Genomic DNA, 143,095 nt, shown 5'->3' on the forward strand with positions numbered 1-143,095 from the left:
TAAGATAGAAATGCAGTCAGAAATTCCCCCTGTTCAGATAAAACAATATCCCATCTCCCCTGAAGGCCAGAGAGGACTAACACCTGTGATACAGGGACTCGTGGAAGAAGGCATACTAGAACCATGCATGTCACCACATAATACACCAATTCTAGCTTTCAAGAAGGCTGACGGAACCTATCAACTGGTTTTACGGCTTGGTGGTCCCCGGGGGTCCGTCTGGCCCCCGGGGCAGCAACCGCCGTAGGTGTCCCGGATAGCACTGTGCTGATGAGGCGCAGCCTGTCAGGCTCCTCCATCTAGCTCTGAGCTGCTGGCTACCTTGCGAGCACTTGTGGAGTGATTTCAGCTCTTAGTGATTTCAGCTCTGTGCTCGCAAAGTGCCTTAGCAGACGCAGGGAAGGAGAGAGGTGAAGGCTGTGTGGAGTTCTGCGGAGCTGTTTTTATTGACAGCTTCTGCAAAGGGTTCCAGTGACAGCTCTTCTGTCTGAACTGGGCAAAGGTATGGGTTTATATAGGCTATTGAGGGATCAGGATTTGTCCTATGGCTGAGGTCGAGGAGAATACAACCTATAGCCTTACAGAGAGATAACAGGGGTCTGATGTGCGGAAGAGGGGTAGCTCTGTTCCACTCATCATGACTCTGCATTTCTTATCTTTGGCTAGTGACCGCCATGGAGGCCTTGCAGGGCCTCTGACTGCTGCAACTCCACTTTCTGTATTTAGTAAAAATGCATGTCCTATAGTTCTTTTGAAACAGTGGAGAAGGCATGAGAACATAGTTAACACAATGACAATTACAATGAAAATCCACAACATTCCCTTAACCAACAATGCAACCCATCCCGTTAATCCCCATTGACCGAAAATGTCATTAACCCAGTCTGGGTTGTTTTCTACTTTTAAGTCCTTCCCAAGTTCCTTCAGTTTCTGGATGTTTGCGTGGATGGACTCCGAGCGTGAAGAGAAGTTGAAACAACACATCCCTTCAAAGTCTTCGCAGCCATGTCCGTGGGCTAGCAGTAGGAAGTCGATCGCTGCTCGATTTTGAAGTGATGCATGTCTCGTGGTTTCTTCTTCCTTTAAAAGATCGCTTAGGGTGGCAGAGGTAGCATTGGCTTGCTTGCTGAGCCAGCACCCTAAGTGATTTATTTCCCCAAGAGCTTTAGCTGCAGCTACCCAGGGTAGGAATAGGGAGACTGCAATCCTTTTTGTTTTATTCCAATCGTATAATTTTGGATCGCAATTTTCATCAAATTCCGTGTAGGATCTTTTGTGGCGTTTTAATTCGCTTTCTTTTTTCCAATTATGTAACAAGGTAATATTTGGAGTGAGGGTGGAAAGTTTTCCAAGGCTACAGGGACCTCCCTGAAGGCGGGAGGGAATCCCAGCCCATACTCTGTCACCACAGATGAGAAACGTTCCCTTGGGTAATACTTTGGGGTGGAGAGAGGATACAGAGATCACCTGAGCGGTGTAATTGCACCAATCCGGATAGTTATAGGCTTTGTTAATGGGTGATAGATCCTTTCTGTATGTGTTTTTTGTCTGGTCAATTTCTGGCCAATTGCTCTTTGGACATCTAAAGTAAAATTTGATGCAGTATGTTGCCTTGGAGGACCCCAACTGGTCCAATTCTTGGGGCTCCTCTTGAGCACTGGGCAACATTTTTGTCCACTCGTCCCAAGTATCTACCATGTTGGGTCTCTTACCTGTGGTGCGGAGAAGCTCTGAATTGTAGGCAGGCCAATCGTCTGCTACAAATGGAATCCCTACTAAACATGTGGAAAGTGGGTTATCAATGCTTCCCATGGATAAGCACATGTTATCCTGTTTTAACATTTTCGCTAAGGTTACCCAAACATTGTGGCTAGGCTGTGGTCTAATCCAACCGTAGGCATACTGTATGTTGAAGAACATCCAGGCAGCGGTGAGGACAGCACCGATGGAGATAATTTTCATCTTTGGATAAGGATGGGGCTTCTGATAGGGAATATAAGCAACATTTGTTATCTTTATGGTGGTAGGAGAGGGTTTTCTCCCTCGTTCCTTTCCTTCCCTTCCCTTCCCTCCCCCGTTTTTTTTTTTTTTTTTTTCTTCTATAAGCTAAGGATGGGGGAGTGGGTATAAGGTTAGAGGTTTTTGGTAAGAGTTAACAAGTTAGGAAGGGAAAGCAACAGCGTTTTTTAGGGTAAACAAAGTTAATAGCATATCATTCAGAGAACAATTTGTGTTCAGGCTGTTTCTAGCTTATGACTTAACTGCTACAGCAGAATGTTTTTCCACTTTCTGTTTTGTCTGCTGTCGCATAATGGGATGGTCTTTTCTTCTGTATGTGGACATTCGGCGACGTCTTCGTCTCCAGGCAGAACTTGTCTGATTTTGAGGAGGTCTTGTATTTGACTCTGGAGAATTCTTGTCACTGTTTGTGGGAGTAGTGTTTGCAGTGCCTAGGTATGGTTTTATGTTTTTTCCTGGGTACCATCTTGGACCAGATGGTAGTAGAACACATGCATACCCTCTACCCCAAGTAATCAATTGGAAAGGCCCAGAAATCTAATGTGTTTCCGGGTCCTTCACTAGCTCAGGTGGTTTCTCAGTGAGCTTTGCTTGGGTGGTATTTGCAAAGTGGCGAAGTATTGGTGGGTCAGGCTCTGATGTTGTACCATTTAGGAAATTGATGACGTAGAGAGCCTTGCAAAGTCTCTCAACTGGAGATATGATTTTCGTCTCTTTTCGCTGCTGATTGAGGACTCTTTTGAGGATTTGATGTGTCCTTTCCACGATTGATTGTCCTGTGGGATTTGCTGGTATACCTCTCTTGTGTTCTATTCCCCATTCACTGAAAAACTCTTTTAATTTTTGAGAGGTATAGGCAGGTCCATTGTCCGTTTTGATTTGTTTCGGTACTCCCAGGGTGGCGAATGCAAGGAGGAAGTGCTTTATGGTGTGCTGTGTAGTTTCTCCTGGATGCGCTGACACAAATATTGCTCCCGAAAACGTGCCGACCGATACATGCACGTATTTGGACCTTCCAAAAGGCGTGAAGTGAGTTACATCCGTCTGCCACAGCTGGCAGCTGTTCAGTCCTTGGGGGTTGACTCCTGTCCGCATCGGGGGTATCTGGTAATTTTGACAGTTTGGGCACGTGGCGACAATAGCTTTTGCTTGATCTTTTGAAAGCTTGAACATTCTAATAAGGGCTGGTACATTTTGACGGTAGAATGTGTGTGACAACTTTGCCTGGCAAAGATGTCAGGAACATTAGCAGTTTCTATTGCCATGGCCAATGCGTCCGCTTTCCTATTCCCTTCTGTGATGAAACCTGGGAGATCAGTGTGCGACCTCACATGCATTATATGGTAAGGTTTCTTTCTGTGAGAGATTAAGCGTGTTAATGCCGAAATCAATTGCTGTAACTTTGGATTGGAAACCTCTTTGAGAAGAGCGTGTTCTGCTCTCATAGCTATACCTGCGACATATGCAGAATCTGTGACCAGATTAAAAGGTTCGTCTTTGAATTTCTCAAAGGCTCTGACAACAGCTGCTAATTCTGCAATCTGTGGAGATCCCTCCACTATTTGGATATCAGACTCACAATTTTGACTCTTAGGGTCCTTCCAAGTCATTACAGATTTATGGGATGACCCTGAGCCATCTGTAAAAATTGTTAGAACTTTGAGAGGTGTTTTACTTTGGACTAATTTTGGGGTTAGATTAAAGACGGCATTAAAAAGTTTGTGTTTTGGGATATGAATGGAAATTTGGCCTGTATAGCTGTCTAGGGCAAATTGGAGGTTTTCATTGGTCTGGAGCAAATGTTCCAGATCCCCAGTGGTTAGTGGCAAATATATGCATGTGAACTCGCACCCAGCAAGGGAGCGGAGGCGAGTTCTGGCCTTTTTTATTAAATGTCCCATTATTTCCTGGAAGGTGGTAATTGTCTTTGAAGGTTGGTTGTTTGTAAAGATCCATTCCAGTATCAATAAAGGGTCTCGGAGTTGAAGATCCCATTGGAAGATCAGTCCATAGAACCGAGGTGCTTTTCCGAGGATGACGAACTGGAAAGGCAGCTTGGGCTCGAAGCGATGGGCTTGGCATGAAGACAAGGCTTCTTGGACCTTGACGATGGTGTCTTGGGCTTCTGCTGTGAGCGTGCGTGGAGAGTCTAGGTCTTCATTGCCACAAAGAAGGTTGAACAGGGGAGCGAGGTCCTCTGTTGTAATTCCTAGCAAGGGGCGTACCCAGTCGATGGATCCGCACGGACTGTGTAAGTCTCTCAAGGTTTTTGGGTCGTCTCGGACAGCAAGCTGCTGGGGTACGATTGTCCTTTCTCGGATCAGGAATCCAAGATAAGTCCATGGGTTGGTGTATTGTATTTTGTCCTCACGGATCTCAAACCCTGCTTTTTCTATGGTTTCGATTGTCCCTTTAACTGCTTTTTCTAGGTAAGTTTTTTCTGATGCACAGACCAGGATATCATCCATATAGTGGTAGATGATTGCATCTGGAAATAGGTTCCAAACAGGAGACAGGATGTGAGCGACGTACCACTGGCATATGGTGGGTGAGACTTTTAGTCCTTGGGGGAGATACAACCAATGGTATCTTTTGAGTGGACCCTCTCTGTTAAGAGAGGGAACGGAAAAAGCGAACCGTGGAGCGTCCTGGGGGTGCAGCGGAATGCTGAAGAAGCAGTCCTTAATGTCTATGATGGCAAGTGTCCAGTCTCGGGGCAGCATCGATGGTGAAGGCAGGCCAGGCTGGAGGGCACCCATGTCCTCAAGTACCACGTTAATTTTGTGAAGGTCATGGAGGAGCCTCTACCTAACCGTCCCAGGTTTTTGCAGTATGAAGACTGGAGAATTCCAAGGGCTGGTGGTCTCGACGATGTGACCTTTGGCGAGCTGTTCTTCCACAAGGGCTTGTAGTGTGCGCAGTTTTACTTTAGAGAGGGGCCACTGGTCAGTCCAGATTGGGTCTTGGCATTTCCAGGTGAGCTGAGGTGTATCTGGTAGTGCGCGCTCCTCAGTGGCCCCAGTCAGAAATCCTGACTGGGAATACGTAGGGAGGCCCCCCACTGGGATAGAACATCCCTTCCTCAAAGGGTGATGGGGGCTCTTAGCACGAATGGGTGGATGGTTGCCAGCTTGCCTTCCGGCCCTTCAACGAGGATGTTGTGCTTGCTTCGCATGGACACTGTGGCTCCACCGATCCCTGAAATCATTCCTGCTACTGGTTGTAGTCCCCAGTGTGCTGGCCATTCCGAGCGAGCGATGATGGTCACGTCCGCACCGGTGTCCAGCATCCCTGGTAGGTGGAACTTTTCTCCTCTGTAGGATAGACCGCACACAATGGTAGGCTTGCTTGATCCCACAACTTGTGGCCACATCACTGTCGGATTGAGAGGAAGCTGTTCCCTGTGATTCTTTGGGAGTAAAAAGGCTTGTGCGATAGGAGTTCCCTTTGAAAGAAAAAATGGTAAGTCTGTGCAACACAGCTGAACAGAGATTTCTTGTCCTGGGTGCACTGTTTGTACCTCTGTAATGACCAAGATTTCCTCTGGGCCATGGAGAGTGTCCCCTATAATTAAGATGTTAAAAGGACCACCTTTTGGCCCATGCTTGCCTGTAGGAACACAATAGACATCCTTATTATTAAAGTCAATGGATAAAGCAGTTACCAACTGGTGCCGTGTTCCCATCGGTATCTCTCCGTGGGTTGGATCTTCTCCACGTGGCCTGGAATCTGCTTGGATGTCGCATGACTGGATCTGGGTGGCTTTTGATTTGTTGTCTTTGCGCGGGTCCTGGCCGCACTCCGCTGGAAGTTTCCCGAACGCTGCTGGTATCACTGCTGGTTCTGGGGTCTTTGGTAGGTGTTACGGGGGTTTCGGGTAGGTGACCTGTCTGGACAGTCCTTCATGAAATATCCAAATTCCCCACAGTAATAGCAGCGGTCCTGATCTTTGGAAGTTACTACTGCATACACACCAGAGACTCCTTCTGCAATTCCCTTAGAGACTGCTTGGGCCACTGTGTTTTCAGTGGACAGATGACGTGTGCAGCTTTCCAACATTTGCTCTATGGTGGGTTCTGTATCCAAGGGTAAGGCCCTCAGAATTGTTTTACATTGTTCGTTTGCATTTGACAAAGGAAGCTTGCACAACAGTTCTTTTCTTGCTTCTGTGCTCTCTATCTGTTTTTCCAGAGCATCTTTAATTCTGTCTACAAACTTGATAAAGCTTTCATCTTTTCCTTGTTTAATACTAGAGAAATGTTGGGTAGGGATAGAGTCATCTGGGGTAAGAAGCAATGAGGTTTTTGCTGCAATAGCCAAATCTTGTAGTGCTGCCTTAGGTAAGGTGTTAGCTTGGTCAGAGGGTTTCTGTAAATCCCCTTCTCCGGCCAGCGGTTGGACTGTAAAATCTGGCTTATTTGCATCTTGAGCATAGGTGTCTGATAATGTTTTTAATTGCCTTTTCCACTGTCTTTCCCATAGCATATATTCTGCCGGGGAAAGAAGGCAGTTGGCAATGTTTTTAAGGTCATGAGGGACCAGAATATGTGCCGAAAAAAGAGCTTCACGGAAGTTTATGAAAATATGTGAACTTCTACCATGTTCTTTGGCTATATTTCGTAGTTGTATCAATTCTTTATTTGTGTTAGGTTCCCACGTTGTTCTAGTAGTGGCCCCCCCTCTTTTCCCCTTTATATAATTTACTGGGAAGGCAGTCATTCTCTGAGCTAGTTCCCAATCTCCTGCCTGAGTCGCTTCCATTTTAATTAAAGCCCATGGATCAATTTTGTCTGTGTCAGATTCAGACTCACTGTCCTCTGATGAGGTGTGGTCAGGAGGTGCTCTATGCTTTTTTGGGCGTGTTGTAGCGACCTTTTGCAGGGGTGTGGGAGACTGGACAGAGTGTGGGGGGTTGCCATTAGGTGGGCATTGAGGGTGGGTGGGTGGATGCATCGCTTCGGAATGCAGGCAGGGGAGAAGGGAGGGAGAGGAGGCGGTGGGGTTGTGGGGTGCTGCTGCTGCTGGTACCATGGCAGACAGGCAGGTAGGGGTGGTAACGGGGGTGGGGAGAGTCGCGGTGGCGGGGGAGAGAGGCGGGTACGCAGCGGTGTTGGGGCAGGGCGGGACGGACCCGACCGAAACCAACGCGATTATTCCCGAACGTGAGGAGGAGGTGCAGTGCCAGCACCGTGCTGTGCATTGCGTAACCGAAGGAGCTGAGTTCTGGCTTGCCGCATCCGGAATGGGGGCGGAGGGATGGGGGGAGGTGGAGGGACGGGCGGGCTCCGTGGATCCTGCGGGTGCAGGAAGGGTGGGTGGGTGTGGCGCGGTTCCCCTGATCCCCCCACCAGGAAAGAGGGAGTCGACAGAGAGAGGACTGTTATCTGAGAGATTAGCATTTGGAGGATCTGCTATAGGAGATAAGTTTGGAATTTCCTCAGCTGCTGTTAAGCTGCTTTTTCCACCGCTTTTGCAATGTAGTGAAAGAGAGGCAGAAATTTAGTAACAGAAAAGTCTTCTTTGGTTTGGAAAAGATATAGTTTTGTCCCCACTGAATCCCAAAAGGGGCCTGAATTAATCATGCTTTTGTTAGCGTCTGGAAACTGAGAAAGGATCCATGTTATAAATTTTTTCAAGTTCGTTTTTGAAAGATTGCCTTTAGAGAAAGAAAAGTTGTTAGCATTTAGGATTTCTAGGATTTGTAAATATATATCTCTCTCGTTCTGGGATTGTTTTAATATACTAGAGTTTGATCCCATTGCTGTAAGTTCCCTTGCCCCCCCCCCCCCCCAGCAGTAAAAAGAGAAAAAAAAAGAAAAAAACGAAATGTTGACCCAAATTTAGAAAGCGCGCAGAAAGGCTGTTTTAGACTTACACCTTTTTTTTTCAGCTGAAACTGGGTCAGACTGCTGGGTGGGTGGTCTGCTCTGTCCAACTCCTGAGGACTTTCGTCCCAGATGATGATGTTCAGGTTTGTTGGACGCCTCTTCCAGATAGCTTCTTCTATAACGGAGAAGTTACTCTCAGAGGGTCGTGGCGGGCCGAGGCAGTAACGATCCCCGAAGGATGCTGCTCTCAGGAGTACTAGGATGTCCGTTCTCCGTTCGGGCTGCCATGTATTACGGCTTGGTGGTCCCCGGGGGTCCGTGTGGCCCCCGGGGCAGCAACCGCCGTAGGTGTCCCGGATAGCACTGTGCTGATGAGGCGCAGCCTGTCAGGCTCCTCCATCTAGCTCCGAGCTGCTGGCTACCTTGCGAGCACTTGTGGAGTGATTTCAGCTCTTAGTGATTTCAGCTCTGTGCTCGCAAAGTGCCTCAGCAGATGCAGGGAAGGAGAGAGGTGAAGGCTGTGTGGAGTTCTGCGGAGATGTCTTTATTGGCAGCTTCTGCAAAGGGTTCCAGTGACAGCTCTTCCGTCTGAACTGGGCAATGGTATGGGTTTATATAGGCTATTGAGGGATCAGGATTTGTCCTATGGCTGAGGTCGAGGAGAATACAACCTATAGCCTTACAGAGAGATAACAGGGGTCTGATGTGTGGAAGAGGGGCAGCTCTGTTCCACTCATCATGACTCTGCATTTCTTATCTTAGGCTAGTGACCGCCATGGAGGCCTTGCAGGGCCTCTGACTGCTACAGACTGGTGCAGGATTTGAGGGAAATTAACAAATTAATTATTTCCAGATATCCAATAGTATAAAATCCATATACTCTTCTTAGTCAAATTCCACGAGAACATGCATGGTTCTCAGTAATAGATTTGAGAGATGCTTTCTGGGCCTGTCCATTAGAGCTGGGGAGCAGGAATTGGTTTGCCTTCGAATGGGAAGACCCAGACTGCAAACATAAACAACAACTTCAGTGGACTCACCTCCCACAGGGATTCACAGAGTCCCCTAACCCATTTGGACTAGCCTTAGAGGATCTTATAAAATCCTTTGTACCCAGGGAAGAAATACAAATTCTACAATATGTGGATGACCTACTGATATCAGGCAAAGATCAAGAACAGGTCCAACAGGCCAGTATGAGCTTACTAAATTTCCTGGGAGAAAAAGGATTAAAAGTATCAAAGAAAAAACTCTAATTTGTAGAAGAAGAGGTAAAGTACCTGGGGCATCTATTTGGAAAAGGGTACAAAAAGCTCAGTCCTGAAAGAGTTGTGAGGGTCCTGTCAATTCCACCACCCAAGACTAAAAGAGATGTAAGAAAGCTATTAGGTCTAATGGGCTGTTGTAAATTATGAATTGATCAGTATACTCAAACTGTAAAATTTTGGTATGAAAAATTAATAAGCCCAGCACCTGTAGCCTGGACTTTGGAGGATGCCGAATGGTTCCAAGACTTAAAGGCTTGATTGACAAAAGCCCCAGTTTTGAGTCTGCCTAATTTAAGAAAACCATTTGATCTGTTTGTTAATGTTAATGAAGGGATAGCATATGGAGTAATAACCCAAAACTGGGGGGAAGCAGGAAGCCAGTGGCTTATCTGTCAAAATTATTGGATCCAGTTGCAAGAGGGTGGCCAGCCTGTATTCAAGCTGTGGCAGCCACAGCTACCTTATTAGAAGACACTCTAAAGCTTGGATTTGAGTACACACACCTCATGACTTGAGGACAGTGTTAAGCCAAAAAGCTCCTCAGTGGCTAACAGACAGCTGAATCTTGAGGTATGAAATAACCCTGATGAACATCGAGAATCTAGAGATTGTCACCTCAAAATGTTTAAATCCTGCTCAATTCTTAACTGGGGAACCAATGGAAAATTTAGAGCATAATTGTATAGAGCTAATTGAGATCCAAACAAAAGAGAAGACCTAGAAGACCCCTTACCATATGGAAGGATCCTGTATATAGAGGAATCTTCTCGAATTGTAATGGGAAAAAGGGCATCAGGATATGCCATTATTGAAGCAGGGGAAATCAAAGAAAAAGGGAAATTACCCTCGAACTGGTCTGCACAAAGTTGCGAGATATATGCCCTAAAGAGGCGTTTAGATTTATTAGTAGACAATATAGGGACAATCTACACAGATTCTCTATGTGCCTTTGGGATAGCTCATACCTTTGGAAAAATCTGGCAAGAGAGGGGATACCTTAAGTCAAAAGGGAAAAATCTGGCACATGAAAGTCTGATCAGGGAAGTACTTGACTCCCTCAGAAGACCAAAAGAAATTGCCCTAGTCCATATTAAAAGCCACCAAAAAAGGGATACCCCTGAAATCCAAGGAAACAAATTAGCAGACCTGGCAGCCAAAGAAGCAGCCTTAGAAATGGGGGATCCAGTCATAGTCCTAAGGGTCAAAGAAGACCAGGGAAAAATAAGGGAAGAGGGGGTACCAATTTTCAATGACAAGGAGCTAAAAGAAATAGAGAAAATGGGAGGGGTAAAAACAGAGGATGGAAAGTGGTGGACCCCAGATGGGTGACAAATATTCAACTGAATAATAACCAGGAAAGTGATGGAAGAGATACACCGATTAACTCACTGGGGAACACAAGGAATATGTGGTCATTTCCCGAAATATTACATGGGAATGGGAATATATGAAATAGCCAGATCCATCACAGGAGAATGTCTAACCTGCCAAAAAGTCAACAAAAAAGTGATGCAAAAAACCTCCGGGAAGGAGGAAAATAGCCATAAGACCTTTCCAGAGTATTCAGGTTGATTTTACTGAATTAACTCCAGCCCAAGGATATAAACACCTATTGGTCATAGCTGGCCATCTAACCCACTGGGTTGAAGCGTTCCCCATGAGAAGGGAGACAGCCCAAACTGTGACAAAAGTTCTCTTGGAAGAAATTATTCCGAGATACGGGCTAATAAATATTATTGATTTGGACCGTGGCCCCCACTTTGCATCCAGTGTTCTGCAACAAGTCATCAGGGCCCTAGGAATAAAGTGGAAGTTACACACTCCTTGGCACCCTCAGAGTTCTGGGAGGGTCGAGAGGGTGAATCAAACCTTAAAGAATATCTTAACAAAATTGGTCTTAGAAACCCAATGGAATTGGGTCAAATGTTTACCACTAGCCCTATTACGAATAAGAACGAGACCCAGAACAGATCTAGGGCTCTCTCCTAGAGAAATGTTGTTTGGGCTGCCTTTCTTGCTAGCCCCGTACAGTATTGGGGAACATCTAGAAGGGGAGACGACAATTCAAAAATATATAGAAACAGTAACAACAACCCTAGAAGAACTAAGGAACTTCCCCATTGGACTGTAAAATACACGGTATTAACCCGGGAGACTGGGTATTGATTAAATCATGGAAAAACCCTCCACTAACTGCTCGCTTTGAAAGCCCCTTCCAGGTACTGCTTACAACAAACACCGCAGTAAGAACAAAGGAGCAGTGGTGGACACATGCAAGTCGAGTGAAGGGTCCAGTACAACCCCCAGCTGAGGCAAGCGAATGGACTATAGCCAGCAGAGAGGATAAAGACTTGAAATTGGTTCTGAGGAAAGCACCGAAAGAAGCACAACCCTGAACACAAACCCCCCCCCCCCCCAGAAAGCATCCACATTGTTATCCTTATATCCTTAAAGTTTGTTAATGTTTGCTATAGTTATAGTATAAGTTTGGTTTAGCTAAGAATTGACAATCAAAATAACATCTCCGTTTCTGGTACTGTTCCATAGACCACTCTCCTTGCAACCCTAATTGGGACCAAATTGAAAAAAGGGAATCGGTACGATAAGGGCCATGGCAGAATGTCTCCAGAAGAAGGGAAAACCAGAGGTGGGAGGCAAGACTGGATCGGGAACTACATCTGGGAAAAACTCTCAGGACACAGAGAAAACCCCTGTGGATCAAGAGGTGAGGAGGTCAGCCTGTACCAGACTCCCACTTGTAGCACTGCTACTACTCATCCACTTCAAAGGAAGTGGAGGAACCACTTGTGATAAGTGTTACTATCCCTTGTATAAAGGAGATACAGTAAGTGTATCAATCAGAGTACACACAAACATGAATTCCAAATGTATCAATCACTCCCAGTTAACAACCTGTAAAGAATATAATAAAATATATTGGCTGGCTAAAAATATTGCAAACCCAAGCCAGAGGATGTCAGAAGAGTGCCCTATGAAAGAAAGATGGGTATGTTTTGAACAAGAAAGTGAAACCAACTTAGAGGATACATTCAAAGAGAAAGAAGTGCAATTGAAAAGACAAAGGGATAGAGAAGGACAAATATATGGAAAGAATCTTTTTATTGGTATGGTGGAAAAGATTACGAAAGATTTTAATTTAACTGATTGTTGGGTGTGCGGAGGGACACACTTAAGTGAGATTTGGCCATGGGACGGTATCAATTTAGGTCCCCTAGACATTTTAAAATGGATTACATCAAGAAAAAGCATTATAGCACCCAAAAGAAGGGGAGTGGAAGCTAAAATCAACAATAATAGGGGAAGAGTGTTAATCAAGAAAAGGAAAAACATATACTATAGAAGTAGGAGAAACTCCATGTAAAAGATATCCAGCAGCAAATGACACACACACTAGGTGGATCCCAGAAACCCCCCATTCATATTGGTCAATAGAAAAAACTGAATGTAGATGTGAATACAGTGAAAAAGAAAAAATATTTGAATGCTTAGGAGATTATATTAACTCATTCTGGGCAATAGAAACCTGTCGGAGTCCAGGACATCCCTCTGGCTGCCCTAGCTGTCTCGAGACCCTGGCAGGGGGCTCGGGGACCTTGACAGGAAGTCAAAACATTTGTGGCTTCAATTTTAGCCTGTGGGAGAGGCTGCCAACTGTATATGAGGAATTGCAAGCCAAAAGGTTTTGAGTAGTGTAATAGGTGAATTGACACAGGGTGGAAAAGTAGAATTTTGGGGTTTTTAGAATGTGATTCAGGGGTACAAGATGGAGGAATTTGGGCATGTCCTAGCCTTCTTCTCCTTCGTCTTGTCCTCCATGTCTTGGTGTGATGGTGACACATTTCTGTTGGTTTAAGGTAGAGAAACACTGTCTGACATAGGTGATAGTTATTGGCACATTATTGTAAGCATACTACACATGGTTTTGAGTATATAATGTGAGAGCCGCCCGAGGCTCGAGGCAGACTGCTATGGCTTCTTTACTAGATGGACCTCGGCAGGTCAGAGAGAGAATGGTATAGATAAGGAAAAATAAACAACCTTGAAAACTCAACCTCACGCATTCCAGACCTCTTCTTCGGCTGCGCAGGCTGGGGAACAAAGACTTTCACGATTTTGGGGTCATTCCAAGCAAAGCAGACCCCGTCAGAAACCCTATCCAAATATTGGAAACATATAGCAAGTTGAGATTCTAATTTCTGGGAGGCACCTAAAAATTTATTTTGGATCTGTGGTAACATGGCATATATGTGACGTTACCGGGAGGGTGGACCAGAAGTTGCACAATCAGAGCAATAAAAGCATCCTTTTTCTTACTGCCTGAGGACGCAAACTCAAACTTGGGAGTCCCAGTATATGATGATCTGGCCAGAAAGAAAAGGAGTTTAATTGGCAGAACCCAAAATTGGAACAATGAAAATTGGACCCCACAAAAGATTATCGATACTTATGGGCCGGCTACCTGGGCCCAAGATGTATCCTGGGGGTACAGAACCCCAGTATACATGCTCAATCACATCATCCGTTTACCAGCAGTACTTGAAATAATATCCAATCAAACAACTCTGACCATCAATCTCTTAAACCAGCAGCAACAACAAACACAGTTATTTACCAGATCCGATTGGCAGTGGACTACCTCCTCGCAGAGGAAGGAGGGATCTGCAGGAAATCTAATACTTCAGAATGCTGTCTAGAGATCGATGACCATAGTCATGTAATTAAAAGTATTACTCAAAATATTAGAAAACTAACCCATGTTGGAACACAAAAATGGACCCCCTTGTTTGGAGACTCCAAGTAGTGGGACAACTTGTTCACCTGGAACGGTAAATGGTGGAAGAAATTGGCCTTCTTTGCCATGTGTGCACTAGCTACTGTAATATTTCTACCATGTGCAATTCCATGTCTAGTCTGGATAGTAACCAGCATTGTCCAAAGCAGCATCATGCTGCAAGGTAACGTAGAAGGGAAAAATGGCTAAAAAAAAAATGTTACTAAAAGAACAGAATAATCAGAATGCCAAAGATATGCTTGAACAGTATGAGAAACTGAGAAAAGAAGAAATTGAACTTTAAAAGGTTGATGCAGGCTGGAAGCCTGATCAAATATAGGGGGAATTGTCAAACATAGGTTAGAAATTGTTGTAAAATAGCTAATAATTGTTAAGCATGTTGTCGTGGGGACAGGACATTTTCATGCTCATTATCCCAATCGTGGTTTTTGTTCCCTGTCCTCAGTTTGTTTTGTCTTCCTTCCCCCCCCCCCCCCCCCCGGCTGGCTGCTGGCTTGCCGCTTGGCTTGCTTGCTGCTTTTGCTTGCTGCTGGCTGCATGCTTTGCTGGCTCTGCTTTCCTCTCTTTTTTCTCTGCTTTTTGCTGGCTTGCTTTTTTGCCATTTTTTTTCCTTTTTCCCGGTTTCCGTTGTTCCCTTCCCCCCCCCCCCCCCGAAGACATTGGACCTACTCCGGGCAGGAGCTCCCCCGGGGTCTGCGAAAGAAGCTGCGTACCCTCTGCGGCGAAGAGAGATACAGCTCAACCCTCTTGGACTGGTGAAAACATCTGTGGTCATCTTGGGCTATTTCTCTTGTGCTGGGGAGTGTTTTTTGTTGTGCCTTAATAAACAAGTTTTTTCCACTTTCCCCTCTGAAGGAATTCCTCCCGAACCCGGTGGTGGGGGGAGGTTGCGGAGGGTTTGGTTTCCTATAGGGGGCTCCTTTGGAGGTGTTTTCCCCTAATTTGTCCAAAACCAGGACAAATAATTTGGTGGCCCGTACGGGGACGCCCAGACAAAGTGGAAAAAACTTTATTCTAATAATATTTTTGGCTTTAACCGTTCTGCGGGAATATTGGTATGTCTCTTTTTAAAGTTATGATGTCATTTGGAGTGAAAGCCGGCCTCTATTTGTGGTCATTAGGGTTCTTCGAAGTTTTGATCGCTTTATGGTCCCTGGAGTTATTTTCTTATCCAGAAGTAGCTCCGGTATTGTCCCTAATACGTAGCTTTTGTAGCAGAGGGGCACTAACGAGAATATTTATCGGGCTGGGCTTGGCTGTAATACTCTGCAAGGGGCTTATAAAAATGTTGTTATCGGCTCCAGGAATGTATAACTCGTGGTTGTGGCTGTGTACTAAATTTGTTATGGGGGAGGAGGTTTTTCAGCCTTTGCTTTCCTTTTCCTCCTCCGAATTGTTTACATCTCTATTAGGAAATGTCCTGTCCTCCCTGACTGCCAAGGATACCATCTTTCTGTTATTTAATTTAATAACCTTTCTCTATACTGTCCGCAGTTTATATAAGATGAAGGCTGAGATTTCTAGAGGGGCTGGTGAGACCTCTGATTTAGGAGTACAACTAAGGGTGAAAAATCCTGAGTGGTGCGGGAAATGGGAGGATATGGGCCAAATTTTTAAGGAGTTTTCTGATCCTGTAGTTTGGGACTTTCCATCCGAACACATCCAGAACCCAGCTGAGGTGGCGAAGTATCTGAAAGGGAAATGCCAGGATAACCCCAAGGAGAAAAGGATCATTGCAGTGAGCTGGGCCCTGGCATATGCTTATCGTACTCTGCTCGATACTGTAGGGCAGCAGACAGAGGAAGGGGGGCAGGGAGATAAACCAGCAGCAATCCCAGTCACTCAGGCTGCAGCCAACAGCCCAGGTTCGAACCCAGTAGTTAAACCAGACTGTAAGCCTCAACCAATGGCCGTGGCTACTAGCACGCGGAGTGGAAAGTGCACAGAGAAGACCGATCGACCAGTGGATGACAATGATGAGTACGATGCAGGAGAAGGACCCTCAACACCTCCTGACATAAAATCAGGAGTCAAAGCAACTGGCACAAGATCAGAGACTAATATTGATTCCTTCTCCCTGAAGGACCTCCGAGGCCTAAGGAAGGATTATCGGCGACAGCCCGACGAATCTATAATTAGTTGGCTGGTCCGCCTTTGGGATGCGGCAGGGGAGGCTACCATTCTGGATGGCACTGAAGCAAGGCATTTGGGGTCCCTGTCACATGATCCTGTCATCGACCAAGGCATGATGAGGGGCGCTAGCCCTCAAAGCCTCTGGGAACGGGTCCTGGACAGCGTAGCACAAAGATATCTGTGTGCCGATGACCTCTATGTCCAGCAGACACGATGGAAGACCATAGAACAGGGGATCCAGCGCCTGAGGGAGATGGCAGTGGTGGAGATCATTTTTTCAGAAGACGTAACAATTAGGAATCCGGACCTTGTACCATGCACACCTGTAATGTGGAGAAAACTGGTGCGACTTGGGCCACCTGAATACGCTTCTGCTCTAGCAATAATGAAGCGGGAGGAGGTATATGAGACTGTGCTTGATATGGCAAAGAAGCTTCGGGCATATGCGGATGCTGTACATGGCCCGACCCATGCCAGAATTGCAGCTGTGGAGACACGACTGCAGGAATTAGAAGGAAAAATAGAGGAAAGCCGCAAGAAACTCAGGGAAGAGATTAAGGAGGACCTCCTCCAAATCTCAGCTGTGCAAATTAGAGGCCCTGGCACCCAACGCAGACGTTCCTTTGTTGGGGAGAGAAGGTACACCCCACGAGCTGAGTTGTGGTTCTTCTTGCGTGAGTCTGGAGAAAACATGAGGAAATGGGATAGGAAGCCTACTGCTGTTCTGGCACAACGGGTGCGTGAATTGAAGGAAGGTAAGAAAAGGAAAGCAGCCCCAGTTGCCCATGGCCGAACAGCCAGGTATGATGATGACACGTCTGATCCCCTTGAGGGAACCTCCAAGACATATGCCCAAGGAAAGAAGGATAATCAGGCATAGAGGGGCCCTGCCTCTAGCCAGGTAGAGGCATGGGAAAATCGTGTTTTCTGGACGGTGTGGATCCGATGGCCTGGCGCATCAGAGCCACAAGAATATAACGCTTTAGTGGATACTGGTGCACAGTGTACGTTAATACCATCGGGATATGTGGGGGCAGAGCCTGTTTTCATTGCCGGTGTGACAGGGGGATCACAACAACTGACCCTGGTGGAAGCTGAGGTGAGCCTGACTGGGAAGGAATGGAAGAAACATCCCATTGTGACCGGCCCAGGGGCTCCATGTATTCTGGGCATAGACTTCCTCCGGAGCGGCTATTACAAAGACCCGAAGGGATTCAGGTGGGCCTTCGGAATTGCTGCTGTAGAAGCAGAGAGCATTAAGCAATTAAACACCTTGCCTGGACTGACAGAAAACCCATCTGCAGTAGGGCTCCTAAGGGTGGAAGAGCAACGCGTGCCAATTGCGACCTCGACAGTGCATCGCCGGCAGTATAGAACGAATCGAGATGCCGTGATCCCCATCCACAAACTGATTCGTGAGCTGGAGAGCCAAGGGGTGGTTAGCAAAACCCACTCACCCTTCAACAGCCCCATCTGGCCTGTGCGTAAATCTGAAGGAGAATGGAGATTGACTGTGGACTACCGAGCATTGAATGAAGTGACTCCACCACTGAGCGCTGCTGTGCCGGACATGCTGGAACTCCAGTACGAGCTGGAGTCCAAGGCAGCACAGTGGTACGCCACTATTGACATTGCTCATGCGTTTTTCTCCATTCCTCTGGCAGCAGAATGCAGGCCTCAGTTTGCCTTTACGTGGAAGGGAGTGCAATACACCTGGAATCGACTGCCCCAGGGGTGGAAGCACAGTCCTACCATCTGCCATGGACTGATCCAGGTTGCACTAGAAAAGGGTGAGGCTCCAGAACATTTACAGTATATCGATGATATTATTGTGTGGGGGAAAACGGCAGCAGAAGTGTTTGAGAAAGGAGAGAAAATAATCCAGATTCTCCTGAAAGCCGGTTTTGCCATCAAGAGGAGCAAAGTCAAGGGACCTGCTCAAGAGATCCAGTTCCTGGGAGTGAAGTGGCAAGATGGACGGCGTCAGATTCCTACGGATGTCATCAACAAGATCACAGCTATGTCCCCACCAACCAACAAGAAGGAGACGCAAGCTTTCTTAGGCGCCATAGGTTTTTGGAGAATGCACATTCCTGAGTACAGTCAGATCGTGAGCCCTCTTTACCTGGTCACCTGCAAGAAGAACAATTTCCATTGGGGCCCTGAGCAGCAACAAGCTTTTGCCCAGATTAAGCAGGAAATTGCTCATGCAGTAGCCCTTGGCCCAGTCAGGACGGGACCAGAGGTCAAGAATGTGCTCTACTCTGCAGCCGGGAACCATGGTCTGTCCTGGAGCCTTTGGCAGAAAGTGCCTGATGAGACTCGAGGCCGACCACTAGGATTTTGGAGTCGGAGCTACAGAGGGTCTGAAGCCAACTACACCCCAACAGAGAAGGAAATTTTGGCTGCCTACGAAGGAGTCCAAGCTGCCTCAGAGGTAATTGGTACAGAAGCACAACTCCTCCTGGCACCCCGACTACCGGTGCTGGGGTGGATGTTCAGAGGAAAGGTTCCTACTACCCACCATGCCACCAGTGCTACATGGAGTAAGTGGATTGCCCTCATCACGCAGCGCGCACGTATTGGTAAACTGAATCGCCCTGGGATTTTGGAAGTGATTACAAATTGGCCTGAAGGTGAAAACTTTGGTGTCACAGACGAAGAACAAGAACCAGTGACACGGGCTGAAGAGGCTCCATCCTACAACCAATTGCCAGCAGAGGAAACACGCTATGCTCTTTTCACTGACGGTTCCTGTCGCGTCGTAGGAATGAATCGGAAGTGGAAAGCAGCTGTATGGAGCCCCACACGACAGGTCACAGAGGCCACTGAAGGAGAAGGTGGATCAAGTCAACTTGCTGAACTCAAAGCCGTTCAACTGGCCCTAGACATTGCAGAAAGGGAGAAGTGGCCGAAGCTCTACCTCTATACTGATTCATGGATGGTAGCCAATGCTCTGTGGGGATGGCTGGAGAGATGGAAAGGGGCTAACTGGCAGCGTCGAGGAAAACCAATCTGGGCTGCTGAAGAATGGAAAGACATTGCTACCCGGGTAGAGAAACTGCCTGTGAAGGTTCGCCATGTAGATGCTCATGTCCCCAAGAGTAGAGCTAATGAAGAACAGCAAAACAATCAGCAGGTAGATCAGGCTGCAAAGATAGGGGTGTCAAAGATAGATTTAGATTGGCAACACAAGGGGGAGTTGTTCCTAGCGCGATGGGCCCATGATGCCTCAGGCCATCAGGGTAGAGATGCCACCTATAAGTGGGCACGAGACCGAGGGGTGGATTTAACCATGGACAGTATCTCTCAGGTTATCCATGATTGTGAGACGTGTGCTGCCATCAAACAGGCCAAGCGGGTGAAGTCCCTATGGTATGGGGTACGGTGGTCCAAGTACAAGTATGGGGAGGCCTGGCAGATTGACTACATCACACTGCCTCAAACCCGCCAAGGCAAGCACTACGTGCTCACAATGGTGGAAGCCACCACAGGATGGTTAGAAACCTACCCTGTGTCTCATGCTACTGCCCGTAACACCATCCTGGGCCTTGAAAAGCAGGTCCTTTGGAGGCATGGTACCCCTGAGAGGATTGAGTCATACAATGGGACTCATTTTAAGAACAGCCTTATCAACTCCTGGGCTAGGGAACATGGCATTGAGTGGGTGTACCATATCCCCTACCATGCACCAGCTGCAGGCAAGGTAGAGAGGTACAATGGACTGTTAAAAACCACCTTGAAAGCATTGGGTGGGGGATCTTTCAAAAACTGGGAGCAGCATTTGGCACAGGCCACCTGGTTAGTTAACACCCGAGGTTCCACCAATCGAGCAGGTCCTGCCCAGTCTGAGTCCCTGAATATAGTAGACGGAGATAAAGTCCCAGTGGCACATATCAGAGGTTTGTTAGGGAGGACAGTGTGGATCAATTCTGCCTCGAGTACAGACAAACCCATTCATGGGATTGTCTTTGCTCAGGGACCAGGTTGTACATGGTGGATAATGCAGAAAGATGGAAGAACACGATGTGTACCTCAGGGAGACCTGATTGTGGGGTGAGACTCATATGCAAACATCTCAATTTGCTGGATGTTACTGCCATTGTTTGTACATTAAACCACACAGACATGGGACAGAAGAAAATGTGTAAATGTCGAAAGTCAGAGCAAGTGAGAATGGAAGGGAATGTGTAAGTGTGGAAGGTTTGAGCAGGTGGGAAGGAAGTTCAGTAACATGTTCACGATATGGGATAAGGGGTGGAATGTCGTGGGGACAGGACATTTTCATGCTCATTATCCCAATCGTGGTTTTTGTTCCCTGTCCTCAGTTTGTTTTGTCTTCCTTCCCCCCCCCCCCCCCCCCGGCTGGCTGCTGGCTTGCCGCTTGGCTTGCTTGCTGCTTTTGCTTGCTGCTGGCTGCATGCTTTGCTGGCTCTGCTTTCCTCTCTTTTTTCTCTGCTTTTTGCTGGCTTGCTTTTTTGCCATTTTTTTTCCTTTTTCCCGGTTTCCGTTGTTCCCTTTCCCCCCCCCCCCCCCCCCGAAGACATTGGACCTACTCCGGGCAGGAGCTCCCCCGGGGTCTGCGAAAGAAGCTGCGTACCCTCTGCGGCGAAGAGAGATACAGCTCAACCCTCTTGGACTGGTGAAAACATCTGTGGTCATCTTGGGCTATTTCTCTTGTGCTGGGGAGTGTTTTTTGTTGTGCCTTAATAAACAAGTTTTTTCCACTTTCCCCTCTGAAGGAATTCCTCCCGAACCCGGTGGTGGGGGGAGGTTGCGGAGGGTTTGGTTTCCTATAGGGGGCTCCTTTGGAGGTGTTTTCCCCTAATTTGTCCAAAACCAGGACACATGTACTGTTAAAAAGCTTGGTTATTATATTGTAAAAGGGGTTAAAAGGGTAGTTATAAGAAATATGGTACTCAACGTACCGTATTACACCTAGGTAAAGTGCACCACCCCCCAAGCAAAAATGAGCCAGCCTGGACAGAACTGTAAGGGCCAATCAAGCACCTGAACCTTCATGCAAATGAAGGATCTCAGCAGAAACCAATCCAAAGGAACAACAAACAGTATAAAAAGGGGGCATCCAAGTTGGTGAGACTGTGCCACTCCACCTGGAGCATTGGGAACACCCCTGCTCAAGAAAGGAAGAAGATCCAGCACTGGCTCTGCAGCATCCTCGCTCGTCGGGTATCGGTTTCTGGGCCTCACGCTGGGCCCCTCCCGGGGGGTTCCTCTCTTGGGGGGAAACCCTCCTGGAGCTGTTCTGTGTCAGAAAAAGGAGATGCATAGGACTTTTTCGGTCTTCAGCTTCTTGTTTATTTTTATCTTATCAAAACTTCAGCACGTCATCTGTACCAGATTTTGCATGCAGGAAAAGCACCACAAAAATGGCTAACAATTTCTTGTTACAAGGTCTTTTAAGACTAAACTATCCAGTTAAGAAATGACATCTAGATTATTTTCCCTTTTAACCCAATCACTGATCTCTCAAAGCCTGCAATGCGGACTTTTCTGTCCAATTACAAGACATCACCCAAACCCATGAAGAAGAAGGAAGAAGAAGGAGCTCAGGACAACGCCCTATGCCCTCCATCTTGTTCCCATTTGGAACATACTGAAAATCCCAAAACGTAAATTTCTCACCCAAGTGACATACTATACTACTCTCTATAATCTATTTCACACTTTTGTGGACTCTAGTCTATCTTGAAGTCTTGGAAGCTTTCTCCACGAATGAGGGTCAAAGTCAGTGCTTCTCTGGGGGTCAGGACCCCTCAGAGCAGACAGAGAAATAGTCCCTGTGCCCTGGGTTCCCACAGTCGAGAACGCTCCTGCTCGACCCACGGGCCCCCATGCTTTAGGCCTTATAATAAAAGCTGAAATCACTTTAGTTCCGGGAATGTGTTCCCATTTATAACAAAATCTCTTTTTGTTTTAACCTTCAATGTTTATAACCCCTTACTCTTAATTAGCCAAACTTAAATCTATCCTACAAGCAATCTTTAAAAGCTGCTGCAGGGGGTGCGGCACCCCCTGCCTGGCACCAACCAGTGTTAAAATTTACCTTCTAATCAATTCACAATTGAATTGAATTCTGATTTGTGATTTTTAACAGGATTGTTACTAGAAAAATGCAAAGGTGTTTGTATACAGGTGGTATCTTTTTACATATTAGTAATATAGCAAACCTGCATAGTTCACTGAGAGTAATTAGATACGTCATAAATTCAGGATTCTTTAGCTCACATTCAAGACAAACCTTGAACTTTTATCTGCAGTAATTTGAGACAACTGTAATTAATATATAAACTCCACTGTCAGCTTTATTAAGTGCTTGCTTTCTACTCCATAGTTCTAACAAGGTAATTTTATTGTAAATATTTCAGTACAGTTTTTTACTTGCATGTTGTTTATTTTAATGTTTAACTGTTATATGACAAATTTTCAGTAACCTTTTTGTAACCATAGAGTTTAAATAAGTTAATTCTTGTCAAGATTAATTTTTGTTTAGTCACAGTGATGTTAACTTTAAGTTCTTTTAGATATCTTGATTAAGGTTAAGTTTTATTGAAGTTGATTTTAAGTTTTGTTGAAGTATACCTGTTTGATTTATAATTCCTTTGCTATACAAGTGATTGACATAAAGTCTGAATGAATTTTGTTAAAATTTACTAATTTGACTTACAAGATAGTGCTATTTTGTTATAGAAATAAGAACAATTTTTGCTATTTTATTTTTTATAAGTAGTACTGACAAATGAGTAACAATTTTATGAGTTATTTAATGCTTTCTTTTTTACTTTTTTACTTTAATGTCATATATGTCTAGGAGAATATAGCCTCAATTTCTTAAGACAGTTTCTACTGATATATTAGTAACCCTGATTATGTTGTTAATCTTATGATGTGAATTTGCTAACTTTTAAAACAAACATTACTTTATTCATTTGCTATTTGTCTGTGGTACCATTGACTAACTGATGATAAATGACAAAGCCAGCTACTTTACAAACCTTCACGTATTGTTGTATAGCTATATAAGACATATATTATTTTTCTAACTACTATTACTAAGAGGTCTCTAAAATATATTAAAGAGACTCTTCCAGTTAGAGCCTGGACCCTGGCCATGTCGTGGCCTTAATTAGTAGAGAAATTTTTCTGCACCAAAATTATATTCAAGTGTTGCCCTGATTTTTAAAAGTGTTAAGTTTTCTTTTATAGTTCTTTTGAGAGTTTTAAAGTTCTCATAAAATGTCTTTAGCCTTTTGATAATGTTTACATATTTGAGAGTCAGAGTTCCCACACAATTTCATGTATAAATAGAATAGTTTACATATTTCTCTGTGAGTGGAGAGAAATGATTGATTGATCTTTGGACTAGTGTGGTTGGAGAGGTGGTAATTCCATCCTCCAATCCACAGTCACCTTTGGAATTCTATAAATACCAGATGTTTGAATAAAACTGTCTCTTTTTCTCTTTTGGACTTACCAAGCTTCTGTGTACTCATTTCATGTCCAATAGCAACATTCAAGTAATTTTGACTTGTCAAATTTGGACCTATAATAGCTAAACCTCCTTTTAAAGTGAATTTGGGAATCACACCCGGGAATGATTTTCTAAGCCCTCATTTAAAAATGAAGCTTACCAATTACTACAGACTTGAAGTAATAGTACAATATTTAAGAAATTGATAATGCATTTTTTGAAATCACCATTCTATTTTTCACGTGTTACTAATTGTATCTATTATCTGATTTATGTTCTTACTTAGTATAAGTTTATTGTTTTGTTACATATTGTTATGCTTTTATGCTACCTTTATGTTCATAACAAGAAACACACATTATTAAAAACCAAAAAATTAGGGGGGGAATATAGGTGCTCCAGAATTAAAAAAAAAATAAAATTTTGAAAGCAAATCAAATCATATCAAATTGAACCCCAAGAATTAGAGTTCCTGGGTTCTGTGAAATTGAATTTTTGTGTTAATTTTAAATACATGGGAACAAATCAGTCTAAAGCTTGGGATGTTTCTCCCTATGACCCTGTGTATAAGAATCAAACCTTTGGGTACAATTACACTTCTGGCAGTCTTTCTAAATCCAGCAATGCCCCCCCCTGTGGCTGCCATCAGGGATATTTTTAGTTTATAAAGATCAAGCCTGAGCCTTTTAGTGGCTGGAGTTTTTAACTAAAATATTATTTTTAGGATAGGTATATATGTGATAATTTTGATAATAATTGTATTAATCATAATACCTTTCAATGTGTGCAGAGATTAATTAATAAGGTCATTAAAGGAGTGTTTTTGGTTGAAAGGAAAGGGGGAGATGTTGGAATGTTGTGGGACACAAGACAGATGATAGACATTGGACCTGGCTAACATAAGAGATTTCATAACAGAATGCCTTGGCAAAAGCAAACAGAACTTTGAAAATTACACCTAGATTGCAAGAAGATTCAATTAGATTAATTTACGGTAAAAAGAAAATCTCATTAAACTCTGCAAGCAAGAGATGTTATACGCATAAGTTTGTGTATGTGATTTTAACCTCATCATTGTAGTACACATTACTAGTCTCCCTAAAACAGTATATAAGCATTTGTATCCCACAGTAAAATTGGATTCTGATCACTGAGTCAGTCTCCCCGTCTCTCTCCATCGCTGACAGGACCCCTTAGATTGTCTCCCTCCTCCGTATCCGCCAGTACCCAATGCACCCTCTCCACACCCAGATGGACCCAGCCAGAATACCATGGGGAGAGTAGCTCAGAGGAAAGAGTTGAAAAAAGAGGACCAAGCAGTATCACTATACCCACTCCGGGAAGTTCCATTGGGAGGGGTACAAGGGGGGAATTGGGTTTGCAACTGTCCCACTTAACTCCTCTGATGTAAGGTCCTTTAAAAACGAATTAAAAGGCCTACTAGAAGATTCTATTGGATTAGCAGAACAAGTGGACCAATTCCTAGGGCCCAATATTTATACATGGGATGAAATGCAATCTATACTAAGACTTTTGTTTACACACAAAGAGATGCAAATGATCCGGGCAGCAGGGATGTAGATATGGGAGAGGGAACATGTGAACGGACCCCCTAGGGAGGAGAAGATGCCATCACAGCGCCCGATGTGGGACCACAATACTCCCAGGGGAAGGGAAAACATAGAAGCGTATAGAGCATTAATCAGTAAGGGAATTAGAGAGGTTGCTTCTCAAAATCAAAATGCCCATAAGGCTTTTTCTGAACATCAAAAGAAGGAGGAAACTCCAACTGAATGGCTGGAGAGGTTAAAAATAAATATGAGACAGTATTCAGGAATGGATACCAACACAGAAACTGAACAACTTCTATTAAAGGTGACCTTTGTCACACATGCTTGGCCAGACATAAGAAGAAAGAGAGGTTGGAAGATTGGCAAGACAGAGGATTAAATGACCTGTTAAAAGAAGCCCAAAAGGTATATGCAGGGAGAGACGAGGAGAAAGAAAAGGCAAAAGCTAAAATAATGGCAGCTGCTATTGCCAAAGGAAATCACTGGGCAAAGACTCACTCCTATAAGGAGGTGATGCCCCAGTCAGGCCACAGCAAGGGAGGCCCAGAGGAAATTAAGGGGAACTGAAACGTGGACGAAAAATCAAAACCCCACAATTCCTATAAAGATTTGTAGGGATGGTATGTTTATTACAGCGCTGGACACATGTGGGGATCGTTCCCCTTCAAAGGACATGCATGCCCCTGAGAATTCCTGATCCCTTTTTACCCCTCTTTACTAGTTTGCATATGCATAGTGTTTCATAATAGGTTCGTGCATATTCATTCTACTGATTTCACGTTACACTTACAGCTAGTTACACTTGTAGCCAGTTTTTTATCAGAAAGTACAGAAAGAACTCCTGGGTCACCCTGCCCTGTTTCAAGGTTCAAGGAGCCTCTCTTATCTCTTCAGCTTGGAAATTCGCATTCTTTCCCCTCAGCTGGGGCAGTTTTACTAGTGCTGCAGAGTTACCAGACTAAACAGCATATTTTACTTATGCTAGCAAGCTCAAAGAGGCACATTTCACCTAAATCCAAATGGATTTCTACCCTGTTAAATTTTCACTCTGTTTCAGAACAGAGCTCCCTGGGAGAGACACCCTAGAAGGAAAGAAGGGAAATTTAATAATCGGGGCCCAATCTGCCATTTTTGCAAAAAAAAAAAAGCATACTTACGACGAAACTGCCCACAGAGAGAAAAGGATCTGAAAGTTTTCAAGGAGGTTCAAGAAATAGATGAATAGGGAGGTCAGGGGCTCTATCTGCTGGGGGCAAAATATCAGCAGGAGCCCTTGATAACTTTAAAAGTAGGTCTTCAGGAGGAGGAATTTGAGATTTTAGTAGATACAGGGGCAGAGAGGACATGTGTGTGTAAAATCCCAACAGGGTGTGAGAAAAGCCAAGACACGATTCAAGTAGTAGGGGCAAAAGGGGAAGGATTTAGAGCGCCAGTCATAAAACATGTGGTATTTGAAGGAGCCAACAAGATAGGAATGGGGGACGTTTTATTTGTACCAGGGGCAAGATGTAATCTGCTGGGAAGGGATTTACAAGTACAATTAGGCATAGACGTCCTACCAGAGGGGAATAAAATGGTAGTTAAACTCCTCAGGTTAAAAGAAGAGGATGAAAAGCAAATTGAAGAAGTAGTTTGGGCCAAACCTAGAAATAGGGGTAAGTTAAACACAACCCCTATAGTAGTTGACATAACTAACAGAGACCGCCCTATTTGGGTACAGCAATATCCACTCTCTCTCAAAGGGAGAAAAGGGTTGAAAACTGTAATTCAAGAATAAATCAAAGATGGAACTTTAAAGCCGTGCATGTCTCCCCACAATACCTTCATACTACCAGTAAAAAAATTAAACGGGACATACAGGCTCATCCAAGAGTTGAGAGAAGTAAACAAAAGAACTATAGATCGATATCCAGTAGTACCAAATCCCTATACACTGTTAAGCAAATTTCCTCCATCACACCGGTGGTTCAGTGTGATAGATCTTAAAGATGTCTTTTGGGCTTGTCCCCTCACAGTGGAAAGCAGGGATATATTTGCTTTCGAATGGGAAGATCCCAATACAGGGACAAAGCAAAAATTCAGATGGACCAAATTGCCCCAAGGATTTACTGAATCCCCTAATTTATTTGGGAAAGCCTTAGAAGAAGTACTGAAACATTTCCCCATAATACCAGAGGTAAAACTTATCCAATATGTTGATTACTTACTTCTCTCAGGGGAGGATGAGGAAAAGGTCCGAGAATCCACCATATCATTACTAAACTTTTTGGGGAACCAGGGACTTTGGGTATCAAAAGAAAAGCTCCAATTTATAGAGAATGAAGTAAAATACTTGGGGCATATAATAAGCCAGGGGAGCCACCAATTAAATCCTGAAAGGATCACAGGAATAACCTCACTCCCCCAACCAAAAACTAAAAAGGAAATCAGAAAACTCTTGGGGTTATTAGGATATTGTAAAATACAGATTGAAGGATGCACCCAAGCTGTTAAATTCCTGTATGAAAAACCAGTAAAAGAAGAGTTTACATGGGAAAAAGAAGATGAGCAGAGATTTGAAAGTTTAAAACAAAAATTCATTAAGGTCCCTGCTCTAAGTCTTCCTGCACTAGATAAGACTTTTTACCTATTTGTAGATGTGGAAAATGGGGTAGTCCATGGAGTCCTAGCCCAAGACTGGGGAGGGTCCAAGAAACCAGTGGCTTATCTGTCAAAATTGTTAAACCCTATTAGCAGAGGGTGGCCAATCTGTATCCAGGCAGTAGCCTCCACTACCCTATTAGTAGAAGAAAGTAGAAAATTGACTTTTGGGGGTAAATTAAAAGCACACACCCAACATGCAGTTAGAAATATTTTGAACCAGAAAGCTGAAGAGTAGCTCACTGATTCTTGAGTGTTAAAATATGAAGCAATTTTGATAGATAAAGATGACCTAGAACTAATTACAGATAAGCACCTCAATCCTGCCCAGTTTTTGTATGGGGAACCAGTAGAAGAACTAGTGCATGATTGCTTAGAAGTTATAAACTACCAGACCAAAGTGAGAGAGGATTTGACAGACCAACCCCTGCAGGGGGGGAAACAATTATACATCGACGGATCCTCGAGGGTGATTAAATAAACCATTGGCCAGTGTCCTGGTTTCGGGCAAATTTGGGAGAAAACCTCTGGAAGGAGCCCCCAGAAAGCAAACCCCCCACAGCCCCTCCCCCCACCTGGTTCAGGAAGAATTTCCTCAGAGAGTAGTAGAAAAAACCTGTTTATTTAACAGGCAAAGCACTCCCCAGCACAAAAAATGAACAACGCCAGATGACAAAAACTCTTTCACCGCTCTGAAGAGATGACAAATTCAGAAAGTCACTCCTGGGAGTGGTCGCCCAGCTATCGGTCTCCGGTGCTGGGGATGGCTGCTGCAGGTCACAAAATGCAGACTCTCGGTGTTTCTTGGTGTTTCCCAGGTCCCAGTCCAGAGCAGGTTCGAATGGTATTAAGGAAAGGGGAAGAAAACAGTCCAGGGAAAAAAATTGGACTGCCTAGCTAAACCAACTAATAAGCAAAAGCAAAAGCAAAAAACAGGAGCGAGAGTAAAGCCAAGCAAGCAAGCAAGCAAGCAAAACCAGCAAGCCCTAGCCTCTGTCCTAGACACCGACCATGGGGGGAGGTGAGCCGGCTGATAACAAGACAAAACAAACCTTCACTTTTCAGAGCCAGTCCTGAAGGCACAAAACATAACATCAAGCATAAACAGAACACACGATTTGGGATACAAGCACCATAACGTCACCCTAGGACAGCCAGGAAAATATTAGAAAGCATGCATGGTAAAACTCACTGGGGTACCCAGGCGCTGAGTGATCAGCTCTTGAGAAACTGGGGTTGCATAGGAATTTATGGAATAGCCAAACAAATAACTGAAAAATATGCAATATGCCAGAAAGTAAACAAAAACGTCATGAGGAAAGCCTGTCAAGGAGGGCGAGAATTAGCCTTAAGACCTTTTCAAAACATCCAAGTAGATTTCACTGAACTCCCCCAGGTGCAATGGTGGAAATTTTTGTTGGTAATAGTAGATAATTTAACCCACTGGGTAGAGCCGGTGCCAGTAGTTAAAGCTACTGCCAATGTGGTATGCAAAACTCTTCTAGAACTAATCATTCACATCGACTCAGATCGAGGGACACATTTCACCTCAAAAATACTACAGCAAGTAGTCCAAGCTTTAGGTATAAAGTGGGAATTGCACACTCCATGGCATCCACAGAGTTTGGGGTGGGTTGAAAGGATGAATCAAACTCTCAAGAGAACTCTAACAAAGCTTATGATTGAAATCCAAATATCATGGATCAAGTGCCTACCCCTATCCTTGTTAAGAATTAGAACACAGCCTAGATCAGACTTAAAAGTTTCACCTTATGAAATGATGTTTAGTTTACCTTTTTTGATTTTGCCCAATAGTATAGCCACTTATGAAGAAGGGGAGGACAGTGTCAAGAAATATGTCCTGTCCATAGCACAAACTTTAGAGGAACTCCGGGAAAAGGGAAGAATCCCTCAGACTGCTACCCTAGATTTCAAAATTCATAATGTTAATCCTGGGGACTGGGTAATGGTTAAATCATGGAAAGAACAACCTTTAACCCCCACCTGGGAAGGTCCTTTTCAGGTGCTGCTAACCACCGAATTGGCTGTATGAACTGCAGAACGAGGATAGACTCACGCTAGCAGGATAAAAGGACCCGTAAGAGAACCCCGCAACTGGAAAATGGTCACTTCCACAGAAGGACTGAAAATTACTTTAAAACGGAACACACAAGCTCAGTGTGGCAAGTAAACCGTGAGCAACCACACATCAATCCAGACTGGGAGGGAGTTCCCCATGGGCTTTATCGATTCTTTTGTATTCCCAAAGGCCAGAAACTTTCCAAACTCTGGGGCGGTGGTTTACTACCTTCCCAATTGGGGGGATCAGGTATATACAGATTAACAAACACCAGGTCCATAAATAATCCTAGAGTTTTTGCTTTTGCCTGTGACATGCAGAAAGAACAACCATTAGCCCTCTCTGCTGACATATTCCTGATCACATACCCTACTTAAAGCACCCTGGAATGAGACACTCAAGTTGGGTACAATGTGAGTGCAAAAATTGCCGTCAGCTCTGGCATTGTAGCTCGCCCAGGTGGCAAGCGTGTTGCAAAATTTGTCAAGATAAAGGGAAAAGCTCCAACACTAATCGAGGGCAAGCACTAATTCTAACACTTTGTCGAGGAGTCGAGTGGATCCTCCCTGATACTCACGAGCTATTGAAGCTGAGTGGGAAACTGTAGTAAATCAGAAACAGGGACTATATTTTGAATGTAGACAACTACTCCATATGATGGGGTGTTGCGAAGCGTTTTGGGGGGAACCCTCCGGGGTGTCCCCAGGGGGCCCCCTAAGCTGTGAGTTTGCTGGTAGCAGCAGGCAGGCAAGGAGACTCCACACGGCTTCTGAGGGTGTTAATTAGATGAGGGTTTATTGGGGGTTCTACCCCGGGGAGGCAGCATGGTTTCTGGGGGGGGGGGGGGGAAGGGGGAGTGAGGGGGGAAAGGGGAGGGGGAGAGAGGGGCCAAGAGAGCACCGGCCAGGAAAGCTGGCTCAGAGAGCGAGAGAGAGCCCCGTCCCCCCGGCACACTTAACAGGCAGATTCAAAGTGGGCGTAGAACAAGATTTGGGCCAATGGGATTACAGACACATGATACTTCAGGGGAGGATTACAGGCTTGGAATAAACCATATATTTTTGAGGGGTGAGACAGAGCATACCATTTGACTAAAATATAACACCACAATGGGGAGGTAATAAGACCCTATTCCAAGAGTGAACTCAGTAAGGGCTGGCTATTTAAGAAACTACAGAGAACCACAATATAAGAAAAGCAGGTGACATAGGTAATTCTGTGGCAAGGAGATAAGGAGGCAAGACCAGATTAACCACTGTACCCACCACCAAGAAGATCATATTTGCATGCTGTCTGCAGCAATCCCATCAGGTATGGATGGTGAGGGTACACGTTATACTGGGCTCCTAATACTCCTGGTTAGTCTTCTCCCCCTTGGGGATCTCGAAAATACATGTCACAAATGCTATCAGTTGCTTTATATAGGCTCTCTTTTTACTACTCACACCCTGGTTGACCCACACTGTTATGACTGACCCAAATTAGACACCTACACACATGCTGAGCAAACATTCTGGGTTGCAGATAACCTAGGACAGAGCAGTACAAGACAAGGGAGTGTATGCCCAAAAGGGGAGAAATGGGTTTGTTTTGAAAGAGCTCTCGGGGATGGAATTCAAGGAGACTTAGTGAAAGAACAATTAGTATCCCCAAACCCCCTGCAACTGATGCAAAATATTCTGAAAACACCAATAGGAGACACCTTATTTGGTAAAGTGCTTATAAAAAGGCCAGAGCCAATGTTGCAGCCTGAATAGCTGCTAGTAAAGTCCAGGGTAAAGAAGCAAAAAGGGCTTTTGCATGGTATCCACAGATGTTTAGTTTAGCCACATGGTGAGATGTTCCGAGTCTTCCAGCACACATATGTGGAGGGTCCAGGTTACCCTCTCCCCAGGGGCTGGGGGTGATCCTGGTCTCGGGGCAGTACAAAGATAAGGGCCAGTCAGGGAATAGGGAGGGAGTAGTTCAGGGACATAGGAACAGACATAGGAACAAGGGAAGGAGCCAATGGGGTCTTAACAGCTTTTTGAGGGAAGCTTCTTGTGTCTTCCCAATTCAGGGGAGGCCCTCCAGGGTCTCCACAACTCCCCATTTCGATATTATTAAGAAAGCTTCTCTGAAGGATCAACTGAATCAACACAAAATGACAAAAATAATCCAAAGCACACATAAGACAATTTTCAATATGCAAACAATTCTGAATCCTCAGTGTCTAAACACATTTTAGCACAGTTTATCAGGAAACTGAGTCAAGAGAAGGTTTCTTCAGCAGGGGCTGGTTCTCTGTTATTTGTGGCAGTGTTGTTGGCTGTGATTGGCTCTGTATGACGTAGTGTAGGTGGTGGTACGCCTGTTGGAAACTCCAAATAGAAATAATTAACTTTTAAGAAAATGATGGTTACTTTAGGGAAACCTTCCTTTCTTTCCCTCCCAATCACGCTCCCTCTGGTATTATGAAGGAACTCTGGGGAAAGGGATTAGTGGAGGGATATGGAAACCCTAGGCAAGGGGAATATTTCTCTGTCTGCCCTGAGGGGTACTGACTCCCAGGGAAGCACTGACTTTGACCCTCATTCATGGAGAAAGCTTACAAAGCCTCAAGATAATCTAGAGACCACAAAAGTGTGAAATCGATTATAGAGAGTAGTATAGCATGTCACTTGGGTGAGAAATTCAGGTTTTAGGATTTTTAGTATGTTGTAGATGGGAACAATATGGAGGATATAGGGTGTTGTCTTGAGTTCCTTTTTCTTCCTTCTTCTTCCTTCTTCTTCATGGGTTTGGGTGGTATCTTGTAATTGGGTACAAAAATCTGCATTGCGAGTCTTTAGGGGTCAGTTATTAGGTTAGAAGGGAAATAATCTAGGTGTCACTCCTTAACTGGGCAACTTAGTTTTTGATTAGGCTTAAAAGGCCTTGTAACACGAGATTGTTAGCCATTTTTGTGCTGTTTTCCTGCATGCAAGGTCTGGTGTAGACAGCGTGCAGCATTTTGATAAGATAACAATAAAATAAGAAGCTGAAGACCGAAAAAGTCCCGTGCATCTCCTTTTCCTGACACAGAACTGCTCCAGGAGGGTTTCCCCTGTCAGGGGAGCCCCCAGGGAGTGGCCCAACTTGGGGCCAACAAAGCCATATCTGGTGCCCTGTTGTCAGTGAAATCCAGCTCTGAAGAGAGCATCCCATGTAGTCCCTGGAATGGATCCAGATCCATCCAAATTCCTCCGAAGGTGAAAGAACTCATCTATCCAATATCTCAACTCCCCGTGGCCACAGGAATCGGATCCCGTACTCTGCTGGACAGAAAGCGGGACTGATAGCTGAACCCCTAATTCCGTAAGCTCTCAAGGGGACCAAAATGGGAGGGAATCTCGCCAAAAAATATCTAGACGCTTTCCAAAAATTAGAACTCCTAGTAAAACAGCACCCAGCAAAACTGCAAAAAAAGGATTTGGAATCCCTGTTACTTTGGGCAAAGAAAACTTATCCATCTCTTAAAGAAAAAGATTTATTTCAACCCTGTTTATGAGCAGATGCTAGCATAAAGTTATATGAGTCCGTTGTGTCCCAGGACCCAACTGCGGGGGTGTTGTTGGCGGCTTGTAGAGCCCTTTACCAAGTTACATATGACGCGAAATACCCACAATCTGCTGCACATCTATCCTTGCAAAATCCTCAAGCAGCTGAGAGTTTTTCCCCAGGGGCAAAAGGGCAGGAGCTCGCTACCCCAGCAAGCGAATTTCCAGAGAAATCTCCTGAAACTCGTGACCCCCCGCACCCCCCCCCCCCCGATTGGAAGGGGAATTTTCTGCGGAGGAGGGCGATGCAGGAGAGGAATCGGGGGGGAGGAAGATAATAGGGAGACTGCAACTCGGGAGGACCCCAAAAGACAACGGCTCCCAAGCTTTAAATTACTTCTCGGTAAAGAGGAGGAGGATGATATGTCTTTTTTCGAATTCCTTACATCTGTGCATGTCCCTGAGGTGGGGGAGGGGGGGTTGGAAGAGCCACCCTGCTCCCCGTCGGTTTCCCCGCCCCTTTCCCCACCCTGGGAGGTGTCACAGGCGCCCGAGGCTTCGGTGGCAACGCCTTCTGTTTTCGGTGGGCCGCCTACAGCCTCTGCCACCGCCCAGTCTCCGAAAAAGACGTCACAATGGCACGCCCCTCTCCGTCACTCGGTTAGAGTGATACCAGGGCCGTCCGACGTCATCCAGGTCCCACCCATCCCCGCTCCTGAATCCCGAACAGGGGCACGGAGGGCGAGACCCACGGTAAGTGGGTCTGACGTCACACGCCCCTCCCGCCGGTCTGCGCAGGCTCAGTCGCAGCCAGGAGTGGCGCGTGCTCCCTGAGCACCCCCCAGCCTCTCTCACTGGAGCCCAAGCCACGGCTGCCTAAGCTGCGGCAACCCATCCTCCCTCTGCTGCAACGGCTGTGGTCCCTCGCCAGTGACTGATGCGGTCAAGCATCACCCAGCTACAGCAGCCGCCGTCCCCTGAGAAGGCACACCCGGCTCCACCATATCTCGGCAAAGCACAGCTTTTCAAACCATCCCAAGCGGTTCACTGCCGATCCATAGAGCAACAGCGCTACCTTGTGGGACAGCGGCAACATTACAAACAAGCATTGCAAAAGCTGCAAAAGAAAGAATCCAAGATCATTTTAATCCAGGATATGCAAAATCGCCCACAATCAATTGAAGCCCTCAAAGCATCCCTTGCGGAAAAAGAGCAAGACACAATAGTCATCTTTCCAGGAAAAATGGATATGTCTTGCCAAGGCACAGCACACACTGGACAGGAGATCAGCACTCAAGCCATGGATGATCTACAACAACAACAACTCCCTGGAACCCAGGATGCCAGAGACGAAAATGTTATTTCCATCACAGCAGGACAAGACATTCCTATTTCATCCAAAGAACCAACTGGCTTTTGGACATCAACAGGCACTTCAGCTTTTTACATGCCTGCTCCAAAGACTTGGCTTTCAAGTCAAAAATCCAGTTCTTCAACTCAGCCAAGATTTTTTTTATTTTCTCAAGATTTTGTAACACAGCTTTTTCTCCAGCTTCAGGAATCTGCTCATCGCTTTCAATCACAAAAGCACCAAACTCGCTGTCTTCCATCCTCTTCAATATCAACACAGACAGCAAGTTCAACCACTACCTCCTCAATCCCTTGACATCCAGAGCCTGTAACCCTTTTTACCTTCCCTCAAACAGAAGGGGGAGGGGTGCCTGGGATGCATGCACCCTTCAGGCCAGAAGAATGTGCATCCAGGCAACTTGCAACTCCACCAGATACAGGTGTGGATTTGTGTGGGAACCCAGGGCAGGGGAAATATCCCTGCACAAAAGATTTATCCCTGCACAAGAGAGACGACAAAAGTGTGAAATAGATTGTAGGGATTGTAGAGAGTAGTTTAGTATGTCACATGGGTGAGAAATTTAGGTTTTAGGATTTTTAGCATATTGTAGATGGGTACAAGATGGAGGATACAGGGTGTTGTCTCGAGTTCCTTTCTTCTTTCTTCTTCTTCCTTCTTCTTCTTGGGTTTGGGTGGTATCTTGTAATTGGGCAGAAAAATCCATATTGCGGGCCTTTAGGGGTCAGTTATTGGGTTAGAAAGGGAAATAATCTAGGTGTCACTTCTTAATTGGGCAGTTTCATTTCTGATTAGACTTAAAAGACCTTGTAACAAGAGATTGTTAGCCATTTTGTGCTGTTTTCACGAATATAAGGTCTGAGTGCAGACAGTGTGCTGAAGTCTTGATAACAATAAAACAAGAACCCAGAGACCGAAAAAATCCTGTGTGTCTGCTTTTCCTGACAAAGAACTGCTTCAAGGGGGTTTCACCCTGCCAGGGGAGCCCTCAGGGAGTTGCCTGACGTGGGGCCCGAAAACTCACAACTGGTGCCCCAGTGAGAGGAAAATCCAGCTCTGAAGAGATCATCCCATCCCACTGAGTCGCTGGAAGTGAGCCAGATTCATCAAAATTCCTCCGGAGGTGAAAGGACTCAGCTGTTCAACACCTCAATTCCTGGTGGCCACAGGAGTCACATCCCGTGCTCTGCTGGATGGATCTCGGGACTGAGAGCTGAACCCCAAATTCGGTAAGCTCTGAAGGGGACAAAAATGGGAGGGAATCTCGCCAAAAGTGATTTGGATGCACTCCAAAAATTAGAATCCCTAGTGAAACAGCACTCATCAAAACTGCACAAAAAGGATTTGGAAAATTTATTACTTTGGGCAAAGGAAAATTACCCATCTCTTAAAGAGAAAAATTTATTTCAACCCTTTTTTTGGGCGGATGCTAGCATCAAGTTATATGAGGACGTGGCAGCCCACAATCCAAATGCAAGAGTGCTGTTTGCAGCTTCTAGAGCACTCTATCAAGCTACATATGACACGAAATTTTTGCAATCTGCTACACATCAATCACAGAAAAATCCTCAAACACCTGAGCGTTTTTCCTCAGGGGAAGAAAGGCAGCAGTCTGCCATCCCAGAAAGTGGATTTCTGGGGAGATCCCCCAAAACTCGTGACCCACCACATGACCCTACCAAGCCTCGGGAATCTGTCTCTGGGGAGGAGGGAGAAACATCTGAGGGAGAGGGCGGAGCAGGAGAGGAGACGGGGGGGGGGAGGAAGAAAGTGGATGGGCTGCATCTCGGGAAAACCCCGCTGGGCAGTGGCTTCCATGTTTTAAATTACTTATTGGTAAAGATGAGGAAGAAGACATGTCTATGAATTTTTTACATCTCTGCATATCCCTGAGGTGGGAGAAGGGGGGGTTGGAGGGGCCGTCCCATTCCGTTCTGTTTTCCCTGCCCCAGTCCCAACTCTGAGAGGCGTCACAGACACCCGAGACTTTCGTGGCAATGCCTTCGTTTTCCGGCGGGCCACCCACAGCCTCAGTCGGCTTCCAGCCTCCAAAAAAGACGTCACAAGGGCACGCCCCACCCGGTCGCTCGGTCAGAGTGGCCCTGGGGCCGGCCAGCATCATCCAAGTCCCTCCCATCCCCACCCCTGGACCTGGAACAACGGCACAGGGGGCGGGCCCTGCAGGTAGTGGCTCTGATGTCACCATCCTCCCCCCTTGCCCGTCCGCGCAGGCTCAGTCGCAGCCAAGGTTGGCGCATGCTCCCTGCGCATCACCCATTCACCCCCCGCAGCCCCACCCACTGCAGCCCAAGCCGTGGCCGCAGAAGCCGTGGCAGCCCGTGTTCCCTCTGCTGCAACCGCTGTGGTCCCTTGCCAGCAACTGATGCGGTCAAGCATCACACAGCTACAGCAGCCACCATGTCCTGAGAAGGCACACGCAGCACCGCATTTCAGCACAGCACAGCTTTTCCAGCCACTCCAAATCGCGGCAGGTCCTGCCGCGGCGAAACGCGGTTCACAGCCGATCCGTGGAACAACAGCGCCGCCTTGTGGAACAAAGGCCACATTACAACAAGCATTGCAAAAGCTGCAGAAAAAACAATGCAAAATCATTTTAATCCAGGATATGCAAAATCGCTCACGATCAATTGAGGCACTCAAAGCATGCCTTGTAGAAGAAGAGCAAGACACAGTAGTCATCATTCTAGGAAAAGTGAACATGACAAGGCAAGGCACAGCACACACGGGACAGGACACCGGTACTCAAGCCATGGAGGATCAACAACAACTTCCTGCATTACAGGAGGACAGCGATGAGAATGTTATCCACATCACAGCAGGACAAGGCATTCCTGTTTCATCTAAAGAAATACCTGGCTTCTGGACATCAGCAGACACTTCAGCTTTCTACATTCCTGCTCCAAAGACTTGGCTTTCAGGCCGAAAATCCAGTTCCTCAACTCAGTCAAGATTCTCAAAAACACTGGAGGCTCTTCGTCCAGCTCTTCAGCCAGCCAGTCCCACACAAGTGATGGCAACATTGGTTGCAGGAACATGCTTCAAATGCGGAAAACATGGGCACATGAGGAAGAATTGTCCAGAACTAGCAAAAGGCACGAAGGCATTGAGTCTTTGTCCCAGATGCAGAAGAGGAAAACATTATGCAAATCAATGCTCTTCCAAAACAGATGTGGATGGAAAACCTCTACCAATTCCAGGAAACTCAAAGAAGAGCGCGGGACACCAATGCGTTATGACACAAGTGATGGCAATGCCTCTGCCAGGAACCCCACAGGGGTTCCCAGTCCCAGTGACAACACAACCATTCGGGAACATCAATCAGATTCCATCAGCAGGACCATCTGCCAGTTCCCCAATGACCCAGAATTGTTCCCCCAGGCACACAATGTGAATTGGCAGCCTCCAAATTAGTATGCTTTTTAAACTACGATCATGCAGTGATCCCCACGGGGGTCACTGGAACATCATGGAACAGGCAAGACTTTTTACTTATAGGCAAAGACAGATGCAGGATTTTAGGGCTCATTGTTTATCCATCAATTGTCTCGGCAGATGAAAACGAAGAACTAACAGTTTTGTCTCGAGCTTTACGCCGTCCTCCATTGATCCTTCCAGAAAATACTCCAATAGCCAAAGCTATTGCCTTGCCGCCTCATGCAACAAAACAGATCATGCCAGTGGTGAGTAGACAAGTTTTATCTGTCAATGAAGATGCAGACATTCATGCCACCTGGGTGAAACAAATAGGTCACGATAGACCTGTGATCGCTTGCAATTTGACATGCGGCGACAAAATTATTTCAATCAGAGGCATGCTGGATACAGGTGCGGATGTCACAGTCATCTCATACCTCTTTTGTCCAAGAGAATGGACCTTGAGAACACCTTTGGGCGCCCTCTCAGACATCGGAGGAAACACACTGTGCCTGCAAAGTGAAAACCCCATCGTTGTTTCAGGGCCAGGAGGGAAGACAGCCATCATTCGTCCCTTCGTTGTGCAGAAGTCCATCACAGTGTCGGGAAGAGACATTTTATCACAATGGGGAATGAAAATAGAAATGGATTTTTAGTGGGGGTCACTGTGGCACTTACCACCTTGAAGTTGACCTGGAAGACGGATGATCCCATTTGGGTGGCTCAGTGGCCCCTTGAACAAAAGAAACTGAGTGCCCTCAAGAGACTGGTTGAAGAGCAATTGCAGAAAGGTCACATCAAACCGAGAACTAGTCCCTGGAACTCTCCAGTGTTTGTGATCCACAAGAAATCTTCTGACTCATGGAGATTGCTCCATGACCTCAGGAAAATCAATGAGGTCATTGAAGAAATGGGACCACTTCAACTTGGACTTCCATCTCTCTCAATGATTCTGAGAGATTGGCCACTTGTGATCATCGATCTCAACGATTGCTTCTTCAACATCCCACTTCATCCAGAAGATGCGCCTTGATTTGCATTTTCTGTCCCAAGCTCCAACAGACAAGAACCCTTGCAGAGATATCATTGGATTGTTCTTACACAAGGCCTCAAGAATTCGCCAACGATTTGCCAATGGTTTGTGGTATGAGCCTTGTCTCCTGTGCAGAAGAAACATCCACAGGCAATGATCATTCACTATATGGATGATCTGCTCATTGCAGCGCCAATGCCTCAAGAGCTGCAGGAGACTCGTGGCAGCGTGATTGTGGAAGTTCAGAATGCAGGGTTGGAAGTTTCCACCTCAAAAATCCAGGAAGTCTCACCATGGAACTACTTGGGATGGAAAATCACAGAACAGACGGTAAGACCACAGAAGATACAAATTAGGACTCAAGTCAATAATCTACAGGACCTACAGCAACTTTTAGGAGAGATCAATTGCATCAGGCCAATTTTGGGGATCACGAATGATGAACTTTCATCGCTTTTCAATCTGTTGAAAGGAGACTCTGATATCAAATCCCCCAGAACTCTTATGCCTGACGCTCAAGATGCCCTTGAGAAGATTGCCGAAGCTCTTCAACAGAGACAAGTGCATTGTTTTGCAATGTTGCAACTGTTTTTCCTTGCAATCTTGCGAGAAAAAAAACAACTCTGTGGTCTCATATTCCAGTGGGGCTCATCAGAAAAAGACCCTTTGTTGATAATGGATTTTCTTACCCTACAGAACTCCCCAAACAATTTTCACCACATTAGAAATGACAGCCCAGATTATAATCAGAGCCAGAGCCAGATTGTTAGCAATGGCAGGCAAAGATTTGACAACAATTTACCTGCCTTTGAAAAAAGATTATTTTGATTGGGCATTGCAAAGATCAGAGGATTTGCAAATTACATTCTTAAATTATTCAGGTGCTTGTTCAAGTAATTTCCCAGGTCACAAGCTGCTGCAAACAAAATTAAATTTCAGAGAAAAACCCATGATAAGTGAAGTACCATTGAATGCGATAACATTATTCACCGATGGTTCAGTCAAAGCACATAAATCAGTCATAACTTTGGCAGAATGCAACCACAAAAAAGTGGGAATCAGACATCCAAACAATACAGGGCTCGCCTCAAATTGTAGAATTAGCGGCAGTGGTCAGAGCATTTCAAATGTTTCAAGAACTTCTCAATCTAATTACAGATTCAGCCTATGTAGCGAACATAGTCAAAAGGGTCACTTCTGAAAGAAGTCGATGAGGATTTGTACTGTTATCTTGTGAGCATGCAGAGTGCTACAGCAGAGAAAACATAAATATTTTTTCTCTCACAGGAGATCACACTCTTCCCTTCCAGGATTCCTAGCAGAAGGAAACGCACGAGCAGACGAACTGACCATGATAGTTTCAAATACCTTGCTGAACATTTTTGAACAGGCAAAACTGAGTCATGCGTTCTTTCATCAGAATGCACAAACACTCATGCGCACATTTCGCATTTCCAAAGATCAAGCGAGGGCCATCATAAGTGCTTGCCCTGATTGTCAGCTCGTGCAGCCTCCTGTTTCCACAGGAGTGGTCAATCCAAGAGGATTGCAGAGTCTGCAGTTGTGGCAGACAGATGTCACAAAATACCCATCCTTCGGGAGACTCAAAAATATTCATGTGTCAGTGGACACTTTCTTGGAAGCAGTCTTTGCCTCCCTGCACACAGGTTAAACAACAAAACATGCACGTCAGCATTTTTTGCAAGCATTTGCATCATTAGGTGTTCCTCAAGAAGTCAAAACAGACAATGGCCCAACTTACAGAGGACAAACCCTTGATACATTCTTAAAATATTGGGGTGTTCATCGCAGTTTTGACATCCCTTATTCCCCTACGGGCCAGGCCATCATTGAGAGGACACACCACACTTTAAAATCTCTTTTAGATAAACAGAAAGGGGAGAGGCAGAGGCTACGCCTCAGATACGGTTGAACAAAGCATTGCATGTTTTAAACTTCCTGAACAGCTCCTTCGCAGAACCCGCTCCACCAATTGTCAGGCATTTTTTGAATAGTACCCAGGTGAAACTAAGGGAGAATCCTTTAGTTTTGATCAGAAACCTAGAGACAGGGCAGGTTGAAGGCCCATTCCAACTAATAACCTGGGACAAAGGGTATGCTTGTGTCTCCACAGGTGCAGGACCGAAGTGGATTCTGGCAAAACACATGAAACCATATTGAGTCCAGAAACAAGCAAGTGGTGAACCTGGGAGCACAGAAGCAAGCACGCAGACGTGAACCAGTGTCAAGATTGCGATTGATGTCACAGACATCAGTCATCTTTTCATCTCGCGTGCAGATTTTGTGGACTGGGGTTTTGTGAGGAAGGGTTGTGTTGATGTTTGCAGATTTTTTTGGAAGATAAGCATGAAGCTCGAGCAGGTATCGTGCTTCTGCCTTATCTCTTAGCTGGTTGCTTTAATGGACTGTAGAATTCATATCTAATGAAACGGCCAAGGCCATGGAATTAACATTCAAACAGCAAACCAGAACTGCCATGTATCAAAATTGGTTAGCATTAGACTATTTGTTAGCAGAAGAAGGAGGGGTTTGCGGAAAGTTTAACACATCTGATTGCTATCTACAAATTGATGATAATGGGGATGCAGTTTTGGATATAGCCAGAAACACCCAGAAAATAGCCCATGTGCCAGTCCAGAAATAGGAATCTGTAATGAATAAAGGGTGATTAGAAGATTTTTTTAAAAATATCCTGGTGGAAGAGGGCAGGATTTGTAGTGCTATGTAGAATAACGGGTCTAATTTTTCTTCCATGTTTGATCCCTTGCTTTATTCAATTAATTACTTATGTAGTCCAAAATATGCAAATAATGGCAGTACCCACCAATCCAAAGTTGAGAACCATAGGACAAAGGCAGAAAATTATGGTATTGAGAAAAGTAAAAGATTATAAAAGCGAGGCATTTAAGATCTATGAAAGGTATCAGTATACCAAGAGTACAGAAGTTCAAAAGTTGTAGCTCAAGCCAAATACAGTAAGAAAAGCAAAGAGAAGGGATTGTTAAAAATTACCAGATAATATTGGCTTTCGCATTTATATAATAGCTTTTGCATATTGTTATTGATCATAAGTATCTAGATATGGTACAAATTATAACTTTTTAGCTGCTTGTTAATATAATATAATATAATATAATATAATATAATGTAATGTAATGTAATGTAATGTAATGTAATGTAATGTAATGTAATATAATATAATATAATATAATATAATATAATATAACATAATATAATCCATCAGCTTAAGTATGTACTGTATTGCTCATAGAAATAGTAGTGTAATGAATATATCTATGTATTGCTTATAGAAATAGTAGTGCGATTAACGTATTGTACTATAGACCTTAGCAAAACATAAGATGTGAAAAGGCTTTTGTGTAACTAAGAAAAACAGTGCAAGGCCATCCACTGACTGACCTGTCCAAGTGATAACAGTGACGCAAGACAGAGTACCAGAGGAGACTGGGGAAGAGATCATTAACTCCTCTTATCAGAAAAGTGTGAAACAACAGGGTTGAAATCACAGGAAGGAATAAAATTTATTGACTTGATCTCAGGATGTCATACAAATAAGTCAGGATAGGAAACCTAAACACAAAGAGCCCCTGCAACATCAAAAGCTCTCGGGAAAGTTTAAATAATGTATAAGCTAATGAATATGCATGTAACCCCAGCAATGTAACCCATGTAACTGTATATAGAGAATATGATTTAAAGATTTTTAGTGTGGTCTTTGGCCGTTCATCAAAAGTACCCCAGCGCTGGAAATATTGTCCCTCTTTTATCCTCTTATCATTAAACTTTTAAAAATTCTAAGGAGTGAACTCTGTTTTTCATAAACTGTTTATTTAATAAGTAAAGCATTTACTAGCATTTAAAAAATGAATAATATTAAACAATAAAACTTTCTGCTCGAAAAGAGATGACAAACGTAGAAAGTCTCTTTTGTAGGTTGTAGCTCAGCTTACTTAGTCGTTTATTAGTCTTTTTGGCATTAGAAATGCTGTGGTCCAGGCCCAGCCCGGTGGGCTACAAGTGTGAGCGGTTGGTGTTCTTTTGGGTGTTTAGTTTAGAGTAGGTTTAAACAGGTCTAAAGAAAAAGAAAAACTGCAGTCTAGGGAACTTCTTTGCTTCAGTTAGCTAAAAACCAACTAAAAACAAAGGAGAGCTTTGTCTCACCGTCTGTCCATCTGCAGACAACACAGTCTAGGAGTAGGAATGTGGAGGAGTGAGTGTACTTTCTGAAAACAAATTGTATGGCTTTATTTTCCTCCCTTTGCTTTTAGAACTAGTCTTAAAGATGCAAAACTTATTTTTGGGCTAAACAGACGAATGGGGATACGAGCATCATAAAGTCACCCTAGGACACCTACTCACCTTTTTTTTTTTTCCTGTTATCACTTGCAACCTGCCCCAAGCCAGGGCCATTTCAATGGAATGTTGTGACACCCAGCTACATCTTTTCTTTTCTTAAGCATTGTAGTTATTTTTTCCTAGCAACACATGGGACGAAATTCCATGAGGGAAAGAAAAAGAAAAATCCTAACATCCAACACCAGCTGAAATTTCTACCCTCCTTATATACAGCCCAATATTCTCCTTATGTATAGCATGATCTAAGCGGAGAGCTGAGTGATATATCATATATGTGGTAGCATGTACTTCAGTAAGCTTATTAGCATATGCATGAGTGTACATTTTAATACTTAAATGACCCTTAATCAGGCAAAGGTTACATTTTTGGCCTCGGTGTCCTTCAAAGTTCCGCTCTTAAGATTCTTTCCATTTCATGCCGTTCATCAGAGACAAAAGAGGGCTATCCTAGCTGCCCATGAACTCCTCCTTCGGCCATATTATCCTTTCTTGATGTCAGCTATGTGGATCTCCATCAGTAAAGATAACATGGAGGGTACACGGTTTAGGCCTTAACCCTTTCCTGGCTCCATGGTCATAATCCCACACAAGCCAACAAAGGAAACCTTGTGGTCAGTATTTACAATAGGCCACCTGATTAAGAGGATGAGGTTGACGTAAGAAATCAGGCAAGTTAGGCAGGAGATGAGCATGTCTGAGTAATGGCCTTCGCTTCTGGCCGAGCTGAAGCACAAAGTGGAAATGCATACGTAGTGGAAGCAGGGACATGCATTCTAGGAAGAATCTAAAGATGCCGCCCCAGTCTGTAGGGATGGGATCAGAAAAGCTAAGGCAAAGCTGCAGCTGAATTTGGCAGGGGATGTAAAGAATCGGACAATGGGCTTCCACAGGTGCGTTGGTCAGAAAATAAGACTAAAGAAAGCATATGCAACCCACCCCCCCCCCTTCCCCCGCTGCTGTTAAATAAGCCAGGCGGTCTAGTGGCCAGCAACATGGAGAAGGCTGTGGTACTCGGTGATTCATTTCCCTGTGTTTTCACTGGCACGGTTAGCAAGCCTCTTGAGACCCTGAACCTCAAGGCAGGGACTTGGGGAACAAAGTCCCTTCCATCATAGGAAACGATCTCTTTTGAGACCACCCGAGGAACCTGTGGATACACAAGTCCTGCACCTCTGGGGAGACACAACCCCATGCACCAGTACATGCTGGAGGCCGATCGGCTGGAAAGCAGCTTTGCAAAATAGGACAATGTGCCCTTGCCTCAAAGGCGGCCAAGGATATCCTTAGCCCGATATAGAGGAAAGCAGGGTTCATATATGTTACAAGACAGTTGTGTGGACCATTCAAGGTGCTCATTGTCCCCGGGGGTGCAGGGCACCACAGACCACCGTTGGGCAGCTTTGAGGGCACTGCCTATTTTTCTAGAAGCCTCCTATCCAGCTTAATGCAAATCCTACTCTCCTGAGCCCTCAAGCCAGCAGTGCCGAACGCACGCTTTGCATTTTATTTGCTTCCAGGAGACGTGCAGCTTAGAAATGTCTGCAATGGAAGTGGGGCTTTCAGCAAACAATGTAGAGCAACTTGTGTTGTTTTTTCAAAATGTCCTGAGAAGTTGAAGCCAGGCCTGCCCTGGCCAAAGCAGTCATTTGACTGGAGGGAGCAGCACCAAAAAGGCACAGGCACCTTTGGGGTGGAGTCTGTGAAATATGCCATTCACTTGTTTTAAAATTTTAAACGTTTAATAGTAATGAAATTGTTATAAAAACAGTAATAAAAAATAGAGCAATAAGAATTTGGATAATCAGATTTAGGACAATAAAGGACAATAAAAGCAAAGAATTACGGACATCCGGATGCTCCCGGGCACTAAGCCACGAAAAGCATGCCTTGTGAACAAAGGATTAGCCCTTAAAAGCAGTAGCCTGTTGCATATTCATATATCGCATACATGATGCATAAATTCCTTGCAAACTAGGGATTTTTCTGGTTTTTGTCGACTTTTTCCCCTTAATACTGGTGGCTCCTTAAAGACGGAGAGGAGGTGGAAGGATGTTTGTCTTTTCTGCTAAGGAGGCAGTAACTCTTGCTGTTAACTCTGTGCGAAGAATTTCTCGATTATCTCATCCGTTCCTTGTGCTGGCCACAAAAAGTTATCTTACATCACATAGCTTCTATTTTAATATTATGCTATAGCCTAAAACTATATTTAACACACTACTTTAAATGATTAATACAATACTACTAAAAAAGGATTAATACAACACTACTTTCCAACCTAACACATATAGTATTCATTTTAATATTTGCGAAGAGCCAATCATATAACATGCATTTTTCACAACTCGACGTGGTAACAAAGAACAAGAAACAGTACTTGTAGCTACTACAGCGTCTTCTGCGACCTCGTAGCCCGCCCTCAGGGTCGCAGCACTACACGGGGCAGATCCCTCCGCGCCCCGCGGGCACCAGGTCGAAGAGGGCGGACTCGCCAAGGGGGCGGGGAAAAGCGAAAATGACAGGCGAGACAGCAAATCGAGACGCGGGCCACAATCCGTCAGCCCAATGGGCGCCGCGTAGGGCCCGGCTTAGTGGAGGAAGTGTCGGGGTGGACACGGGCGTTGTCCTTGGCTGGCGAGAGTGTCGGGGTGCTGGCCTCTGGCCCTGGTGGCGCCACTACTGTCTTCGGAAAGATTCCCGGCAAGGCGTTTCTCTGGTATCGTCAGCGACGAGGACGAGGAGGTAGCCGCACCCTTGCTCTGTGCGCGGTTCCTCTTCCCTTCCCCCCCATCCCCCTCCTCCCGCGCTTGCGGGCATCTGAGGCGAGGAGCCGGTGCGCGGTGCCCGGGCGCGCGGCAGGGTGCTCCTGCTGCGGCTAGGTGCAGGGACGGGGGACGGACGGGGCCTCTCTGGATTGTGGCGCTCTCTACTGCACCATCCCCTAAGCTTGTTCTGAGCCGCACCCCCACCCCTCCGGCTGCCGCGGCCGTACTGGGTTGCCGGTGTTGTCCGGACTCGCCTCGCATTCCACCCCCACCGTGTCGTGTGCGCGCGTAGAGAAGGACCTCTGACGGTAACTCGGCCTCAATGTGTCTCCTAACAGTATCGAAGAGGTTTCGCAGCTTCGCTGTGCTAGGCTTTGGTTCTGAACCCGCAAACTGGATTATTAGGGCAAGGAATTACTGTTTTCTCTAGTTAAAAAAAAAAAATAAAAAATTATAAAGTGATCATCCTGCAGGCTGCAAGGGCTTTCCAGAACTTGTTTCTGTGGTGAAGTAAGACCGTGATAACAGCATGCTTGCAAGGGTCACGAATGTTGGTACTGGAAACTAGAGTGAGCTGCTTAGCCCGGGGGGAAACCAATACAGCCGTTGCCTATGCGATGTTAACTTTAAGGTAATATCCCATATGACTTAGTTGTTAAAATGCTGAAAGTTAACAGTTAGGGATGCCTTCTGCTTTTAAAGGCAGAGCTTGCATGCAGTATAGAAGACAGACTCATCCTATGCACTTGGGAGCTCCCTGTCCTGTGGGAAACGAATGGCCACTGCTCTTCCACTTCACTAAACTCTTTGATGATTCAGTTAAGCCATTTGTCTCCAGTCTCTGCATGGCCCACATCCAATAGAAAAACTGCTTAGGAAACAATCAGCCCAAACTAAAACATACTGGAGGTTGTTAATTGCAAGCAGTGGCCTGTCTCCTTCCCCCATTGTCTTGCATGACAAATCCCACTTCTGGAGGGGGCTCTGTAAAGATGTGGTGTTTTGGGTATAGAAAGCATTATGATCATGCAAGAAAAATCCATGTTCTGGCTTGTGTTTGGGGTATCTGGTAATCTGCTTCTGTAGGAGTTCAGCGGGGCAGATGGGTTTGCATAAGCTCTTACCTTTCTCTAAAGCCGGTTATGTTTTAACTGTTTCATCTTCCTCCAGTGCCGTACGTTCCATGATCTTTTGCCCCTAGACGGGACGCTTTTCCTAGTCATGCCTAAAGAGCCAATTATCGAGTTGTCTGAAGCAGGAGGTTCTGGTGAATCTGTAAGTACTGTGTGAGCTTTCTGTATGCTAAACTGTACCTGTAGCTAGTTCCTCATTTACTAGACTCTTTCCCATTCCCCCGTTCCCCCTTGATAGGGCACAGTAGGCTCCTTTGGGTTTTCTGGCGCTGTCATCTTTTTGCTTCTAGCTTGTAATGGAGTTGAGCTTTTTGACTAAAAGCAGTGTTGTCAAGCAGTGCTGGTCCCTGGGTATGTACTTCTGGTGCAAAATGCAGTGTTGTTTTGGAGCGCAGTCTGGTGCCTATTGTCGTGGTTTAGAGTAAGTGAAGTAGAACTTGTAACCTGCAGAAGAGTGCTTGGGGTTTTTGGCAGGTCAGGGGCAAGGAAGGACAAAGCTGGTTGAGAGGTGCTGGATGTTTTGCTTTTAGCTATGAAAGCCATGTTCAAAGACGTTGTAAACCCACGCAAAAGGCAGCCTAAAGTTTCTTTTCCACCAGGATTGGTTATGTTGCCTGAAGGCACAATGGGGGCTTTAACCCGGAGACAAAGTCAGCTTGTGTGGCTGTTTTGTAGTCCTTTGCTGTTTAGCTTAAGAAAAATTGCCTAGCTCTCTTTTGCCCCTATGGCGTGCGTAATCGGTAACTTTGCTTGGAACGCTTCCGTTGCCGGCGGTCGGACGGCCATTAATTTGACATGCAATGGTTGAATTGCTAGGAATTGGCTAGCTGCTTTCTCTGGGTGGTTCTCTGCTCTCGTTCCTTCCCTTCCTGCCCTCTGCCCTCTTTATGTGTTCCTTTTTCTTTTAATTTTACTTATTTATGGGTTTGTACTTCCTTCTCCAGCTTCTTGGGCATGTAATGATTGTTGGCAAGATGTGTGTTGCTCACCTGGGCCTGACCAATGGATTCCGGATGGTTGTGGATGAAGGGCCCGAGGGTGGGCAGTCTGTCTATCGCATACATCTACCCGTTCTGGGTGGCCGTCAGTTGGGCTGGCCGCCGGGCTAAGATTTTGGCACCGCAAGAGTTGCTGCAAGCGTACAAATCGCCACTGAATGGATTTCATCTGTTGCCCATCAATGTAGCGGCTTTTGACGTGTAATATTTTTTTTGCCGTGTGTCTGTGGAAGGTAATAAAAGCTTTGAGCAGCAGTTGCACAATAAAGATTTGTCATGGGGATATCACCTCCGTCTCGCGTGTCTTACTGAGGGGAAGTAGTTCTGCAAGCTCAAACGGTGTCTCCCTGGAATGCGAGTATGTGGAATGTTTCAGCCAGATAACAGCATTTCAGAGACGGATAGTGATTGGCCTGTTTGTGTGAAGCTGGAAGCGCTTAGCAGTCTCTGCTGCGTCTTGTAGGAAGCAAAGTCTTAGCTCTTTGGCAGTGGTACGCCAACGTACAGAAAGGCCGTGTAGGCTGCTGCTAAAACTGTAGAAGATACTGTGTGTGAGGCTACATGCATGCTTTCCAAGGGTGGTTTCACCGTGGTGCCCTGTGTTGGAAGCATCCACCTCCTGTTGGACCTGGGTGTCCTGGTAACAGGAGTAGGGTGCCAGTTTAGCACTATGTGCATGTAAGCAAACTGTATTGTACCACCCTCTATGTCATTCTTGATGAACTGCTAATGATGGATCACTTGCAGTAGCTGCCTCCTGTACACCCAACACCTCAGGCTACAAGATGGGTGTTAAATGAGATAAGGGAGAAGAGGCAAACCTTCAAAGGCAGGGTAGTGTTTCTTTTGTTCACACAAATGACTCAGCCCTGATAACTCCCCTCTGGGGAAGCACCAGCACATTCCCACCCAGCCTGTGGGGTCATCTCTGCTAATGGGCCATAATGGACTCACTGGCACTAGGATAATAGGCAGCTGCAAGGACTTAGACCATGAAAGGCTCCCAGAATATCCCATGACTCACAGTATTACATTCCTCCACTGTGAACCTCCCTGTCCTGGGGGAGGTACTGAGCATTCTCACCTGAACCTGAGCATATATAACCTGAGCTTTGGGTTTGGGGCCTTGGGGCACCACCATTTGATGGATCCGAGGGAAGACCAGAATTTCAACAGTACTGTGACCCTCACCTTGCGAACAGTGTGCCAATTTGTGCTCCGACTTTGTGGGTTAAAACCAGTTTTCTCTGTATGACTGTGTTTTTTGTAATCTCGAGTAAATCGTTACTCCGACCTGTAATCTCTCTTTGTAAGGAGGACCTCCATGTGCCGCAAGGACAGTAGAACATGATGGAGCAAGGTGTCCGATGCTTGAGGGAATTAGCTGTGCTGGAGATCCTTTTTTTCAGAGGACAAGGGATTCCCTAAAAGTCTAGACGGTGTCCAGTACGCATCACAAATGTGGCTGAAATTCGCTCAGCTCGGGTCAGAAATATATTCCTGTTACTTAGCGACGCTGCAATGGAGGGAGGGAGAAGATAAGGTGGGTGCACTGGTTAGTAAACTCAGCATTTATGAAGACACTGTCACCGCCCTGTTACGGGCCCACGTCTCGCCTGTGGAAATGAAACTGTCTGAGCATGTCTGGAGCCTGGAAGAGAATATTGAAGAGGGCTACCAGAAACTAAGAGAGGAGCTTAAGGAGGGAATCTTCATTATCTCGCCAGGACAGACGAGAGTCTCTGCTCTTAGGAGCAGGCGTCCCCCAGCTAAGGAGAGAGTGTACACTCCACGAGAGTATACTCCCGGCAGCATAGGAGTGATGATGTTACGTCCAATCCTCTTGAAGGGACCTCCAGGTCATATTTACAGGAAGGGAACAATAAGTACCATGACCAGAACTAGAGGGGCCCTGTCTCTGGCCAGGTAGAGGAGAGGCTCTATTGGACTGTGTTGATCCGATGGCCTGGCACATCAGACCCAAAAAAGTATAAGGCTTTAGTTGACACTGGCACACGATGTACTTTAATGCCATTGAGAAATGTGGGGGCAGAATCCATCTCTATTTCTGGGGTGACAAGGGGATCCCAACAGCTGACTGGACCGGAAGCTGAAGTGAGCTTGACCAAGAAGGAATGGCGCAAACACCCCATCGTGACTGGTCCGGAGGCCCTGTGTATCCTCGGCATAGATTACCTCAGGAGTGGGTATTTCAAAGACCCAAAAGGACGCCGCAAGGAGAGGCAAGGCAAAAGCTGCTGATTTGCAGCTGGCAGAGGCCGCTCCGATGCGAGCGTGGAACCTCCCCAGGTGGCCTGGACTGGCACCGAGATGAGAGAGGAAGAGGCGGTGCTTCCCCTTTCCAAAAGTTCCTGCAAAGTCACGGGGGTGGCAGCTGGTCTCAGTGCTAGTAGTGGTCGAGGTGCAGGCGGCGGACAGCCGGCGGCTGGAATCTTCTCATCAGCAGCGGGCACAGGTGAGGAAGGTAGGCAGAACTCAATCGTAGTGCTGAGTTGCAGCGCGGCAAAGTCCCGGGTCAGAGCGCACAACCTCCCACGGTACCATGCCGCAGACAGTTTGCAGATCCCCTGAGTGGAAGAGCCCGCTCCCCCAGCTAAAACTCCCCAACCCCCACTGGAGAATTGTAGTATCCTAGACCAGCCCAGGTGTGAAGGGACCTTGAAAGATCATCTGGTGCAGCCTCTTGTGGGAAAGGGAGACTAGATGAGATTATTTAGCACCCTGTCCTGCCGCATCTGGAAAAACCTCCAGCAATGGGGACTGTTGCAGCTTGTGCCCGTTGTCCCTTGTCTTCTCCATGTGGCTCCCTTGAACTACTGGAATACTGTGTGGAGGTTCCCCCTGAGCCTAGGCAGGTGCCTTAACATTTTGCAACTAATTCCTTTGTCATTGCTAGCCTTCATGCAGATGCTAGCTGCTTTTAGATGTTCCTCCACAGCTTGTGGACCATGCTGAGCCCATTTGTCCGAGTATTTAGGACTTAGGCTTATTCCCTGCTTCTGTAAGTATTCAGTGATATCTCTTGCCATCCCTCCGACTATGCCAATTGGTGCGAATGGGTGTTTTAGGTTGCTTAAAGAATCGCCAGAAAAGGTATCAGCAAAAGCAGGTTCTCCAGCCCTTTGAGCATCTTCATGGCCCTCCTTGGGATGCTCTCCAGTCTGTCCGCCTCTTTTTATTGAATTCTGGGGATCAGAACTGGACACAGAGTGTGGCCTGCAGGCATGGCCTCTGTGAGAAGAGGCCAGGGTCTGCTCTGTGCTGGACACAGCTAGTTTTCACCAGCTAGGCACCAGACTTCCCTGAGAGCCAAAGCTGAGCAACTCAGCAAAGCTGGTGGCACCCCTGTGTAAGCATATTTAAGAAAGGGTAAAGTGCTGTCTGGGGTGGGTATTTCCCTGCTGCCCTTAGATCTGGCAGGTGGCTATGTCCTGAAGGAACTTTTTCATCTTATTGTCTCCTCCTGTCCTACTGAGGAGGGGTGGTGAGAGAACAGCTGGTTGAGCCCCTGGCAGCCTGCCAATGTCTGACCCCACAAAGCCTAAAAGGCTTATTCTTCCTTGTAGAAGGGGGTTGGTGGCTTAGAGATTTTAGGAGCAGGAAAATTAATTAGGGACTGAATGTTGATTTGAGTGAAGGGCAGGTACCAATCCGTCTTCTATAACTGCAATTTCAGCAGCAAAGGACAGCCGAGAATCAGGCCCCAGTGATGCTGGTTTGGGTGTTGCTAAGATGGAGTTCATTTCCCCATAGCAGCTCTCACAGTGCCGTGTGTCACATGAAAAAGAGAGGAGGCGTCCTTGACCATTGGTGTGGGGGGGATTTACTCAGTCTTTAGCGTTTAATTTGTCTGTGCTTCAAGAAGGTTGAGACTGTTGTGCCCGACCAGTCTGTCAGCATCCCGTTGGGGGGATCCTTCACTGAGCGGTCCTATTGGATCAGAGGCTGGTCCGACTGACTTAGGGAAACACACCAACAGTGTAAGGGAGACCCCTCAGCATGTCTTCCCCTTTACCCACTGTGTTACCTGCTGCTGCCGCCGACTGGTAGCGTCCGCCAAGGATTCACACTAACAGTTTATGGAATAACACTCTTTATTAATATAAATTGTGACAGGTTAAGGTTCGAAGATTGTCGGTGATAGTGTCTGACTGCAAAAATATATCTGAAGGAATATACAGAGAAGCTCTAATCCCCAATAAAATGTTCAGCATGCATAGAGTATGATTCTTAGCCAATAGGCATCTCTATGGGGGAGAAGACAGGTTGAGCCCATCAACTGATCCCAGCAGCTACGATGGAGTCTTCCCTAATTTTTCCCCATTCTCAACTTATTTTTATACTATTTCTGTGTGTTTAGGTGGAGCTTGAGTGACTCTAGTCATACATACCTTTGTTACTGATTGGTGTAAAATTCTCTTGCTTTGCTTTTAAAGATACAGTCAAAAAGAATATAGACCACATGCCCAGTGAGGGGTGGTCGCACTTTGGAGGTGGGTAACTTTGGGATGGAGGTGTGCGTTAATATTATTATTAGGCTTTAATGAAGCAAGTTCATCTAAGGAGTGTGGCAAGCACATTTCTCTCTCTCTCAGGATTTTTTATTGAGGTGCAGAGAGAGAAATGAAAGAGAAAACAATTTCTATTTCTGCTCCTTGTTTTTCTCTTGTGGAATGTGTTTGGAGAATTGTTTACCCAGAGTGAGCGCTTGGTTGGATCATGGTGGATTGTTTGGGCCTGATGGCCAATCGGATCCACCTGTGTCTGGACTCTGGCGAACAGGGTCACGAGTTGTGAATTAGTTAGATATGAGAGTTAGAGAAAGTAGCATGTAGTATTTAGTATCCTCTTTTATATAGCATATTAATGTATTATAGCATAATTATAATAAAGAAATCATTCAGCCTTCTAAAATGGAGTTAGACATCATCATTCTTCCCATTGGGTTCGCCGACATCTACAACAAAGGAGAGTTGATTTCACCACAGTTGCTGGCTCAGCAGTAAGACATCTTCCCCTGTCTCCCTTGGTTGACGGGTGGTATGCTGTTTATCAGCTGCAAAGTACCATTGAGTTCCCTTCCCTGCAAGGATTTCTGCAGAGCCTGGCTTTCGCTCCGCTCCACCCTCCGTTCCATCCCCCTTAGCAGGTGTGTGTGTGTATGGGGAATCATCACGTTTCAAGTCATGCCAACTGCATTCCACCCAGGGAGCAGCAACTGTGATTTACCCGATAATTCCCGTACTGTTATAGCTCCTGTGAGGATGCTAATGTAACTCCTAAGTTTGCTCTAATTGAATCCCCAGTTACCGGTCCACAGGGTCCCCGGTCATATTCCCACACCGTGCTTTGCACTGGTAGCTAGAAAGGTGTTGATCAGACCCCAGTGTTTTGGCTACTGCTGAGCAGTGTTGGCACAGCGTCAGTGCTGTCTCTCCAACATTCTGCCCCAGCATCAGTAGGCTGGGGGTGGGCAAAATCCTGGGAGGAGACACAACCAGGACAGCTGACCCAAACTGGCCATAGGGATATTCCATACCATATGACATCAGCCCAGAAATAAAAGCGGAGTAAAAGAGGAGGAAAGGGGGGCATTTCTCATTTACAGTGTTTACCTTCCAGAGAAACTGCTACGTGTGCGGAAGCCCTGCTTCCTGGGAAGTGGCTAGGCAGTGCTTGCTGATCGAAACTAGGCAATAATGGTTTTTTTCCCCTCTCCTTGTTCATGCACAAACTTTCACTTTTGCTTTAGTAAACTGCCTTATCTCAATCTGCAAGTTGTTTTTCATCTCTCCTGTCCAGCTGGGAAGGGGGAGTGATAGAGTTGTTTGCTGAACACCTGGCGTCTAGCCAAGATAAACCCACAGCAGTCTTTTTCGGTTCCTAACGTGAGCTGAGACAATGGCAGTTATATATCTTGCATGGTATAGCGATAGCCATTATTGAGTAGCAAGCTCTTGTGCGGGAGATGGAGTTTGTCAGGTACGCTGCTTATCTCTCTGTTTTGTTCAGTTTGGGAACATGTTAATACAAACAGGGTCTCTGTGCTTTGCTGTGACATTGATGGCTTTGTTGTGCTGGAGGAGCTATTTTCTGGGGACAATGAGGGATTCCCTCTCCCTATCTGGGATTGATGTGTATTGTTTTAGAATGCAGGCTCCCGTGTTCCTTGTTCTTCCTCATGTAAGCTGTTGAATACTATTAATACTATTAACTAATACTGTTGGCATACTATGGGGTTTGTGGAATCTGGTGTCATCCTGCTGTAAGACAAAGCAAACTGTAGGTGAGGAGATCTTGAAATGTGCCCTGAAGCGGCTGGTGCCTGGATGGCAGTGTGTGTGGAAGGATTTGGGCAGGTTCCTAGAGTGGTTATCACCTCCCCATGCCCGGGACTTTGCACCTAAACAGGCAATGAGCCCTGGCAAACGGACGCGTCACCTGATAGAAGGGTGCCTTAGCTACCCCAATGAAACCCAGCAGCTTCTCGCCCTGTACAGGGGCCTGGCCTATGCCTGCTGAGCCACAGCTCAGTACTGTCAGAGGAGTGTGGCTGAGGCAGGGACCCAAAGTGCATTTGAGGACACTATGGCTGAGATAGGGACCCAAACAACAACAACTACAGTAATTGCCCCCAGAAGTGTCAAAGGAAAGGTGAATAAGGAGAGCCAAGGAGCAATCAGCAAGACTCACTCAGCTTTTAGTAGTCCCATGTGGCCAGTGCAAAAGTCTGATGGAGGATGGAGGTTAACAGTAGACCGTCGTGGCCTGAATGAAGTAACGCCCCCACTGCGTGCTCCTGGTACCGCACATGTTAGAGCTCCAATATGAACTGGAGTCAAAGGCAGCCAGGTGGTATGCTGCACTTGGCATTGTCAATGCATTTTTCTCAATTCCTTTGGCAGCAGAGAGCAGACCACAGTTTGCTTTCATGTGGCGAGGTGTCCAGTACACCAGGAATCGACTGCCCCGGGGGTGGAAACACAGCCCTACCATCTCTCATGGACTGATCCAAAGTGTACTGGAAATGGGTGATGCTCCTGAACATCTACAATACGTTCACGACATCATTGTGTGGGGCAGTGAGGCAGAAGTGTTTGAGAAGGGAAAAAGAATAGTTCAGAATGTTCTGAAAGCTGGGTTTGCCATAAAGAAAAGCAAGGTCAAGGGACCTGCACAGGGCATCCAGTTCTTGGGCGTCAAATGGCAGGATGGCCCCCGTCATGTGCCTATGGATGTGGTTAGGAAGATAGCAACTATGTCTTCACCAGCTAAGAAGGTGGAAATACCGGCTTTCGTAGGCCGCCTGGGGTTTTGGAGAATGCATATTCCAGGTTATAGTCAGCTTGTGAGGCCCCTCTATCGAGTGACCTGGAAGAAGAACCATTCTGAATGGGGCCTTGGGCAACAACAGGCCTTTGAACAGATCGAAGAGGAAATAGCTTGCGCAGTAGCTCTTGGGCCTGTTCAGACTGGACTAGCCCTGCAAAATATACTCTACGCCGCAGCTGGGTAGCATGGTCTCACTTGGAGCCTCTGGCAAAGAACATCAAGAGAAACCCGAGGTCGACCATTTGGGTTTTGTAGCCAGGGTTATTGAGGGTCAGAAGGCCCGCTACACTCCAGCTGAAAAAGAAATATTAGCAGCGTATGAGAGGGTTTGAGCATCCTCAAATGTTTTTGGGAAAGAAGCCCGTCTCCTCTTGGCACTGCAATTTCCTCTGCTACACTAGAGGTTCAAAGGAAGCATCCCTTTGACACATCGTGCAAGCGGTGCTACATGGAGTAAGTGGGTGGGTAGCCCTGATCACACAACGAGCTTGACCGGGGAAACCCAATTGCCTGAGAATCCATGAAAAAAGGCAGAGATTTTGGAGAATTTCTTTGAAAGGTCACTCGTGCTCAAGAAGCACCACCATATAATGAGTTATCAGAAGATGAAAGAGGCCATGCTCTCTTTACTGATGGATCCTGCCTTGTGGTAGGAAACCATCAGAGGTGGAAAGCTGCTGTGTGGAGTCCCACACAACGAGTCGTTGAGGCCGCTGAAGGAGAAGAAAAGTGGCCTGTATTGTGTCTCTGTAGTGACTCCTGGATGGTGGCTAATGCCCTATGAAGGCGGCTACAGCAATGGAAGAAGGCCAATTGGCAATGCAAGGGTAAACCCATTTGGGCTGCTGCGTTGTGGCAGGACATCACTGCACGGATAGAAAACATGGCTCTGAAGGAATGTCACGTAGATGTTTACATGCCCAAAAGCCATGCCACTGCGGAACATCACAGCAACGAACAGCTCGATAAGGCTGCCAAAATTGAAATAGCTCAGGTAGACTTAGACTGGGAGCAGAAGTGTGAACTATTTACAGCCCGATGGGCCCATGAAACATCAGGACATCTAGGAAAAGATGCAACCTACAGATGAGCTTGTGATCGAGGGGTGGATCTGATCACAGAGGCTATCACACAGGTCACCCATGAATGTGAAGCATGTGCTGCAATCAGGTGAGCCACACGAGTACAATCTCCTTGGAATAGATGGCCAAACTGGGTTTTAGAGATGGTGAGGCCTGGCAAATTGACTATATTGGACCACTGCCATGAACACACCAAAGCAAGAGCTTACATACTCATCATGGTAGAGGCAACTACTGGCTGGCTGGAAAAATACCCTCTAAGCCATGCTATTGCTCGAAACACCATCTTAGGCCTTGAGAGACACATTTTGTGGTGTCATGGTAGCCCAGAAAGAATGGAATCAATGAGGCTTGTTTTTGAAATAGCCTCCTAAACTCTTGGGCAAAGAAACATGTGGATATATCACATCCCTTATCACCCACAAGCCTCTGGAAAGATTGAGAGGTATGATGGACTGTCAAGAGGGTTAGGCAATTGGGCACGGAAGCATTGGGATGCAAATTTAGCAGAGGCCACTTGGCTGGTTAACACCAGAAGATCTGCTAACCGCGCTGGTCCTGCCCAAACAAAACCACTACATACTGTGGGAGGAGATAAGGTCCCCATACTGCACACAGGGGAGAGGCTAAGGAGGTCGGTGTGGAATTCTCCTCCCATGGGAAAAGGCAAACCTATTAATGGGATTGTCTTTGCTCAGGGACCTGGGTGTACTTGGTGGGTAATGCAGAAGGATGGGGAGACCTGGTGTGTGCCTCAAGGAGATTTAACCTTGGGGGAAATATAATGAGTGTAAATTCTATGTTGCAGGGAGTAAAGTAGCAGGAGTGACATGAACCGACGGTGAGTGAATTTTACGAGGAGCGAGGAGAGTGCGACGATAGCCCGGGCAGGGCCGGTGTCGGTGCCGAAGGATCGTGTGTGTCGCTTCTGTCCCGAGCACCCATCTTGATGGAATGGAGCCCAAGTCACGGCCTGTTTTTAAACATCCGGAGGGGTGGAGGAAACCCATGGAATGGGAAAATAATATCTATCTTTGAAAGGAAGGGAGACATTAGTTAATGAAAATGTATACGTGTGTTGGGCATAAAGATGGTTTAAGCATGGAGTTTAAGTTGTAAGCGTTGGTAAGAAGGGATTTCAGTCATGACAAATAAATAAATTCAGGCAAATAAATACAACGGAATAATTGGAAGACAGATATATAAATATAATTCTGTGGCATCTGAGTATGATGCAAATGGTGTCAAGTAAGGGGTGGAGATTGCATTGGGTGTGACTGAGATGGAGTTTGTTTTCCCCATAGCGGCCATCAGTGCCATGCTTTGCATTGGTAACTAGAAGGGTGTTGATAACACCCCAGTGTTTTGGCTACTGCTGGGCAGTGTTGGCACAGCATCAGCGCTGTCTCTCCAACATTCTGTCCCTCATCAGTAGGCTGGGGGCGGGAGGAGACACCACTAGACCAGGTGACCCAAACTGGCCAGAGGGCTATTCTGTACCATATGATGACTTCAGCTCAGAAATAAAAGCTGAGTTAAGGAGAGGGAAGGGGGCACATTCGCTATTTACAACGTTTGCCTTTTGGAGCAACCCCTACGCGTGCTGAAGCCCTGCTTCTTGGAAAGTGGTCGGACAGTGCTTGCTGATGGGAACTAGCGGATATAATTATTTGTTTTTCCTGTTTGCTTTTTTGTGCGAAAACTTTCTCTTTTCCTTTAGTAAACTGCCTTAGCTCACCCTGTGAGTTGTTTTCCATCTTATTTTCTCTCTGTGTCAAGCTGAGAAGGGGGAGTGATAGAGCGGCTCTGTGGGCACCTGGCATCCAGACAAGGTCGACCCACCACCGATGCTTTTGATGCCATCCAGGTGTTGTAGGATAAGGGCACTGATAATGCGGGTAAATAATTGGCTGCGGAGCTGGTGCTTGCAACAGCGTTCTGGGTTCTATGAGCATGGGACCCTGTTTTTGGATCAGCATCTGCTTGGGAGAGCGGGGCTCCACCTCACTGAGCGGAGCACAGATATTTTTGCCAGTAGGATAGCTGACCTCATTAGGAGGGCTTTAAATTAAAAGTGAGGTGTCGCGGCAGGGCGTCCCCGAACTGGAGGGAGAGAATAATCAGCAGCCCAGTGCGGGAGTGATGGACAGGGTCAATGAACAAAGGGCAGGGCAAGAGCTCCGGTACCTGGAAGTCCCCCTTAGAACCCGAAGGCAGCGGTGGATGTCATGGCTGCAAGTGTGCCCAGCAGAAAGATCTCCTTGGACGTGGAAATTTTAAAAGTGGAGATTGATTGCAAGCACAGAATCCAGGTACACAGACAGGAGTTCGATGCCAGGTATTGTACGCTGTCCCAGGCTGAGCGACATCCTGCCTTCAGAGTGTACAAAAGGAAGGCAAGCCAGAATGTAGCCTCGGGGTGACTGACACAAATAACTCCTGAGATGAAGGAGACCGGATGCATTTCTGTGCTCAGGGTAGAAGGAAGAACCCTCCCCCATCTCCTGAAGTGCCCCTACATAACAGACAGGATGCTCCTGGTTTGGAGACTGAAGAGCACATGAGTAATGGACAGGACCCAGGACAAAGCCAACCATGCAAAGCTGACCTAACCACTTGCCCATGTTAGAACCAGTGCGACCAGAGAAGCACATAAAGGTATTAGCAATTGGAGATTTCCTCCTGAGAAACACCGAGACACCCATTTCCCACCCAGATGATTTCTCTAGAGAGCTCTGCTGCCTACCAGGAGCTCACATTCATGGTGTCACTGAGAGGCTGCCAAGGCTGGTGAACCCTACAGATTATCGCCTGCTCCTACTCTTCTCTGTAGCGTCAGATAAGGCAACTTAGAACCCTCCCAGGAGTCTATTATGTCTGTAGGAGCGATGCTAAAAGGATGGGGAGCACAGGTGATGGTCGCCTCTGTTGGTGTCCGGTCTGAGGAAGGGTTCCAGGAAGGAGGAGACGGACTGAACAGCTGAATGCCGGGCTGTGTAGCTGGTGCCATACTCAGGGTTTTGGCTTCTATAATCATGGATCTACCTTTAAGAAGCCGGGTCTGTTGGGAGCTGATGGGATTCACGCGACCAAGCGGGGCAAGATCGTCTTTGCCGGTCAGCCGGTTAGGCTTACAAGGAGGGCTTTAAACGAGACTCAGCGGGGAAAGACAATGGAGTTTTGAGCAACAGAGAAGAGCCAGGGGCTGGTGATGTGTTGGGAACTAAGAGGGGAATACTTGAGAAATGCTGCAAAGGAATTGGGGCTTGATCCTTGTCCAAAAAAGTGACGCAGTCAACAGCCCAACGGAAGTGCCTCTGTACCAATGCATGCAGTATGCATAAGAAAGAGGAGCTGGAAACCACTGTGCAGCCGGAAAGCTAACAATGTAATCACTATAGTAGAAATGTGCTGGGACAACTCAAATGACTGGAGCTCTGCAATCAGTGGCTATAAACTGGAAGCAGGGACACGCATTCTGGGAAGAATCTAAAGATGCCGCCCCGGTCTGTAGGGATGGGATCAGAAAAGCTAAGGCAAAGCTGCAGCTGAATTTGGCAGGGGATGTAAAGAATCGGACAATGGGCTTCCACAGGTGCGTTGGTCAGAAAATAAGACTAAAGAAAGCATATGCAACCCACCCCCCCCCCTTCCCCCGCTGCTGTTAAATAAGCCAGGCGGTCTAGTGGCCAGCAACATGGAGAAGGCTGTGGTACTCGGTGATTCATTTCCCTGTGTTTTCACTGGCACGGTTAGCAAACCTCTTGAGACCCTGAACCTCAAGGCAGGGACTTGGGGAACAAAGTCCCTTCCATCATAGGAAACGATCTCTTTTGAGACCACCCGAGGAACCTGTGGATACACAAGTCCTGCACCTCTGGGGAGACACAACCCCATGCACCAGTACATGCTGGAGGCCGATCGGCTGGAAAGCAGCTTTGCAAAATAGGACAATGTGCCCTTGCCTCAAAGGCGGCCAAGGATATCCTTAGCCCGATATAGAGGAAAGCAGGGTTCATATATGTTACAAGACAGTTGTGTGGACCATTCAAGGTGCTCATTGTCCCCGGGGGTGCAGGGCACCACAGACCACCGTTGGGCAGCTTTGAGGGCACTGCCTATTTTTCTAGAAGCCTCCTATCCAGCTTAATGCAAATCCTACTCTCCTGAGCCCTCAAGCCAGCAGTGCCGAACGCACGCTTTGCATTTTATTTGCTTCCAGGAGACGTGCAGCTTAGAAATGTCTGCAATGGAAGTGGGGCTTTCAGCAAACAATGTAGAGCAACTTGTGTTGTTTTTTTCAAAATGTCCTGAGAAGTTGAAGCCAGGCCTGCCCTGGCCAAAGCAGTCATTTGACTGGAGGGAGCAGCACCAAAAAGGCACAGGCACCTTTGGGGTGGAGTCTGTGAAATATGCCATTCACTTGTTTTAAAATTTTAAACGTTTAATAGTAATGAAATTGTTATAAAAACAGTAATAAAAATTAGAGCAATAAGAATTTGGATAATCAGATTTAGGACAATAAAGGACAATAAAAGCAAAGAATTACGGACATCCGGATGCTCCCGGGCACTAAGCCACGAAAAGCATGCCTTGTGAACAAAGGATTAGCCCTTAAAAGCAGTAGCCTGTTGCATATTCATATATCGCATACATGATGCATAAATTCCTTGCAAACTAGGGATTTTTCTGGTTTTTGTCGACTTTTTCCCCTTAATACTGGTGGCTCCTTAAAGACGGAGAGGAGGTGGAAGGATGTTTGTCTTTTCTGCTAAGGAGGCAGTAACTCTTGCTGTTAACTCTGTGCGAAGAATTTCTCGATTATCTCATCCGTTCCTTGTGCTGGCCACAAAAAGTTATCTTACATCACATAGCTTCTATTTTAATATTATGCTATAGCCTAAAACTATATTTAACACACTACTTTAAATGATTAATACAATACTACTAAAAAAGGATTAATACAACACTACTTTCCAACCTAACACATATAGTATTCATTTTAATATTTGCGAAGAGCCAATCATATAACATGCATTTTTCACAACTCGACGTGGTAACAAAGAACAAGAAACAGTACTTGTAGCTACTACAGCGTCTTCTGCGACCTCGTAGCCCGCCCTCAGGGTCGCAGCACTACACGGGGCAGATCCCTCCGCGCCCCGCGGGCACCAGGTCGAAGAGGGCGGACTCGCCAAGGGGGCGGGGAAAAGCGAAAATGACAGGCGAGACAGCAAATCGAGACGCGGGCCACAATCCGTCGGCCCAATGGGCGCCGCGTAGGGCCCGGCTTAGTGGAGGAAGTGTCGGGGTGGACACGGGCGTTGTCCTTGGCTGGCGAGAGTGTCGGGGTGCTGGCCTCTGGCCCTGGTGGCGCCACTACTGTCTTCGGAAAGATTCCCGGCAAGGCGTTTCTCTGGTATCGTCAGCGACGAGGACGAGGAGGTAGCCGCACCCTTGCTCTGTGCGCGGTTCCTCTTCCCTTCCCCCCCATCCCCCTCCTCCCGCGCTTGCGGGCATCTGAGGCGAGGAGCCGGTGCGCGGTGCCCGGGCGCGCGGCAGGGTGCTCCTGCTGCGGCTGGGTGCAGGGACGGGGGACGGACGGGGCCTCTCTGGATTGTGGCGCTCTCTACTGCACCATCCCCCAAGCTTGTTCTGAGCCGCACCCCCACCCCTCCGGCTGCCGCGGCCGTACTGGGTTGCCGGTGTTGTCCGGACTCGCCTCGCATTCCACCCCCACCGTGTCGTGTGCGCGCGTAGAGAAGGACCTCTGACGGTAACTCGGCCTCAATGTGTCTCCTAACAGTATCGAAGAGGTTTCGCAGCTTCGCTGTGCTAGGCTTTGGTTCTGAACCCGCAAACTGGATTATTAGGGCAAGGAATTACTGTTTTCTCTAGTTAAAAAAAAAAAAAAAAATTATAAAGTGATCATCCTGCAGGCTGCAATGGCTTTCCAGAACTTGTTTCTGTGGTGAAGTAAGACCGTGATAACAGCATGCTTGCAAGGGTCACGAATGTTGGTACTGGAAACTAGAGTGAGCTGCTTAGCCCGGGGGGAAACCAATACAGCCGTTGCCTATGCGATGTTAACTTTAAGGTAATATCCCATATGACTTAGTTGTTAAAATGCTGAAAGTTAACAGTTAGGGATGCCTTCTGCTTTTAAAGGCAGAGCTTGCATGCAGTATAAAAGAAAGACTCATCCTATGCACTTGGGAGCTCCCTGTCCTGTGGGAAACGAATGGCCACTGCTCTTCCACTTCACTAAACTCTTTGATGATTCAGTTAAGCCATTTGTCTCCAGTCTCTGCATGGCCCACATCCAATAGAAAAACTGCTTAGGAAACAATCAGCCCAAACTAAAACATACTGGAGGTTGTTAATTGCAAGCAGTGGCCTGTCTCCTTCCCCCATTGTCTTGCATGACAAATCCCACTTCTGGAGGGGGCTCTGTAAAGATGTGGTGTTTTGGGTATAGAAAGCATTATGATCATGCAAGAAAAATCCATGTTCTGGCTTGTGTTTGGGGTATCTGGTAATCTGCTTCTGTAGGAGTTCAGCGGGGCAGATGGGTTTGCATAAGCTCTTACCTTTCTCTAAAGCCGGTTATGTTTTAACTGTTTCATCTTCCTCCAGTGCCGTACGTTCCATGATCTTTTGCCCCTAGACGGGACGCTTTTCCTAGTCATGCCTAAAGAGCCAATTATCGAGTTGTCTGAAGCAGGAGGTTCTGGTGAATCTGTAAGTACTGTGTGAGCTTTCTGTATGCTAAACTGTACCTGTAGCTAGTTCCTCATTTACTAGACTCTTTCCCATTCCCCCGTTCCCCCTTGATAGGGCACAGTAGGCTCCTTTGGGTTTTCTGGCGCTGTCATCTTTTTGCTTCTAGCTTGTAATGGAGTTGAGCTTTTTGACTAAAAGCAGTGTTGTCAAGCAGTGCTGGTCCCTGGGTATGTACTTCTGGTGCAAAATGCAGTGTTGTTTTGGAGCGCAGTCTGGTGCCTATTGTCGTGGTTTAGAGTAAGTGAAGTAGAACTTGTAACCTGCAGAAGAGTGCTTGGGGTTTTTGGCAGGTCAGGGGCAAGGAAGGACAAAGCTGGTTGAGAGGTGCTGGATGTTTTGCTTTTAGCTATGAAAGCCATGTTCAAAGACGTTGTAAACCCACGCAAAAGGCAGCCTAAAGTTTCTTTTCCACCAGGATTGGTTATGTTGCCTGAAGGCACAATGGGGGCTTTAACCCGGAGACAAAGTCAGCTTGTGTGGCTGTTTTGTAGTCCTTTGCTGTTTAGCTTAAGAAAAATTGCCTAGCTCTCTTTTGCCCCTATGGCGTGCGTAATCGGTAACTTTGCTTGGAACGCTTCCGTTGCCGGCGGTCGGACGGCCATTAATTTGACATGCAATGGTTGAATTGCTAGGAATTGGCTAGCTGCTTTCTCTGGGTGGTTCTCTGCTCTCGTTCCTTCCCTTCCTGCCCTCTGCCCTCTTTATGTGTTCCTTTTTCTTTTAATTTTACTTATTTATGGGTTTGTACTTCCTTCTCCAGCTTCTTGGGCATGTAATGATTGTTGGCAAGATGTGTGTTGCTCACCTGGGCCTGACCAATGGATTCCGGATGGTTGTGGATGAAGGGCCCGAGGGTGGGCAGTCTGTCTATCGCATACATCTACCCGTTCTGGGTGGCCGTCAGTTGGGCTGGCCGCCGGGCTAAGATTTTGGCACCGCAAGAGTTGCTGCAAGCGTACAAATCGCCACTGAATGGATTTCATCTGTTGCCCATCAATGTAGCGGCTTTTGACGTGTAATATTTTTTTTGCCGTGTGTCTGTGGAAGGTAATAAAAGCTTTGAGCAGCAGTTGCACAATAAAGATTTGTCATGGGGATATCACCTCCGTCTCGCGTGTCTTACTGAGGGGAAGTAGTTCTGCAAGCTCAAACGGTGTCTCCCTGGAATGCGAGTATGTGGAATGTTTCAGCCAGATAACAGCATTTCAGAGACGGATAGTGATTGGCCTGTTTGTGTGAAGCTGGAAGCGCTTAGCAGTCTCTGCTGCGTCTTGTAGGAAGCAAAGTCTTAGCTCTTTGGCAGTGGTACGCCAACGTACAGAAAGGCCGTGTAGGCTGCTGCTAAAACTGTAGAAGATACTGTGTGTGAGGCTACATGCATGCTTTCCAAGGGTGGTTTCACCGTGGTGCCCTGTGTTGGAAGCATCCACCTCCTGTTGGACCTGGGTGTCCTGGTAACAGGAGTAGGGTGCCAGTTTAGCACTATGTGCATGTAAGCAAACTGTATTGTACCACCCTCTATGTCATTCTTGATGAACTGCTAATGATGGATCACTTGCAGTAGCTGCCTCCTGTACACCCAACACCTCAGGCTACAAGATGGGTGTTAAATGAGATAAGGGAGAAGAGGCAAACCTTCAAAGGCAGGGTAGTGTTTCTTTTGTTCACACAAATGACTCAGCCCTGATAACTCCCCTCTGGGGAAGCACCAGCACATTCCCACCCAGCCTGTGGGGTCATCTCTGCTAATGGGCCATAATGGACTCACTGGCACTAGGATAATAGGCAGCTGCAAGGACTTAGACCATGAAAGGCTCCCAGAATATCCCATGACTCACAGTATTACATTCCTCCACTGTGAACCTCCCTGTCCTGGGGGAGGTACTGAGCATTCTCACCTGAACCTGAGCATATATAACCTGAGCTTTGGGTTTGGGGCCTTGGGGCACCACCATTTGATGGATCCGAGGGAAGACCAGAATTTCAACAGTACTGTGACCCTCACCTTGCGAACAGTGTGCCAATTTGTGCTCCGACTTTGTGGGTTAAAACCAGTTTTCTCTGTATGACTGTGTTTTTTGTAATCTCGAGTAAATCGTTACTCCGACCTGTAATCTCTCTTTGTAAGGAGGACCTCCATGTGCCGCAAGGACAGTAGAACATGATGGAGCAAGGTGTCCGATGCTTGAGGGAATTAGCTGTGCTGGAGATCCTTTTTTTCAGAGGACAAGGGATTCCCTAAAAGTCTAGACGGTGTCCAGTACGCATCACAAATGTGGCTGAAATTCGCTCAGCTCGGGTCAGAAATATATTCCTGTTACTTAGCGACGCTGCAATGGAGGGAGGGAGAAGATAAGGTGGGTGCACTGGTTAGTAAACTCAGCATTTATGAAGACACTGTCACCGCCCTGTTACGGGCCCACGTCTCGCCTGTGGAAATGAAACTGTCTGAGCATGTCTGGAGCCTGGAAGAGAATATTGAAGAGGGCTACCAGAAACTAAGAGAGGAGCTTAAGGAGGGAATCTTCATTATCTCGCCAGGACAGACGAGAGTCTCTGCTCTTAGGAGCAGGCGTCCCCCAGCTAAGGAGAGAGTGTACACTCCACGAGAGTATACTCCCGGCAGCATAGGAGTGATGATGTTACGTCCAATCCTCTTGAAGGGACCTCCAGGTCATATTTACAGGAAGGGAACAATAAGTACCATGACCAGAACTAGAGGGGCCCTGTCTCTGGCCAGGTAGAGGAGAGGCTCTATTGGACTGTGTTGATCCGATGGCCTGGCACATCAGACCCAAAAAAGTATAAGGCTTTAGTTGACACTGGCACACGATGTACTTTAATGCCATTGAGAAATGTGGGGGCAGAATCCATCTCTATTTCTGGGGTGACAAGGGGATCCCAACAGCTGACTGGACCGGAAGCTGAAGTGAGCTTGACCAAGAAGGAATGGCGCAAACACCCCATCGTGACTGGTCCGGAGGCCCTGTGTATCCTCGGCATAGATTACCTCAGGAGTGGGTATTTCAAAGACCCAAAAGGACGCCGCAAGGAGAGGCAAGGCAAAAGCTGCAGTAGCTGATTTGCAGCTGGCAGAGGCCGCTCCGATGCGAGCGTGGAACCTCCCCAGGTGGCCTGGACTGGCACCGAGATGAGAGAGGAAGAGGCGGTGCTTCCCCTTTCCAAAAGTTCCTGCAAAGTCACGGGGGTGGCAGCTGGTCTCAGTGCTAGTAGTGGTCGAGGTGCAGGCGGCGGACAGCCGGCGGCTGGAATCTTCTCATCAGCAGCGGGCACAGGTGAGGAAGGTAGGCAGAACTCAATCGTAGTGCTGAGTTGCAGCGCGGCAAAGTCCCGGGTCAGAGCGCACAACCTCCCACGGTACCATGCCGCAGACAGTTTGCAGATCCCCTGAGTGGAAGAGCCCGCTCCCCCAGCTAAAACTCCCCAACCCCCACTGGAGAATTGTAGTATCCTAGACCAGCCCAGGTGTGAAGGGACCTTGAAAGATCATCTGGTGCAGCCTCTTGTGGGAAAGGGAGACTAGATGAGATTATTTAGCACCCTGTCCTGCCGCATCTGGAAAAACCTCCAGCAATGGGGACTGTTGCAGCTTGTGCCCGTTGTCCCTTGTCTTCTCCATGTGGCTCCCTTGAACTACTGGAATACTGTGTGGAGGTTCCCCCTGAGCCTAGGCAGGTGCCTTAACATTTTGCAACTAATTCCTTTGTCATTGCTAGCCTTCATGCAGATGCTAGCTGCTTTTAGATGTTCCTCCACAGCTTGTGGACCATGCTGAGCCCATTTGTCCGAGTATTTAGGACTTAGGCTTATTCCCTGCTTCTGTAAGTATTCAGTGATATCTCTTGCCATCCCTCCGACTATGCCAATTGGTGCGAATGGGTGTTTTAGGTTGCTTAAAGAATCGCCAGAAAAGGTATCAGCAAAAGCAGGTTCTCCAGCCCTTTGAGCATCTTCATGGCCCTCCTTGGGATGCTCTCCAGTCTGTCCGCCTCTTTTTATTGAATTCTGGGGATCAGAACTGGACACAGAGTGTGGCCTGCAGGCATGGCCTCTGTGAGAAGAGGCCAGGGTCTGCTCTGTGCTGGACACAGCTAGTTTTCACCAGCTAGGCACCAGACTTCCCTGAGAGCCAAAGCTGAGCAACTCAGCAAAGCTGGTGGCACCCCTGTGTAAGCATATTTAAGAAAGGGTAAAGTGCTGTCTGGGGTGGGTATTTCCCTGCTGCCCTTAGATCTGGCAGGTGGCTATGTCCTGAAGGAACTTTTTCATCTTATTGTCTCCTCCTGTCCTACTGAGGAGGGGTGGTGAGAGAACAGCTGGTTGAGCCCCTGGCAGCCTGCCAATGTCTGACCCCACAAAGCCTAAAAGGCTTATTCTTCCTTGTAGAAGGGGGTTGGTGGCTTAGAGATTTTAGGAGCAGGAAAATTAATTAGGGACTGAATGTTGATTTGAGTGAAGGGCAGGTACCAATCCGTCTTCTATAACTGCAATTTCAGCAGCAAAGGACAGCCGAGAATCAGGCCCCAGTGATGCTGGTTTGGGTGTTGCTAAGATGGAGTTCATTTCCCCATAGCAGCTCTCACAGTGCCGTGTGTCACATGAAAAAGAGAGGAGGCGTCCTTGACCATTGGTGTGGGGGGGATTTACTCAGTCTTTAGCGTTTAATTTGTCTGTGCTTCAAGAAGGTTGAGACTGTTGTGCCCGACCAGTCTGTCAGCATCCCGTTGGGGGGATCCTTCACTGAGCGGTCCTATTGGATCAGAGGCTGGTCCGACTGACTTAGGGAAACACACCAACAGTGTAAGGGAGACCCCTCAGCATGTCTTCCCCTTTACCCACTGTGTTACCTGCTGCTGCCGCCGACTGGTAGCGTCCGCCAAGGATTCACACTAACAGTTTATGGAATAACACTCTTTATTAATATAAATTGTGACAGGTTAAGGTTCGAAGATTGTCGGTGATAGTGTCTGACTGCAAAAATATATCTGAAGGAATATACAGAGAAGCTCTAATCCCCAATAAAATGTTCAGCATGCATAGAGTATGATTCTTAGCCAATAGGCATCTCTATGGGGGAGAAGACAGGTTGAGCCCATCAACTGATCCCAGCAGCTACGATGGAGTCTTCCCTAATTTTTCCCCATTCTCAACTTATTTTTATACTATTTCTGTGTGTTTAGGTGGAGCTTGAGTGACTCTAGTCATACATACCTTTGTTACTGATTGGTGTAAAATTCTCTTGCTTTGCTTTTAAAGATACAGTCAAAAAGAATATAGACCACATGCCCAGTGAGGGGTGGTCGCACTTTGGAGGTGGGTAACTTTGGGATGGAGGTGTGCGTTAATATTATTATTAGGCTTTAATGAAGCAAGTTCATCTAAGGAGTGTGGCAAGCACATTTCTCTCTCTCTCAGGATTTTTTATTGAGGTGCAGAGAGAGAAATGAAAGAGAAAACAATTTCTATTTCTGCTCCTTGTTTTTCTCTTGTGGAATGTGTTTGGAGAATTGTTTACCCAGAGTGAGCGCTTGGTTGGATCATGGTGGATTGTTTGGGCCTGATGGCCAATCGGATCCACCTGTGTCTGGACTCTGGCGAACAGGGTCACGAGTTGTGAATTAGTTAGATATGAGAGTTAGAGAAAGTAGCATGTAGTATTTAGTATCCTCTTTTATATAGCATATTAATGTATTATAGCATAATTATAATAAAGAAATCATTCAGCCTTCTAAAATGGAGTTAGACATCATCATTCTTCCCATTGGGTTCGCCGACATCTACAACAAAGGAGAGTTGATTTCACCACAGTTGCTGGCTCAGCAGTAAGACATCTTCCCCTGTCTCCCTTGGTTGACGGGTGGTATGCTGTTTATCAGCTGCAAAGTACCATTGAGTTCCCTTCCCTGCAAGGATTTCTGCAGAGCCTGGCTTTCGCTCCGCTCCACCCTCCGTTCCATCCCCCTTAGCAGGTGTGTGTGTGTATGGGGAATCATCACGTTTCAAGTCATGCCAACTGCATTCCACCCAGGGAGCAGCAACTGTGATTTACCCGATAATTCCCGTACTGTTATAGCTCCTGTGAGGATGCTAATGTAACTCCTAAGTTTGCTCTAATTGAATCCCCAGTTACCGGTCCACAGGGTCCCCGGTCATATTCCCACACCGTGCTTTGCACTGGTAGCTAGAAAGGTGTTGATCAGACCCCAGTGTTTTGGCTACTGCTGAGCAGTGTTGGCACAGCGTCAGTGCTGTCTCTCCAACATTCTGCCCCAGCATCAGTAGGCTGGGGGTGGGCAAAATCCTGGGAGGAGACACAACCAGGACAGCTGACCCAAACTGGCCATAGGGATATTCCATACCATATGACATCAGCCCAGAAATAAAAGCGGAGTAAAAGAGGAGGAAAGGGGGGCATTTCTCATTTACAGTGTTTACCTTCCAGAGAAACTGCTACGTGTGCGGAAGCCCTGCTTCCTGGGAAGTGGCTAGGCAGTGCTTGCTGATCGAAACTAGGCAATAATGGGTTTTTTCCCCTCTCCTTGTTCATGCACAAACTTTCACTTTTGCTTTAGTAAACTGCCTTATCTCAATCTGCAAGTTGTTTTTCATCTCTCCTGTCCAGCTGGGAAGGGGGAGTGATAGAGTTGTTTGCTGAACACCTGGCGTCTAGCCAAGATAAACCCACAGCAGTCTTTTTCGGTTCCTAACGTGAGCTGAGACAATGGCAGTTATATATCTTGCATGGTATAGCGATAGCCATTATTGAGTAGCAAGCTCTTGTGCGGGAGATGGAGTTTGTCAGGTACGCTGCTTATCTCTCTGTTTTGTTCAGTTTGGGAACATGTTAATACAAACAGGGTCTCTGTGCTTTGCTGTGACATTGATGGCTTTGTTGTGCTGGAGGAGCTATTTTCTGGGGACAATGAGGGATTCCCTCTCCCTATCTGGGATTGATGTGTATTGTTTTAGAATGCAGGCTCCCGTGTTCCTTGTTCTTCCTCATGTAAGCTGTTGAATACTATTAATACTATTAACTAATACTGTTGGCATACTATGGGGTTTGTGGAATCTGGTGTCATCCTGCTGTAAGACAAAGCAAACTGTAGGTGAGGAGATCTTGAAATGTGCCCTGAAGCGGCTGGTGCCTGGATGGCAGTGTGTGTGGAAGGATTTGGGCAGGTTCCTAGAGTGGTTATCACCTCCCCATGCCCGGGACTTTGCACCTAAACAGGCAATGAGCCCTGGCAAACGGACGCGTCACCTGATAGAAGGGTGCCTTAGCTACCCCAATGAAACCCAGCAGCTTCTCGCCCTGTACAGGGGCCTGGCCTATGCCTGCTGAGCCACAGCTCAGTACTGTCAGAGGAGTGTGGCTGAGGCAGGGACCCAAAGTGCATTTGAGGACACTATGGCTGAGATAGGGACCCAAACAACAACAACTACAGTAATTGCCCCCAGAAGTGTCAAAGGAAAGGTGAATAAGGAGAGCCAAGGAGCAATCAGCAAGACTCACTCAGCTTTTAGTAGTCCCATGTGGCCAGTGCAAAAGTCTGATGGAGGATGGAGGTTAACAGTAGACCGTCGTGGCCTGAATGAAGTAACGCCCCCACTGCGTGCTCCTGGTACCGCACATGTTAGAGCTCCAATATGAACTGGAGTCAAAGGCAGCCAGGTGGTATGCTGCACTTGGCATTGTCAATGCATTTTTCTCAATTCCTTTGGCAGCAGAGAGCAGACCACAGTTTGCTTTCATGTGGCGAGGTGTCCAGTACACCAGGAATCGACTGCCCCGGGGGTGGAAACACAGCCCTACCATCTCTCATGGACTGATCCAAAGTGTACTGGAAATGGGTGATGCTCCTGAACATCTACAATACGTTCACGACATCATTGTGTGGGGCAGTGAGGCAGAAGTGTTTGAGAAGGGAAAAAGAATAGTTCAGAATGTTCTGAAAGCTGGGTTTGCCATAAAGAAAAGCAAGGTCAAGGGACCTGCACAGGGCATCCAGTTCTTGGGCGTCAAATGGCAGGATGGCCCCCGTCATGTGCCTATGGATGTGGTTAGGAAGATAGCAACTATGTCTTCACCAGCTAAGAAGGTGGAAATACCGGCTTTCGTAGGCCGCCTGGGGTTTTGGAGAATGCATATTCCAGGTTATAGTCAGCTTGTGAGGCCCCTCTATCGAGTGACCTGGAAGAAGAACCATTCTGAATGGGGCCTTGGGCAACAACAGGCCTTTGAACAGATCGAAGAGGAAATAGCTTGCGCAGTAGCTCTTGGGCCTGTTCAGACTGGACTAGCCCTGCAAAATATACTCTACGCCGCAGCTGGGTAGCATGGTCTCACTTGGAGCCTCTGGCAAAGAACATCAAGAGAAACCCGAGGTCGACCATTTGGGTTTTGTAGCCAGGGTTATTGAGGGTCAGAAGGCCCGCTACACTCCAGCTGAAAAAGAAATATTAGCAGCGTATGAGAGGGTTTGAGCATCCTCAAATGTTTTTGGGAAAGAAGCCCGTCTCCTCTTGGCACTGCAATTTCCTCTGCTACACTAGAGGTTCAAAGGAAGCATCCCTTTGACACATCGTGCAAGCGGTGCTACATGGAGTAAGTGGGTGGGTAGCCCTGATCACACAACGAGCTTGACCGGGGAAACCCAATTGCCTGAGAATCCATGAAAAAAGGCAGAGATTTTGGAGAATTTCTTTGAAAGGTCACTCGTGCTCAAGAAGCACCACCATATAATGAGTTATCAGAAGATGAAAGAGGCCATGCTCTCTTTACTGATGGATCCTGCCTTGTGGTAGGAAACCATCAGAGGTGGAAAGCTGCTGTGTGGAGTCCCACACAACGAGTCGTTGAGGCCGCTGAAGGAGAAGAAAAGTGGCCTGTATTGTGTCTCTGTAGTGACTCCTGGATGGTGGCTAATGCCCTATGAAGGCGGCTACAGCAATGGAAGAAGGCCAATTGGCAATGCAAGGGTAAACCCATTTGGGCTGCTGCGTTGTGGCAGGACATCACTGCACGGATAGAAAACATGGCTCTGAAGGAATGTCACGTAGATGTTTACATGCCCAAAAGCCATGCCACTGCGGAACATCACAGCAACGAACAGCTCGATAAGGCTGCCAAAATTGAAATAGCTCAGGTAGACTTAGACTGGGAGCAGAAGTGTGAACTATTTACAGCCCGATGGGCCCATGAAACATCAGGACATCTAGGAAAAGATGCAACCTACAGATGAGCTTGTGATCGAGGGGTGGATCTGATCACAGAGGCTATCACACAGGTCACCCATGAATGTGAAGCATGTGCTGCAATCAGGTGAGCCACACGAGTACAATCTCCTTGGAATAGATGGCCAAACTGGGTTTTAGAGATGGTGAGGCCTGGCAAATTGACTATATTGGACCACTGCCATGAACACACCAAAGCAAGAGCTTACATACTCATCATGGTAGAGGCAACTACTGGCTGGCTGGAAAAATACCCTCTAAGCCATGCTATTGCTCGAAACACCATCTTAGGCCTTGAGAGACACATTTTGTGGTGTCATGGTAGCCCAGAAAGAATGGAATCAATGAGGCTTGTTTTTGAAATAGCCTCCTAAACTCTTGGGCAAAGAAACATGTGGATATATCACATCCCTTATCACCCACAAGCCTCTGGAAAGATTGAGAGGTATGATGGACTGTCAAGAGGGTTAGGCAATTGGGCACGGAAGCATTGGGATGCAAATTTAGCAGAGGCCACTTGGCTGGTTAACACCAGAAGATCTGCTAACCGCGCTGGTCCTGCCCAAACAAAACCACTACATACTGTGGGAGGAGATAAGGTCCCCATACTGCACACAGGGGAGAGGCTAAGGAGGTCGGTGTGGAATTCTCCTCCCATGGGAAAAGGCAAACCTATTAATGGGATTGTCTTTGCTCAGGGACCTGGGTGTACTTGGTGGGTAATGCAGAAGGATGGGGAGACCTGGTGTGTGCCTCAAGGAGATTTAACCTTGGGGGAAATATAATGAGTGTAAATTCTATGTTGCAGGGAGTAAAGTAGCAGGAGTGACATGAACCGACGGTGAGTGAATTTTACGAGGAGCGAGGAGAGTGCGACGATAGCCCGGGCAGGGCCGGTGTCGGTGCCGAAGGATCGTGTGTGTCGCTTCTGTCCCGAGCACCCATCTTGATGGAATGGAGCCCAAGTCACGGCCTGTTTTTAAACATCCGGAGGGGTGGAGGAAACCCATGGAATGGGAAAATAATATCTATCTTTGAAAGGAAGGGAGACATTAGTTAATGAAAATGTATACGTGTGTTGGGCATAAAGATGGTTTAAGCATGGAGTTTAAGTTGTAAGCGTTGGTAAGAAGGGATTTCAGTCATGACAAATAAATAAATTCAGGCAAATAAATACAACGGAATAATTGGAAGACAGATATATAAATATAATTCTGTGGCATCTGAGTATGATGCAAATGGTGTCAAGTAAGGGGTGGAGATTGCATTGGGTGTGGCTGAGATGGAGTTTGTTTTCCCCATAGCGGCCATCAGTGCCATGCTTTGCATTGGTAACTAGAAGGGTGTTGATAACACCCCAGTGTTTTGGCTACTGCTGGGCAGTGTTGGCACAGCATCAGCGCTGTCTCTCCAACATTCTGTCCCTCATCAGTAGGCTGGGGGCGGGAGGAGACACCACTAGACCAGGTGACCCAAACTGGCCAGAGGGCTATTCTGTACCATATGATGACTTCAGCTCAGAAATAAAAGCTGAGTTAAGGAGAGGGAAGGGGGCACATTCGCTATTTACAACGTTTGCCTTTTGGAGCAACCCCTACGCGTGCTGAAGCCCTGCTTCTTGGAAAGTGGTCGGACAGTGCTTGCTGATGGGAACTAGCGGATATAATTATTTGTTTTTCCTGTTTGCTTTTTCGTGCGAAAACTTTCTCTTTTCCTTTAGTAAACTGCCTTAGCTCACCCTGTGAGTTGTTTTCCATCTTATTTTCTCTCTGTGTCAAGCTGAGAAGGGGGAGTGATAGAGCGGCTCTGTGGGCACCTGGCATCCAGACAAGGTCGACCCACCACCGATGCTTTTGATGCCATCCAGGTGTTGTAGGATAAGGGCACTGATAATGCGGGTAAATAATTGGCTGCGGAGCTGGTGCTTGCAACAGCGTTCTGGGTTCTATGAGCATGGGACCCTGTTTTTGGATCAGCATCTCCTTGGGAGAGCGGGGCTCCACCTCACTGAGCGGAGCACAGATATTTTTGCCAGTAGGATAGCTGACCTCATTAGGAGGGCTTTAAATTAAAAGTGAGGTGTCGCGGCAGGGCGTCCCCGAACTGGAGGGAGAGAATAATCAGCAGCCCAGTGCGGGAGTGATGGACAGGGTCAATGAACAAAGGGCAGGGCAAGAGCTCCGGTACCTGGAAGTCCCCCTTAGAACCCGAAGGCAGCGGTGGATGTCATGGCTGCAAGTGTGCCCAGCAGAAAGATCTCCTTGGATGTGGAAATTTTAAAAGTGGAGATTGATTGCAAGCACAGAATCCAGGTACACAGACAGGAGTTCGATGCCAGGTATTGTACGCTGTCCCAGGCTGAGCGACATCCTGCCTTCAGAGTGTACAAAAGGAAGGCAAGCCAGAATGTAGCCTCGGGGTGACTGACACAAATAACTCCTGAGATGAAGGAGACCGGATGCATTTCTGTGCTCAGGGTAGAAGGAAGAACCCTCCCCCATCTCCTGAAGTGCCCCTACATAACAGACAGGATGCTCCTGGTTTGGAGACTGAAGAGCACATGAGTAATGGACAGGACCCAGGACAAAGCCAACCATGCAAAGCTGACCTAACCACTTGCCCACGTTAGAACCAGTGCGACCAGAGAAGCACATAAAGGTATTAGTAATTGGAGATTTCCTCCTGAGAAACACCGAGACACCCATTTCCCACCCAGATGATTTCTCTAGAGAGCTCTGCTGCCTACCAGGAGCTCACATTCATGGTGTCACTGAGAGGCTGCCAAGGCTGGTGAACCCTACAGATTATCGCCTGCTCCTACTCTTCTCTGTAGCGTCAGATAAGGCAACTTAGAACCCTCCCAGGAGTCTATTATGTCTGTAGGAGCGATGCTAAAAGGATGGGGAGCACAGGTGATGGTCGCCTCTGTTGGTGTCCGGTCTGAGGAAGGGTTCCAGGAAGGAGGAGACGGACTGAACAGCTGAATGCCGGGCTGTGTAGCTGGTGCCATACTCAGGGTTTTGGCTTCTATAATCATGGATCTACCTTTAAGAAGCCGGGTCTGTTGGGAGCTGATGGGATTCACGCGACCAAGCGGGGCAAGATCGTCTTTGCCGGTCAGCCGGTTAGGCTTACAAGGAGGGCTTTAAACGAGACTCAGCGGGGAAAGACAATGGAGTTTTGAGCAACAGAGAAGAGCCAGGGGCTGGTGATGTGTTGGGAACTAAGAGGGGAATACTTGAGAAATGCTGCAAAGGAATTGGGGCTTGATCCTTGTCCAAAAAAGTGACGCAGTCAACAGCCCAACGGAAGTGCCTCTGTACCAATGCATGCAGTATGCATAAGAAAGAGGAGCTGGAAACCACTGTGCAGCCGGAAAGCTAACAATGTAATCACTATAGTAGAAATGTGCTGGGACAACTCAAATGACTGGAGCTCTGCAATCAGTGGCTATAAACTGGAAGCAGGGACACGCATTCTGGGAAGAATCTAAAGATGCCGCCCCGGTCTGTAGGGATGGGATCAGAAAAGCTAAGGCAAAGCTGCAGCTGAATTTGGCAGGGGATGTAAAGAATCGGACAATGGGCTTCCACAGGTGCGTTGGTCAGAAAATAAGACTAAAGAAAGCATATGCAACCCACCCCCCCCCCTTCCCCCGCTGCTGTTAAATAAGCCAGGCGGTCTAGTGGCCAGCAACATGGAGAAGGCTGTGGTACTCGGTGATTCATTTCCCTGTGTTTTCACTGGCACGGTTAGCAAACCTCTTGAGACCCTGAACCTCAAGGCAGGGACTTGGGGAACAAAGTCCCTTCCATCATAGGAAACGATCTCTTTTGAGACCACCCGAGGAACCTGTGGATACACAAGTCCTGCACCTCTGGGGAGACACAACCCCATGCACCAGTACATGCTGGAGGCCGATCGGCTGGAAAGCAGCTTTGCAAAATAGGACAATGTGCCCTTGCCTCAAAGGCGGCCAAGGATATCCTTAGCCCGATATAGAGGAAAGCAGGGTTCATATATGTTACAAGACAGTTGTGTGGACCATTCAAGGTGCTCATTGTCCCCGGGGGTGCAGGGCACCACAGACCACCGTTGGGCAGCTTTGAGGGCACTGCCTATTTTTCTAGAAGCCTCCTCTCCAGCTTAATGCAAATCCTACTCTCCTGAGCCCTCAAGCCAGCAGTGCCGAACGCACGCTTTGCATTTTATTTGCTTCCAGGAGACGTGCAGCTTAGAAATGTCTGCAATGGAAGTGGGGCTTTCAGCAAACAATGTAGAGCAACTTGTGTTGTTTTTTCAAAATGTCCTGAGAAGTTGAAGCCAGGCCTGCCCTGGCCAAAGCAGTCATTTGACTGGAGGGAGCAGCACCAAAAAGGCACAGGCACCTTTGGGGTGGAGTCTGTGAAATATGCCATTCACTTGTTTTAAAATTTTAAACGTTTAATAGTAATGAAATTGTTATAAAAACAGTAATAAAAATTAGAGCAATAAGAATTTGGATAATCAGATTTAGGACAATAAAGGACAATAAAAGCAAAGAATTACGGACATCCGGATGCTCCCGGGCACTAAGCCACGAAAAGCATGCCTTGTGAACAAAGGATTAGCCCTTAAAAGCAGTAGCCTGTTGCATATTCATATATCGCATACATGATGCATAAATTCCTTGCAAACTAGGGATTTTTCTGGTTTTTGTCGACTTTTTCCCCTTAATACTGGTGGCTCCTTAAAGACGGAGAGGAGGTGGAAGGATGTTTGTCTTTTCTGCTAAGGAGGCAGTAACTCTTGCTGTTAACTCTGTGCGAAGAATTTCTCGATTATCTCATCCGTTCCTTGTGCTGGCCACAAAAAGTTATCTTACATCACATAGCTTCTATTTTAATATTATACTATAGCCTAAAACTATATTTAACACACTACTTTAAATGATTAATACAATACTACTAAAAAAGGATTAATACAACACTACTTTCCAACCTAACACATATAGTATTCATTTTAATATTTGCGAAGAGCCAATCATATAACATGCATTTTTCACAACTCGACGTGGTAACAAAGATCAAGAAACAGTACTTGTAGCTACTACAGCGTCTTCTGCGACCTCGTAGCCCGCCCTCAGGGTCGCAGCACTACACGGGGCAGATCCCTCCGCGCCCCGCGGGCACCAGGTCGAAGAGGGCGGACTCGCCAAGGGGGCGGGGAAAAGCGAAAATGACAGGCGAGACAGCAAATCGAGACGCGGGCCACAATCCGTCGGCCCAATGGGCGCCGCGTAGGGCCCGGCTTAGTGGAGGAAGTGTCGGGGTGGACACGGGCGTTGTCCTTGGCTGGCGAGAGTGTCGGGGTGCTGGCCTCTGGCCCTGGTGGCGCCACTACTGTCTTCGGAAAGATTCCCGGCAAGGCGTTTCTCTGGTATCGTCAGCGACGAGGACGAGGAGGTAGCCGCACCCTTGCTCTGTGCGCGGTTCCTCTTCCCTTCCCCCCCATCCCCCTCCTCCCGCGCTTGCGGGCATCTGAGGCGAGGAGCCGGTGCGCGGTGCCCGGGCGCGCGGCAGGGTGCTCCTGCTGCGGCTGGGTGCAGGGACGGGGGACGGACGGGGCCTCTCTGGATTGTGGCGCTCTCTACTGCACCATCCCCCAAGCTTGTTCTGAGCCGCACCCCCACCCCTCCGGCTGCCGCGGCCGTACTGGGTTGCCGGTGTTGTCCGGACTCGCCTCGCATTCCACCCCCACCGTGTCGTGTGCGCGCGTAGAGAAGGACCTCTGACGGTAACTCGGCCTCAATGTGTCTCCTAACAGTATCGAAGAGGTTTCGCAGCTTCGCTGTGCTAGGCTTTGGTTCTTAACCCGCAAACTGGATTATTAGGGCAAGGAATTACTGTTTTCTCTAGTTAAAAAAAAAAAAAAAAATTATAAAGTGATCATCCTGCAGGCTGCAATGGCTTTCCAGAACTTGTTTCTGTGGTGAAGTAAGACCGTGATAACAGCATGCTTGCAAGGGTCACGAATGTTGGTACTGGAAACTAGAGTGAGCTGCTTAGCCCGGGGGGAAACCAATACAGCCGTTGCCTATGCGATGTTAACTTTAAGGTAATATCCCATATGACTTAGTTGTTAAAATGCTGAAAGTTAACAGTTAGGGATGCCTTCTGCTTTTAAAGGCAGAGCTTGCATGCAGTATAAAAGAAAGACTCATCCTATGCACTTGGGAGCTCCCTGTCATTATGCGTGTGTTTGATACTTGAGCTCCCTGTCCTGTGGGAAACGAATGGCCACTGCTCTTCCACTTCACTAAACTCTTTGATGATTCAGTTAAGCCATTTGTCTCCAGTCTCTGCATGGCCCACATCCAATAGAAAAACTGCTTAGGAAACAATCAGCCCAAACTAAAACATACTGGAGGTTGTTAATTGCAAGCAGTGGCCTGTCTCCTTCCCCCATTGTCTTGCATGACAAATCCCACTTCTGGAGGGGGCTCTGTAAAGATGTGGTGTTTTGGGTATAGAAAGCATTATGATCATGCAAGAAAAATCCATGTTCTGGCTTGTGTTTGGGGTATCTGGTAATCTGCTTCTGTAGGAGTTCAGCGGGGCAGATGGGTTTGCATAAGCTCTTACCTTTCTCTAAAGCCGGTTATGTTTTAACTGTTTCATCTTCCTCCAGTGCCGTACGTTCCATGATCTTTTGCCCCTAGACGGGACGCTTTTCCTAGTCATGCCTAAAGAGCCAATTATCGAGTTGTCTGAAGCAGGAGGTTCTGGTGAATCTGTAAGTACTGTGTGAGCTTTCTGTATGCTAAACTGTACCTGTAGCTAGTTCCTCATTTACTAGACTCTTTCCCATTCCCCCGTTCCCCCTTGATAGGGCACAGTAGGCTCCTTTGGGTTTTCTGGCGCTGTCATCTTTTTGCTTCTAGCTTGTAATGGAGTTGAGCTTTTTGACTAAAAGCAGTGTTGTCAAGCAGTGCTGGTCCCTGGGTATGTACTTCTGGTGCAAAATGCAGTGTTGTTTTGGAGCGCAGTCTGGTGCCTATTGTCGTGGTTTAGAGTAAGTGAAGTAGAACTTGTAACCTGCAGAAGAGTGCTTGGGGTTTTTGGCAGGTCAGGGGCAAGGAAGGACAAAGCTGGTTGAGAGGTGCTGGATGTTTTGCTTTTAGCTATGAAAGCCATGTTCAAAGACGTTGTAAACCCACGCAAAAGGCAGCCTAAAGTTTCTTTTCCACCAGGATTGGTTATGTTGCCTGAAGGCACAATGGGGGCTTTAACCCGGAGACAAAGTCAGCTTGTGTGGCTGTTTTGTAGTCCTTTGCTGTTTAGCTTAAGAAAAATTGCCTAGCTCTCTTTTGCCCCTATGGCGTGCGTAATCGGTAACTTTGCTTGGAACGCTTCCGTTGCCGGCGGTCGGACGGCCATTAATTTGACATGCAATGGTTGAATTGCTAGGAATTGGCTAGCTGCTTTCTCTGGGTGGTTCTCTGCTCTCGTTCCTTCCCTTCCTGCCCTCTGCCCTCTTTATGTGTTCCTTTTTCTTTTAATTTTACTTATTTATGGGTTTGTACTTCCTTCTCCAGCTTCTTGGGCATGTAATGATTGTTGGCAAGATGTGTGTTGCTCACCTGGGCCTGACCAATGGATTCCGGATGGTTGTGGATGAAGGGCCCGAGGGTGGGCAGTCTGTCTATCGCATACATCTACCCGTTCTGGGTGGCCGTCAGTTGGGCTGGCCGCCGGGCTAAGATTTTGGCACCGCAAGAGTTGCTGCAAGCGTACAAATCGCCACTGAATGGATTTCATCTGTTGCCCATCAATGTAGCGGCTTTTGACGTGTAATATTTTTTTTGCCGTGTGTCTGTGGAAGGTAATAAAAGCTTTGAGCAGCAGTTGCACAATAAAGATTTGTCATGGGGATATCACCTCCGTCTCGCGTGTCTTACTGAGGGGAAGTAGTTCTGCAAGCTCAAACGGTGTCTCCCTGGAATGCGAGTATGTGGAATGTTTCAGCCAGATAACAGCATTTCAGAGACGGATAGTGATTGGCCTGTTTGTGTGAAGCTGGAAGCGCTTAGCAGTCTCTGCTGCGTCTTGTAGGAAGCAAAGTCTTAGCTCTTTGGCAGTGGTACGCCAACGTACAGAAAGGCCGTGTAGGCTGCTGCTAAAACTGTAGAAGATACTGTGTGTGAGGCTACATGCATGCTTTCCAAGGGTGGTTTCACCGTGGTGCCCTGTGTTGGAAGCATCCACCTCCTGTTGGACCTGGGTGTCCTGGTAACAGGAGTAGGGTGCCAGTTTAGCACTATGTGCATGTAAGCAAACTGTATTGTACCACCCTCTATGTCATTCTTGATGAACTGCTAATGATGGATCACTTGCAGTAGCTGCCTCCTGTACACCCAACACCTCAGGCTACAAGATGGGTGTTAAATGAGATAAGGGAGAAGAGGCAAACCTTCAAAGGCAGGGTAGTGTTTCTTTTGTTCACACAAATGACTCAGCCCTGATAACTCCCCTCTGGGGAAGCACCAGCACATTCCCACCCAGCCTGTGGGGTCATCTCTGCTAATGGGCCATAATGGACTCACTGGCACTAGGATAATAGGCAGCTGCAAGGACTTAGACCATGAAAGGCTCCCAGAATATCCCATGACTCACAGTATTACATTCCTCCACTGTGAACCTCCCTGTCCTGGGGGAGGTACTGAGCATTCTCACCTGAACCTGAGCATATATAACCTGAGCTTTGGGTTTGGGGCCTTGGGGCACCACCATTTGATGGATCCGAGGGAAGACCAGAATTTCAACAGTACTGTGACCCTCACCTTGCGAACAGTGTGCCAATTTGTGCTCCGACTTTGTGGGTTAAAACCAGTTTTCTCTGTATGACTGTGTTTTTTGTAATCTCGAGTAAATCGTTACTCCGACCTGTAATCTCTCTTTGTAAGGAGGACCTCCATGTGCCGCAAGGACAGTAGAACATGATGGAGCAAGGTGTCCGATGCTTGAGGGAATTAGCTGTGCTGGAGATCCTTTTTTTCAGAGGACAAGGGATTCCCTAAAAGTCTAGACGGTGTCCAGTACGCATCACAAATGTGGCTGAAATTCGCTCAGCTCGGGTCAGAAATATATTCCTGTTACTTAGCGACGCTGCAATGGAGGGAGGGAGAAGATAAGGTGGGTGCACTGGTTAGTAAACTCAGCATTTATGAAGACACTGTCACCGCCCTGTTACGGGCCCACGTCTCGCCTGTGGAAATGAAACTGTCTGAGCATGTCTGGAGCCTGGAAGAGAATATTGAAGAGGGCTACCAGAAACTAAGAGAGGAGCTTAAGGAGGGAATCTTCATTATCTCGCCAGGACAGACGAGAGTCTCTGCTCTTAGGAGCAGGCGTCCCCCAGCTAAGGAGAGAGTGTACACTCCACGAGAGTATACTCCCGGCAGCATAGGAGTGATGATGTTACGTCCAATCCTCTTGAAGGGACCTCCAGGTCATATTTACAGGAAGGGAACAATAAGTACCATGACCAGAACTAGAGGGGCCCTGTCTCTGGCCAGGTAGAGGAGAGGCTCTATTGGACTGTGTTGATCCGATGGCCTGGCACATCAGACCCAAAAAAGTATAAGGCTTTAGTTGACACTGGCACACGATGTACTTTAATGCCATTGAGAAATGTGGGGGCAGAATCCATCTCTATTTCTGGGGTGACAAGGGGATCCCAACAGCTGACTGGACCGGAAGCTGAAGTGAGCTTGACCAAGAAGGAATGGCGCAAACACCCCATCGTGACTGGTCCGGAGGCCCTGTGTATCCTCGGCATAGATTACCTCAGGAGTGGGTATTTCAAAGACCCAAAAGGACACCGCAAGGAGAGGCAAGGCAAAAGCTGCAGTAGCTGATTTGCAGCTGGCAGAGGCCGCTCCGATGCGAGCGTGGAACCTCCCCAGGTGGCCTGGACTGGCACCGAGATGAGAGAGGAAGAGGCGGTGCTTCCCCTTTCCAAAAGTTCCTGCAAAGTCACGGGGGTGGCAGCTGGTCTCAGTGCTAGTAGTGGTCGAGGTGCAGGCGGCGGACAGCCGGCGGCTGGAATCTTCTCATCAGCAGCGGGCACAGGTGAGGAAGGTAGGCAGAACTCAATCGTAGTGCTGAGTTGCAGCGCGGCAAAGTCCCGGGTCAGAGCGCACAACCTCCCACGGTACCATGCCGCAGACAGTTTGCAGATCCCCTGAGTGGAAGAGCCCGCTCCCCCAGCTAAAACTCCCCAACCCCCACTGGAGAATTGTAGTATCCTAGACCAGCCCAGGTGTGAAGGGACCTTGAAAGATCATCTGGTGCAGCCTCTTGTGGGAAAGGGAGACTAGATGAGATTATTTAGCACCCTGTCCTGCCGCATCTGGAAAAACCTCCAGCAATGGGGACTGTTGCAGCTTGTGCCCGTTGTCCCTTGTCTTCTCCATGTGGCTCCCTTGAACTACTGGAATACTGTGTGGAGGTTCCCCCTGAGCCTAGGCAGGTGCCTTAACATTTTGCAACTAATTCCTTTGTCATTGCTAGCCTTCATGCAGATGCTAGCTGCTTTTAGATGTTCCTCCACAGCTTGTGGACCATGCTGAGCCCATTTGTCCGAGTATTTAGGACTTAGGCTTATTCCCTGCTTCTGTAAGTATTCAGTGATATCTCTTGCCATCCCTCCGACTATGCCAATTGGTGCGAATGGGTGTTTTAGGTTGCTTAAAGAATCGCCAGAAAAGGTATCAGCAAAAGCAGGTTCTCCAGCCCTTTGAGCATCTTCATGGCCCTCCTTGGGATGCTCTCCAGTCTGTCCGCCTCTTTTTATTGAATTCTGGGGATCAGAACTGGACACAGAGTGTGGCCTGCAGGCATGGCCTCTGTGAGAAGAGGCCAGGGTCTGCTCTGTGCTGGACACAGCTAGTTTTCACCAGCTAGGCACCAGACTTCCCTGAGAGCCAAAGCTGAGCAACTCAGCAAAGCTGGTGGCACCCCTGTGTAAGCATATTTAAGAAAGGGTAAAGTGCTGTCTGGGGTGGGTATTTCCCTGCTGCCCTTAGATCTGGCAGGTGGCTATGTCCTGAAGGAACTTTTTCATCTTATTGTCTCCTCCTGTCCTACTGAGGAGGGGTGGTGAGAGAACAGCTGGTTGAGCCCCTGGCAGCCTGCCAATGTCTGACCCCACAAAGCCTAAAAGGCTTATTCTTCCTTGTAGAAGGGGGTTGGTGGCTTAGAGATTTTAGGAGCAGGAAAATTAATTAGGGACTGAATGTTGATTTGAGTGAAGGGCAGGTACCAATCCGTCTTCTATAACTGCAATTTCAGCAGCAAAGGACAGCCGAGAATCAGGCCCCAGTGATGCTGGTTTGGGTGTTGCTAAGATGGAGTTCATTTCCCCATAGCAGCTCTCACAGTGCCGTGTGTCACATGAAAAAGAGAGGAGGCGTCCTTGACCATTGGTGTGGGGGGGATTTACTCAGTCTTTAGCGTTTAATTTGTCTGTGCTTCAAGAAGGTTGAGACTGTTGTGCCCGACCAGTCTGTCAGCATCCCGTTGGGGGGATCCTTCACTGAGCGGTCCTATTGGATCAGAGGCTGGTCCGACTGACTTAGGGAAACACACCAACAGTGTAAGGGAGACCCCTCAGCATGTCTTCCCCTTTACCCACTGTGTTACCTGCTGCTGCCGCCGACTGGTAGCGTCCGCCAAGGATTCACACTAACAGTTTATGGAATAACACTCTTTATTAATATAAATTGTGACAGGTTAAGGTTCGAAGATTGTCGGTGATAGTGTCTGACTGCAAAAATATATCTGAAGGAATATACAGAGAAGCTCTAATCCCCAATAAAATGTTCAGCATGCATAGAGTATGATTCTTAGCCAATAGGCATCTCTATGGGGGAGAAGACAGGTTGAGCCCATCAACTGATCCCAGCAGCTACGATGGAGTCTTCCCTAATTTTTCCCCATTCTCAACTTATTTTTATACTATTTCTGTGTGTTTAGGTGGAGCTTGAGTGACTCTAGTCATACATACCTTTGTTACTGATTGGTGTAAAATTCTCTTGCTTTGCTTTTAAAGATACAGTCAAAAAGAATATAGACCACATGCCCAGTGAGGAGTGGTCGCACTTTGGAGGTGGGTAACTTTGGGATGGAGGTGTGCGTTAATATTATTATTAGGCTTTAATGAAGCAAGTTCATCTAAGGAGTGTGGCAAGCACATTTCTCTCTCTCTCAGGATTTTTTATTGAGGTGCAGAGAGAGAAATGAAAGAGAAAACAATTTCTATTTCTGCTCCTTGTTTTTCTCTTGTGGAATGTGTTTGGAGAATTGTTTACCCAGAGTGAGCGCTTGGTTGGATCATGGTGGATTGTTTGGGCCTGATGGCCAATCGGATCCACCTGTGTCTGGACTCTGGCGAACAGGGTCACGAGTTGTGAATTAGTTAGATATGAGAGTTAGAGAAAGTAGCATGTAGTATTTAGTATCCTCTTTTATATAGCATATTAATGTATTATAGCATAATTATAATAAAGAAATCATTCAGCCTTCTAAAATGGAGTTAGACATCATCATTCTTCCCATTGGGTTCGCCGACATCTACAACAAAGGAGAGTTGATTTCACCACAGTTGCTGGCTCAGCAGTAAGACATCTTCCCCTATCTCCCTTGGTTGACGGGTGGTATGCTGTTTATCAGCTGCAAAGTACCATTGAGTTCCCTTCCCTGCAAGGATTTCTGCAGAGCCTGGCTTTCGCTCCGCTCCACCCTCCGTTCCATCCCCCTTAGCAGGTGTGTGTGTGTATGGGGAATCATCACGTTTCAAGTCATGCCAACTGCATTCCACCCAGGGAGCAGCAACTGTGATTTACCCGATAATTCCCGTACTGTTATAGCTCCTGTGAGGATGCTAATGTAACTCCTAAGTTTGCTCTAATTGAATCCCCAGTTACCGGTCCACAGGGTCCCCGGTCATATTCCCACACCGTGCTTTGCACTGGTAGCTAGAAAGGTGTTGATCAGACCCCAGTGTTTTGGCTACTGCTGAGCAGTGTTGGCACAGCGTCAGTGCTGTCTCTCCAACATTCTGCCCCAGCATCAGTAGGCTGGGGGTGGGCAAAATCCTGGGAGGAGACACAACCAGGACAGCTGACCCAAACTGGCCATAGGGATATTCCATACCATATGACATCAGCCCAGAAATAAAAGCGGAGTAAAAGAGGAGGAAAGGGGGGCATTTCTCATTTACAGTGTTTACCTTCCAGAGAAACTGCTACGTGTGCGGAAGCCCTGCTTCCTGGGAAGTGGCTAGGCAGTGCTTGCTGATCGAAACTAGGCAATAATGGGTTTTTTCCCCTCTCCTTGTTCATGCACAAACTTTCACTTTTGCTTTAGTAAACTGCCTTATCTCAATCTGCAAGTTGTTTTTCATCTCTCCTGTCCAGCTGGGAAGGGGGAGTGATAGAGTTGTTTGCTGAACACCTGGCGTCTAGCCAAGATAAACCCACAGCAGTCTTTTTCGGTTCCTAACGTGAGCTGAGACAATGGCAGTTATATATCTTGCATGGTATAGCGATAGCCATTATTGAGTAGCAAGCTCTTGTGCGGGAGATGGAGTTTGTCAGGTACGCTGCTTATCTCTCTGTTTTGTTCAGTTTGGGAACATGTTAATACAAACAGGGTCTCTGTGCTTTGCTGTGACATTGATGGCTTTGTTGTGCTGGAGGAGCTATTTTCTGGGGACAATGAGGGATTCCCTCTCCCTATCTGGGATTGATGTGTATTGTTTTAGAATGCAGGCTCCCGTGTTCCTTGTTCTTCCTCATGTAAGCTGTTGAATACTATTAATACTATTAACTAATACTGTTGGCATACTATGGGGTTTGTGGAATCTGGTGTCATCCTGCTGTAAGACAAAGCAAACTGTAGGTGAGGAGATCTTGAAATGTGCCCTGAAGCGGCTGGTGCCTGGATGGCAGTGTGTGTGGAAGGATTTGGGCAGGTTCCTAGAGTGGTTATCACCTCCCCATGCCCGGGACTTTGCACCTAAACAGGCAATGAGCCCTGGCAAACGGACGCGTCACCTGATAGAAGGGTGCCTTAGCTACCCCAATGAAACCCAGCAGCTTCTCGCCCTGTACAGGGGCCTGGCCTATGCCTGCTGAGCCACAGCTCAGTACTGTCAGAGGAGTGTGGCTGAGGCAGGGACCCAAAGTGCATTTGAGGACACTATGGCTGAGATAGGGACCCAAACAACAACAACTACAGTAATTGCCCCCAGAAGTGTCAAAGGAAAGGTGAATAAGGAGAGCCAAGGAGCAATCAGCAAGACTCACTCAGCTTTTAGTAGTCCCATGTGGCCAGTGCAAAAGTCTGATGGAGGATGGAGGTTAACAGTAGACCGTCGTGGCCTGAATGAAGTAACGCCCCCACTGCGTGCTCCTGGTACCGCACATGTTAGAGCTCCAATATGAACTGGAGTCAAAGGCAGCCAGGTGGTATGCTGCACTTGGCATTGTCAATGCATTTTTCTCAATTCCTTTGGCAGCAGAGAGCAGACCACAGTTTGCTTTCATGTGGCGAGGTGTCCAGTACACCAGGAATCGACTGCCCCGGGGGTGGAAACACAGCCCTACCATCTCTCATGGACTGATCCAAAGTGTACTGGAAATGGGTGATGCTCCTGAACATCTACAATACGTTCACGACATCATTGTGTGGGGCAGTGAGGCAGAAGTGTTTGAGAAGGGAAAAAGAATAGTTCAGAATGTTCTGAAAGCTGGGTTTGCCATAAAGAAAAGCAAGGTCAAGGGACCTGCACAGGGCATCCAGTTCTTGGGCGTCAAATGGCAGGATGGCCCCCGTCATGTGCCTATGGATGTGGTTAGGAAGATAGCAACTATGTCTTCACCAGCTAAGAAGGTGGAAATACCGGCTTTCGTAGGCCGCCTGGGGTTTTGGAGAATGCATATTCCAGGTTATAGTCAGCTTGTGAGGCCCCTCTATCGAGTGACCTGGAAGAAGAACCATTCTGAATGGGGCCTTGGGCAACAACAGGCCTTTGAACAGATCGAAGAGGAAATAGCTTGCGCAGTAGCTCTTGGGCCTGTTCAGACTGGACTAGCCCTGCAAAATATACTCTACGCCGCAGCTGGGTAGCATGGTCTCACTTGGAGCCTCTGGCAAAGAACATCAAGAGAAACCCGAGGTCGACCATTTGGGTTTTGTAGCCAGGGTTATTGAGGGTCAGAAGGCCCGCTACACTCCAGCTGAAAAAGAAATATTAGCAGCGTATGAGAGGGTTTGAGCATCCTCAAATGTTTTTGGGAAAGAAGCCCGTCTCCTCTTGGCACTGCAATTTCCTCTGCTACACTAGAGGTTCAAAGGAAGCATCCCTTTGACACATCGTGCAAGCGGTGCTACATGGAGTAAGTGGGTGGGTAGCCCTGATCACACAACGAGCTTGACCGGGGAAACCCAATTGCCTGAGAATCCATGAAAAAAGGCAGAGATTTTGGAGAATTTCTTTGAAAGGTCACTCGTGCTCAAGAAGCACCACCATATAATGAGTTATCAGAAGATGAAAGAGGCCATGCTCTCTTTACTGATGGATCCTGCCTTGTGGTAGGAAACCATCAGAGGTGGAAAGCTGCTGTGTGGAGTCCCACACAACGAGTCGTTGAGGCCGCTGAAGGAGAAGAAAAGTGGCCTGTATTGTGTCTCTGTAGTGACTCCTGGATGGTGGCTAATGCCCTATGAAGGCGGCTACAGCAATGGAAGAAGGCCAATTGGCAATGCAAGGGTAAACCCATTTGGGCTGCTGCGTTGTGGCAGGACATCACTGCACGGATAGAAAACATGGCTCTGAAGGAATGTCACGTAGATGTTTACATGCCCAAAAGCCATGCCACTGCGGAACATCACAGCAACGAACAGCTCGATAAGGCTGCCAAAATTGAAATAGCTCAGGTAGACTTAGACTGGGAGCAGAAGTGTGAACTATTTACAGCCCGATGGGCCCATGAAACATCAGGACATCTAGGAAAAGATGCAACCTACAGATGAGCTTGTGATCGAGGGGTGGATCTGATCACAGAGGCTATCACACAGGTCACCCATGAATGTGAAGCATGTGCTGCAATCAGGTGAGCCACACGAGTACAATCTCCTTGGAATAGATGGCCAAACTGGGTTTTAGAGATGGTGAGGCCTGGCAAATTGACTATATTGGACCACTGCCATGAACACACCAAAGCAAGAGCTTACATACTCATCATGGTAGAGGCAACTACTGGCTGGCTGGAAAAATACCCTCTAAGCCATGCTATTGCTCGAAACACCATCTTAGGCCTTGAGAGACACATTTTGTGGTGTCATGGTAGCCCAGAAAGAATGGAATCAATGAGGCTTGTTTTTGAAATAGCCTCCTAAACTCTTGGGCAAAGAAACATGTGGATATATCACATCCCTTATCACCCACAAGCCTCTGGAAAGATTGAGAGGTATGATGGACTGTCAAGAGGGTTAGGCAATTGGGCACGGAAGCATTGGGATGCAAATTTAGCAGAGGCCACTTGGCTGGTTAACACCAGAAGATCTGCTAACCGCGCTGGTCCTGCCCAAACAAAACCACTACATACTGTGGGAGGAGATAAGGTCCCCATACTGCACACAGGGGAGAGGCTAAGGAGGTCGGTGTGGAATTCTCCTCCCATGGGAAAAGGCAAACCTATTAATGGGATTGTCTTTGCTCAGGGACCTGGGTGTACTTGGTGGGTAATGCAGAAGGATGGGGAGACCTGGTGTGTGCCTCAAGGAGATTTAACCTTGGGGGAAATATAATGAGTGTAAATTCTATGTTGCAGGGAGTAAAGTAGCAGGAGTGACATGAACCGACGGTGAGTGAATTTTACGAGGAGCGAGGAGAGTGCGACGATAGCCCGGGCAGGGCCGGTGTCGGTGCCGAAGGATCGTGTGTGTCGCTTCTGTCCCGAGCACCCATCTTGATGGAATGGAGCCCAAGTCACGGCCTGTTTTTAAACATCCGGAGGGGTGGAGGAAACCCATGGAATGGGAAAATAATATCTATCTTTGAAAGGAAGGGAGACATTAGTTAATGAAAATGTATACGTGTGTTGGGCATAAAGATGGTTTAAGCATGGAGTTTAAGTTGTAAGCGTTGGTAAGAAGGGATTTCAGTCATGACAAATAAATAAATTCAGGCAAATAAATACAACGGAATAATTGGAAGACAGATATATAAATATAATTCTGTGGCATCTGAGTATGATGCAAATGGTGTCAAGTAAGGGGTGGAGATTGCATTGGGTGTGGCTGAGATGGAGTTTGTTTTCCCCATAGCGGCCATCAGTGCCATGCTTTGCATTGGTAACTAGAAGGGTGTTGATAACACCCCAGTGTTTTGGCTACTGCTGGGCAGTGTTGGCACAGCATCAGCGCTGTCTCTCCAACATTCTGTCCCTCATCAGTAGGCTGGGGGCGGGAGGAGACACCACTAGACCAGGTGACCCAAACTGGCCAGAGGGCTATTCTGTACCATATGATGACTTCAGCTCAGAAATAAAAGCTGAGTTAAGGAGAGGGAAGGGGGCACATTCGCTATTTACAACGTTTGCCTTTTGGAGCAACCCCTACGCGTGCTGAAGCCCTGCTTCTTGGAAAGTGGTCGGACAGTGCTTGCTGATGGGAACTAGCGGATATAATTATTTGTTTTTCCTGTTTGCTTTTTCGTGCGAAAACTTTCTCTTTTCCTTTAGTAAACTGCCTTAGCTCACCCTGTGAGTTGTTTTCCATCTTATTTTCTCTCTGTGTCAAGCTGAGAAGGGGGAGTGATAGAGCGGCTCTGTGGGCACCTGGCATCCAGACAAGGTCGACCCACCACCGATGCTTTTGATGCCATCCAGGTGTTGTAGGATAAAGGCACTGATAATGCGGGTAAATAATTGGCTGCGGAGCTGGTGCTTGCAACAGCGTTCTGGGTTCTATGAGCATGGGACCCTGTTTTTGGATCAGCATCTCCTTGGGAGAGCGGGGCTCCACCTCACTGAGCGGAGCACAGATATTTTTGCCAGTAGGATAGCTGACCTCATTAGGAGGGCTTTAAATTAAAAGTGAGGTGTCGCGGCAGGGCGTCCCCGAACTGGAGGGAGAGAATAATCAGCAGCCCAGTGCGGGAGTGATGGACAGGGTCAATGAACAAAGGGCAGGGCAAGAGCTCCGGTACCTGGAAGTCCCCCTTAGAACCCGAAGGCAGCGGTGGATGTCATGGCTGCAAGTGTGCCCAGCAGAAAGATCTCCTTGGATGTGGAAATTTTAAAAGTGGAGATTGATTGCAAGCACAGAATCCAGGTACACAGACAGGAGTTCGATGCCAGGTATTGTACGCTGTCCCAGGCTGAGCGACATCCTGCCTTCAGAGTGTACAAAAGGAAGGCAAGCCAGAATGTAGCCTCGGGGTGACTGACACAAATAACTCCTGAGATGAAGGAGACCGGATGCATTTCTGTGCTCAGGGTAGAAGGAAGAACCCTCCCCCATCTCCTGAAGTGCCCCTACATAACAGACAGGATGCTCCTGGTTTGGAGACTGAAGAGCACATGAGTAATGGACAGGACCCAGGACAAAGCCAACCATGCAAAGCTGACCTAACCACTTGCCCACGTTAGAACCAGTGCGACCAGAGAAGCACATAAAGGTATTAGCAATTGGAGATTTCCTCCTGAGAAACACCGAGACACCCATTTCCCACCCAGATGATTTCTCTAGAGAGCTCTGCTGCCTACCAGGAGCTCACATTCATGGTGTCACTGAGAGGCTGCCAAGGCTGGTGAACCCTACAGATTATCGCCTGCTCCTACTCTTCTCTGTAGCGTCAGATAAGGCAACTTAGAACCCTCCCAGGAGTCTATTATGTCTGTAGGAGCGATGCTAAAAGGATGGGGAGCACAGGTGATGGTCGCCTCTGTTGGTGTCCGGTCTGAGGAAGGGTTCCAGGAAGGAGGAGACGGACTGAACAGCTGAATGCCGGGCTGTGTAGCTGGTGCCATACTCAGGGTTTTGGCTTCTATAATCATGGATCTACCTTTAAGAAGCCGGGTCTGTTGGGAGCTGATGGGATTCACGCGACCAAGCGGGGCAAGATCGTCTTTGCCGGTCAGCCGGTTAGGCTTACAAGGAGGGCTTTAAACGAGACTCAGCGGGGAAAGACAATGGAGTTTTGAGCAACAGAGAAGAGCCAGGGGCTGGTGATGTGTTGGGAACTAAGAGGGGAATACTTGAGAAATGCTGCAAAGGAATTGGGGCTTGATCCTTGTCCAAAAAAGTGACGCAGTCAACAGCCCAACGGAAGTGCCTCTGTACCAATGCATGCAGTATGCATAAGAAAGAGGAGCTGGAAACCACTGTGCAGCCGGAAAGCTAACAATGTAATCACTATAGTAGAAATGTGCTGGGACAACTCAAATGACTGGAGCTCTGCAATCAGTGGCTATAAACTGGAAGCAGGGACACGCATTCTGGGAAGAATCTAAAGATGCCGCCCCGGTCTGTAGGGATGGGATCAGAAAAGCTAAGGCAAAGCTGCAGCTGAATTTGGCAGGGGATGTAAAGAATCGGACAATGGGCTTCCACAGGTGCGTTGGTCAGAAAATAAGACTAAAGAAAGCATATGCAACCCACCCCCCCCCCTTCCCCCGCTGCTGTTAAATAAGCCAGGCGGTCTAGTGGCCAGCAACATGGAGAAGGCTGTGGTACTCGGTGATTCATTTCCCTGTGTTTTCACTGGCACGGTTAGCAAACCTCTTGAGACCCTGAACCTCAAGGCAGGGACTTGGGGAACAAAGTCCCTTCCATCATAGGAAACGATCTCTTTTGAGACCACCCGAGGAACCTGTGGATACACAAGTCCTGCACCTCTGGGGAGACACAACCCCATGCACCAGTACATGCTGGAGGCCGATCGGCTGGAAAGCAGCTTTGCAAAATAGGACAATGTGCCCTTGCCTCAAAGGCGGCCAAGGATATCCTTAGCCCGATATAGAGGAAAGCAGGGTTCATATATGTTACAAGACAGTTGTGTGGACCATTCAAGGTGCTCATTGTCCCCGGGGGTGCAGGGCACCACAGACCACCGTTGGGCAGCTTTGAGGGCACTGCCTATTTTTCTAGAAGCCTCCTCTCCAGCTTAATGCAAATCCTACTCTCCTGAGCCCTCAAGCCAGCAGTGCCGAACGCACGCTTTGCATTTTATTTGCTTCCAGGAGACGTGCAGCTTAGAAATGTCTGCAATGGAAGTGGGGCTTTCAGCAAACAATGTAGAGCAACTTGTGTTGTTTTTTCAAAATGTCCTGAGAAGTTGAAGCCAGGCCTGCCCTGGCCAAAGCAGTCATTTGACTGGAGGGAGCAGCACCAAAAAGGCACAGGCACCTTTGGGGTGGAGTCTGTGAAATATGCCATTCACTTGTTTTAAAATTTTAAACGTTTAATAGTAATGAAATTGTTATAAAAACAGTAATAAAAATTAGAGCAATAAGAATTTGGATAATCAGATTTAGGACAATAAAGGACAATAAAAGCAAAGAATTACGGACATCCGGATGCTCCCGGGCACTAAGCCACGAAAAGCATGCCTTGTGAACAAAGGATTAGCCCTTAAAAGCAGTAGCCTGTTGCATATTCATATATCGCATACATGATGCATAAATTCCTTGCAAACTAGGGATTTTTCTGGTTTTTGTCGACTTTTTCCCCTTAATACTGGTGGCTCCTTAAAGACGGAGAGGAGGTGGAAGGATGTTTGTCTTTTCTGCTAAGGAGGCAGTAACTCTTGCTGTTAACTCTGTGCGAAGAATTTCTCGATTATCTCATCCGTGCCTTGTGCTGGCCACAAAAAGTTATCTTACATCACATAGCTTCTATTTTAATATTATGCTATAGCCTAAAACTATATTTAACACACTACTTTAAATGATTAATACAATACTACTAAAAAAGGATTAATACAACACTACTTTCCAACCTAACACATATAGTATTCATTTTAATATTTGCGAAGAGCCAATCATATAACATGCATTTTTCACAACTCGACGTGGTAACAAAGATCAAGAAACAGTACTTGTAGCTACTACAGCGTCTTCTGCGACCTCGTAGCCCGCCCTCAGGGTCGCAGCACTACACGGGGCAGATCCCTCCGCGCCCCGCGGGCACCAGGTCGAAGAGGGCGGACTCGCCAAGGGGGCGGGGAAAAGCGAAAATGACAGGCGAGACAGCAAATCGAGACGCGGGCCACAATCCGTCGGCCCAATGGGCGCCGCGTAGGGCCCGGCTTAGTGGAGGAAGTGTCGGGGTGGACACGGGCGTTGTCCTTGGCTGGCGAGAGTGTCGGGGTGCTGGCCTCTGGCCCTGGTGGCGCCACTACTGTCTTCGGAAAGATTCCCGGCAAGGCGTTTCTCTGGTATCGTCAGCGACGAGGACGAGGAGGTAGCCGCACCCTTGCTCTGTGCGCGGTTCCTCTTCCCTTCCCCCCCATCCCCCTCCTCCCGCGCTTGCGGGCATCTGAGGCGAGGAGCCGGTGCGCGGTGCCCGGGCGCGCGGCAGGGTGCTCCTGCTGCGGCTGGGTGCAGGGACGGGGGACGGACGGGGCCTCTCTGGATTGTGGCGCTCTCTACTGCACCATCCCCCAAGCTTGTTCTGAGCCGCACCCCCACCCCTCCGGCTGCCGCGGCCGTACTGGGTTGCCGGTGTTGTCCGGACTCGCCTCGCATTCCACCCCCACCGTGTCGTGTGCGCGCGTAGAGAAGGACCTCTGACGGTAACTCGGCCTCAATGTGTCTCCTAACAGTATCGAAGAGGTTTCGCAGCTTCGCTGTGCTAGGCTTTGGTTCTTAACCCGCAAACTGGATTATTAGGGCAAGGAATTACTGTTTTCTCTAGTTAAAAAAAAAAAAAAAAATTATAAAGTGATCATCCTGCAGGCTGCAATGGCTTTCCAGAACTTGTTTCTGTGGTGAAGTAAGACCGTGATAACAGCATGCTTGCAAGGGTCACGAATGTTGGTACTGGAAACTAGAGTGAGCTGCTTAGCCCGGGGGGAAACCAATACAGCCGTTGCCTATGCGATGTTAACTTTAAGGTAATATCCCATATGACTTAGTTGTTAAAATGCTGAAAGTTAACAGTTAGGGATGCCTTCTGCTTTTAAAGGCAGAGCTTGCATGCAGTATAAAAGAAAGACTCATCCTATGCACTTGGGAGCTCCCTGTCCTGTGGGAAACGAATGGCCACTGCTCTTCCACTTCACTAAACTCTTTGATGATTCAGTTAAGCCATTTGTCTCCAGTCTCTGCATGGCCCACATCCAATAGAAAAACTGCTTAGGAAACAATCAGCCCAAACTAAAACATACTGGAGGTTGTTAATTGCAAGCAGTGGCCTGTCTCCTTCCCCCATTGTCTTGCATGACAAATCCCACTTCTGGAGGGGGCTCTGTAAAGATGTGGTGTTTTGGGTATAGAAAGCATTATGATCATGCAAGAAAAATCCATGTTCTGGCTTGTGTTTGGGGTATCTGGTAATCTGCTTCTGTAGGAGTTCAGCGGGGCAGATGGGTTTGCATAAGCTCTTACCTTTCTCTAAAGCCGGTTATGTTTTAACTGTTTCATCTTCCTCCAGTGCCGTACGTTCCATGATCTTTTGCCCCTAGACGGGACGCTTTTCCTAGTCATGCCTAAAGAGCCAATTATCGAGTTGTCTGAAGCAGGAGGTTCTGGTGAATCTGTAAGTACTGTGTGAGCTTTCTGTATGCTAAACTGTACCTGTAGCTAGTTCCTCATTTACTAGACTCTTTCCCATTCCCCCGTTCCCCCTTGATAGGGCACAGTAGGCTCCTTTGGGTTTTCTGGCGCTGTCATCTTTTTGCTTCTAGCTTGTAATGGAGTTGAGCTTTTTGACTAAAAGCAGTGTTGTCAAGCAGTGCTGGTCCCTGGGTATGTACTTCTGGTGCAAAATGCAGTGTTGTTTTGGAGCGCAGTCTGGTGCCTATTGTCGTGGTTTAGAGTAAGTGAAGTAGAACTTGTAACCTGCAGAAGAGTGCTTGGGGTTTTTGGCAGGTCAGGGGCAAGGAAGGACAAAGCTGGTTGAGAGGTGCTGGATGTTTTGCTTTTAGCTATGAAAGCCATGTTCAAAGACGTTGTAAACCCACGCAAAAGGCAGCCTAAAGTTTCTTTTCCACCAGGATTGGTTATGTTGCCTGAAGGCACAATGGGGGCTTTAACCCGGAGACAAAGTCAGCTTGTGTGGCTGTTTTGTAGTCCTTTGCTGTTTAGCTTAAGAAAAATTGCCTAGCTCTCTTTTGCCCCTATGGCGTGCGTAATCGGTAACTTTGCTTGGAACGCTTCCGTTGCCGGCGGTCGGACGGCCATTAATTTGACATGCAATGGTTGAATTGCTAGGAATTGGCTAGCTGCTTTCTCTGGGTGGTTCTCTGCTCTCGTTCCTTCCCTTCCTGCCCTCTGCCCTCTTTATGTGTTCCTTTTTCTTTTAATTTTACTTATTTATGGGTTTGTACTTCCTTCTCCAGCTTCTTGGGCATGTAATGATTGTTGGCAAGATGTGTGTTGCTCACCTGGGCCTGACCAATGGATTCCGGATGGTTGTGGATGAAGGGCCCGAGGGTGGGCAGTCTGTCTATCGCATACATCTACCCGTTCTGGGTGGCCGTCAGTTGGGCTGGCCGCCGGGCTAAGATTTTGGCACCGCAAGAGTTGCTGCAAGCGTACAAATCGCCACTGAATGGATTTCATCTGTTGCCCATCAATGTAGCGGCTTTTGACGTGTAATATTTTTTTTGCCGTGTGTCTGTGGAAGGTAATAAAAGCTTTGAGCAGCAGTTGCACAATAAAGATTTGTCATGGGGATATCACCTCCGTCTCGCGTGTCTTACTGAGGGGAAGTAGTTCTGCAAGCTCAAACGGTGTCTCCCTGGAATGCGAGTATGTGGAATGTTTCAGCCAGATAACAGCATTTCAGAGACGGATAGTGATTGGCCTGTTTGTGTGAAGCTGGAAGCGCTTAGCAGTCTCTGCTGCGTCTTGTAGGAAGCAAAGTCTTAGCTCTTTGGCAGTGGTACGCCAACGTACAGAAAGGCCGTGTAGGCTGCTGCTAAAACTGTAGAAGATACTGTGTGTGAGGCTACATGCATGCTTTCCAAGGGTGGTTTCACCGTGGTGCCCTGTGTTGGAAGCATCCACCTCCTGTTGGACCTGGGTGTCCTGGTAACAGGAGTAGGGTGCCAGTTTAGCACTATGTGCATGTAAGCAAACTGTATTGTACCACCCTCTATGTCATTCTTGATGAACTGCTAATGATGGATCACTTGCAGTAGCTGCCTCCTGTACACCCAACACCTCAGGCTACAAGATGGGTGTTAAATGAGATAAGGGAGAAGAGGCAAACCTTCAAAGGCAGGGTAGTGTTTCTTTTGTTCACACAAATGACTCAGCCCTGATAACTCCCCTCTGGGGAAGCACCAGCACATTCCCACCCAGCCTGTGGGGTCATCTCTGCTAATGGGCCATAATGGACTCACTGGCACTAGGATAATAGGCAGCTGCAAGGACTTAGACCATGAAAGGCTCCCAGAATATCCCATGACTCACAGTATTACATTCCTCCACTGTGAACCTCCCTGTCCTGGGGGAGGTACTGAGCATTCTCACCTGAACCTGAGCATATATAACCTGAGCTTTGGGTTTGGGGCCTTGGGGCACCACCATTTGATGGATCCGAGGGAAGACCAGAATTTCAACAGTACTGTGACCCTCACCTTGCGAACAGTGTGCCAATTTGTGCTCCGACTTTGTGGGTTAAAACCAGTTTTCTCTGTATGACTGTGTTTTTTGTAATCTCGAGTAAATCGTTACTCCGACCTGTAATCTCTCTTTGTAAGGAGGACCTCCATGTGCCGCAAGGACAGTAGAACATGATGGAGCAAGGTGTCCGATGCTTGAGGGAATTAGCTGTGCTGGAGATCCTTTTTTTCAGAGGACAAGGGATTCCCTAAAAGTCTAGACGGTGTCCAGTACGCATCACAAATGTGGCTGAAATTCGCTCAGCTCGGGTCAGAAATATATTCCTGTTACTTAGCGACGCTGCAATGGAGGGAGGGAGAAGATAAGGTGGGTGCACTGGTTAGTAAACTCAGCATTTATGAAGACACTGTCACCGCCCTGTTACGGGCCCACGTCTCGCCTGTGGAAATGAAACTGTCTGAGCATGTCTGGAGCCTGGAAGAGAATATTGAAGAGGGCTACCAGAAACTAAGAGAGGAGCTTAAGGAGGGAATCTTCATTATCTCGCCAGGACAGACGAGAGTCTCTGCTCTTAGGAGCAGGCGTCCCCCAGCTAAGGAGAGAGTGTACACTCCACGAGAGTATACTCCCGGCAGCATAGGAGTGATGATGTTACGTCCAATCCTCTTGAAGGGACCTCCAGGTCATATTTACAGGAAGGGAACAATAAGTACCATGACCAGAACTAGAGGGGCCCTGTCTCTGGCCAGGTAGAGGAGAGGCTCTATTGGACTGTGTTGATCCGATGGCCTGGCACATCAGACCCAAAAAAGTATAAGGCTTTAGTTGACACTGGCACACGATGTACTTTAATGCCATTGAGAAATGTGGGGGCAGAATCCATCTCTATTTCTGGGGTGACAAGGGGATCCCAACAGCTGACTGGACCGGAAGCTGAAGTGAGCTTGACCAAGAAGGAATGGCGCAAACACCCCATCGTGACTGGTCCGGAGGCCCTGTGTATCCTCGGCATAGATTACCTCAGGAGTGGGTATTTCAAAGACCCAAAAGGACACCGCAAGGAGAGGCAAGGCAAAAGCTGCAGTAGCTGATTTGCAGCTGGCAGAGGCCGCTCCGATGCGAGCGTGGAACCTCCCCAGGTGGCCTGGACTGGCACCGAGATGAGAGAGGAAGAGGCGGTGCTTCCCCTTTCCAAAAGTTCCTGCAAAGTCACGGGGGTGGCAGCTGGTCTCAGTGCTAGTAGTGGTCGAGGTGCAGGCGGCGGACAGCCGGCGGCTGGAATCTTCTCATCAGCAGCGGGCACAGGTGAGGAAGGTAGGCAGAACTCAATCGTAGTGCTGAGTTGCAGCGCGGCAAAGTCCCGGGTCAGAGCGCACAACCTCCCACGGTACCATGCCGCAGACAGTTTGCAGATCCCCTGAGTGGAAGAGCCCGCTCCCCCAGCTAAAACTCCCCAACCCCCACTGGAGAATTGTAGTATCCTAGACCAGCCCAGGTGTGAAGGGACCTTGAAAGATCATCTGGTGCAGCCTCTTGTGGGAAAGGGAGACTAGATGAGATTATTTAGCACCCTGTCCTGCCGCATCTGGAAAAACCTCCAGCAATGGGGACTGTTGCAGCTTGTGCCCGTTGTCCCTTGTCTTCTCCATGTGGCTCCCTTGAACTACTGGAATACTGTGTGGAGGTTCCCCCTGAGCCTAGGCAGGTGCCTTAACATTTTGCAACTAATTCCTTTGTCATTGCTAGCCTTCATGCAGATGCTAGCTGCTTTTAGATGTTCCTCCACAGCTTGTGGACCATGCTGAGCCCATTTGTCCGAGTATTTAGGACTTAGGCTTATTCCCTGCTTCTGTAAGTATTCAGTGATATCTCTTGCCATCCCTCCGACTATGCCAATTGGTGCGAATGGGTGTTTTAGGTTGCTTAAAGAATCGCCAGAAAAGGTATCAGCAAAAGCAGGTTCTCCAGCCCTTTGAGCATCTTCATGGCCCTCCTTGGGATGCTCTCCAGTCTGTCCGCCTCTTTTTATTGAATTCTGGGGATCAGAACTGGACACAGAGTGTGGCCTGCAGGCATGGCCTCTGTGAGAAGAGGCCAGGGTCTGCTCTGTGCTGGACACAGCTAGTTTTCACCAGCTAGGCACCAGACTTCCCTGAGAGCCAAAGCTGAGCAACTCAGCAAAGCTGGTGGCACCCCTGTGTAAGCATATTTAAGAAAGGGTAAAGTGCTGTCTGGGGTGGGTATTTCCCTGCTGCCCTTAGATCTGGCAGGTGGCTATGTCCTGAAGGAACTTTTTCATCTTATTGTCTCCTCCTGTCCTACTGAGGAGGGGTGGTGAGAGAACAGCTGGTTGAGCCCCTGGCAGCCTGCCAATGTCTGACCCCACAAAGCCTAAAAGGCTTATTCTTCCTTGTAGAAGGGGGTTGGTGGCTTAGAGATTTTAGGAGCAGGAAAATTAATTAGGGACTGAATGTTGATTTGAGTGAAGGGCAGGTACCAATCCGTCTTCTATAACTGCAATTTCAGCAGCAAAGGACAGCCGAGAATCAGGCCCCAGTGATGCTGGTTTGGGTGTTGCTAAGATGGAGTTCATTTCCCCATAGCAGCTCTCACAGTGCCGTGTGTCACATGAAAAAGAGAGGAGGCGTCCTTGACCATTGGTGTGGGGGGGATTTACTCAGTCTTTAGCGTTTAATTTGTCTGTGCTTCAAGAAGGTTGAGACTGTTGTGCCCGACCAGTCTGTCAGCATCCCGTTGGGGGGATCCTTCACTGAGCGGTCCTATTGGATCAGAGGCTGGTCCGACTGACTTAGGGAAACACACCAACAGTGTAAGGGAGACCCCTCAGCATGTCTTCCCCTTTACCCACTGTGTTACCTGCTGCTGCCGCCGACTGGTAGCGTCCGCCAAGGATTCACACTAACAGTTTATGGAATAACACTCTTTATTAATATAAATTGTGACAGGTTAAGGTTCGAAGATTGTCGGTGATAGTGTCTGACTGCAAAAATATATCTGAAGGAATATACAGAGAAGCTCTAATCCCCAATAAAATGTTCAGCATGCATAGAGTATGATTCTTAGCCAATAGGCATCTCTATGGGGGAGAAGACAGGTTGAGCCCATCAACTGATCCCAGCAGCTACGATGGAGTCTTCCCTAATTTTTCCCCATTCTCAACTTATTTTTATACTATTTCTGTGTGTTTAGGTGGAGCTTGAGTGACTCTAGTCATACATACCTTTGTTACTGATTGGTGTAAAATTCTCTTGCTTTGCTTTTAAAGATACAGTCAAAAAGAATATAGACCACATGCCCAGTGAGGAGTGGTCGCACTTTGGAGGTGGGTAACTTTGGGATGGAGGTGTGCGTTAATATTATTATTAGGCTTTAATGAAGCAAGTTCATCTAAGGAGTGTGGCAAGCACATTTCTCTCTCTCTCAGGATTTTTTATTGAGGTGCAGAGAGAGAAATGAAAGAGAAAACAATTTCTATTTCTGCTCCTTGTTTTTCTCTTGTGGAATGTGTTTGGAGAATTGTTTACCCAGAGTGAGCGCTTGGTTGGATCATGGTGGATTGTTTGGGCCTGATGGCCAATCGGATCCACCTGTGTCTGGACTCTGGCGAACAGGGTCACGAGTTGTGAATTAGTTAGATATGAGAGTTAGAGAAAGTAGCATGTAGTATTTAGTATCCTCTTTTATATAGCATATTAATGTATTATAGCATAATTATAATAAAGAAATCATTCAGCCTTCTAAAATGGAGTTAGACATCATCATTCTTCCCATTGGGTTCGCCGACATCTACAACAAAGGAGAGTTGATTTCACCACAGTTGCTGGCTCAGCAGTAAGACATCTTCCCCTATCTCCCTTGGTTGACGGGTGGTATGCTGTTTATCAGCTGCAAAGTACCATTGAGTTCCCTTCCCTGCAAGGATTTCTGCAGAGCCTGGCTTTCGCTCCGCTCCACCCTCCGTTCCATCCCCCTTAGCAGGTGTGTGTGTGTATGGGGAATCATCACGTTTCAAGTCATGCCAACTGCATTCCACCCAGGGAGCAGCAACTGTGATTTACCCGATAATTCCCGTACTGTTATAGCTCCTGTGAGGATGCTAATGTAACTCCTAAGTTTGCTCTAATTGAATCCCCAGTTACCGGTCCACAGGGTCCCCGGTCATATTCCCACACCGTGCTTTGCACTGGTAGCTAGAAAGGTGTTGATCAGACCCCAGTGTTTTGGCTACTGCTGAGCAGTGTTGGCACAGCGTCAGTGCTGTCTCTCCAACATTCTGCCCCAGCATCAGTAGGCTGGGGGTGGGCAAAATCCTGGGAGGAGACACAACCAGGACAGCTGACCCAAACTGGCCATAGGGATATTCCATACCATATGACATCAGCCCAGAAATAAAAGCGGAGTAAAAGAGGAGGAAAGGGGGGCATTTCTCATTTACAGTGTTTACCTTCCAGAGAAACTGCTACGTGTGCGGAAGCCCTGCTTCCTGGGAAGTGGCTAGGCAGTGCTTGCTGATCGAAACTAGGCAATAATGGTTTTTTTCCCCTCTCCTTGTTCATGCACAAACTTTCACTTTTGCTTTAGTAAACTGCCTTATCTCAATCTGCAAGTTGTTTTTCATCTCTCCTGTCCAGCTGGGAAGGGGGAGTGATAGAGTTGTTTGCTGAACACCTGGCGTCTAGCCAAGATAAACCCACAGCAGTCTTTTTCGGTTCCTAACGTGAGCTGAGACAATGGCAGTTATATATCTTGCATGGTATAGCGATAGCCATTATTGAGTAGCAAGCTCTTGTGCGGGAGATGGAGTTTGTCAGGTACGCTGCTTATCTCTCTGTTTTGTTCAGTTTGGGAACATGTTAATACAAACAGGGTCTCTGTGCTTTGCTGTGACATTGATGGCTTTGTTGTGCTGGAGGAGCTATTTTCTGGGGACAATGAGGGATTCCCTCTCCCTATCTGGGATTGATGTGTATTGTTTTAGAATGCAGGCTCCCGTGTTCCTTGTTCTTCCTCATGTAAGCTGTTGAATACTATTAATACTATTAACTAATACTGTTGGCATACTATGGGGTTTGTGGAATCTGGTGTCATCCTGCTGTAAGACAAAGCAAACTGTAGGTGAGGAGATCTTGAAATGTGCCCTGAAGCGGCTGGTGCCTGGATGGCAGTGTGTGTGGAAGGATTTGGGCAGGTTCCTAGAGTGGTTATCACCTCCCCATGCCCGGGACTTTGCACCTAAACAGGCAATGAGCCCTGGCAAACGGACGCGTCACCTGATAGAAGGGTGCCTTAGCTACCCCAATGAAACCCAGCAGCTTCTCGCCCTGTACAGGGGCCTGGCCTATGCCTGCTGAGCCACAGCTCAGTACTGTCAGAGGAGTGTGGCTGAGGCAGGGACCCAAAGTGCATTTGAGGACACTATGGCTGAGATAGGGACCCAAACAACAACAACTACAGTAATTGCCCCCAGAAGTGTCAAAGGAAAGGTGAATAAGGAGAGCCAAGGAGCAATCAGCAAGACTCACTCAGCTTTTAGTAGTCCCATGTGGCCAGTGCAAAAGTCTGATGGAGGATGGAGGTTAACAGTAGACCGTCGTGGCCTGAATGAAGTAACGCCCCCACTGCGTGCTCCTGGTACCGCACATGTTAGAGCTCCAATATGAACTGGAGTCAAAGGCAGCCAGGTGGTATGCTGCACTTGGCATTGTCAATGCATTTTTCTCAATTCCTTTGGCAGCAGAGAGCAGACCACAGTTTGCTTTCATGTGGCGAGGTGTCCAGTACACCAGGAATCGACTGCCCCGGGGGTGGAAACACAGCCCTACCATCTCTCATGGACTGATCCAAAGTGTACTGGAAATGGGTGATGCTCCTGAACATCTACAATACGTTCACGACATCATTGTGTGGGGCAGTGAGGCAGAAGTGTTTGAGAAGGGAAAAAGAATAGTTCAGAATGTTCTGAAAGCTGGGTTTGCCATAAAGAAAAGCAAGGTCAAGGGACCTGCACAGGGCATCCAGTTCTTGGGCGTCAAATGGCAGGATGGCCCCCGTCATGTGCCTATGGATGTGGTTAGGAAGATAGCAACTATGTCTTCACCAGCTAAGAAGGTGGAAATACCGGCTTTCGTAGGCCGCCTGGGGTTTTGGAGAATGCATATTCCAGGTTATAGTCAGCTTGTGAGGCCCCTCTATCGAGTGACCTGGAAGAAGAACCATTCTGAATGGGGCCTTGGGCAACAACAGGCCTTTGAACAGATCGAAGAGGAAATAGCTTGCGCAGTAGCTCTTGGGCCTGTTCAGACTGGACTAGCCCTGCAAAATATACTCTACGCCGCAGCTGGGTAGCATGGTCTCACTTGGAGCCTCTGGCAAAGAACATCAAGAGAAACCCGAGGTCGACCATTTGGGTTTTGTAGCCAGGGTTATTGAGGGTCAGAAGGCCCGCTACACTCCAGCTGAAAAAGAAATATTAGCAGCGTATGAGAGGGTTTGAGCATCCTCAAATGTTTTTGGGAAAGAAGCCCGTCTCCTCTTGGCACTGCAATTTCCTCTGCTACACTAGAGGTTCAAAGGAAGCATCCCTTTGACACATCGTGCAAGCGGTGCTACATGGAGTAAGTGGGTGGGTAGCCCTGATCACACAACGAGCTTGACCGGGGAAACCCAATTGCCTGAGAATCCATGAAAAAAGGCAGAGATTTTGGAGAATTTCTTTGAAAGGTCACTCGTGCTCAAGAAGCACCACCATATAATGAGTTATCAGAAGATGAAAGAGGCCATGCTCTCTTTACTGATGGATCCTGCCTTGTGGTAGGAAACCATCAGAGGTGGAAAGCTGCTGTGTGGAGTCCCACACAACGAGTCGTTGAGGCCGCTGAAGGAGAAGAAAAGTGGCCTGTATTGTGTCTCTGTAGTGACTCCTGGATGGTGGCTAATGCCCTATGAAGGCGGCTACAGCAATGGAAGAAGGCCAATTGGCAATGCAAGGGTAAACCCATTTGGGCTGCTGCGTTGTGGCAGGACATCACTGCACGGATAGAAAACATGGCTCTGAAGGAATGTCACGTAGATGTTTACATGCCCAAAAGCCATGCCACTGCGGAACATCACAGCAACGAACAGCTCGATAAGGCTGCCAAAATTGAAATAGCTCAGGTAGACTTAGACTGGGAGCAGAAGTGTGAACTATTTACAGCCCGATGGGCCCATGAAACATCAGGACATCTAGGAAAAGATGCAACCTACAGATGAGCTTGTGATCGAGGGGTGGATCTGATCACAGAGGCTATCACACAGGTCACCCATGAATGTGAAGCATGTGCTGCAATCAGGTGAGCCACACGAGTACAATCTCCTTGGAATAGATGGCCAAACTGGGTTTTAGAGATGGTGAGGCCTGGCAAATTGACTATATTGGACCACTGCCATGAACACACCAAAGCAAGAGCTTACATACTCATCATGGTAGAGGCAACTACTGGCTGGCTGGAAAAATACCCTCTAAGCCATGCTATTGCTCGAAACACCATCTTAGGCCTTGAGAGACACATTTTGTGGTGTCATGGTAGCCCAGAAAGAATGGAATCAATGAGGCTTGTTTTTGAAATAGCCTCCTAAACTCTTGGGCAAAGAAACATGTGGATATATCACATCCCTTATCACCCACAAGCCTCTGGAAAGATTGAGAGGTATGATGGACTGTCAAGAGGGTTAGGCAATTGGGCACGGAAGCATTGGGATGCAAATTTAGCAGAGGCCACTTGGCTGGTTAACACCAGAAGATCTGCTAACCGCGCTGGTCCTGCCCAAACAAAACCACTACATACTGTGGGAGGAGATAAGGTCCCCATACTGCACACAGGGGAGAGGCTAAGGAGGTCGGTGTGGAATTCTCCTCCCATGGGAAAAGGCAAACCTATTAATGGGATTGTCTTTGCTCAGGGACCTGGGTGTACTTGGTGGGTAATGCAGAAGGATGGGGAGACCTGGTGTGTGCCTCAAGGAGATTTAACCTTGGGGGAAATATAATGAGTGTAAATTCTATGTTGCAGGGAGTAAAGTAGCAGGAGTGACATGAACCGACGGTGAGTGAATTTTACGAGGAGCGAGGAGAGTGCGACGATAGCCCGGGCAGGGCCGGTGTCGGTGCCGAAGGATCGTGTGTGTCGCTTCTGTCCCGAGCACCCATCTTGATGGAATGGAGCCCAAGTCACGGCCTGTTTTTAAACATCCGGAGGGGTGGAGGAAACCCATGGAATGGGAAAATAATATCTATCTTTGAAAGGAAGGGAGACATTAGTTAATGAAAATGTATACGTGTGTTGGGCATAAAGATGGTTTAAGCATGGAGTTTAAGTTGTAAGCGTTGGTAAGAAGGGATTTCAGTCATGACAAATAAATAAATTCAGGCAAATAAATACAACGGAATAATTGGAAGACAGATATATAAATATAATTCTGTGGCATCTGAGTATGATGCAAATGGTGTCAAGTAAGGGGTGGAGATTGCATTGGGTGTGGCTGAGATGGAGTTTGTTTTCCCCATAGCGGCCATCAGTGCCATGCTTTGCATTGGTAACTAGAAGGGTGTTGATAACACCCCAGTGTTTTGGCTACTGCTGGGCAGTGTTGGCACAGCATCAGCGCTGTCTCTCCAACATTCTGTCCCTCATCAGTAGGCTGGGGGCGGGAGGAGACACCACTAGACCAGGTGACCCAAACTGGCCAGAGGGCTATTCTGTACCATATGATGACTTCAGCTCAGAAATAAAAGCTGAGTTAAGGAGAGGGAAGGGGGCACATTCGCTATTTACAACGTTTGCCTTTTGGAGCAACCCCTACGCGTGCTGAAGCCCTGCTTCTTGGAAAGTGGTCGGACAGTGCTTGCTGATGGGAACTAGCGGATATAATTATTTGTTTTTCCTGTTTGCTTTTTCGTGCGAAAACTTTCTCTTTTCCTTTAGTAAACTGCCTTAGCTCACCCTGTGAGTTGTTTTCCATCTTATTTTCTCTCTGTGTCAAGCTGAGAAGGGGGAGTGATAGAGCGGCTCTGTGGGCACCTGGCATCCAGACAAGGTCGACCCACCACCGATGCTTTTGATGCCATCCAGGTGTTGTAGGATAAAGGCACTGATAATGCGGGTAAATAATTGGCTGCGGAGCTGGTGCTTGCAACAGCGTTCTGGGTTCTATGATCATGGGACCCTGTTTTTGGATCAGCATCTGCTTGGGAGAGCGGGGCTCCACCTCACTGAGCGGAGCACAGATATTTTTGCCAGTAGGATAGCTGACCTCATTAGGAGGGCTTTAAATTAAAAGTGAGGTGTCGCGGCAGGGCGTCCCCGAACTGGAGGGAGAGAATAATCAGCAGCCCAGTGCGGGAGTGATGGACAGGGTCAATGAACAAAGGGCAGGGCAAGAGCTCCGGTACCTGGAAGTCCCCCTTAGAACCCGAAGGCAGCGGTGGATGTCATGGCTGCAAGTGTGCCCAGCAGAAAGATCTCCTTGGACGTGGAAATTTTAAAAGTGGAGATTGATTGCAAGCACAGAATCCAGGTACACAGACAGGAGTTCGATGCCAGGTATTGTACGCTGTCCCAGGCTGAGCGACATCCTGCCTTCAGAGTGTACAAAAGGAAGGCAAGCCAGAATGTAGCCTCGGGGTGACTGACACAAATAACTCCTGAGATGAAGGAGACCGGATGCATTTCTGTGCTCAGGGTAGAAGGAAGAACCCTCCCCCATCTCCTGAAGTGCCCCTACATAACAGACAGGATGCTCCTGGTTTGGAGACTGAAGAGCACATGAGTAATGGACAGGACCCAGGACAAAGCCAACCATGCAAAGCTGACCTAACCACTTGCCCACGTTAGAACCAGTGCGACCAGAGAAGCACATAAAGGTATTAGCAATTGGAGATTTCCTCCTGAGAAACACCGAGACACCCATTTCCCACCCAGATGATTTCTCTAGAGAGCTCTGCTGCCTACCAGGAGCTCACATTCATGGTGTCACTGAGAGGCTGCCAAGGCTGGTGAACCCTACAGATTATCGCCTGCTCCTACTCTTCTCTGTAGCGTCAGATAAGGCAACTTAGAACCCTCCCAGGAGTCTATTATGTCTGTAGGAGCGATGCTAAAAGGATGGGGAGCACAGGTGATGGTCGCCTCTGTTGGTGTCTGGTCTGAGGAAGGGTTCCAGGAAGGAGGAGACGGACTGAACAGCTGAATGCCGGGCTGTGTAGCTGGTGCCATACTCAGGGTTTTGGCTTCTATAATCATGGATCTACCTTTAAGAAGCCGGGTCTGTTGGGAGCTGATGGGATTCACGCGACCAAGCGGGGCAAGATCGTCTTTGCCGGTCAGCCGGTTAGGCTTACAAGGAGGGCTTTAAACGAGACTCAGCGGGGAAAGACAATGGAGTTTTGAGCAACAGAGAAGAGCCAGGGGCTGGTGATGTGTTGGGAACTAAGAGGGGAATACTTGAGAAATGCTGCAAAGGAATTGGGGCTTGATCCTTGTCCAAAAAAGTGACGCAGTCAACAGCCCAACGGAAGTGCCTCTGTACCAATGCATGCAGTATGCATAAGAAAGAGGAGCTGGAAACCACTGTGCAGCCGGAAAGCTAACAATGTAATCACTATAGTAGAAATGTGCTGGGACAACTCAAATGACTGGAGCTCTGCAATCAGTGGCTATAAACTGGAAGCAGGGACACGCATTCTGGGAAGAATCTAAAGATGCCGCCCCGGTCTGTAGGGATGGGATCAGAAAAGCTAAGGCAAAGCTGCAGCTGAATTTGGCAGGGGATGTAAAGAATCGGACAATGGGCTTCCACAGGTGCGTTGGTCAGAAAATAAGACTAAAGAAAGCATATGCAACCCACCCCCCCCCTTCCCCCGCTGCTGTTAAATAAGCCAGGCGGTCTAGTGGCCAGCAACATGGAGAAGGCTGTGGTACTCGGTGATTCATTTCCCTGTGTTTTCACTGGCACGGTTAGCAAACCTCTTGAGACCCTGAACCTCAAGGCAGGGACTTGGGGAACAAAGTCCCTTCCATCATAGGAAACGATCTCTTTTGAGACCACCCGAGGAACCTGTGGATACACAAGTCCTGCACCTCTGGGGAGACACAACCCCATGCACCAGTACATGCTGGAGGCCGATCGGCTGGAAAGCAGCTTTGCAAAATAGGACAATGTGCCCTTGCCTCAAAGGCGGCCAAGGATATCCTTAGCCCGATATAGAGGAAAGCAGGGTTCATATATGTTACAAGACAGTTGTGTGGACCATTCAAGGTGCTCATTGTCCCCGGGGGTGCAGGGCACCACAGACCACCGTTGGGCAGCTTTGAGGGCACTGCCTATTTTTCTAGAAGCCTCCTCTCCAGCTTAATGCAAATCCTACTCTCCTGAGCCCTCAAGCCAGCAGTGCCGAACGCACGCTTTGCATTTTATTTGCTTCCAGGAGACGTGCAGCTTAGAAATGTCTGCAATGGAAGTGGGGCTTTCAGCAAACAATGTAGAGCAACTTGTGTTGTTTTTTCAAAATGTCCTGAGAAGTTGAAGCCAGGCCTGCCCTGGCCAAAGCAGTCATTTGACTGGAGGGAGCAGCACCAAAAAGGCACAGGCACCTTTGGGGTGGAGTCTGTGAAATATGCCATTCACTCGTTTTAAAATTTTAAACGTTTAATAGTAATGAAATCGTTATAAAAACAGTAATAAAAATTAGAGCAATAAGAATTTGGATAATCAGATTTAGGACAATAAAGGACAATAAAAGCAAAGAATTACGGACATCCGGATGCTCCCGGGCACTAAGCCACGAAAAGCATGCCTTGTGAACAAAGGATTAGCCCTTAAAAGCAGTAGCCTGTTGCATATTCATATATCGCATACATGATGCATAAATTCCTTGCAAACTAGGGATTTTTCTGGTTTTTGTCGACTTTTTCCCCTTAATACTGGTGGCTCCTTAAAGACGGAGAGGAGGTGGAAGGATGTTTGTCTTTTCTGCTAAGGAGGCAGTAACTCTTGCTGTTAACTCTGTGCGAAGAATTTCTCGATTATCTCATCCGTTCCTTGTGCTGGCCACAAAAAGTTATCTTACATCACATAGCTTCTATTTTAATATTATGCTATAGCCTAAAACTATATTTAACACACTACTTTAAATGATTAATACAATACTACTAAAAAAGGATTAATACAACACTACTTTCCAACCTAACACATATAGTATTCATTTTAATATTTGCGAAGAGCCAATCATATAACATGCATTTTTCACAACTCGACGTGGTAACAAAGAACAAGAAACAGTACTTGTAGCTACTACAGCGTCTTCTGCGACCTCGTAGCCCGCCCTCAGGGTCGCAGCACTACACGGGGCAGATCCCTCCGCGCCCCGCGGGCACCAGGTCGAAGAGGGCGGACTCGCCAAGGGGGCGGGGAAAAGCGAAAATGACAGGCGAGACAGCAAATCGAGACGCGGGCCACAATCCGTCGGCCCAATGGGCGCCGCGTAGGGCCCGGCTTAGTGGAGGAAGTGTCGGGGTGGACACGGGCGTTGTCCTTGGCTGGCGAGAGTGTCGGGGTGCTGGCCTCTGGCCCTGGTGGCGCCACTACTGTCTTCGGAAAGATTCCCGGCAAGGCGTTTCTCTGGTATCGTCAGCGACGAGGACGAGGAGGTAGCCGCACCCTTGCTCTGTGCGCGGTTCCTCTTCCCTTCCCCCCCATCCCCCTCCTCCCGCGCTTGCGGGCATCTGAGGCGAGGAGCCGGTGCGCGGTGCCCGGGCGCGCGGCAGGGTGCTCCTGCTGCGGCTGGGTGCAGGGACGGGGGACGGACGGGGCCTCTCTGGATTGTGGCGCTCTCTACTGCACCATCCCCCAAGCTTGTTCTGAGCCGCACCCCCACCCCTCCGGCTGCCGCGGCCGTACTGGGTTGCCGGTGTTGTCCGGACTCGCCTCGCATTCCACCCCCACCGTGTCGTGTGCGCGCGTAGAGAAGGACCTCTGACGGTAACTCGGCCTCAATGTGTCTCCTAACAGTATCGAAGAGGTTTCGCAGCTTCGCTGTGCTAGGCTTTGGTTCTTAACCCGCAAACTGGATTATTAGGGCAAGGAATTACTGTTTTCTCTAGTTAAAAAAAAAAAAAAAAATTATAAAGTGATCATCCTGCAGGCTGCAATGGCTTTCCAGAACTTGTTTCTGTGGTGAAGTAAGACCGTGATAACAGCATGCTTGCAAGGGTCACGAATGTTGGTACTGGAAACTAGAGTGAGCTGCTTAGCCCGGGGGGAAACCAATACAGCCGTTGCCTATGCGATGTTAACTTTAAGGTAATATCCCATATGACTTAGTTGTTAAAATGCTGAAAGTTAACAGTTAGGGATGCCTTCTGCTTTTAAAGGCAGAGCTTGCATGCAGTATAAAAGAAAGACTCATCCTATGCACTTGCAGGCTCCCTGTCATTATGCGTGTGTTTGATACTTGAGCTCCCTGTCCTGTGGGAAACGAATGGCCACTGCTCTTCCACTTCACTAAACTCTTTGATGATTCAGTTAAGCCATTTGTCTCCAGTCTCTGCATGGCCCACATCCAATAGAAAAACTGCTTAGGAAACAATCAGCCCAAACTAAAACATACTGGAGGTTGTTAATTGCAAGCAGTGGCCTGTCTCCTTCCCCCATTGTCTTGCATGACAAATCCCACTTCTGGAGGGGGCTCTGTAAAGATGTGGTGTTTTGGGTATAGAAAGCATTATGATCATGCAAGAAAAATCCATGTTCTGGCTTGTGTTTGGGGTATCTGGTAATCTGCTTCTGTAGGAGTTCAGCGGGGCAGATGGGTTTGCATAAGCTCTTACCTTTCTCTAAAGCCGGTTATGTTTTAACTGTTTCATCTTCCTCCAGTGCCGTACGTTCCATGATCTTTTGCCCCTAGACGGGACGCTTTTCCTAGTCATGCCTAAAGAGCCAATTATCGAGTTGTCTGAAGCAGGAGGTTCTGGTGAATCTGTAAGTACTGTGTGAGCTTTCTGTATGCTAAACTGTACCTGTAGCTAGTTCCTCATTTACTAGACTCTTTCCCATTCCCCCGTTCCCCCTTGATAGGGCACAGTAGGCTCCTTTGGGTTTTCTGGCGCTGTCATCTTTTTGCTTCTAGCTTGTAATGGAGTTGAGCTTTTTGACTAAAAGCAGTGTTGTCAAGCAGTGCTGGTCCCTGGGTATGTACTTCTGGTGCAAAATGCAGTGTTGTTTTGGAGCGCAGTCTGGTGCCTATTGTCGTGGTTTAGAGTAAGTGAAGTAGAACTTGTAACCTGCAGAAGAGTGCTTGGGGTTTTTGGCAGGTCAGGGGCAAGGAAGGACAAAGCTGGTTGAGAGGTGCTGGATGTTTTGCTTTTAGCTATGAAAGCCATGTTCAAAGACGTTGTAAACCCACGCAAAAGGCAGCCTAAAGTTTCTTTTCCACCAGGATTGGTTATGTTGCCTGAAGGCACAATGGGGGCTTTAACCCGGAGACAAAGTCAGCTTGTGTGGCTGTTTTGTAGTCCTTTGCTGTTTAGCTTAAGAAAAATTGCCTAGCTCTCTTTTGCCCCTATGGCGTGCGTAATCGGTAACTTTGCTTGGAACGCTTCCGTTGCCGGCGGTCGGACGGCCATTAATTTGACATGCAATGGTTGAATTGCTAGGAATTGGCTAGCTGCTTTCTCTGGGTGGTTCTCTGCTCTCGTTCCTTCCCTTCCTGCCCTCTGCCCTCTTTATGTGTTCCTTTTTCTTTTAATTTTACTTATTTATGGGTTTGTACTTCCTTCTCCAGCTTCTTGGGCATGTAATGATTGTTGGCAAGATGTGTGTTGCTCACCTGGGCCTGACCAATGGATTCCGGATGGTTGTGGATGAAGGGCCCGAGGGTGGGCAGTCTGTCTATCGCATACATCTACCCGTTCTGGGTGGCCGTCAGTTGGGCTGGCCGCCGGGCTAAGATTTTGGCACCGCAAGAGTTGCTGCAAGCGTACAAATCGCCACTGAATGGATTTCATCTGTTGCCCATCAATGTAGCGGCTTTTGACGTGTAATATTTTTTTTGCCGTGTGTCTGTGGAAGGTAATAAAAGCTTTGAGCAGCAGTTGCACAATAAAGATTTGTCATGGGGATATCACCTCCGTCTCGCGTGTCTTACTGAGGGGAAGTAGTTCTGCAAGCTCAAACGGTGTCTCCCTGGAATGCGAGTATGTGGAATGTTTCAGCCAGATAACAGCATTTCAGAGACGGATAGTGATTGGCCTGTTTGTGTGAAGCTGGAAGCGCTTAGCAGTCTCTGCTGCGTCTTGTAGGAAGCAAAGTCTTAGCTCTTTGGCAGTGGTACGCCAACGTACAGAAAGGCCGTGTAGGCTGCTGCTAAAACTGTAGAAGATACTGTGTGTGAGGCTACATGCATGCTTTCCAAGGGTGGTTTCACCGTGGTGCCCTGTGTTGGAAGCATCCACCTCCTGTTGGACCTGGGTGTCCTGGTAACAGGAGTAGGGTGCCAGTTTAGCACTATGTGCATGTAAGCAAACTGTATTGTACCACCCTCTATGTCATTCTTGATGAACTGCTAATGATGGATCACTTGCAGTAGCTGCCTCCTGTACACCCAACACCTCAGGCTACAAGATGGGTGTTAAATGAGATAAGGGAGAAGAGGCAAACCTTCAAAGGCAGGGTAGTGTTTCTTTTGTTCACACAAATGACTCAGCCCTGATAACTCCCCTCTGGGGAAGCACCAGCACATTCCCACCCAGCCTGTGGGGTCATCTCTGCTAATGGGCCATAATGGACTCACTGGCACTAGGATAATAGGCAGCTGCAAGGACTTAGACCATGAAAGGCTCCCAGAATATCCCATGACTCACAGTATTACATTCCTCCACTGTGAACCTCCCTGTCCTGGGGGAGGTACTGAGCATTCTCACCTGAACCTGAGCATATATAACCTGAGCTTTGGGTTTGGGGCCTTGGGGCACCACCATTTGATGGATCCGAGGGAAGACCAGAATTTCAACAGTACTGTGACCCTCACCTTGCGAACAGTGTGCCAATTTGTGCTCCGACTTTGTGGGTTAAAACCAGTTTTCTCTGTATGACTGTGTTTTTTGTAATCTCGAGTAAATCGTTACTCCGACCTGTAATCTCTCTTTGTAAGGAGGACCTCCATGTGCCGCAAGGACAGTAGAACATGATGGAGCAAGGTGTCCGATGCTTGAGGGAATTAGCTGTGCTGGAGATCCTTTTTTTCAGAGGACAAGGGATTCCCTAAAAGTCTAGACGGTGTCCAGTACGCATCACAAATGTGGCTGAAATTCGCTCAGCTCGGGTCAGAAATATATTCCTGTTACTTAGCGACGCTGCAATGGAGGGAGGGAGAAGATAAGGTGGGTGCACTGGTTAGTAAACTCAGCATTTATGAAGACACTGTCACCGCCCTGTTACGGGCCCACGTCTCGCCTGTGGAAATGAAACTGTCTGAGCATGTCTGGAGCCTGGAAGAGAATATTGAAGAGGGCTACCAGAAACTAAGAGAGGAGCTTAAGGAGGGAATCTTCATTATCTCGCCAGGACAGACGAGAGTCTCTGCTCTTAGGAGCAGGCGTCCCCCAGCTAAGGAGAGAGTGTACACTCCACGAGAGTATACTCCCGGCAGCATAGGAGTGATGATGTTACGTCCAATCCTCTTGAAGGGACCTCCAGGTCATATTTACAGGAAGGGAACAATAAGTACCATGACCAGAACTAGAGGGGCCCTGTCTCTGGCCAGGTAGAGGAGAGGCTCTATTGGACTGTGTTGATCCGATGGCCTGGCACATCAGACCCAAAAAAGTATAAGGCTTTAGTTGACACTGGCACACGATGTACTTTAATGCCATTGAGAAATGTGGGGGCAGAATCCATCTCTATTTCTGGGGTGACAAGGGGATCCCAACAGCTGACTGGACCGGAAGCTGAAGTGAGCTTGACCAAGAAGGAATGGCGCAAACACCCCATCGTGACTGGTCCGGAGGCCCTGTGTATCCTCGGCATAGATTACCTCAGGAGTGGGTATTTCAAAGACCCAAAAGGACGCCGCAAGGAGAGGCAAGGCAAAAGCTGCAGTAGCTGATTTGCAGCTGGCAGAGGCCGCTCCGATGCGAGCGTGGAACCTCCCCAGGTGGCCTGGACTGGCACCGAGATGAGAGAGGAAGAGGCGGTGCTTCCCCTTTCCAAAAGTTCCTGCAAAGTCACGGGGGTGGCAGCTGGTCTCAGTGCTAGTAGTGGTCGAGGTGCAGGCGGCGGACAGCCGGCGGCTGGAATCTTCTCATCAGCAGCGGGCACAGGTGAGGAAGGTAGGCAGAACTCAATCGTAGTGCTGAGTTGCAGCGCGGCAAAGTCCCGGGTCAGAGCGCACAACCTCCCACGGTACCATGCCGCAGACAGTTTGCAGATCCCCTGAGTGGAAGAGCCCGCTCCCCCAGCTAAAACTCCCCAACCCCCACTGGAGAATTGTAGTATCCTAGACCAGCCCAGGTGTGAAGGGACCTTGAAAGATCATCTGGTGCAGCCTCTTGTGGGAAAGGGAGACTAGATGAGATTATTTAGCACCCTGTCCTGCCGCATCTGGAAAAACCTCCAGCAATGGGGACTGTTGCAGCTTGTGCCCGTTGTCCCTTGTCTTCTCCATGTGGCTCCCTTGAACTACTGGAATACTGTGTGGAGGTTCCCCCTGAGCCTAGGCAGGTGCCTTAACATTTTGCAACTAATTCCTTTGTCATTGCTAGCCTTCATGCAGATGCTAGCTGCTTTTAGATGTTCCTCCACAGCTTGTGGACCATGCTGAGCCCATTTGTCCGAGTATTTAGGACTTAGGCTTATTCCCTGCTTCTGTAAGTATTCAGTGATATCTCTTGCCATCCCTCCGACTATGCCAATTGGTGCGAATGGGTGTTTTAGGTTGCTTAAAGAATCGCCAGAAAAGGTATCAGCAAAAGCAGGTTCTCCAGCCCTTTGAGCATCTTCATGGCCCTCCTTGGGATGCTCTCCAGTCTGTCCGCCTCTTTTTATTGAATTCTGGGGATCAGAACTGGACACAGAGTGTGGCCTGCAGGCATGGCCTCTGTGAGAAGAGGCCAGGGTCTGCTCTGTGCTGGACACAGCTAGTTTTCACCAGCTAGGCACCAGACTTCCCTGAGAGCCAAAGCTGAGCAACTCAGCAAAGCTGGTGGCACCCCTGTGTAAGCATATTTAAGAAAGGGTAAAGTGCTGTCTGGGGTGGGTATTTCCCTGCTGCCCTTAGATCTGGCAGGTGGCTATGTCCTGAAGGAACTTTTTCATCTTATTGTCTCCTCCTGTCCTACTGAGGAGGGGTGGTGAGAGAACAGCTGGTTGAGCCCCTGGCAGCCTGCCAATGTCTGACCCCACAAAGCCTAAAAGGCTTATTCTTCCTTGTAGAAGGGGGTTGGTGGCTTAGAGATTTTAGGAGCAGGAAAATTAATTAGGGACTGAATGTTGATTTGAGTGAAGGGCAGGTACCAATCCGTCTTCTATAACTGCAATTTCAGCAGCAAAGGACAGCCGAGAATCAGGCCCCAGTGATGCTGGTTTGGGTGTTGCTAAGATGGAGTTCATTTCCCCATAGCAGCTCTCACAGTGCCGTGTGTCACATGAAAAAGAGAGGAGGCGTCCTTGACCATTGGTGTGGGGGGGATTTACTCAGTCTTTAGCGTTTAATTTGTCTGTGCTTCAAGAAGGTTGAGACTGTTGTGCCCGACCAGTCTGTCAGCATCCCGTTGGGGGGATCCTTCACTGAGCGGTCCTATTGGATCAGAGGCTGGTCCGACTGACTTAGGGAAACACACCAACAGTGTAAGGGAGACCCCTCAGCATGTCTTCCCCTTTACCCACTGTGTTACCTGCTGCTGCCGCCGACTGGTAGTGTCCGCCAAGGATTCACACTAACAGTTTATGGAATAACACTCTTTATTAATATAAATTGTGACAGGTTAAGGTTCGAAGATTGTCGGTGATAGTGTCTGACTGCAAAAATATATCTGAAGGAATATACAGAGAAGCTCTAATCCCCAATAAAATGTTCAGCATGCATAGAGTATGATTCTTAGCCAATAGGCATCTCTATGGGGGAGAAGACAGGTTGAGCCCATCAACTGATCCCAGCAGCTACGATGGAGTCTTCCCTAATTTTTCCCCATTCTCAACTTATTTTTATACTATTTCTGTGTGTTTAGGTGGAGCTTGAGTGACTCTAGTCATACATACCTTTGTTACTGATTGGTGTAAAATTCTCTTGCTTTGCTTTTAAAGATACAGTCAAAAAGAATATAGACCACATGCCCAGTGAGGAGTGGTCGCACTTTGGATGTGGGTAACTTTGGGATGGAGGTGTGCGTTAATATTATTATTAGGCTTTAATGAAGCAAGTTCATCTAAGGAGTGTGGCAAGCACATTTCTCTCTCTCTCAGGATTTTTTATTGAGGTGCAGAGAGAGAAATGAAAGAGAAAACAATTTCTATTTCTGCTCCTTGTTTTTCTCTTGTGGAATGTGTTTGGAGAATTGTTTACCCAGAGTGAGCGCTTGGTTGGATCATGGTGGATTGTTTGGGCCTGATGGCCAATCGGATCCACCTGTGTCTGGACTCTGGCGAACAGGGTCACGAGTTGTGAATTAGTTAGATATGAGAGTTAGAGAAAGTAGCATGTAGTATTTAGTATCCTCTTTTATATAGCATATTAATGTATTATAGCATAATTATAATAAAGAAATCATTCAGCCTTCTAAAATGGAGTTAGACATCATCATTCTTCCCATTGGGTTCGCCGACATCTACAACAAAGGAGAGTTGATTTCACCACAGTTGCTGGCTCAGCAGTAAGACATCTTCCCCTATCTCCCTTGGTTGACGGGTGGTATGCTGTTTATCAGCTGCAAAGTACCATTGAGTTCCCTTCCCTGCAAGGATTTCTGCAGAGCCTGGCTTTCGCTCCGCTCCACCCTCCGTTCCATCCCCCTTAGCAGGTGTGTGTGTGTATGGGGAATCATCACGTTTCAAGTCATGCCAACTGCATTCCACCCAGGGAGCAGCAACTGTGATTTACCCGATAATTCCCGTACTGTTATAGCTCCTGTGAGGATGCTAATGTAACTCCTAAGTTTGCTCTAATTGAATCCCCAGTTACCGGTCCACAGGGTCCCCGGTCATATTCCCACACCGTGCTTTGCACTGGTAGCTAGAAAGGTGTTGATCAGACCCCAGTGTTTTGGCTACTGCTGAGCAGTGTTGGCACAGCGTCAGTGCTGTCTCTCCAACATTCTGCCCCAGCATCAGTAGGCTGGGGGTGGGCAAAATCCTGGGAGGAGACACAACCAGGACAGCTGACCCAAACTGGCCATAGGGATATTCCATACCATATGACATCAGCCCAGAAATAAAAGCGGAGTAAAAGAGGAGGAAAGGGGGGCATTTCTCATTTACAGTGTTTACCTTCCAGAGAAACTGCTACGTGTGCGGAAGCCCTGCTTCCTGGGAAGTGGCTAGGCAGTGCTTGCTGATCGAAACTAGGCAATAATGGTTTTTTTCCCCTCTCCTTGTTCATGCACAAACTTTCACTTTTGCTTTAGTAAACTGCCTTATCTCAATCTGCAAGTTGTTTTTCATCTCTCCTGTCCAGCTGGGAAGGGGGAGTGATAGAGTTGTTTGCTGAACACCTGGCGTCTAGCCAAGATAAACCCACAGCAGTCTTTTTCGGTTCCTAACGTGAGCTGAGACAATGGCAGTTATATATCTTGCATGGTATAGCGATAGCCATTATTGAGTAGCAAGCTCTTGTGCGGGAGATGGAGTTTGTCAGGTACGCTGCTTATCTCTCTGTTTTGTTCAGTTTGGGAACATGTTAATACAAACAGGGTCTCTGTGCTTTGCTGTGACATTGATGGCTTTGTTGTGCTGGAGGAGCTATTTTCTGGGGACAATGAGGGATTCCCTCTCCCTATCTGGGATTGATGTGTATTGTTTTAGAATGCAGGCTCCCGTGTTCCTTGTTCTTCCTCATGTAAGCTGTTGAATACTATTAATACTATTAACTAATACTGTTGGCATACTATGGGGTTTGTGGAATCTGGTGTCATCCTGCTGTAAGACAAAGCAAACTGTAGGTGAGGAGATCTTGAAATGTGCCCTGAAGCGGCTGGTGCCTGGATGGCAGTGTGTGTGGAAGGATTTGGGCAGGTTCCTAGAGTGGTTATCACCTCCCCATGCCCGGGACTTTGCACCTAAACAGGCAATGAGCCCTGGCAAACGGACGCGTCACCTGATAGAAGGGTGCCTTAGCTACCCCAATGAAACCCAGCAGCTTCTCGCCCTGTACAGGGGCCTGGCCTATGCCTGCTGAGCCACAGCTCAGTACTGTCAGAGGAGTGTGGCTGAGGCAGGGACCCAAAGTGCATTTGAGGACACTATGGCTGAGATAGGGACCCAAACAACAACAACTACAGTAATTGCCCCCAGAAGTGTCAAAGGAAAGGTGAATAAGGAGAGCCAAGGAGCAATCAGCAAGACTCACTCAGCTTTTAGTAGTCCCATGTGGCCAGTGCAAAAGTCTGATGGAGGATGGAGGTTAACAGTAGACCGTCGTGGCCTGAATGAAGTAACGCCCCCACTGCGTGCTCCTGGTACCGCACATGTTAGAGCTCCAATATGAACTGGAGTCAAAGGCAGCCAGGTGGTATGCTGCACTTGGCATTGTCAATGCATTTTTCTCAATTCCTTTGGCAGCAGAGAGCAGACCACAGTTTGCTTTCATGTGGCGAGGTGTCCAGTACACCAGGAATCGACTGCCCCGGGGGTGGAAACACAGCCCTACCATCTCTCATGGACTGATCCAAAGTGTACTGGAAATGGGTGATGCTCCTGAACATCTACAATACGTTCACGACATCATTGTGTGGGGCAGTGAGGCAGAAGTGTTTGAGAAGGGAAAAAGAATAGTTCAGAATGTTCTGAAAGCTGGGTTTGCCATAAAGAAAAGCAAGGTCAAGGGACCTGCACAGGGCATCCAGTTCTTGGGCGTCAAATGGCAGGATGGCCCCCGTCATGTGCCTATGGATGTGGTTAGGAAGATAGCAACTATGTCTTCACCAGCTAAGAAGGTGGAAATACCGGCTTTCGTAGGCCGCCTGGGGTTTTGGAGAATGCATATTCCAGGTTATAGTCAGCTTGTGAGGCCCCTCTATCGAGTGACCTGGAAGAAGAACCATTCTGAATGGGGCCTTGGGCAACAACAGGCCTTTGAACAGATCGAAGAGGAAATAGCTTGCGCAGTAGCTCTTGGGCCTGTTCAGACTGGACTAGCCCTGCAAAATATACTCTACGCCGCAGCTGGGTAGCATGGTCTCACTTGGAGCCTCTGGCAAAGAACATCAAGAGAAACCCGAGGTCGACCATTTGGGTTTTGTAGCCAGGGTTATTGAGGGTCAGAAGGCCCGCTACACTCCAGCTGAAAAAGAAATATTAGCAGCGTATGAGAGGGTTTGAGCATCCTCAAATGTTTTTGGGAAAGAAGCCCGTCTCCTCTTGGCACTGCAATTTCCTCTGCTACACTAGAGGTTCAAAGGAAGCATCCCTTTGACACATCGTGCAAGCGGTGCTACATGGAGTAAGTGGGTGGGTAGCCCTGATCACACAACGAGCTTGACCGGGGAAACCCAATTGCCTGAGAATCCATGAAAAAAGGCAGAGATTTTGGAGAATTTCTTTGAAAGGTCACTCGTGCTCAAGAAGCACCACCATATAATGAGTTATCAGAAGATGAAAGAGGCCATGCTCTCTTTACTGATGGATCCTGCCTTGTGGTAGGAAACCATCAGAGGTGGAAAGCTGCTGTGTGGAGTCCCACACAACGAGTCGTTGAGGCCGCTGAAGGAGAAGAAAAGTGGCCTGTATTGTGTCTCTGTAGTGACTCCTGGATGGTGGCTAATGCCCTATGAAGGCGGCTACAGCAATGGAAGAAGGCCAATTGGCAATGCAAGGGTAAACCCATTTGGGCTGCTGCGTTGTGGCAGGACATCACTGCACGGATAGAAAACATGGCTCTGAAGGAATGTCACGTAGATGTTTACATGCCCAAAAGCCATGCCACTGCGGAACATCACAGCAACGAACAGCTCGATAAGGCTGCCAAAATTGAAATAGCTCAGGTAGACTTAGACTGGGAGCAGAAGTGTGAACTATTTACAGCCCGATGGGCCCATGAAACATCAGGACATCTAGGAAAAGATGCAACCTACAGATGAGCTTGTGATCGAGGGGTGGATCTGATCACAGAGGCTATCACACAGGTCACCCATGAATGTGAAGCATGTGCTGCAATCAGGTGAGCCACACGAGTACAATCTCCTTGGAATAGATGGCCAAACTGGGTTTTAGAGATGGTGAGGCCTGGCAAATTGACTATATTGGACCACTGCCATGAACACACCAAAGCAAGAGCTTACATACTCATCATGGTAGAGGCAACTACTGGCTGGCTGGAAAAATACCCTCTAAGCCATGCTATTGCTCGAAACACCATCTTAGGCCTTGAGAGACACATTTTGTGGTGTCATGGTAGCCCAGAAAGAATGGAATCAATGAGGCTTGTTTTTGAAATAGCCTCCTAAACTCTTGGGCAAAGAAACATGTGGATATATCACATCCCTTATCACCCACAAGCCTCTGGAAAGATTGAGAGGTATGATGGACTGTCAAGAGGGTTAGGCAATTGGGCACGGAAGCATTGGGATGCAAATTTAGCAGAGGCCACTTGGCTGGTTAACACCAGAAGATCTGCTAACCGCGCTGGTCCTGCCCAAACAAAACCACTACATACTGTGGGAGGAGATAAGGTCCCCATATTGCACACAGGGGAGAGGCTAAGGAGGTCGGTGTGGAATTCTCCTCCCATGGGAAAAGGCAAACCTATTAATGGGATTGTCTTTGCTCAGGGACCTGGGTGTACTTGGTGGGTAATGCAGAAGGATGGGGAGACCTGGTGTGTGCCTCAAGGAGATTTAACCTTGGGGGAAATATAATGAGTGTAAATTCTATGTTGCAGGGAGTAAAGTAGCAGGAGTGACATGAACCGACGGTGAGTGAATTTTACGAGGAGCGAGGAGAGTGCGACGATAGCCCGGGCAGGGCCGGTGTCGGTGCCGAAGGATCGTGTGTGTCGCTTCTGTCCCGAGCACCCATCTTGATGGAATGGAGCCCAAGTCATGGCCTGTTTTTAAACATCCGGAGAGGTGGAGGAAACCCATGGAATGGGAAAATAATATCTATCTTTGAAAGGAAGGGAGACATTAGTTAATGAAAATGTATACGTGTGTTGGGCATAAAGATGGTTTAAGCATGGAGTTTAAGTTGTAAGCGTTGGTAAGAAGGGATTTCAGTCATGACAAATAAATAAATTCAGGCAAATAAATACAACGGAATAATTGGAAGACAGATATATAAATATAATTCTGTGGCATCTGAGTATGATGCAAATGGTGTCAAGTAAGGGGTGGAGATTGCATTGGGTGTGGCTGAGATGGAGTTTGTTTTCCCCATAGCGGCCATCAGTGCCATGCTTTGCATTGGTAACTAGAAGGGTGTTGATAACACCCCAGTGTTTTGGCTACTGCTGGGCAGTGTTGGCACAGCATCAGCGCTGTCTCTCCAACATTCTGTCCCTCATCAGTAGGCTGGGGGCGGGAGGAGACACCACTAGACCAGGTGACCCAAACTGGCCAGAGGGCTATTCTGTACCATATGATGACTTCAGCTCAGAAATAAAAGCTGAGTTAAGGAGAGGGAAGGGGGCACATTCGCTATTTACAACGTTTGCCTTTTGGAGCAACCCCTACGCGTGCTGAAGCCCTGCTTCTTGGAAAGTGGTCGGACAGTGCTTGCTGATGGGAACTAGCGGATATAATTATTTGTTTTTCCTGTTTGCTTTTTCGTGCGAAAACTTTCTCTTTTCCTTTAGTAAACTGCCTTAGCTCACCCTGTGAGTTGTTTTCCATCTTATTTTCTCTCTGTGTCAAGCTGAGAAGGGGGAGTGATAGAGCGGCTCTGTGGGCACCTGGCATCCAGACAAGGTCGACCCACCACCGATGCTTTTGATGCCATCCAGGTGTTGTAGGATAAGGGCACTGATAATGCGGGTAAATAATTGGCTGCGGAGCTGGTGCTTGCAACAGCGTTCTGGGTTCTATGATCATGGGACCCTGTTTTTGGATCAGCATCTGCTTGGGAGAGCGGGGCTCCACCTCACTGAGCGGAGCACAGATATTTTTGCCAGTAGGATAGCTGACCTCATTAGGAGGGCTTTAAATTAAAAGTGAGGTGTCGCGGCAGGGCGTCCCCGAACTGGAGGGAGAGAATAATCAGCAGCCCAGTGCGGGAGTGATGGACAGGGTCAATGAACAAAGGGCAGGGCAAGAGCTCCGGTACCTGGAAGTCCCCCTTAGAACCCGAAGGCAGCGGTGGATGTCATGGCTGCAAGTGTGCCCAGCAGAAAGATCTCCTTGGACGTGGAAATTTTAAAAGTGGAGATTGATTGCAAGCACAGAATCCAGGTACACAGACAGGAGTTCGATGCCAGGTATTGTACGCTGTCCCAGGCTGAGCGACATCCTGCCTTCAGAGTGTACAAAAGGAAGGCAAGCCAGAATGTAGCCTCGGGGTGACTGACACAAATAACTCCTGAGATGAAGGAGACCGGATGCATTTCTGTGCTCAGGGTAGAAGGAAGAACCCTCCCCCATCTCCTGAAGTGCCCCTACATAACAGACAGGATGCTCCTGGTTTGGAGACTGAAGAGCACATGAGTAAAGGACAGGACCCAGGACAAAGCCAACCATGCAAAGCTGACCTAACCACTTGCCCATGTTAGAACCAGTGCGACCAGAGAAGCACATAAAGGTATTAGCAATTGGAGATTTCCTCCTGAGAAACACCGAGACACCCATTTCCCACCCAGATGATTTCTCTAGAGAGCTCTGCTGCCTACCAGGAGCTCACATTCATGGTGTCACTGAGAGGCTGCCAAGGCTGGTGAACCCTACAGATTATCGCCTGCTCCTACTCTTCTCTGTAGCGTCAGATAAGGCAACTTAGAACCCTCCCAGGAGTCTATTATGTCTGTAGGAGCGATGCTAAAAGGATGGGGAGCACAGGTGATGGTCGCCTCTGTTGGTGTCTGGTCTGAGGAAGGGTTCCAGGAAGGAGGAGACGGACTGAACAGCTGAATGCCGGGCTGTGTAGCTGGTGCCATACTCAGGGTTTTGGCTTCTATAATCATGGATCTACCTTTAAGAAGCCGGGTCTGTTGGGAGCTGATGGGATTCACGCGACCAAGCGGGGCAAGATCGTCTTTGCCGGTCAGCCGGTTAGGCTTACAAGGAGGGCTTTAAACGAGACTCAGCGGGGAAAGACAATGGAGTTTTGAGCAACAGAGAAGAGCCAGGGGCTGGTGATGTGTTGGGAACTAAGAGGGGAATACTTGAGAAATGCTGCAAAGGAATTGGGGCTTGATCCTTGTCCAAAAAAGTGACGCAGTCAACAGCCCAACGGAAGTGCCTCTGTACCAATGCATGCAGTATGCATAAGAAAGAGGAGCTGGAAACCACTGTGCAGCCGGAAAGCTAACAATGTAATCACTATAGTAGAAATGTGCTGGGACAACTCAAATGACTGGAGCTCTGCAATCAGTGGCTATAAACTGGAAGCAGGGACACGCATTCTGGGAAGAATCTAAAGATGCCGCCCCGGTCTGTAGGGATGGGATCAGAAAAGCTAAGGCAAAGCTGCAGCTGAATTTGGCAGGGGATGTAAAGAATCGGACAATGGGCTTCCACAGGTGCGTTGGTCAGAAAATAAGACTAAAGAAAGCATATGCAACCCACCCCCCCCTTCCCCCGCTGCTGTTAAATAAGCCAGGCGGTCTAGTGGCCAGCAACATGGAGAAGGCTGTGGTACTCGGTGATTCATTTCCCTGTGTTTTCACTGGCACGGTTAGCAAGCCTCTTGAGACCCTGAACCTCAAGGCAGGGACTTGGGGAACAAAGTCCCTTCCATCATAGGAAACGATCTCTTTTGAGACCACCCGAGGAACCTGTGGATACACAAGTCCTGCACCTCTGGGGAGACACAACCCCATGCACCAGTACATGCTGGAGGCCGATCGGCTGGAAAGCAGCTTTGCAAAATAGGACAATGTGCCCTTGCCTCAAAGGCGGCCAAGGATATCCTTAGCCCGATATAGAGGAAAGCAGGGTTCATATATGTTACAAGACAGTTGTGTGGACCATTCAAGGTGCTCATTGTCCCCGGGGGTGCAGGGCACCACAGACCACCGTTGGGCAGCTTTGAGGGCACTGCCTATTTTTCTAGAAGCCTCCTCTCCAGCTTAATGCAAATCCTACTCTCCTGAGCCCTCAAGCCAGCAGTGCCGAACGCACGCTTTGCATTTTATTTGCTTCCAGGAGACGTGCAGCTTAGAAATGTCTGCAATGGAAGTGGGGCTTTCAGCAAACAATGTAGAGCAACTTGTGTTGTTTTTTCAAAATGTCCTGAGAAGTTGAAGCCAGGCCTGCCCTGGCCAAAGCAGTCATTTGACTGGAGGGAGCAGCACCAAAAAGGCACAGGCACCTTTGGGGTGGAGTCTGTGAAATATGCCATTCACTCGTTTTAAAATTTTAAACGTTTAATAGTAATGAAATCGTTATAAAAACAGTAATAAAAATTAGAGCAATAAGAATTTGGATAATCAGATTTAGGACAATAAAGGACAATAAAAGCAAAGAATTACGGACATCCGGATGCTCCCGGGCACTAAGCCACGAAAAGCATGCCTTGTGAACAAAGGATTAGCCCTTAAAAGCAGTAGCCTGTTGCATATTCATATATCGCATACATGATGCATTAATTCCTTGCAAACTAGGGATTTTTCTGGTTTTTGTCGACTTTTTCCCATTAATACTGGTGGCTCCTTAAAGACGGAGAGGAGGTGGAAGGATGTTTGTCTTTTCTGCTAAGGAGGCAGTAACTCTTGCTGTTAACTCTGTGCGAAGAATTTCTCGATTATCTCATCCGTTCCTTGTGCTGGCCACAAAAAGTTATCTTACATCACATAGCTTCTATTTTAATATTATGCTATAGCCTAAAACTATATTTAACACACTACTTTAAATGATTAATACAATACTACTAAAAAAGGATTAATACAACACTACTTTCCAACCTAACACATATAGTATTTGTGATAAATTGAGGCGAATAATTTGATTCAGCCTTTTTAAGGTCAATTAGAATTTTATTAATTACAGCAAGCAGTAGCAAGCAAAACAGCGCTGGGTGGGTAGGGGTCTCCTAACCGCCCCTCCTGCAGTGTCCCACACTGCAGTGCCCCACACCACACTCCCCTTATTCAGTCTCTTTTATAGTTTCTTGGAGGTTTCTTCATTCGCGTCTCTTGCGATAGCGGTGGGCGTAGCTTGAGCATCCCTCTGCATCGTGTCTGCGTTGTGTCGAGGCAGGTGATCGTTGGTTTCACAATCGGTTCCGGACAGTGATGGGCGTACCCGGAGCACTTCTACGTTGTCTAGTCCAGTGGCCATTGCCTGGTGGTCGCTGATTTCATAATCAGCTCCGGCCATCCCCCAACATCCTTAGCCTGTGTCTGCAAGAGAAGCTAAGAAAAGCTCCCTAAATGGTGATTAATCATACTTGTGGTCTTGCGTTTTGCAATATGTCTATAGCCTTGCAATATGCCTATAGCCTTGCGGTTTGTAGCAGTTGCTTCCTGTTTCCCAACTTCACAGATGCTTCCCCTATCTCCTAACAAGCAAGCTGGTCCCTTATACTTTAATTTTATATTTCCTCCTTTAATATTCCAATTCTTTTGATGAACAAACAAGTTACCTCAGTTTATCACAGTATTCATTTTAATATTTGTGAAGAGCCAATCATATAACATGCATTTTTCACAACTCGACGTGGTAACAAAGAACAAGAAACAGTACTTGTAGCTACTACAGCGTCTTCTGCGACCTCGTAGCCCGCCCTCAGGGTCGCAGCACTACACGGGGCAGATCCCTCCGCGCCCCGCGGGCACCAGGTCGAAGAGGGCGGACTCGCCAAGGGGGCGGGGAAAAGCGAAAATGACAGGCGAGACAGCAAATCGAGACGCGGGCCACAATCCGTCGGCCCAATGGGCGCCGCATAGGGCCCGGCTTAGTGGAGGAAGTGTCGGGGTGGACACGGGCGTTGTCCTTGGCTGGCGAGAGTGTCGGGGTGCTGGCCTCTGGCCCTGGTGGCGCCACTACTGTCTTCGGAAAGATTCCCGGCAAGGCGTTTCTCTGGTATCGTCAGCGACGAGGACGAGGAGGTAGCCGCACCCTTGCTCTGTGCGCGGTTCCTCTTCCCTTCCCCCCCATCCCCCTCCTCCCGCGCTTGCGGGCATCTGAGGCGAGGAGCCGGTGCGCGGTGCCCGGGCGCGCGGCAGGGTGCTCCTGCTGCGGCTGGGTGCAGGGACGGGGGACGGACGGGGCCTCTCTGGATTGTGGCGCTCTCTACTGCACCATCCCCCAAGCTTGTTCTGAGCCGCACCCCCACCCCTCCGGCTGCCGCGGCCGTACTGGGTTGCCGGTGTTGTCCGGACTTGCCTCGCATTCCACCCCCACCGTGTCGTGTGCGCGCGTAGAGAAGGACCTCTGACGGTAACTCGGCCTCAATGTGTCTCCTAACAGTATCGAAGAGGTTTCGCAGCTTCGCTGTGCTAGGCTTTGGTTCTTAACCCGCAAACTGGATTATTAGGGCAAGGAATTACTGTTTTCTCTAGTTAAAAAAAAAAAAAAATTATAAAGTGATCATCCTGCAGGCTGCAATGGCTTTCCAGAACTTGTTTCTGTGGTGAAGTAAGACCGTGATAACAGCATGCTTGCAAGGGTCACGAATGTTGGTACTGGAAACTAGAGTGAGCTGCTTAGCCCGGGGGGAAACCAATACAGCCGTTGCCTATGCGATGTTAACTTTAAGGTAATATCCCATATGACTTAGTTGTTAAAATGCTGAAAGTTAACAGTTAGGGATGCCTTCTGCTTTTAAAGGCAGAGCTTGCATGCAGTATAAAAGAAAGACTCATCCTATGCACTTGGAGCTCCCTGTCATTATGCGTGTGTTTGATACTTGAGCTCCCTGTCCTGTGGGAAACGAATGGCCACTGCTCTTCCACTTCACTAAACTCTTTGATGATTCAGTTAAGCCATTTGTCTCCAGTCTCTGCATGGCCCACATCCAATAGAAAAACTGCTTAGGAAACAATCAGCCCAAACTAAAACATACTGGAGGTTGTTAATTGCAAGCAGTGGCCTGTCTCCTTCCCCCATTGTCTTGCATGACAAATCCCACTTCTGGAGGGGGCTCTGTAAAGATGTGGTGTTTTGGGTATAGAAAGCATTATGATCATGCAAGAAAAATCCATGTTCTGGCTTGTGTTTGGGGTATCTGGTAATCTGCTTCTGTAGGAGTTCAGCGGGGCAGATGGGTTTGCATAAGCTCTTACCTTTCTCTAAAGCCGGTTATGTTTTAACTGTTTCATCTTCCTCCAGTGCCGTACGTTCCATGATCTTTTGCCCCTAGACGGGACGCTTTTCCTAGTCATGCCTAAAGAGCCAATTATCGAGTTGTCTGAAGCAGGAGGTTCTGGTGAATCTGTAAGTACTGTGTGAGCTTTCTGTATGCTAAACTGTACCTGTAGCTAGTTCCTCATTTACTAGACTCTTTCCCATTCCCCCGTTCCCCCTTGATAGGGCACAGTAGGCTCCTTTGGGTTTTCTGGCGCTGTCATCTTTTTGCTTCTAGCTTGTAATGGAGTTGAGCTTTTTGACTAAAAGCAGTGTTGTCAAGCAGTGCTGGTCCCTGGGTATGTACTTCTGGTGCAAAATGCAGTGTTGTTTTGGAGCGCAGTCTGGTGCCTATTGTCGTGGTTTAGAGTAAGTGAAGTAGAACTTGTAACCTGCAGAAGAGTGCTTGGGGTTTTTGGCAGGTCAGGGGCAAGGAAGGACAAAGCTGGTTGAGAGGTGCTGGATGTTTTGCTTTTAGCTATGAAAGCCATGTTCAAAGACGTTGTAAACCCACGCAAAAGGCAGCCTAAAGTTTCTTTTCCACCAGGATTGGTTATGTTGCCTGAAGGCACAATGGGGGCTTTAACCCGGAGACAAAGTCAGCTTGTGTGGCTGTTTTGTAGTCCTTTGCTGTTTAGCTTAAGAAAAATTGCCTAGCTCTCTTTTGCCCCTATGGCGTGCGTAATCGGTAACTTTGCTTGGAACGCTTCCGTTGCCGGCGGTCGGACGGCCATTAATTTGACATGCAATGGTTGAATTGCTAGGAATTGGCTAGCTGCTTTCTCTGGGTGGTTCTCTGCTCTCGTTCCTTCCCTTCCTGCCCTCTGCCCTCTTTATGTGTTCCTTTTTCTTTTAATTTTACTTATTTATGGGTTTGTACTTCCTTCTCCAGCTTCTTGGGCATGTAATGATTGTTGGCAAGATGTGTGTTGCTCACCTGGGCCTGACCAATGGATTCCGGATGGTTGTGGATGAAGGGCCCGAGGGTGGGCAGTCTGTCTATCGCATACATCTACCCGTTCTGGGTGGCCGTCAGTTGGGCTGGCCGCCGGGCTAAGATTTTGGCACCGCAAGAGTTGCTGCAAGCGTACAAATCGCCACTGAATGGATTTCATCTGTTGCCCATCAATGTAGCGGCTTTTGACGTGTAATATTTTTTTTGCCGTGTGTCTGTGGAAGGTAATAAAAGCTTTGAGCAGCAGTTGCACAATAAAGATTTGTCATGGGGATATCACCTCCGTCTCGCGTGTCTTACTGAGGGGAAGTAGTTCTGCAAGCTCAAACGGTGTCTCCCTGGAATGCGAGTATGTGGAATGTTTCAGCCAGATAACAGCATTTCAGAGACGGATAGTGATTGGCCTGTTTGTGTGAAGCTGGAAGCGCTTAGCAGTCTCTGCTGCGTCTTGTAGGAAGCAAAGTCTTAGCTCTTTGGCAGTGGTACGCCAACGTACAGAAAGGCCGTGTAGGCTGCTGCTAAAACTGTAGAAGATACTGTGTGTGAGGCTACATGCATGCTTTCCAAGGGTGGTTTCACCGTGGTGCCCTGTGTTGGAAGCATCCACCTCCTGTTGGACCTGGGTGTCCTGGTAACAGGAGTAGGGTGCCAGTTTAGCACTATGTGCATGTAAGCAAACTGTATTGTACCACCCTCTATGTCATTCTTGATGAACTGCTAATGATGGATCACTTGCAGTAGCTGCCTCCTGTACACCCAACACCTCAGGCTACAAGATGGGTGTTAAATGAGATAAGGGAGAAGAGGCAAACCTTCAAAGGCAGGGTAGTGTTTCTTTTGTTCACACAAATGACTCAGCCCTGATAACTCCCCTCTGGGGAAGCACCAGCACATTCCCACCCAGCCTGTGGGGTCATCTCTGCTAATGGGCCATAATGGACTCACTGGCACTAGGATAATAGGCAGCTGCAAGGACTTAGACCATGAAAGGCTCCCAGAATATCCCATGACTCACAGTATTACATTCCTCCACTGTGAACCTCCCTGTCCTGGGGGAGGTACTGAGCATTCTCACCTGAACCTGAGCATATATAACCTGAGCTTTGGGTTTGGGGCCTTGGGGCACCACCATTTGATGGATCCGAGGGAAGACCAGAATTTCAACAGTACTGTGACCCTCACCTTGCGAACAGTGTGCCAATTTGTGCTCCGACTTTGTGGGTTAAAACCAGTTTTCTCTGTATGACTGTGTTTTTTGTAATCTCGAGTAAATCGTTACTCCGACCTGTAATCTCTCTTTGTAAGGAGGACCTCCATGTGCCGCAAGGACAGTAGAACATGATGGAGCAAGGTGTCCGATGCTTGAGGGAATTAGCTGTGCTGGAGATCCTTTTTTTCAGAGGACAAGGGATTCCCTAAAAGTCTAGACGGTGTCCAGTACGCATCACAAATGTGGCTGAAATTCGTTCAGCTCGGGTCAGAAATATATTCCTGTTACTTAGCGACGCTGCAATGGAGGGAGGGAGAAGATAAGGTGGGTGCACTGGTTAGTAAACTCAGCATTTATGAAGACACTGTCACCGCCCTGTTACGGGCCCACGTCTCGCCTGTGGAAATGAAACTGTCTGAGCATGTCTGGAGCCTGGAAGAGAATATTGAAGAGGGCTACCAGAAACTAAGAGAGGAGCTTAAGGAGGGAATCTTCATTATCTCGCCAGGACAGACGAGAGTCTCTGCTCTTAGGAGCAGGCGTCCCCCAGCTAAGGAGAGAGTGTACACTCCACGAGAGTATACTCCCGGCAGCATAGGAGTGATGATGTTACGTCCAATCCTCTTGAAGGGACCTCCAGGTCATATTTACAGGAAGGGAACAATAAGTACCATGACCAGAACTAGAGGGGCCCTGTCTCTGGCCAGGTAGAGGAGAGGCTCTATTGGACTGTGTTGATCCGATGGCCTGGCACATCAGACCCAAAAAAGTATAAGGCTTTAGTTGACACTGGCACACGATGTACTTTAATGCCATTGAGAAATGTGGGGGCAGAATCCATCTCTATTTCTGGGGTGACAAGGGGATCCCAACAGCTGACTGGACCGGAAGCTGAAGTGAGCTTGACCAAGAAGGAATGGCGCAAACACCCCATCGTGACTGGTCCAGAGGCCCTGTGTATCCTCGGCATAGATTACCTCAGGAGTGGGTATTTCAAAGACCCAAAAGGACACCGCAAGGAGAGGCAAGGCAAAAGCTGCAGTAGCTGATTTGCAGCTGGCAGAGGCCGCTCCGATGCGAGCGTGGAACCTCCCCAGGTGGCCTGGACTGGCACCAAGATGAGAGAGGAAGAGGCGGTGCTTCCCCTTTCCAAAAGTTCCTGCAAAGTCACGGGGGTGGCAGCTGGTCTCAGTGCTAGTAGTGGTCGAGGTGCAGGCGGCGGACAGCCGGCGGCTGGAATCTTCTCATCAGCAGCGGGCACAGGTGAGGAAGGTAGGCAGAACTCAATCGTAGTGCTGAGTTGCAGCGCGGCAAAGTCCCGGGTCAGAGCGCACAACCTCCCACGGTACCATGCCGCAGACAGTTTGCAGATCCCCTGAGTGGAAGAGCCCGCTCCCCCAGCTAAAACTCCCCAACCCCCACTGGAGAATTGTAGTATCCTAGACCAGCCCAGGTGTGAAGGGACCTTGAAAGATCATCTGGTGCAGCCTCTTGTGGGAAAGGGAGACTAGATGAGATTATTTAGCACCCTGTCCTGCCGCATCTGGAAAAACCTCCAGCAATGGGGACTGTTGCAGCTTGTGCCCGTTGTCCCTTGTCTTCTCCATGTGGCTCCCTTGAACTACTGGAATACTGTGTGGAGGTTCCCCCTGAGCCTAGGCAGGTGCCTTAACATTTTGCAACTAATTCCTTTGTCATTGCTAGCCTTCATGCAGATGCTAGCTGCTTTTAGATGTTCCTCCACAGCTTGTGGACCATGCTGAGCCCATTTGTCCGAGTATTTAGGACTTAGGCTTATTCCCTGCTTCTGTAAGTATTCAGTGATATCTCTTGCCATCCCTCCGACTATGCCAATTGGTGCGAATGGGTGTTTTAGGTTGCTTAAAGAATCGCCAGAAAAGGTATCAGCAAAAGCAGGTTCTCCAGCCCTTTGAGCATCTTCATGGCCCTCCTTGGGATGCTCTCCAGTCTGTCCGCCTCTTTTTATTGAATTCTGGGGATCAGAACTGGACACAGAGTGTGGCCTGCAGGCATGGCCTCTGTGAGAAGAGGCCAGGGTCTGCTCTGTGCTGGACACAGCTAGTTTTCACCAGCTAGGCACCAGACTTCCCTGAGAGCCAAAGCTGAGCAACTCAGCAAAGCTGGTGGCACCCCTGTGTAAGCATATTTAAGAAAGGGTAAAGTGCTGTCTGGGGTGGGTATTTCCCTGCTGCCCTTAGATCTGGCAGGTGGCTATGTCCTGAAGGAACTTTTTCATCTTATTGTCTCCTCCTGTCCTACTGAGGAGGGGTGGTGAGAGAACAGCTGGTTGAGCCCCTGGCAGTCTGCCAATGTCTGACCCCACAAAGCCTAAAAGGCTTATTCTTCCTTGTAGAAGGGGGTTGGTGGCTTAGAGATTTTAGGAGCAGGAAAATTAATTAGGGACTGAATGTTGATTTGAGTGAAGGGCAGGTACCAATCTGTCTTCTATAACTGCAATTTCAGCAGCAAAGGACAGCCGAGAATCAGGCCCCAGTGATGCTGGTTTGGCTGTTGCTAAGATGGAGTTCATTTCCCCATAGCAGCTCTCACAGTGCCGTGTGTCCCATGAAAAAGAGAGGAGGCGTCCTTGACCATTGGTGTGGGGGGGATTTACTCAGTCTTTAGCGTTTAATTTGTCTGTGCTTCAAGAAGGTTGAGACTGTTGTGCCCGACCAGTCTGTCAGCATCCCGTTGGGGGGATCCTTCACTGAGCGGTCCTATTGGATCAGAGGCTGGTCCGACTGACTTAGGGAAACACACCAACAGTGTAAGGGAGACCCCTCAGCATGTCTTCCCCTTTACCCACTGTGTTACCTGCTGCTGCCGCCGACTGGTAGCGTCCGCCAAGGATTCACACTAACAGTTTATGGAATAACACTCTTTATTAATATAAATTGTGACAGGTTAAGTGCGGGGATTGCTGGACTCCTGGACGGTGTGGGTGGGTGGTAACGAAGGATCTCTGAGGCCCGGTCTTTAGAGCATAGGGTTTATTGTAAAGGATGAAGGGCCTTGCTTAGAGTTGCTAGCCGCAACTCGTGGCAGGCCCAGGGAGAGCGGGGGGAGAGAGAGATGGTGCCAGGTGGGTGTCCCAGCAGGAAGGTCCAAGAGAGAGAGCGTCCGGTCCCTCGGCCACACCTTATCAGGGGGCTTCAAGGTGGGCTGGGACAGGACTTGGGCCAATGGGATTACAGACATCGGATACTTCAGGGGAGGGTTACAGGTGAGGGATGAACCATACATTGGGGGGTGAGACAGGACATTCCATTTGACCTTAGGATCTATCAGAAAGGGGGGATTGCATTATTGTTTTCGGGATGCTCAGTAATGAAGGTTTGGTATTTCAAACCTTGTTTTCATCTCGATATCTGTATTCTCTGATTCTTTTGCCAGGCCCTCATATTTATAGGGCCTTGCTATTTCATCTTCCCCAACATCTCCCCCGTTCTGATGAACAACTAAGATGCTAGATACTGTCTTACTCATTATGTTCTGCACACACTGAAGTATACAGGGTACTGCTACTAAAACTACAATTATCACTATCAGAATAATCAAACCTACTTTACAGAGTTCCTTTAGCCAGGGTGCAAAGCTCCAACCATCAAACAAATCGTCTAGCCAGGATGGATAGACAGATGGTATCAGAGTCTGAAGACTTGGCTAAAGCAACCCAGACATTCGTATTTGATTGACTTACAGGTAAAGCTTCACTACAAGAACTAAAACAAAAGAACAAAAGCAACATGCACGCGCGCAAACGATAAAACTTCATTCTTTTCTTGAGCTGTTCCTGGCAGATCACTTTCTCCTGATGATTCTGCGCAGCTCAGGTCTGGGTGCTTGCTTCTTGGTTTGTACTTGTGGAAGTACTGGCTGATGTGAGGGTGTCAGCGGGCTTCACGTTCTTTGCTGGGACCTTAGATGCAGGGCAGTTAGGATTTCAGTAAGCTTTTGGTCTCGTGCTTCTGCTTGTGCTGCTTGTGCTTTCGCTTGCGCTGCCTGTGCTGTAAGAGCCCTTTCAATTTTCTCTCCCAGAGTTTCTCCAAGTTCATTTACTCGAACTGTTGCTACATGCTGTGGGCTCCCAATTTTGCTGCAGGCATCAATCATTTCAGGCACTGTAGGTCTTTCTTTTCCCAGGGCTTTGATGACTCTCTTGCATTCCAAGTTTGCATTATTTTCAATGATGTCCCGTATCACTATTGGACGGGCTATATCATCACCGCATTGTCTTTCTGCTGCTTGGATCACCCGGTCCACAAATGAGGTGAATGGTTCAGATGACTCCTGACTAATTAGATTGTAGGCTTTTTCAAAAGTTCCTGCAGGCTGAACTTGCAAAAAAGCCTTGCGAGCCATCTTTTTGATGTCATCTAACACCATTCTGGGTAAATTCACTTGATTTTCATTCTGGTCATCCAGTGGGTCACCTATTAATTTAGACAGGGTGAGGGCGCGAAGGTCTGCATCAGTACATTGTCTATAAGTGTTTAGTACCCCTGTAAGCAGTCTCTTCCATTTAAGTTCCCATAGTATATACTGTGAGTCTGTAAGAATTATAGCAGCAAGATTTTTACAGTCATTTGGTGTGAGTGTATGTCCTTCCAGGGTACTTTTCAGCAATTGTCTAAAATATGGAGAGGAGATACCATTGTCCTTTATTGCTTTTCGCAATTCTTTCACCTCATGAGATGGGATAGCTGTCCAAGTTCTGGGACCACCAGCTTGCTGGCTGAATATCACAGGCAGTGCTATAGGGTTTAGGCTTTCCTCTTTGCAAATGTCACGTGTGATTTGATTCCAGTCTGTCAGTTGAAGATTGTCAAAACTTTTCTGGGGATTTTCTAAATTTGTGATTGATGCTGGTGACTTTTCAGCATTAAGAGGGTTGGCATTTGGAAATGCAATACAGTTCTCTATGTGTGTCACATTCGACCCTCCCCCTTCTCGTTGCACGGTTTGTGTGCTTGGCTGTAGTCCAGTCCTGCTTGGGTCAGGTGCAGGGTGCGGTGGCTGTGGTACGGTACCCAGTGACGATGGAGGCAGGTGAAGGGCGGCTGGAGGCTGCGTCTGTGCAGGAACTGCTGGTGGCTGTAGCGTTGGAGTTTCCAGAGGCTGTGCGAGGCGCGCTGCAGTGGGGGCCACTTGTGATGAGGCTGTAACAGGCTCCGGCTGGGGTGGTGGTGTGGGCGGAGACACTTGTAGATGCGGTGATCCCTGAAGTTCTGGCGACACGGGCTGGTGTCTTGCAGCTGGAATTGGGAGCGGTGGTGCTGGCGTGGGAGAGCACGGTGATGTCGGCTGGGGGTGGACTGCAGCATGGAGCGTGTGGGCGCCGGGAGGCTGGATCAAAGGCGTGGCGGAGGCGGCGTGGGGGGGCGGCGGCGATGTCGCGGCGTGAGGCAGGTCTGCCGAGGGTCGCAGGGACTGCGCATGCGGGGGGCGTGTCACGGGGTCCGCGTGGTGAGGCATCATGGTGGCCGCCTCAGGGAGTGCAGCAGGGACCGTCTCTGTGGCCACAGAAGGGAACGGCAGGGCGCCGCCGCCCGCAGGGGGTGGCAGCGCCGCGGCGTGGAGCCCCGGGGCATCCCTGCGCGGTGGGGGCGGGTCGGGCCGCGGCGGCGCCGCGGCGCTCCGAGCCGGCAGCGGCGCCGCAAACAGCGGTGCGCTGGGGGGCTGAGAAGCAGGGGGCTGGGCTGCTCTCGCGGTTCCGGCGGTGGCCGCAGTCCCCGGCGCAGCTGCAGCGGTGGTAGGAAGGGGAGGGCTGGCCAGTGATCGCCGCGGAGCGGGGACAGGGCGCGGGGGGCTAGGCGGCGTATGTGCCGTGGAGCTCAGCCGCTGGTAGCTCGCAATCTGGGCTGGAACAGGGACCATGGCAGTGGGCGTGTCTGAGGGGGGCAGTGACAACGGTGGGGGAGCCACCGCGCGGGAGGCGCGGGGCGGCTTGGCTGGCTGGACCGCTCCGTCCCGCGGCACAAAGGACGCTGCCGTGGTCAGCACAGTAGATGCAGAATCGGCAAAAGGCACCGGCAGCAAAGAAGCGGCGGATGCCTGCGGGATGTCAGGCAGCGCCAGCGCCGCGGCAGCGAGGGGAACCTGCGCTGCTTGCAGAAACGTGGCCGCGTGACTCTGCAGGAGGCTGGCGATGGCAGTAGCCACAGAGGCACAGCACATGCCTGGGGGAGCGGCGGGACTCGCGGGGGGGAGGGGGGGTACAGCCGGGGCCGCGGGGGGAGGGGGGGCCGGGGCCGGTGCAGCGCCAGCAGCGGGAGGTGTTACCGCGATCACATTGCTGGGCGGGCTCGCTGGGGCGGAGGCGGAGGAGGGGCCCGACACGGAGCGGGGGGGGCGAACCGCGGCAGCCGGAACAGCAGAGGTTAGTGGAATGGGGGGTGCGGGGGTGGAGGGAGCGGCGGGAGGGGCCGCGGGGTCCGGTGGGGGGGCTGGGGCAACGGACGCCGCGACCGCATGGGCGGGGGGAGGGGCCGCGGACGCCGCAGCCGCGTGGCGCGGGGGGGGGGGGGGGCGGGGGGCGTGCTCCGCTGCGGACTCGCGGCAGCGTGGAGGGGATTTTCAGGGACAGCGTGGCCAGGCTGAGCGGCTGCCGCGGGCGTTTGCTGTGCAGCAAACAGCTCAACCAAGGCTCTGCACGCCGGGAGAAGGGGAACGCCAGTCAAATCCCGGCGTGAAATATCATTAAAGAGTCTATTTCCAACTGAGTCCCAAAAGTCTCTGGTAAAGACGGCTGAACGGTCCGCATTCGGGAAATTAAGTATAGTCCATTCTAAAAGGTTTTTAAGCTCTTGCTTAGGTAAAGTACTGTTACTGCAGCGTAAAGAATGCTTAAGTTCCTTATAGAGATCCCGATCAGGGGCAGAGTGGGATTGTCCCATTTTTACACCAGTGTAGCTCACCTCGATATCGCAGGGGCAGGGTCCTCACTCAGAACTCCGACGTGGGGGGCTGGCCAGGCACTCCAGTCGGCGCTCAGGACTCTGCTTGAGGTCCCCCTCAGAGCTCCGGTTTCAGGCGTCGCTCAGGAACGTCTTTCCGTGCTCGGGGCCTCCAGACTCCACTCAGAGCTTCAGTGCGGGCAGTGCAGAGCAGTGCTCGCCTGTGCTCAGTGCACGTGGCGGGGTGCCACGGCGAGTTTCCTCAGAGAGCTCTGGGTAGCTGCCGCGCAGCAGCGGCCACCTATGCTCGAGGATTGCCAGGCAAATTCCTCCAAGAGCTACAGGTACTCGCTACCTTGTAACGAATTCCCATGCTCGAGGATTGCCTCGGCAAAGTTATAGAGCTCCGGCTTCCACGTTGCTCAGCAACGATACGCCGTGCTCACGACACCGATTAGGAGGCTACAACTGGTTATTAAGTTACCGTCCATGGAGAAGTCTCCCACAGGTAGAAAAGCTGAAGAGGTCTTCAGACACGTGGGGTTGCCGGTCTGTGGGGGTCGGTCTTCCTCGTTGGGCGCCAATCTGCGGGGATTGCTGGACTCCAGGACGGTGTGGGTGGGTGGTAACGAAGGATCTCTGAGGCCCGGTCTTTAGAGCATAGGGTTTATTGTAAAGGATGAAGGGCCTTGCTTAGAGTTGCTAGCCGCAACTCGTGGCAGGCCCAGGGAGAGCGGGGGGAGAGAGAGATGGTGCCAGGTGGGTGTCCCAGCAGGAAGGTCCAAGAGAGAGAGCGTCCGGTCCCTCGGCCACACCTTATCAGGGGGCTTCAAGGTGGGCTGGGACAGGACTTGGGCCAATGGGATTACAGACATCGGATACTTCAGGGGAGGGTTACAGGTGAGGGATGAACCATACATTGGGGGGTGAGACAGGACATTCCATTTGACCTTAGGATCTATCAGAAAGGGGGGATTGCATTATTGTTTTCGGGATGCTCAGTAATGAAGGTTTGGTATTTCAAACCTTGTTTTCATCTCGATATCTGTATTCTCTGATTCTTTTGCCAGGCCCTCATATTTATAGGGCCTTGCTATTTCATCTTCCCCAACAGTTAAGGTTCGAAGATTGTCGGTGATAGTGTCTGACTGCAAAAATATATCTGAAGGAATATACAGAGAAGCTCTAATCCCCAATAAAATGTTCAGCATGCATAGAGTATGATTCTTAGCCAATAGGCATCTCTATGGGGGAGAAGACAGGTTGAGCCCATCAACTGATCCCAGCAGCTACGATGGAGTCTTCCCTAATTTTTCCCCATTCTCAACTTATTTTTATGCTATTTCTGTGTGTTTAGGTGGAGCTTGAGTGACTCTAGTCATACATACCTTTGTTACTGATTGGTGTAAAATTCTCTTGCTTTGCTTTTAAAGATACAGTCAAAAAGAATATAGACCACATGCCCAGTGAGGGGTGGTCGCACTTTGGAGGTGGGTAACTTTGGGATGGAGGTGTGCGTTAATATTATTATTAGGCTTTAATGAAGCAAGTTCATCTAAGGAGTGTGGCAAGCACATTTCTCTCTCTCTCAGGATTTTTTATTGAGGTGCAGAGAGAGAAATGAAAGAGAAAACAATTTCTATTTCTGCTCCTTGTTTTTCTCTTGTGGAATGTGTTTGGAGAATTGTTTACCCAGAGTGAGCGCTTGGTTGGATCATGGTGGATTGTTTGGGCCTGATGGCCAATCGGATCCACCTGTGTCTGGACTCTGGCGAACAGGGTCACGAGTTGTGAATTAGTTAGATATGAGAGTTAGAGAAAGTAGCATGTAGTATTTAGTATCCTCTTTTATATAGCATATTAATGTATTATAGCATAATTATAATAAAGAAATCATTCAGCCTTCTAAAATGGAGTTAGACATCATCATTCTTCCCATTGGGTTCGCCGACATCTACAACAAAGGAGAGTTGATTTCACCACAGTTGCTGGCTCAGCAGTAAGACATCTTCCCCTGTCTCCCTTGGTTGACGGGTGGTATGCTGTTTATCAGCTGCAAAGTACCATTGAGTTCCCTTCCCTGCAAGGATTTCTGCAGAGCCTGGCTTTCGCTCCGCTCCACCCTCCGTTCCATCCCCCTTAGCAGGTGTGTGTGTGTATGGGGAATCATCACGTTTCAAGTCATGCCAACTGCATTCCACCCAGGGAGCAGCAACTGTGATTTACCCGATAATTCCCGTACTGTTATAGCTCCTGTGAGGATGCTAATGTAACTCCTAAGTTTGCTCTAATTGAATCCCCAGTTACCGGTCCACAGGGTCCCCGGTCATATTCCCACACCGTGCTTTGCACTGGTAGCTAGAAAGGTGTTGATCAGACCCCAGTGTTTTGGCTACTGCTGAGCAGTGTTGGCACAGCGTCAGTGCTGTCTCTCCAACATTCTGCCCCAGCATCAGTAGGCTGGGGGTGGGCAAAATCCTGGGAGGAGACACAACCAGGACAGCTGACCCAAACTGGCCATAGGGATATTCCATACCATATGACATCAGCCCAGAAATAAAAGCGGAGTAAAAGAGGAGGAAAGGGGGGCATTTCTCATTTACAGTGTTTACCTTCCAGAGAAACTGCTACGTGTGCGGAAGCCCTGCTTCCCGGGAAGTGGCTAGGCAGTGCTTGCTGATCGAAACTAGGCAATAATGGTTTTTTTCCCCTCTCCTTGTTCATGCACAAACTTTCACTTTTGCTTTAGTAAACTGCCTTATCTCAATCTGCAAGTTGTTTTTCATCTCTCCTGTCCAGCTGGGAAGGGGGAGTGATAGAGTTGTTTGCTGAACACCTGGCATCTAGCCAAGATAAACCCACAGCAGTCTTTTTCGGTTCCTAACGTGAGCTGAGACAATGGCAGTTATATATCTTGCATGGTATAGCGATAGCCATTATTGAGTAGCAAGCTCTTGCGTGGGAGATGGAGTTTGTCAGGTACGCTGCTTATCTCTTTGTTTTGTTCAGTTTGGGAACATGTTAATACAAACAGGGTCTCTGTGCTTTGCTGTGACATTGATGGCTTGGTTGTGCTGGAGGAGCTATTTTCTGGGGACAATGAGGGAATCCCTCTCCCTATCTGGGATTGATGTGTATTGTTTTAGAATGCAGGCTCCCGTGTTCCTTGTTCTTCCTCATGTAAGCTGTTGAATACTATTAATACTATTAACTAATACTGTTGGCATACTATGGGGTTTGTGGAATCTGGTGTCATCCTGCTGTAAGACAAAGCAAACTGTAGGTGAGGAGATCTTGAAATGTGCCCTGAAGCGGCTGGTGCCTGGATGGCAGTGTGTGTGGAAGGATTTGGGCAGGTTCCTAGAGTGGTTATCACCTCCCCATGCCCGGGACTTTGCACCTAAACAGGCAATGAGCCCTGGCAAACGGACGCGTCACCTGATAGAAGGGTGCCTTAGCTACCCCAATGAAACCCAGCAGCTTCTCGCCCTGTACAGGGGCCTGGCCTATGCCTGCTGAGCCACAGCTCAGTACTGTCAGAGGAGTGTGGCTGAGGCAGGGACCCAAAGTGCATTTGAGGACACTATGACTGAGATAGGGACCCAAACAACAACAACTACAGTAATTGCCCCCAGAAGTGTCAAAGGAAAGGTGAATAAGGAGAGCCAAGGAGCAATCAGCAAGACTCACTCAGCTTTTAGTAGTCCCATGTGGCCAGTGCAAAAGTCTGATGGAGGATGGAGGTTAACAGTAGACCGTCGTGGCCTGAATGAAGTAACGCCCCCACTGCGTGCTCCTGGTACCGCACATGTTAGAGCTCCAATATGAACTGGAGTCAAAGGCAGCCAGGTGGTATGCTGCACTTGACATTGTCAATGCATTTTTCTCAATTCCTTTGGCAGCAGAGAGCAGACCACAGTTTGCTTTCATGTGGCGAGGTGTCCAGTACACCAGGAATCGACTGCCCCGGGGGTGGAAACACAGCCCTACCATCTCTCATGGACTGATCCAAAGTGTACTGGAAATGGGTGATGCTCCTGAACATCTACAATACGTTCACGACATCATTGTGTGGGGCAGTGAGGCAGAAGTGTTTGAGAAGGGAAAAAGAATAGTTCAGAATGTTCTGAAAGCTGGGTTTGCCATAAAGAAAAGCAAGGTCAAGGGACCTGCACAGGGCATCCAGTTCTTGGGCGTCAAATGGCAGGATGGCCCCCGTCATGTGCCTATGGATGTGGTTAGGAAGATAGCAACTATGTCTTCACCAGCTAAGAAGGTGGAAATACCGGCTTTCGTAGGCCGCCTGGGGTTTTGGAGAATGCATATTCCAGGTTATAGTCAGCTTGTGAGGCCCCTCTATCGAGTGACCTGGAAGAAGAACCATTCTGAATGGGGCCTTGGGCAACAACAGGCCTTTGAACAGATCGAAGAGGAAATAGCTTGCGCAGTAGCTCTTGGGCCTGTTCAGACTGGACTAGCCCTGCAAAATATACTCTACGCCGCAGCTGGGTAGCATGGTCTCACTTGGAGCCTCTGGCAAAGAACATCAAGAGAAACCCGAGGTCGACCATTTGGGTTTTGTAGCCAGGGTTATTGAGGGTCAGAAGGCCCGCTACACTCCAGCTGAAAAAGAAATATTAGCAGCGTATGAGAGGGTTTGAGCATCCTCAAATGTTTTTGGGAAAGAAGCCCGTCTCCTCTTGGCACTGCAATTTCCTCTGCTACACTAGAGGTTCAAAGGAAGCATCCCTTTGACACATCGTGCAAGCGGTGCTACATGGAGTAAGTGGGTGGGTAGCCCTGATCACACAACGAGCTTGACCGGGGAAACCCAATTGCCTGAGAATCCATGAAAAAAGGCAGAGATTTTGGAGAATTTCTTTGAAAGGTCACTCGTGCTCAAGAAGCACCACCATATAATGAGTTATCAGAAGATGAAAGAGGCCATGCTCTCTTTACTGATGGATTCTGCCTTGTGGTAGGAAACCATCAGAGGTGGAAAGCTGCTGTGTGGAGTCCCACACAACGAGTCGTTGAGGCCACTGAAGGAGAAGAAAAGTGGCCTGTACTGTGTCTCTGTAGTGACTCCTGGATGGTGGCTAATGCCCTATGAAGGCGGCTACAGCAATGGAAGAAGGCCAATTGGCAATGCAAGGGTAAACCCATTTGGGCTGCTGCGTTGTGGCAGGACATCACTGCACGGATAGAAAACATGGCTCTGAAGGAATGTCACGTAGATGTTTACATGCCCAAAAGCCATGCCACTGCGGAACATCACAGCAACGAACAGCTCGATAAGGCTGCCAAAATTGAAATAGCTCAGGTAGACTTAGACTGGGAGCAGAAGTGTGAACTATTTACAGCCCGATGGGCCCATGAATCATCAGGACATCTAGGAAAAGATGCAACCTACAGATGAGCTTGTGATCGAGGGGTGGATCTGATCACAGAGGCTATCACACAGGTCACCCATGAATGTGAAGCATGTGCTGCAATCAGGTGAGCCACACG

At 47.9% G+C, this 143,095-nt stretch overlaps 1 protein-coding gene and 4 long non-coding RNA genes across 6 annotated transcripts in view; all 5 read left to right on the forward strand.

Annotated features, from left to right (window-relative positions):
• Positions 1-46,177: 46,177 nt before the first annotated feature.
• LOC128782844 (adenosine 5'-monophosphoramidase HINT1-like) lies at positions 46,178-112,988 on the forward strand. Of its 2 annotated transcripts, XM_053933339.1 has the most exons (7): positions 46,178-46,336; positions 47,530-47,634; positions 63,562-63,666; positions 79,633-79,737; positions 95,670-95,774; positions 111,740-111,844; positions 112,647-112,988. In XM_053933339.1, exons 2-7 carry the CDS (start codon positions 47,581-47,583, stop codon positions 112,809-112,811), a joined length of 639 nt encoding a protein of 212 aa, XP_053789314.1. In that variant the 5' UTR covers positions 46,178-46,336; positions 47,530-47,580; the 3' UTR covers positions 112,812-112,988. The 2 variants fall into 2 exon arrangements, with proteins under 2 accessions (XP_053789314.1, XP_053789315.1); XM_053933340.1 differs by lacking the exons at positions 111,740-111,844; positions 112,647-112,988 and adding an exon at positions 96,577-96,918 and having other exon boundaries at positions 46,179-46,336.
• LOC128782846 (uncharacterized) lies at positions 70,544-74,708 on the forward strand. Its single transcript, XR_008428901.1, has 2 exons — positions 70,544-73,051; positions 73,772-74,708. It is a non-coding gene; the product is annotated as an uncharacterized LOC128782846 (long non-coding RNA).
• On the forward strand, positions 86,615-90,779 carry LOC128782848 (uncharacterized). The gene is made up of 2 exons (XR_008428903.1): positions 86,615-89,122; positions 89,843-90,779. It is a non-coding gene; the product is annotated as an uncharacterized LOC128782848 (long non-coding RNA).
• LOC128782847 (uncharacterized) lies at positions 102,652-106,816 on the forward strand. The gene is made up of 2 exons (XR_008428902.1): positions 102,652-105,159; positions 105,880-106,816. It is a non-coding gene; the product is annotated as an uncharacterized LOC128782847 (long non-coding RNA).
• Positions 112,989-142,972: 29,984 nt separating the features above from the next.
• LOC128782845 (uncharacterized) overlaps positions 142,973-143,095 on the forward strand; it is a 1,768-nt gene continuing 1,645 nt past the window's right edge. Inside the window, exon 1 of the long non-coding RNA XR_008428900.1 lies at positions 142,973-143,083. This is a non-coding gene — a long non-coding RNA (uncharacterized LOC128782845). The remainder of the gene's footprint in view (positions 143,084-143,095) is intronic.

The sequence above is a fragment of the Vidua chalybeata genome (genome assembly GCF_026979565.1).
Source record: "Vidua chalybeata isolate OUT-0048 chromosome W unlocalized genomic scaffold, bVidCha1 merged haplotype SUPER_W_unloc_1, whole genome shotgun sequence".
Lineage (NCBI taxonomy): Eukaryota > Metazoa > Chordata > Aves > Passeriformes > Viduidae > Vidua > Vidua chalybeata.

Coding starts and splice junctions, on each gene's coding strand:
- LOC128782844 (XM_053933339.1), top strand. CDS start 47,581: ATGCCTAAAGAGCCAATTATCGAGTTGTCTGAAGCAGGAGGTTCTGGT. Junction 63,667..79,632: donor CAGGAGGTTCTGGTGAATCT/GTAAGTACTGTG, acceptor ATCTTCCTCCAG/TGCCGTACGTTCCATGATCT. Junction 79,738..95,669: donor CAGGAGGTTCTGGTGAATCT/GTAAGTACTGTG, acceptor ATCTTCCTCCAG/TGCCGTACGTTCCATGATCT.